This window comes from Arvicanthis niloticus, chromosome 2 (genome assembly GCF_011762505.2).
Source record: "Arvicanthis niloticus isolate mArvNil1 chromosome 2, mArvNil1.pat.X, whole genome shotgun sequence".
Taxonomy (NCBI): Eukaryota; Metazoa; Chordata; class Mammalia; order Rodentia; family Muridae; genus Arvicanthis; species Arvicanthis niloticus.
In genome coordinates this window covers 116,784,587-116,928,765 of record NC_047659.1, presented here as the reverse complement: position 1 = coordinate 116,928,765, position 144,179 = coordinate 116,784,587, and the positions used below count along the sequence as shown (strand labels likewise).

General features: G+C 37.7%; 2 protein-coding genes across 3 annotated transcripts; one reads left to right on the top strand and one right to left on the bottom strand.

Annotated features, from left to right (window-relative positions):
- Window positions 1-56,250: 56,250 nt before the first annotated feature.
- Window positions 56,251-58,246, top strand: Nkx2-4 (NK2 homeobox 4). Its single transcript, XM_034496708.2, has 2 exons — window positions 56,251-56,710; window positions 57,116-58,246. The coding sequence occupies exons 1-2, from the start codon at window positions 56,263-56,265 to the stop codon at window positions 57,727-57,729; spliced, it is 1,062 nt and encodes a 353-aa protein (XP_034352599.1). The 5' UTR covers window positions 56,251-56,262; the 3' UTR covers window positions 57,730-58,246.
- A 5,314-nt stretch (window positions 58,247-63,560) lies between these two features.
- Xrn2 (5'-3' exoribonuclease 2) lies at window positions 63,561-133,166 on the bottom strand. 2 transcript variants are annotated; one of them, XM_034494845.2, is made up of 30 exons: window positions 132,966-133,166; window positions 118,967-119,094; window positions 118,775-118,886; window positions 118,280-118,391; window positions 117,021-117,079; window positions 116,855-116,944; window positions 116,082-116,154; window positions 115,811-115,861; window positions 115,214-115,371; window positions 114,015-114,089; window positions 113,795-113,928; window positions 113,639-113,696; window positions 113,448-113,555; window positions 110,439-110,483; window positions 108,651-108,782; window positions 107,131-107,249; window positions 101,397-101,532; window positions 99,517-99,624; window positions 99,348-99,437; window positions 98,663-98,735; window positions 94,059-94,142; window positions 92,364-92,461; window positions 91,669-91,748; window positions 90,005-90,061; window positions 80,569-80,637; window positions 80,349-80,480; window positions 77,714-77,841; window positions 72,160-72,223; window positions 66,555-66,696; window positions 63,561-64,088 (listed from the first exon to the last, which is right to left on the bottom strand). In XM_034494845.2, exons 1-30 carry the CDS (start codon window positions 133,038-133,040, stop codon window positions 64,023-64,025), a joined length of 2,856 nt encoding a protein of 951 aa, XP_034350736.1. In that variant the 5' UTR covers window positions 133,041-133,166; the 3' UTR covers window positions 63,561-64,022. The 2 variants fall into 2 exon arrangements, with proteins under 2 accessions (XP_034350736.1, XP_076786034.1); XM_076929919.1 differs by lacking the exons at window positions 117,021-117,079; window positions 118,775-118,886; window positions 118,967-119,094; window positions 132,966-133,166 and having other exon boundaries at window positions 63,899-64,088.
- Window positions 133,167-144,179: the final 11,013 nt, after the last annotated feature.

Sequence of the window (144,179 nt, the reverse complement as noted above, 5' to 3'; positions counted from 1 at the left end):
TGATGCCTTTCCCCTCTTGCCCTTCACCACATGCAGCAGTTGGGCCCCAGGACCATGAGAGCAGGAAAGCTGTCCCTGCCCCTCACCAGCTATAGCACTCAGGAGAGGGCCCTGGTGACCTGGGAATACAGGTTAGCCAATCCCAAGGGTGACAACTTAAGAGGGTTGGCCCTGCCACTTGTCTCCAGTGAGATGGCATGCATGGGTGTGGAAATGATGCCTTGCCCCTCTTGCACCTTACCAACCTGTGGCTGACAGGAGAGCTGGCCCTGAGGTCATGAGAGCCAGTGAAATGGCTCTGTTCCCCTTCTGCTGCAGCACTCTGGAGAGTGGACCCTGCACCTTGACTAGGTAAATTTTGTACTAGATGGGAAATCAGAGTTTTACATTATGATCTCTTTATAATTTAAGAGATCTTTCAGCTTGCATGGAATCTATGTCTTTAGTATTGAGTTAAGATAAATATAAGCCAGGGCTGGAGAGATGACTTCATGGTTAAGAGTATTGCCAAGTTTGGTTCCCAGAGCCCATGTCATGCATCTTACAACTGTCGAGCTCTGGGGAGCCCCAACACCCGCTTCTGGCCTCAGTGGGTACCTCCACACACATTCACAGAGACACACACACAAACACACAATTAAAAATAAAACAAATCTTAACAAAATTAAAACTAAAAAGATGATATAAACCAGACTACAAGCCTACCGTACTGGTGCATGCCTATAAGCCCAGTACTTGGGATGATGAGACGGGAAGACCAGGAGTCCAAGACAGGCCTTGGCTACAAAGCAAGTTTGAGGCCAGCCAAGGCTACACAGGACCCTGACTTACAAACAGAAATAATGAAGATGAATTAAACAGACCAGAATAGTGTGCCCTCTAAGAACCCCAACAGCGCTCCTTCGCCCAGTGTAAAGTCTCTTCTCCTTATGGTAATCTTCAGGGTTGTTCAGGGCCTTCACAACTTTGCTGGCATGTCACTTCCCCCTTGCATCGGCAGCCAGCCAGGCAGACCTCAGTGCTGTTCCCTGTACTTGGCAGATTTGGAGCCTACACAGTTGCTATTCACTGGGCCAAGGTGCTCTTTCCATTAACACTCACACTGCTCTTGCATTTGCTTAATTTATGACTTCAGACAAATAGGGGCCTTCCTTAAACATGGACTTTAATATCCCATTCCCAATCAGTGTTCCTGTTTTTTTTTTTTTTTTATAAATGTAGTCATTTATTATCTGACATATGGTCAGTAAAGTTACCTGAGAGCAGGAACTTTGTTTTGCTCCTCAGCGTGTCCTTAGTGCCTAGCACCAAGTCTGAAGCACAAAAGGTACTGGCGTGGATATCAAATGAGTAAATTGATATATCATACTATAAAATACATAACCACAAAAGAACCCAGAGAAGAAAACGTGTTATTACAGTATTGGCTTGGGGATGTTAGCTCAGTGGTAGAACACTTGCCTGTATGTACAAGGCCTGGGTTCATGCATAACAACAACAAAAGCCTTGAACATATAGCAGAAAGGACTTCACAACCAAATTGTGAGAGAACTTAAACATCTTATTTTTACAGGCAAAGGGGAACTTTTCTAGTAGTTTTCTAGATGGCTTTTGCTTGACAATTGCAATGTTTAATCCAAGTAAATAATGACAATTAATCAACTGAAATTATACCCATACTTGAGAATTTTGTTTTTACTAAGTATCAGATTTGCTAGTGTGGGTGGAAATGCTGTCTGAAAATAAGCTTTGAAGAACTTTTAATTACTGAGTCTATTGGTTGAGTTGATTCCTTTGTAGGAAGGCATCATAAAGCTGTTTCTTGATATGTGGCTTTCTTCTGCATTTCCAATCTAAGACAGGGAGCATCTTATAAAACACTGAATGGAGATGATAAACTGGCTGTGAGATTATAAACTGTCTTTCACCATGATTAATGAGGCTCTGATTCCAAAGGTTAACAAAGATTCGATTTGGTTTATGTGCAGTTTTCCCTAGTCATTCTGAACTGAAAGCTAAATATGCATCCTTGTTGTTGGCACCCTTTATGGGTAGGTGCAGCTGCATGAAACTCAGCCACAAAGGAGATCCCCGTGTTATCATTAATAGTGACTTTGTGTAACAGATGTTGTCCACATATTAGGCAGGCTACTTAATTTGCCTCTTGCAAACATGAAGCCTCTTGAAACTATAATGTACTACACACTGTCTGAAATTTTCCATTCTTTTGTAACACAGTCCTCCTTCAGAAGAGCAGCAGTTTCCAATTCAAAGAACAAAAGAGAGACTCAAATGAAGAAATGCTATGTTCTTAACATTTGTGTGCATCATGATTACAAAGAGAAAAAAGAGAGAAAAGACATTATGAGAAAATACATGTATTAAAAACAAAAGTCCAAATGAATAGGTGCTGAGCAAGTGAGGAGATGGGGTCTGCCTCCTGTGCAGTTCCACATGCAGTGTCTCCATTATTTTACTGCTCAGGATAATAGAATAGGTGACAAAGAGTTACAAATTTTGCCTATAAGTTAGGGAAAAACTTCATTTCTCCCATCATCTGGTTATGTCTGTCTTATTTTTAGGCAAAGGACCAGTAATTTGTTAACTACAGTAAGTGCCAGTCTTCCATAAACCCCTCTTCCATAGTAATGATACCATATACCATATTTTCTCTTTGCTTTTTAAATAAAAATGCACATAAATTCTACTTTTATTTTGGAATAGCAAAAGAAATTATAATATGTATCAGCAAATTAATCAGTTCCATATTTCACTCACTAAATAAAAGGTTACCTTCATAAAACCATAAGAAGGTTGTAGGCAAGAGTGTTGGTACAAACATACCTGTAATTATAAAACTCAAAATGCTGAAGCAGGGGGATCAAGAACTCTGAGCCAGATTGATCTACACAGTGAGAGCCTGCAAAGAATAAAGTTCCATATGAAGAAATTATGCACTTTGCAAACATTTTAAAAATTTAATAAAAGCTTAAAAATATTTAAATATGACCCTAGATTTGAAATATCTTCTTAATAATTAAAAGAATAAAAATCTAGATCACAAAATATACTTTTTAACAGCATAAAAATGAGCAAGTGCACATTCTTTTTTACAGACCTTTTTATTTTATTTTTAAATTTATTTTTATTGGATAACTTATTTACATTTCAGATGCCATCCCCTTTCCCCATTTCCCCTCCCTAGAAAACCCCTATCCCATGCCCCCTTCTCCTTTTTGCTTTTATACAATTTTTTAAATGTTAACCAAAGGCTTTATAAGTTTGGTAATGCTCAATATCAATCAGAAGTGTAACCTAATACCCAACCTAGATATATCAACTATCTTTGACTGGCAGAGACATGTGAACATCTGCCTCCATGTCTGGTCCCCTCTCTCTTTCTCTCTCATCACCTAGCTCCTCCTCTTCTTCTCCTTCTCCTCCTCCTCTCCTTACTCTTCTTTCTCCTTTCCTTCTCTTCCTTCTCTCCTTACTCTTCCTCTTTCTCTCCATACTTCTCCTACCTTAGCTCCTCCTACATATCACCCTTCCTGTTAAAATAAAACTTTTCTCTCAAAATACAGAGAATAACTATACCAATTTATGTCAGTAAGGTGCAAGATAGACCTAATACCCAGTCCATCATTTTGTTGACTAACCAGAACCTCTGTCATCTCTCCTAAATAAAAGACTTAGTTCTGAACCTGGCTTTTTTTTCTTGGCTTTAGAATGAATGTCAGCTGAAAACCACCCTCTCAAATCTTTTCTCTCAACCCCGTCAGAAATCCAGAATGACTGAGTTAACTGAAATTATGGGAAGCACAAAGCATAGCTTCTAAAATTTAGCCAATTTATACAGACTCCTGAACACCTGGGCAGTCCCTATACTACAGAACGTTGGAGCATCTAATCTTCAGTCTTCTGGCCCAGGATCATCTGACAGACCTAGAGATGCAGAATTATTAAGGGTTGATTACTCTGTCTTGGCAGATATAATCAGTTGACTATTCTGCAAGTGTGTCCTTTCCTGGACAGTGATTTGTCTGTAAATGGAAAGAGGTGATTCTTGCCTAGTATCTGTCTCACCACAATTGGAATAACTCCAAAGATGCTCAACTTCTTCTTAGAATCCAGGACAAGAAGCTGTCAGGAGCAGACAGGTCTCTAATCAAAATGAATGTTAATACAGAAATGTTTGTAACATCAATTCTGTGGATTTCTGATGTTTTGAAAACCAACTATCCATGTAAGGCAATCTGGACTGTTGTCTGCTAACTCCTCTCAGCTATTTCTAAAGAAAATGTAGAAAACACCCTAACAATAAACTCAAAGCCATGAATTTGCTATAGGCTCTTAACTCACAGACTAACCATCTCAAATAAGTTTAAAAAAAGTTAAAGAAGGACTGGGTCTAAGCCTTGTATTCCTAAATGTATTATACAGGCACAATGCCTATGATAGTAACAATATTCATCTCACTTTTATATTAATGAGCTCATACCAATGAAAACCTTAAATTTGAAATCAAAGTAAATTTTGTACCATTTAAGAAATTATAACTTCATTTTAATAACAATTATACATATTTCTACCAGTAGGTTATGGCTATGCAATAAATCCTAGATAATCCTCCCTGTTCCAACAAAACCATTGCTTTTCCCTAGAAAAACAGCCCAATATTAACCACCTCAGTCCCCAAGCCCAGGGAATAGGGGCGCCGACTCTTCATTAACTTCTTCAAGCTGATTATGGGTGTTGAGATATTAGAAGAGGGGTTGGGGGAAGAGTAAATTGATAAGCCTCTGACACTGTCTCTTCACTGCATGCAGATGGAATTCCAGGATATCAGAGGTTCGAGCAGTTTTGCTCAGCTTGCCTGATGAGTAGATACACCAAGGCTATGTATTCTGCAACATACAGTTCTCAAAACAAATTTTAGTATCAAGATAATTTTTTGTTTGAATTCTGGAATGTAGTCTTCTGGCAGCCTGCCTGTGTCATGTCTAATCCATATAATTCTGGGAGTTTCTATGAGGGTGTGCTCCCACCATCCTCCCATTTTCGCCTTCCTGCTCTCAAATTTCCTAAAATCAAGGAATCCAAACTTTCAGGCACCAAGGCCCTCCACTTCCACTGATGCCTAATCCCTTACCCCATCCCCCCTCCTCCAATTACTATGGGGATGTGTTCCCACCATCCTCTCATCCCTGCCTCCCTGCTCTTGCAATTCCCCAACACTAGGAAATCCAAACTTTCAGGTACCAAGGCTGTCCATCTCCACTGATGCCTGGCAAGGCCACCCTCAGCTACCTATACAGATGGAACCATGAGCCCCTCCCTTTGTGTTCTCGGGCTGGAGATTTTAGAATGGCTACTCCAGTTTGTTTCTTAGGACTATTTGCTTGAAAAATTGTTTTCCAGCCTTTTACTCTAAGGTAGAGTCTGTCTTTGTCGCTGAGGTGGGTTTCCTGTATGCAGCAAAATGCTGGGTCCTGTTTATTTGTCCAGTCCATTAGCCTATATCTTTTAATTGGAGAATTGAGTCCATTGATGTTAAGAGATACCAAGGAACAGTGATTGTTGCTTCCTGTTATTTTTGTTATTAGAGGTGAAATTATCTTTGTGTGGCTTTCTTCTTTTGGATTTGTTGGAAGAGGGTTACTTTCTTGCTCTTTCTAGGGTATAATTTCCCTCCTTGTATTGGAGCTTTCCTATTATCCTTTGTAATGCTGGGTTTGTGGAAAGATATTGTGTAAATTTGGTTTTGTCTTGGAATATCTTGGTTTCTCCATCTATGGTAATTGAGAGTTTTGCTGGGTATAGTAGCCTGGGCTGGCATTTGTGTTCTCTTAGGGTCTGTATGACATCTGTTCAGCATCTTCTAGCTTTTATAGTAACTGGTGAGAAGTCTTGTGTAATTCTGATAGGTCTGCCTCTACATGTTACTTGGCCTTTCTCCCTTACTGCATTTAATATTCTTTCTTTGTTTTGTGCACTTGGTGTTTTGATTATTATGTGACGGGAGGTATTTCTTTTCTGGTCTAGTCTATTTGGAGTTCTATAGGCTTCTTGTATGTTTATGGGCATCTCATTCTTTTTTTTGGTTTTTTGAGACAGGGTTTCTCTGTATGGCCCCGGCTGTCCTGAAACTCACTCTGTAGACCAGGCTGGTCTCGAACTCAGAAATCCGCCTGCCTCTGCCTCCCAAGTGCTGGTGCTGGGATTAAAGGTGTGCGCCACCACTGCCCGGCCGGGCATCTCATTCTTTAGGGAAGTTTTATTCTATAATTTTGTTGAAGATATTTATTGGCCCTTTAAGTTGGGAATCTTCATTCTCATCTATACCTATTATCCTTAGGTTTGGTCTCCTCATTGTGTCCTGGATTTCCTGTATATTTGTGTTAAGAACTTTTTGCAGTTTTCATTTTCTTTGACAGTTGTGTTGATATTTTCTATGGTATCTTCTGCACCTGAGATTTTTCTCTTCTATCTCTTGTATTCTGTTGCTGATGCTTTCGTCTATGACTCCTGATTTCTTTCCTAGGTTTTCTATCTCCAGCGTAGTCTCCCTTTGTGATTTCTTGATTGTTTCTACTTCCATTTTTATGTCCTGGATGGTTTTGTTCAATTCCTTCACCTGTTTGGTTGTGTTCTCTTGTAATTCTTTAAGGGATTTTTGTGTTTCCACTTTAAGGGCTTCTACCTGTTTACCTGTGTTCTCCTCAAATTCTTTGAGAGTGTTATTTATGTCTTTCATAAAGTCCTCTATCATCATCATTAGAAGGGATTTTAAATCTGAATCTTGCTTTCCTAGTAATACGGAGAATTTAGGACTTTCTTGTGTGAAAGAACTAGGTTCTAATGATGCCAAGTACCCTGGGTTGCTGATGCTTATGTTCTTGCACTTGCCTTTTGCCATCTGTATCTCCTTAGTGCTACCTGCCCTGTCTCTGACTGGAGCCTGTCTTTCCTATTATCTTGGTTGTATCAGAACTGTGTGGGGTGGGTGTAACTACTGGGGTAAGAGCTGGGGCCCAAAATCTGCTCAGTGCTCAGGCGCAGACAGGATATTGTCCAGGTTAGAGCTCTGGGAGCCCCGCTTCCTCTGGGTTCTTAGAGATTGGGGGCAGAGCTGCCACCCAAGATCTGCTCAGTGCTTTGGCCCAGACCAGAAGGAACCAGTGCTCTGGGCCTGGAGTGACTTCCTGGGTCCTTGTGGGTCCCAGTTATTCCCTGTTTGGGGGGGGGGCGTTGCTGTCTGCTTACCTAAGATACTGCCCAAGTTAGAGCACCTGGGAGCCCCGCTTCCTCTGGGTTCTTAGAGATTGAGGGCAGAACTGCCATCTGGGGTCTGCTCAGTTCCTGGGCCTGGACCGGAAGGACACAAATGCACATTCTTATGTCATTTCACATTGAAATAAATTATCTAATAAAAAGACTCTTTAGCCATCAAAACTATGGATATGACAACTACCTAATAATAATTATATTTCATATTAAATGGGAAGAATGCAAAATCGTATATATGTATAATGATGTGTAACCAGGATCTGGGACAAATGCTATGGATCCTGGCTTCCTGTGTCCCAGACGCTGCTCAGGACCTCAAGGAGTTGGAATGGGGGTCCACAGGTTCATGGGTCCATGCTTCCCCTAGGCCTTCTTTGGGAGATTTAGGGTATGGCTCTTCATAATGAAGGCCTCCTCCAGCAATGTTGATTCTTGACGAAAGGAGACAGTCCTTGCTTGTCGAAATTGCTTTATTTGATGATGGATGTGAATGCATACATCTTACTCAAGGTGAACCAGGGATTAAACACTTTTTGCAGAAAGAAATGCCCAGAAAGGGAAGCTCATTGGTTAAACACTGGAGGCCTGTCTAGATACCTCATTAGCATAGCAGGTTTTTATGCTAGGTGACTGATTGTCATGGTCCTCTTAGTTGGGTGTCATGGTTACATGTTCCAGATCAGGTAGTTTGTAAGGGAGCTGGCCTCATGCCTGCTGTCCTCAATTCTGAGATACTCCAGGGTTTAGGCTTGCTCAACCTAACCAGTTTTTCTATCTGGTAGAACAGTTCACTTGTCCCACAGGTGTCATGCATTTCTGAGAAGGTACCATATTTATGTCCCAAAGAAATTGAATTCTTACCTAAATCATGTATAAGCACAGCTTAAAGATGCTTCAGACTTTCAAGGAGAAATAAAGCAAGTGCCAGATTTTAGGCAAGGGTGCTAGAAACTGTCACAAATACTACCTCACTTCATTCTCACAACAATCCTTTCTTCTCCCCCAAATACCTTGCAGTATCCTAGGCAAGCTTTCTACCACTAAATCCCAAGGCAAAAAACCAAATAAAGCCAACAAGAGCAAGAACAAACAAACAAAAAGCACCAATTTGCTAAAGGCAGATTTAGAATTTGAATCCAGATCTGACCTTGTGTCTTTGAAGCTCTTTCCAGCTCCCAAACTTTTTTTTTAATGATTCTCAATTTACTTTCAATTATTTTGCAGAATTTGACATGTCTTCCACAGTCTGTCTCCACTTTATTTTCTGAAGCAGAGTCTCTTCTCCAAGCCTGTAGCTCAACAATTCAGATAATCTAGGTAGCCTGTTTGCCCTAGGGATCCCATCTTCACCTCCCAAGCATTGGGCTTGCAGGTGGGTCAGCACATTTGGTTTTTATGTTGGTTGCTGGGGATCCGAAATTCAATCCTTACACTTGCTCAGTATGACACTTATCTATTGAGCTAACTGTTTCTCTTTCCTTAAAATTTAAAGCTCCATTTAGAGTCCATATCCACAATAACTCCTATCCTTGCCCAGACTTCAGAATTCTTGTAGAAGAGATAGATAGACTGAAATTTAGTAGGAGTGGACATTGTCAGGGATTGAGGGCACATTGTCTATATTGAGGCCCAGGAAAAAAAGGGGCAACCAAGACTAAGAGATATGACTGAACAAGATCTGAAGATCAGCAAATACATCCATTTGAGTAAAGCTATTATTAATGCTGCCCATGTAGCTTCCCATTTAAAAACAAACTTTAATACAAAGATTATCAGGAATGCAAAAGAACAGACAACAAACCCTCATAGGTACATGTAGAAGTTTGGCCTGCTTCTTCCTCCCAGCCCCATGCTCCCAGAAATAAGACTCAGACTTAAAATATATTTACAAATACTTTGGCCATACAGTTAGGCTCTTCTCTGACTAGATCATAACTTAATATAACCCATGTATTCTGATCTACATTCTGCCATGTGGCTGGTTACCTGTGCCCAGGTATCATTTGTCTATCTTGTAACATCTTCCTGGACAAACCCTCCTGTGCCTCACTCCATCCCAGAACTCTTTATCTCTCCTGGATGTTTTGCCATCTATTCCTATAGGCCATAGGTTTAATTGGCAGGTGACACATCCATATAATACATAAGATATTATCTCTATATGTCCACCACTCAGTTTAGCTATTTACCCTAATATTGCCACATTTGCTTCATTTATCCTTTTTCATTGTTTTCTTGCTAAAATGTTTTAAAGCAAAGTCTGAACATGTGGTTTCTCCCTATAGGTATTTTCTCACATAACTGTAATGCCCTGGTCACATTGTTGCAGAGATCATTGTTTTACAAAGATGACATCAAGTAAGGGAAGGCTTGTCATAAAAGGAAGCATTGTTCTCTGGGGCCATGTTGTGCAGGGTTCACAGGAGAGAAACGTTTTAAGGTCTGTCCTCTAAGACACTTCACTCACCTTAACCCCAGACAAGTTTGCTTTTCAATACTCAGTCTATAGTCATGCTGCCTCTATTGCTTCCGATTTTTCTTTTAAAATTTTGTTTGTGCCAATTGGTGGTTGTACATGCATGTGATCCCAGCATTCTAAAGGCAAGTAGGTGGATCTCTGAGTTAAAGGCCAACCTGATCTGCAGAGCAAGTTCCAGGACAGCCAGAGCTGCACAGAGAAACCCTGTTTTGAGACAAAACAAAACAAAACGAAAATTGGTTTTTTCAAATCTGAAGTTAAAACCCATTATTTTTAAAGTGCTGAGAATAAGTAACTGTTGGATGCTAAGTGAGTTATCTCTATCACTGTCTCGACAGCTCAAGGAACTTCACAAATAAGAGGGTAGAAAGGCTATGAAAGACTGAGGATGGAAAAGAGTTATATGAAACACTCTCTGAATGTGGCATGGCTATCAGAATCTCAAACACATAACAGTTGTGACTACACATATGTGCATATGCACATGTGTGCACACACATACATACATGCACACATGACATGGGGTTAGGAGAGAATTTGTTGCAAAGAAAGAAGTCAGAAAGAGCAGACGAGAAAAACGAGGATAGTGAGGGATGAGTACAATTTCAGTGCATTGTATTCATGTTCATAACTGTCAAAAATAAAATTTAGAAAGCCACCACTTGCTTTCAGACACTGTATATCAGACTTTGCTCAAGGCACAATTTACTCCTTTTTGCTTCTGGCTATTGATTTGTTGTACAAAATAGCTCACATTCTGTATTTGTTTCTAACATTTGTAAAGCTTGTTTCTATGTTTCCTGGATTTTCTGTAACTAATGTATATGATGATAGAAACAATTAAAATTCACATAACTGATATAAACTTACTCATAGAATTTTTAAAAACTTTTTATTGATTTATAAAAATCAGTCCCTTTCATCTCCCCATATCCACCCTTGCAACCTTCCCCCCACAAATAAAAAACACACGAACAGACCAAAAACTAAAGTCAAAGCATCGAAAACATGGCATCGTTGAAGCTGTAGTATGTCCGTTTCTCACAGTATACCCCTCTGTCCACACATTTTCACTTGCAATGTTCATTGTAATGAGTTATTGGTCTGGTTCAAGATCTCTGGCTTCTGTCACACCATCAATATTGGATCCTCACTGGGACTCCTCCCTGTTGCCTTGTTGTTACCCTGTGTCATGGAGATCCTGCTCAAACTGTTCCACTTCTCTTTCTCTCCCACCTGTCTACCACATTCTTGCACATTGTAGTGACTCCCACTACAGGGAGCCACACAGCTGGCGGACTTCTAGCTGACCTCCTTGGTCAGCACTTGTAAGACCTAACATGGCAGCAGGCAGGTCTGTGGACATCTTCCCTCTCTCACACCTCATTGCATGGTGGTAGGCAGGGCTCTGTGTGTTCACCATCTGCCAGTGCAGTACAGGGGGTAGAGGGCAGGCCTGTGGGTGTTTTTCTGTGCCAGTGCTGTGTGGCATCGTGCTTGGCAAGTCTTTGTCTTCCCATAGAATTATCTTAGAACACGTTCTCTGCACCTACAACTCTTTATCCCTTTGTGGTTTGTAACAGCTCCTTTGTTTCCTGACTACAACTCTACTTTATCATTTCAAAGGCCTACCTTTGAATTTTACTGAGATTCTTTTTTTTCTTATTGTTTTCATTATTTCCTTCCCTTCACTATTATCCTGTCACTCTAGAGAATCCTGGGAGATATGCTTGATTGCCATCAGCTCTGAACCCAATTAGTTCTGTCCAGACTGGAGATGCAGCCTGGCCACAGATATGACCATTCTTCAGCAGGTTTCCCTGAAAACATCTGAGATGCAGTTTCTTCTTTCAATCAATTGCATTTGCTTTGCATTCATCATTTTTACAAACTTCAAACATAATGTTTTATGGACTGGAGAAATGGCCTAGCAGTTAGAAATGCTGGCAGCTCTTGAAAAGGACCCACGTTTTGTTCCCAGCACCCATGTCTGGTGACTCACAACCGCTTATAACTCAGGTTCCAGGGGATCTGACAACATCTTCTGGCTTTGTGCACTCACAAAGTGACAGACATACACATACACACATAAACAAACAAAATATGATTATTTAAAACAATAATGATTACAGGATAAATATCACTTTCCTGAAATATTTGGGACCAAAAGTTTCTGACTTTATACATTTTTTTCAAATCTTAGGATATTTGTATTTTCTTTTATTCATTAATTATTTTATTTTGGAGATTATATTTACATCAATTTTCCCTTCCTTTCCTCCCTCCAAAGCCTGCTATATACCCTGTCTTGCTCTTTTCCACATTTATGGGCTATTCTTTAGTTGATTGTTGCTGCATATACACATGTTGCACGCACACACACACACACACACACATTTCTAAATACACAAATATAGCCATCTAAATCTGTATATAATTACTTGGATAAATGCATAAGAAGATGTGAATCATATATAGTCTGGAATCCTATTGTGCTATTAAAAAATGAACTTTAGCTTGTTGTGGTGGTGAGCACTGGTAGGATTTGCTAAAGGAGACAGAGGCAGGAGGATCACAAATTCAAGGCCAGGCTGGGCTACACATTTTTTTAAGTTAACTTTACAGGTAAATGGATGAACTAGCAAAGACCATATTGAGTGAGGTAACCCAGACCCAGGAAGACAATGTAGCATGTTCTCACTTGGCAGAAGGCTTCTACCTCCAATGAGATGTACTTCAGATGGGAGTACACATCCTGGAGTAACTTCAAAAACCAGAAAAATAAAATAGGTTTATCACTAGAGTGGGGTGTTGGAGAGCAATAGAGAAGTGAATAGTGGGGTATAATTAATCTTATTTGAAAATGGGTAAAAAGGAGGTCTAGGAATGGAAAGAGAAAAATATAGGAGGAAAGAGGGTAAAACAACAGTAAGGATGTCTGAAAAAGTCATAAGGAATCATACTATTAACTATTTACCTAAAAACCTACAATACATGTAAGTCTGTATATAAATGGATATATATAGCTTAAAGGAAAATTTTCCATATGGGTTGAAAACTATTCCCTAAAGAGCCAAAGACCAGCTATAACAAAAACCCCAACACCAGGTATAAAATGCCTTCTTTGGGGTTGTTGGCTAGGGTTCTCCAAGAGACTTCCAAAACATTACAAGCTATTGCTATTGCCCTTGGTTGCTCCACAAGAGATGGAAGGTAAGTCTCTATTGCTGAAGATACCATGCTCTTTAAACAAAGGTCACAGAGGCCTCTAAACTGGAACAAATCTGAATGCTTCCTTCCTGAGGACTAGTTTTTATGGTACCAGAAGGTGCCATGTAAGTTTCCAAAGGAGGGAGGCAACTAACAGTCCTACCCAGATAGTAATAATTCTAGAGAATGAAGTTAATTGCACACATACCTTGGTGGTAAGCAATAGCTTTTTAGTTGGACTTAAGACAACTCAACAAGAGAGAAATCATTACTGGTATTAGAAACCTAGCAAACTACCCAGGAATAGTGAAACCATGGAGCTTGAAAAACATACAACCATCACTTTCCTAAACCAGCACAATTCCTAACTACATTCTAAATATTTATCCTTATACCCATCAGAGAAGTGTAGTTCTTACTGGTCATCAAAGAAACTTCTTTTTGCAACAGATGGAGGATACCATTACAGAAAACCACAACCAATCAAAATGCAGAGTTGTGGAGCTCAGTCCCAATGGATACATCTATAAAACAACTCCTGCACTTAAGGTTCATGAAACACCGCGGAAGAGGGGACAAAAAGAGTACAAGAGTCAGAGTCACAGTCAAGAGAGTTTGCTGTGAGACTGTCTCCTAATAATGTCAGAAGCTATACCCATCAAGCCTCACCAACATGACTACCTAAACATGAGCTGACTGAGGACGACAGACACACTAAGGTGGCCAAGGGAAAGCCCATGAGGCCTGAGCTTCACACAAAGAACTACAGACAGCTAATGAATGCTGAGAGTAACAGTCTTCCACAGGGAAGAGTACACCAATTGCCTATCCAACACCAAATGGTCAGCCCTGGAAACATACATGCAGTAACATTATGCAGATTGAGCAGGTTGTATTTAGGTATTTGCAGTTTTCTATGAGATATATTGGGCCTGGGACCAAGTATATAAAGGAGATTCACTAATGCTTCATATCCACACTATACACCTAGCTGAAGGTAATTTTAAACAAAATTTTAAAAATTTCAGGTCTGAAGAGATTCCTTAGTAGTGAAGAGCACTTAATGCTCTTCCAGAGGGCCCAGCTTTGCTTCCCAACTACCACATGGTGGCTCACAACTATCTGTAACTATAGTTCCAATGGATCCAATGCCTTTTTCCCACTTCCATGAGTACCAGGCTTGCTCATAGTGTACATACATGCATAGCATAATACTCATGCACATAAAATAAACCTTAAACTATTGTGAATAAGACAGGTGGGCAGAGGACACACAGAGGTCAGCTCACCACGTGGACCACCTGCAGTGGGAGCCACTAAATGTAAACAATTATGAAGTGGAGAGATGGGAAAGAAAGAGAAGTAGAATGGCTTCAGCATTATAAAGAGAGAACTGGAGACTCAAGGGTGCAGAGAAAGAGCCTGATGCGAGTAGCCTGCCTTGCCACCTGAGGCCATGGTGAAATCCCAGCCCATGTTGCTGCTGAGGGGCATGTCTGGGTCTGTGGCCATGCAGCAGCGGGGCTCTATGTAGATGTCTATGGACCATAGACCAAGTGAGTTCCTGGTCTGAGCTGCTGCCTGGGACCATATAAATGTCCAAAGGCTGTGAAGAGCTGGCCCTGCCCCTCACTGGCTAAGGTATTCTGGAGAGATGGTCCCAACCCTAGCCAGCTGCAGCACTCAAAAGAGCAAGCCCTGCACCTCACCAGAAGAGCATAGTAGAGATAGACCTAGTGGCAGAAGCGTGGGTGAGCTGGCCCCACCACTTATCTGTAATGAGGTATTGTAGGTGAGAAAGAGACATTCCCTCCTCTCCCCTCAATACCTGTGGCAGGCAGGAAAGCTGGCACAAAGGGCATGAGCAGGAAAGAAATTGCCCTGCCCCTCACTGGCTGCAGCATTCAGGAGAGCAGGCCCTATACTTCACCTGTACCTCACAGTACCTCACAGTAGAGCTGGCCTTGGTCTTGGGAGGACAGGTGAGCCAGCCTGTGGGTGTGAGTATGGGAGAACTGGTCCTGCTCCTTGTCCATTGAGTAAGTTAGCCAGGACAGTGCTATAGAATTCACTATGGTGGTATGGGTGAGGGATAGCTGTCCTGCTAACCATCTCAGCTACCACCCAGGCCAAGATCCAGGGCTTTACGTTGGCCCCCCAAAACCTAGTCTCTCTATGAACTGCTAGAGCACACAAAAGGGCCAGTTGTGCAGATCCAAAGCTGCAGGATCTGTATGACACAGGACAACAGAATATCCTAGAGGGTTTCTGATGAGGATCCAGTACTGATAGTGAAGCCAGAGGCCTCAAATCAGATCAATGACCATTGCAATAAACATTTGCAAGTAAAGATGTATGGACAAAGGTATATACTGTGGGACACAATGTGATACACTACAACTTTCACAATGAGATGTTATTATTCTTTATTTTTTTGGTGGGAGCTTGCAAGGGCAGAGGGCAGATATGAAGAGATGAGTGAGCCTGGGCTGCACAATGTGAACCTCACAAAGAATCAATAAAATCTTTTTTAAAAATGTGCAGAAAATAACTTCCGAGTACTGAGTGGTCAAAAAGTAAAGACATCACTGCCTCAGATACTCATGTGAGTCACCTGAATTTTCACTTGTAGCATTGTATTCATTGTACTCAAACATTTTTAAGTATTTAAAATTTTGAATCTTAATAAAACTGAGAACTGTGTTTATTTTGCTCAGGAATCTGCCAAGCATTCACTGTCAGATAGGAATAGGCCATCTCTGCTCCATGCAGTATCACCTAGGAAGGTACAACTCTCTTATTGGGCTCATCTCACATCAAATAAATTATTACTACAAGCTGAAATGGAGGTCAGCTCCACAGGTTGCTTGGGCTTCCTTATAACATGGTGGTTCCATCCAAGAGCAATGTCACGATTTTAAAGGTCACATGTGTGGCATTTTTACATTCTCTGAGACCTCTTATAGTAGCTCTTACAATTCCTTTGCTGGTTAAGTCATAAAAGTCCTTCCATGTTCAACAGAAAGTGTACACCTTGTCACTAGGAAAGAAGAATGTCATGCTCATACATAGAAAAGGAGATGCTATAGCTCTGCGTTTTAAGTGCCAAGTATCACTTATTACCATGATCATTTTCAGTTTTAAGTACTGCAACTTTATACTAAATAAAATAGTTACTTATGAAGGTAAAGAACATTTTTAATTAGTAGGCTACATTAGTCACTCTAATCAGAAAATTTCAAGAAACCTATAATTGATATTAAACATAATTAGTGAACTAATATTAACTAAGAGGTTTTGGTAAATTAGTGAACTAATATTAGGTAGGATTCCTGTCTAGACTTCAGAGCCTTAAACACTCCAGATTAATATTTTCTTCTCATAGATTAGGGGGAAAAACTTTGGTGGCAAACATTTGTATTTCTTTTCCAGTGGCCATAGTCATCTAAGTTCTGTTGGGTGTTTTATTACCCTTCTAGATTAAAAAGAGAAAAACCTAGAGTTTAGAGGTCTCTTACACAAGTTTTTTTTTCTGCCATAAATGAGCAGAAGCATAGTTTGAGCCTGTGTAGTAGAAAGAAACAGTAACCATGTTTGTCCACAAGAAATAAGGATCATTGTCCTTCATCTTCCTAACAGTTTCTGTGTGCTTGTCTTAGAGTTTTACTGCTGTGAACAGATGCCATGACCAAGGCAACTTTTATAAGGAAGAACATTTAATTGGGGCTGGCTTACAGGTTCAGAGGCTCAGTCCATTATCATCAAGGCAAGATGGATGGCATTGTCCAGACAGGCATGGTGCAGGAGGAGCTAAGAATTCTACATCTTCATTTGAAGGCTGCTAGAAGATTGGCTTCCAGGCAGCTAAGACAAGGGTTTTAGAGCCCATGCCCACAGTGACACACCTAACGCCAACAAGGCCACATCTACTAATAGTGCCACTCCCTGAGCCAAACATATACAAACTATCACAATGCCCCTCACCCAGGTCTATCTTCAACTCTTCACCTTGTTTGACTTTGTGCCCTAGGAGGCTAGTCCCTCTGGGCTGCATAATCTGGGCTCCTGTGCCCTCTAGATTCGATAGAGCACTAAGAAAAAGGAGCTGGGATATTTACTCTTCTCTCTTTTTTGTCTTCATCTCTAAGCAGAACTCATTCCCCCCAAAAGATGTAACACTTTTTAAAAATGGATCACAGTAAGATCCTATATACTCTTAAATTTCATTAGTTATTTCATTAGCTATTCATGTGGTGTGTGTGTGTGTGTACATGTGGATGTCAGAGCACTACTTTGGGGTTGTTTCTTAGGTGCTATCCATTTTTTTTTTTTGGACAGTATCTCTCATTGTCCTAGAATTCACCTACTACACTAGGCCCAAACAGCCCCAGGAATCCACGTGTCTCCACTCTGACTTTTTATATGGGTTCTGGTGATTGAACTCAGACAGATCTTCATGCTTGCAAGGCAAGTACTTTACTGAATTACTTCCCCCATATTACATTAACTATATTTTAAACCTGTGATTTAATAAAGTTAATCTATTGATTAGAAGTCTTTAAGTAAAAGAATTATTTATCATAGATTTAGATTTAAAGCATGCTCTTAATTGACTTAATAGAATTTTTCAAAAGGTATAAAGTGGAACACAGAGAAAGTCATCAACTGATACTATGTGAAAGGTTGTAAGCTTCGTTAGCCATTGGTTTCAGCTTTTCATATTTGATACTTAGTAAAACATAAAAATAACATTTGGGGGATTTCTTCTAAGATTGGATTTTTTAACTTAAGTGTGCTACCTTGTTTTCTGTGATATTTACAAATTAGATATTATATGAATAATCTTCAGTCTCTTGAAAGGATCAGATGGCTTACTTTCCTGGGTAAAATACATATGTTTCCATATTTCACTTATATCATCTATAGTTGTTTCTTTTAGGTTTTATATATACAATGCAATACAAAATGAACAAATAAACTCAAGATTAGAGAACTTCACATATTTCAGATGAAGAAACAATGCTGCTTATTTGATTTGGATTATTGGTATGAGATCCAACTTTCTTTAAGATGTAGATATTTAAAATAAATGACTAAACTTTATAATGTTTATTCTAGTTTGATAGATGTATATCTATACAGAATATGAAAAGTTAAATGTCCAGAGTGCTTGCTTAGCATAGCTTTCCTAATGATGACTTCAGTTCCTGATAAGTATTTCTGTGTCAAACTATTTCTAAAGTATTTGGATTTGGCCTGAATGAGACAAGCAAGTCTCAGCTAATCTGTCTCCTAATATTAAGGCCACTAAACAGCAGCTTTTACCTCTGAAGAGGCTATCTATATGAAAATAGAGCATCGTATACATATGGCTGCTGCTGTTTTATTGTATTAAGTAATCTTCTAATTTAATTTTGTTTCATGGGAACCCATTTCTCTCAGATTTAGACATCAGTTGGGGAATCTCATCTCGTTCTGGAGAACTGTAAAAATACCATTTATCAATACCGAATAATGCTGACATTAGTGCTATTGTTTTATTTATAGGACAGTACATTAATTACATTAAAAGTTGTCTGTTTGAACATATTTTTTTTTTGTTTTTCTAGACAGGGTTTCTCTGTGTAGCCCTGGCTGTCCTGGAACTCACTCTGTAGACCAGGCTGGCCTCGAACTCAGAAATCCGCCTGCCTCTGCCTCCCGAGTGCTGGGATTAAAGGCGTGCGTCACCACCGCCTGGCTTGAACATATTTTTACTTTAGAAAATATGTTATCAGTTTTTTATATCAGAAACATTTAATTATCTCCATTTAGGAGAAACTAAGTCTCCCAAATGCAGAACACATTTCTAAAAATGATGTGAAAGTTTTAAGACTTGTATAATTAAGATGGTCCACCAGACAAATGTTTTATAGACAACACTAGTTTCTAGTCTTAAATATTTGCAAGTTAAAATAGCTTGATATATATAGAGCTTAAATATCACATTATTTTCTCACATGTTTCTCCATCTGCACTTGAATTTTCTACCTAGAATCTTGGCAAATAATTAAATACTTGATTAAGTACTCAATTCTGACTAAGTACTTGATTGTGGTCAGTGATTTTTAAAGTTTTTCAATGGTTTGCTTAAGTTCCACTTCAGACACTCTATGATCAAGCTCTGTATCAAATCTCCTACATCCCCTACATCTGAAACATTTGAATGTTTCAGAACATTCAAATATGTTCTGAAGAATGCTCATATGGATGTGATCATATCTCTGCTTTGGAAAGAGCTGAGAATCAAGCCATCTGACCTAAACTCTGGAGAGATGGGTATTACATGGCTTGGCAGGTAGGAGTTCAATTATATATTTTTCATTCAGCAGACTAAGCAATTCTTTTGAAGAATCTTAAGGCCACACAAAGCTTTTTGTGAAAACTTGATAGGCAGCTCTCCATCAGATTAAAATTCCAAATCTTCTTTCAGCATTTGCCATATCAATCAATACCATTTTGAATATCTATGATTACTTTTCAGAATTTCAACTGGGCAAAAATCTATCCATGAACAGCTTTTTTCTTTCTCTGAATCTTAAATAACCCTGCTTGTAATAACTTCCTCTGCCCCACCAAAGTTAACAGCATTTCTTTGGATAGTTGGCTGCTTTTCTAAAGCATATGTTTTTAAATAATAAAATACGTTATATTAAGACCAAGAAATGGCATTGCTCTATTATTATACCTTGAAGAATATTCTCAGCCTTTCATTTGATCATAACTTGAAGAATGCTCTCAGCCTTTCATTTTACTCTGCAACATTTTTTAGATGAAATAGAATATTATATATTCAGAAAGGACTCAGTGTCCTACCCCACAGATACTTGCTCAGCCGTGGTCATTGGCACTCTATCCACAACAGCTAGGTAATGGAAACAAGCTAAATGTCCTTCACCTGATGAGTGGATAATGAAAATGTAGTGTATACACACTGCGAAATACTATCCAGCTGCAACGCAAAATGAGATAGTGGGATATTCAGGTAAATGGATGGACCTAGAAAAAATTATACCGAGTAAGGTAACCCAGACTCCTAGACTAAGAAAGGCAAATGCCATATATTCTCTTTCTCTCATCTGTGGCTCCTAACTCAAAATCTTTAAAGATAATTAAGTGTAGCTCTCACCCCTCATCAAAGAAAGTTTTCTTTGTAACAGAGACCATTACAGAAAAATATGTAAATAACAAGTGATCCTGCAATACCCAGCCCCAAATGATTCATCTACAACACAATTCCTACACCTAAGTATCCTGGGAACATCACAGATGGAAGAAGAATGACTCTAAGACCTGGAGGAACAGCTCTGCTATGAGATTGTGTCTCCTAGAAATGTCAGTGAAGTCTCATAAACATGGCTACCTAAAACAAAATGTGAGAAAAAAACACCAACCAAAAGGTTAACATGGGCAGGGGAAATCTCACAGAAACCAATCCTAGACAGTTTTAAATGTATATATGCCACATCCTAGCCTAATGACCCATCCTATTTCTACTTTTTAAACATACTGACCTTAAAAATCTCTTACTTTATTGTAAAATCTCTTTTCATTCATGCCAGAAGATATAATTTGTATTTGAATAAATATAACATTAATTAAAATATATTATGTACCTATTAATTACAGATTGAACATATGGAAATAAACTGACCAAACAAATATATGAACAATTTTTAAGACTATTGAAATAAATATTTAAGGGAAGAATTATTTCAATTATTAAGAACTCAACAAAGGACATTATGAAATATAGTTAATCCAAATTAAATAAATGGAGTCAAACACACTGGAGAGATTCATCTGAACAAACTGTGTCCTATAGCTGCAAGAACTAGAATCAGCACTCCATAGGTCATGGATTCAGGCCCAACTCTTGAGACAGGGGTTAATGTCACAGTGTTGAGCCAAAACCTCTTCACTGGAAATCTCACTTTGCTATTGGGGCATTTCTACAGATTGGCAGGAGTTCACAAAAAGGTAAAGAAAAAATAGAAGTTTCTTTGATGAAAGGTGAAGACATTTATCTCTGGGTACATGGACAAATGTGTAGAGTGTAGTTAGTGATTAGGCTTGTTTAGTAAAATGCTGTAGTAGGTTCTCCTCCTAATATACTCTTCCTACTACTAGTCGTCTCTGTGACTTCACTAGCCCTGGATAGGTGGCTAGGTTTCCAGTACCAAGCATGGTTTTCCTCTTGTTAAATGGGTTTTGAAGCCAATTAAATAGTTGTCTCCAGGAAAAAAAGCATATCAACTGGTTATCCAACACTACAAGGTTAGTCTTGAAAACATATATACACCAATAACATTATACAGACTGAATATACATAATGTTTGGCTTTGGGTCTATGCATCAGTTTCCATCTGTTGCTGGGTGATGACAGAGAAAGGCTCTTCAGAATATCATCAATAGTGTCAAGGGTGAGCCCACTCTCATGGCATGGGTCTCAATCTGGGACACACACACACACACACACACACTGCACCCACTGGAGCAGGATATATCTCTGACTACACTGCCTTTCTTTGCATCACTTTTCCCTAACTGGACTGCCTTGTCTAGCCTCAATAGATATGTCTAGTCTTACTGCAACTTGATATGTCAAGGCTGGTTGGTATCCATAGGAGGCCTCCCCTTTTCTATTGTCTAGTGGTGGAAGGAGATAAGGAGGTGAGGAGGAAGTACTGGGAGGAGAGAAGGGAAGAGAAGCTGAAATCTACTGTAAACTCTTAGCTACCTGTTACACAACACATTCCTACTTTTTTATTCTTATCTTTTCTAGTATGTCCCATGCTTTCTTTTAGTGGTTGTTCATTAAAAAAAAAAAAAAGCAAGATTCATCTTCACTTTCTTTACTTTATATTCACCATTTTCTCCCTATGAATGTTAGTTGGTTTCAATCAACTTGATACAAACTAGACATATCTGAGAAGAGAAAATCTTAAATGAGGAACTGCCTACATCAGACTATCCTGTGGGTAAGTTTATGGAGGCATTTTCTTGCCTAATGATTGGTGTGGAAGGTCCCAACCCACTGTAGGAGTTGCCATTTCTGGGTAGGTGGTCTTGAATGGTATAAAAATGCAGGCTCAGTAAGCCATGAAGGGCAAGTCAGTAAGCATTGTTCTTCCATGGTGTCTGCTTTTCAATTCTCCCAGTTCCTTCTTTGAATTCCTTCATTGATTTCCCTCAATGATAGCCTGGGGCATGGAAGTGTGAGCTAAAAAAAAAAAAAAAAAACCAACCCTCTCTTTCCCAAGTTTATAAGCATGTTGTCTCAGCAATAAAAACTAAACTGGTTCACAGATACCTGGACAACCTTGGCCCACTCCTGAGTTCCAGGACTACATTATCAACCAGTCTAGATTTTTCACAGATATTCCAAATTTGAACAAACTAATGATTTCTCCTTTTTTAAATCATATCTTATATTTCAGTCACAGAAATCCCTAACCATTCATTCTAGTTCAGTAATGCAAGGCTGATACTCCTCACTCACTCATGATCTCTAACAGGATTCGTTCTCGTTCACCAGAGGCCTGCCAGAGTAGCTAGTATTAATGCCACCATCCAGCTTCTTACTAGATTGTAGTTGAAGTCCTTAGCATATAAGTCAGAGTGTCTCAAATCCTTTGCTGATCTAGGGGTAGTGAAATTTATGCCCCCCAACACACTTCCCCATCTCTCTTCATACTTGTTTTACTTGGTTTCTCACTGAGTACATCACATGGCTTCATTTTCTTGTTTCTCTCTCTTCACATGCTTGCTTTTCTTTCTGCTCTTTCCTTAGCCCTCCATCTGACAATCCTACTTAACTGCAGGCCCAGTTTAAATAACAGTTCCATCATAAATTGTTCTTTCCATCCTCCCCCCCCCCCCCCCGCTATATTTGATTGGACTAGATTTAATTCTCTGGGCTACCATTATGACTTAATTTGAACTTTTGCTTTCATGCTATCTGCAGACTAAGATTGGCATGTCATATGGACCTGTCTCACTTTCCATATTTTTAACTCCTAGGAGGTAGGGCTACCTATGATCCAATTCTTTTCATTTCTAGCAACTCCCAAACACATGGTAAGCTGTCAACAAATGTTTCAGGTGATTTTTATTTCTTCCTGTTACAACTATGTCAACTGCCCTGAGACATTCTAGCAGAAGCTGCCAACTTTATGTTGAAGTGCTTCTGTTGATAAACCAATCATAGCTTATTCCTTTCTCTAGCTTCACTTTTTACGCCTGCTCTGTCTTATCAGGCATTATTGCACTATGCTGATATTCATCTTCCTTTTTTTTGCTCTCATCTGTAGTTTTTCTCCCTCCCTTTTTATTCTTCCTCCCTCTTGCCATCTCTCATCTTCCCCTTTAATCTCCCTCTGCTTCTGTTGTTATGAAAAAGGGTCTTGTTATGTAGGCCAGGCTGATCTGAAAACTTAGCCCAGGTCTAATCCTCCAGTTTCATCCTTCTAAGAGCTGGGCTTATAAGTATGTGCCAACCCAGACCTACCCTCTTCTCTGAAATTTGCTCTTTTGAAAGAGGTGGGATTGCACTTTGACTTACAAGGATAGGTAGATGTAACAATTCAATTCTCTTCAAAGATTTTATACTTTTGTCTTGTGACAGGATAGTGGGGACTGGAGAAAATTACATCAAGATTAATATATGGAAATCCAATGAACAAAACATAGAGAGGTTGGGGAAACTGTAAATGGGAAAGACAGGGAACTATACAAGTGAAGGAATGTTTTTTGGGTTGTTTTCCTCAACTTGGGAGTGTTCTATATTTCTAGATCTAGTGGATCCCTGGGACACAAAAGCCTGAGATCAAATATCCTCTGAATTTACATTTGCAGCTTCTAAGCACATTTTTCTACCACCATAGGCTTCCTTACTATTTCTCTGATCTCCAAGGCTAACTTAAAAGGCATGACTTTTTCTCAGTAACCCTTTCTGGTGGCTGCTGGGATTTTTAGTTTGTCTATATTGTTGCTTTTCTTTCAAAATCTAATAAAAATTGTTCTCAAACTTCCTTCTTAGTCTTTTAAAACTCCTTTTATTTAAGAGATTACATCCCTCCCAAATGGAACCTCATTTTCTTTACTAACAATATTGTCATCATTCTTCAGCCCCTACCAGGTGAAGTGTTCTGCACTGGCATGACCCTGTAAGCTCTAGTGACATATCACAGAGCATCTCTAGAAATTCTAACTTACAAACCAACACAATGACACTCAAGAGAGGTTAGCAAACTTGTTCAAGGTCATCTAGGCAGTTGGCAGCAGCCTTGGAGCCCACCGTATTTTCATCATCCCTATGAAGAGAGCTTTACACATCATCACTCACAATGCTGAAACAGTTTCCCATGAAAACCCATTTCACAACACTAGCTCATCTTATCTAAAGCCATTCATTGTTACAATTTTTGATTGCTGAATGTATTATATTTTTCTATGTTTGCTAAGTAGGTTTTTACATATTGTAAATAATGCAGAAAGGCACTGTCTCACATATGGAAACTAACTAAACATCAGTCTTTATTTTGCCAGATAATTGCAAAATAATAAACACCTGGAAAAATCAGATATAGTTTTCTATACTCTATTGTCTTCAATAGCATTGGGTTTGATTAACATGGGGAAAAGAGCTGAAACGAGAAAATGAAAGAGGGTTATTTACATCCTGGTTTGTTTGTACGTCCTCAAAGAGACTGTAATATAGCACAATTTCAATGATTGTCACAAAATTGGTAGTTCTCAGCAGCACCTAAGATTCTCCATTGACCTGATTGTTCCCAGAATTCATTATAAAACAAAGATAAGAATAATTTTCCTGGGATTATTGTTAAGCATCTGATTGTGTGTATAAGCAACTACTATTTTCAGTTTTCTGAATATAAAAGCATGGCAAACAGAAAGCAGTGATTAGGTAGAAATTCAAACCATGTTATATTCAAACTTCATAATATGTGTCAGTATTTGTTCTGTTTTTAGAATTCAAATTCAGAGAAACAGAAGCTATATCCTTTTGGACTCATCCTTACTTAATTTTCACTTCCTGGAGGTCATGTAAGCTTCTAATTCTTATGTTTGGCATGCATCTGTGCTTTATTTTTATTTGTTTTAATGGTGAATCTTCTAAATAATGCACGGGTCGTTTCCAAAGTAAAATGTCTTCTTTGATGCTTAAAAGAAGTATATCCAATTACAAAGGCCCAATGATGGCTAATTTGAGTTTAATTGTATAAACATTAATGTGAAGGTGTGTTTCTCACTCTACAATAAGGCTTTTAAGCAGGAACATTTTGGTTTAGGTTCTTCAAGAAGTAAATCCTGTTTTTAGACAGACTTTTCATCTTCCAAGTATCTGATGTTTCCTTGGATTCAAGCTAATACTCAGGTAGAATAATGTACAGGTAATGTCATCTCTTGCTCAGTATTTTATTTGAAAGCACACAATGTTTTCTCATTAGCAACTGTCTCTCTTTAGTATTGATAATTATGATCACCTAATCAAAGTGTGTCTAATTTCTCTTAATAATAAGCCATCTTTAAGATGATAATTTAAGAACACACAAACAACTGCTACTCACTCATCAAAACTTCTCCTTAGGATTGGCCAAAGGATAATAACCTATATTTAAGAAAAAATGTTTTGTTGTTCTTTTACATAGTAGAGTGACTGTAACAATAATGTATTTGTATATTTTTTAAAACATTAAAGACTAATTTTTGATGGTTTCACCACAAATATAACAGTTTGAGATTATTTACTTATTTTGATTTGAACATGACACACTGTAAACACGACTGAAACACCAAATAATATCCCAGAAATATCTACTATCTACATACCCATCTTTTAAAATAAATAAAAGCATAAAACACAAAACCACCTGCAAATTGAAATCTGGTAGTGATAAATGAAAGCATTTAAGCTGAGATGTCTCAGTGCATAAAAGAGCTTACTCTGTAATCATTAGGACTAACCTGAGTTTGAATTCCCAGAACCCATATAAAAACCAGGCATTCATGTGGGTGCCTGTAACTCCAGCATTGATGGGCTGAATCCAAAGAATTCACTGGCCAGCCTGCCTAGTCAAAATGGTGAGCTTTTGGTTCAGTGAGAGACCTTGTCTCAAGGCAGTAAGGCAGAGTAATAGAGGAAGATGTCCTCCTCTGGCCACACACACACACACACACACACACACACACACACAACCACACACACAACCACACATACATACACCATTCAACCCTCATATCAGCACACACTAAAAAATAACTGAAAAGCCAAGCATCTTTACTATCTCAGAAGAAAAAAGGTGGTAGGTGTTAGGACAACTGGGTGATTATATAGAACAGGCTAAATTTTTATCTATTCCTTACACCATTAAATTTTTATTTTATTTTATTTTATTTATTGGATATTTTATTTACATTTCAGATGTTATCCCCTTACCCCATTTTCCACCCACCCAGAAAGCCCCTATCCTAGCCCCCTCCTCCTGCTTCTATGAGGATGTGCCCACTCACCCACCCACTCCCACTTCCCCACCCTCGAATTCCCCCACACCAGGTGTCCAGCCTTCATGGAACCAAGAATCTCCTCTCCCACCTATGCCTGACAAAGCCATTCTTCCCTACATATACAGTTGAAGGCATGGGTCCCTCCCTATGTGCTCTCAGGCTGGTGGTTTAGCCCCTGAGAGCTCTGGTTGGTTGATATTGTTGCTCTCCCCATTAGGCCCGAAAACCCTTTCAGCTCCTTCGGTCTTCTAACTCCTCCATTGGGAAACCCATGATCAGTTCAATGGTTAGCTGTGAGCATCTGCCTCTGAATATGTCAGACTCTGGCATAAGGAGACAGCTCTAAGAGGACAGCTATATCAGGCTCCTGTCAGCATGCACTTCCTGACATCCACATCAGCATCTATCTTCAGTGACTGCACATGGGATGGATACCCAGGTGCAACAGTCTCCAGATGGCCCTTCCATTAACTTCTGTCCCTCACTTTGTCTCCATATTTGCTCCCTTGAGTATTTTGTTACTCCTTCTAGGAAGGACCCAAGCACCCACACTTTGGTCTTCCTTCTTCATGAGCTTCATGTGGTCTGTGAGTTACAACTTGGGTATTTCAAGTTTCTGGGCTAATAGCCAATTATCAGTAAGTGAATAGCATGTGTGTTCTTTTGTGATTGGGTTACTTATTTTCTAGCTCCATCCATTTACTTAAGATTTTCTCGAATTCATTGTTTTTTAATAGCTGAGTAATACTCCATTGTGTAGATGTACCACAGTTTCTGTATCCATTCCTCTGTTGAAGGACATCTGGGTTCTTTCCAGCTTCTGGCTATTATAAATAAAGCTGCTATGGATATAGTGGAGCATATGTCCTTGTTGTATGTTGGAGCATCTTCTGGTATATGTCCAGGAGTGGTATAGCTGGGTCCTCAGGTAATGCTATGTTCAATTTTCTGAGGAACTGCCAGACTGATTTCCAGAGTGATTGTACCAGCTTGCAATCCCACCAATATTGGAGGAGTGTTCCTCTTTCTCCACATTCTTGCCAGCATCTGCTATCACCTGAGTTTTTGATCTTAGCCATTCTGACTGGTGTGAGGTGGAATCTCAGGGTTCTTTTGATTTGCATTTTCCTGATGACTAAGGATGATGAACATTTCTTTAGGTGCTTCTCAGCCATTCGAGTTTCCATATTTGAGAATTCTTTGTTTAGCTCTGTACCCCATTTTTAATAGGATTATTTGGTTGTCTGGAATCTAATTTTTTGAGTTCTTTGTATATATTGGATATTAGCCCTCTATCGGATGTAGGACTGGTAAAGATCTTTTTCCAATCTGTTGGTTGCCATTTTGTCCTATTGACAGTGTCCTTTGCTTTGCAGAAGCTTTGCAATTTTATGAGGTCTCATTTGTCAATTCTTGATCTTAGAGCATAAGCCATTGGTTCAGGAACTTTTCCTCTGTGCCCAAGTATTCAAGCTTCTTCCCCATAAGAATTTTAAATGGATCAATTTCACTATAACATGGCAGTAGTGGTGCATGGCTGTAATCTAGGCACTTGGGAAGTTGAAGAAGATTGCTATGAATTCAAGACCACTCTGGGCTACATAGTGAGTTCAATGCCAGCTGGAACTATAGACCACACCCCACCTCAAAACAACTTTTTTCAGCATGAAAATGAAGGAATACCAGGAAAAAAGGATGGTGGGAAACCAAAGTAAATGTCTCTATAATCTAAAAATGAGATTATGACTTTAAAATCTAGAAAGGGACTTATGGTATGTTTCTGTTGATAATGTGCTTGTTGCACAAGTATAATAAATTCAATCTGAATTCAATCCCCAGGAGTCACATAAAAATTGAGCCATGGTAGTGGATTCTTGGAATTCTAGTGCAGACAGAGAAGCAAAGACAGGAGGAACTGGGCTCACTCTCTATCCAGTCTAACCTAATTGGCAAGTCCCAGATCCCAGTGAAAAAAATCTGTCTTAAAAAGACCTAGCAGATAGTTCCTGAGAAATGATACCCTAGGTTGTCTCTGGCCTACATTTAAACAATATGCAAATGTATCTGCACACACATGTACACCATACACACAAAAACACACAAACACAAATCTAGAGAGGATAAAGGAAAAATAGCTCACAAAACAGGCTCCAAAATGGCAGTCTGGTAAGATGGAAGCTCAGATCCCACCATACCTGTTTTTACTAGGAAACAGAAACCTAACCTCCAATGTTTCTCAAAAAACCTTAACCCTCAGCCTCATCTCTTCCTGGAAAGTCCCCTAAGTAACTTTCAGGTTGGTTTGGCCTACAGGCTACCTCCCAGGACAAAACTGACAAAGCTTTTCCTGCAAAGCTGCTGCTTTCTACTCTAGTGAAGTTTGGACAATTTATCCACCAATAAACTTTTCTTCCTGTCTAGTTTGGCAGTTTTGCTGCACTTGCTTATAATGATAAACTAGGAAATTACTTTTGTTATTTATAGCAAGGCATACAGGGTTAATATTCTTATATAGGAAGAGCATCCAAACAAAGAAACAGCCAATATCCAACTGAAAAAAAAAAAAAAACTGGACCATAACTTTGAACAGGAAATTCAAACTGCATCCTAATTTGCTTTCTATTGCTGTGATAAAACACCACAGCCAAAAGCAACTTGAAGAGGAACAGATTTTCCTTACAAATCACAGTCCATCATCAGGTGAAACCAAGGCAGGAACCCAGAGACAGGAACCTGGAGACAAGAAGTAAAGCAGTGATCACAGAGGAAAAACTGCTTACTGGCTTGCTTTACATGGCTTGCTCAGCCTAGTTTCTTATAGCACCTAGAGTAGGCTGTGCCCTTCTATAATTGCCTACAGGCAATCAGATGGGGGCATATTCTTGACTGAGATTTCTTTTTCCCAGATGACCTTAGTTTGTGTCAAGTTGGCAAAACTAACCAGCACAGCTGGGGATACAACTCAGAGAATGTGTTTAGCAAGATTGTGTATCTGAGTTCATTCTCTTTGTGTGGCAGGAAGGAAAGAAAGAGAAAGGGAATAAGAGAGATAGTCTTAGCCATGTGAAAAGGTCATTACTACATAAAAGGATGTTGAACCTTACTTTTAACCAGAGAAATATAAATTAAGAGAATACTGAAGTACCATTTATTAGATTGGCAGAAGTTATCAAAAACAGTAGTGGCAAAAACTTAAAATGACACAACCTTACCTGAAAAAGAACCTAGAAATATGTTGCAAAATTACAAAGGCAGTTCTTTACACAATAATTCCATCCTAAACCCCAAACACATCCTGGGGGAAAAAATGAAATGATACATATTGTTTACTGCAATATGCTTTGTAATACTAAAAGACTTGAAAGAACTCAAATTTCAATCAGAAAAGGACTAGATAAATACATTATAACACATCCATAAAATGAAGTATCATTTACCTATTCAAAAAATAGGAAATGTATATTACCTCTACACAGTAATCTCCAGGATATACTGGTATGTGAAAAACAAGTTTTAGAAAAGTTAAAAATAAGTTTATACAGTATACCCCAAGACACATTTTCATTATAGGAACACCAACTGGATTATTACATACCATAAGTTATTAATTGCATATGTGTTTAATAATAGTACCAAAGTTTACATTTTTAGGAAAGAGATATGATAATACATACTCCAGAAGACCCAGAAATAGGAAGGGGAAACTCAGAATGTAAAAACATGTACATGGAATCCAGGCATGATAGCACATAGATTAAGTCAGGAGGCAGGGGCAGGCAGACCTTTATAAGGTAAAGGCCAGTCTTGTTTACAGGGCTACAATGTGAAACTCTGTCTCAAAAAAAAAAAAAAAAACCAAAGAAGTAGAATATAGATGCAAAAATCCCTAAAAATTTATGAAATCTATATAAGACTAATATATACAAGTCAGATATATTTTATATAATAACAACAATTGAAATGAAAGTATATTATTTACAAAGGTAAAAAAGCTATAAAGTGTTTAGAGATAAATATGTACCCTAAAAAATGACTTGCAGAAAGTTTTTAAAAATTAAAAAAATAATGTTAGTAAGGCCAGGTGTTGTGACACACAACTAATTTAGAACTCTAAGAAGTGAACAGGAAGAAAATCTGAAGTTCTAGGTCATCCTCAGCAACATAGTGAGTTTGAGTTCAAGATCAACATAGTATACATAAAATTCAGTCTCAAAATAATGTTCATAAGCTGTACAGTTCAATATTGCCAGGATGACAGTTCTCTGTAAACAGATCTACAGATTCTAATAAAATTACAGTTAAAAATACCAATATAATGCTTGCTAAAATTAAATGTGTGTATTGAATGGCTCTAAACTCCTTTCAACTTTATATAATCATTCCAGATTAGGGAGGGTTCTGTTGGTGGTAGTGATGATTGTTGGGGCTGACTGGTGTACTCTCCTTTCTCTTTCTCCCTCCATCTCTCTCCCTCCCTTTCCTTGGCCTCTTTTTCCTAAGTGCCAAGATTACCAAGTCTAGCTACCCAACCCACTTTGAATATGTTTGAAGCCAGTTTTGTGGCATCAGTGAGGTAAAATAATAGTAACCACTCTCAAGAAAATGAGATTTAATCTGTCAGCCAGGCACCTCAAATCAGAGTTTTACATAATTATTTGGTATACTTCTCCTTTTTCCCTCATATGGTTTATCATTGGCATTTTTGCTTAGAGACATGACCTTTCAGCTGAATGTTATTTTCTCATCAAATGAAAAGTAAATTAATCTTTTACTAAGGAAAGGAAGAAACAGAAGATCGAGAAGTAAACTTGTAGTTTGCAATTAAAAACAGGAGACAGAATTGAAAGTGTTTGGTTATAAAAACCAAAATTAAATATAAAAATTATTCTTTTTTAAAAGATTTATTTATTTATTTTATGTATATGAGTACACTATAGCTGTCTTCAGACACACCAGAAAAGGGCATTGGATTCCATTATAGATGGTTGTGAGCCATCGATTGGTTGCTGGGAATTGAACTCTGGACCTCTGAAGATCAGTCAATGATCTTAACCACTGAGCCATCTCTCCAGCCCCTATTCTATGATTCTTAACAATAAAAAAAATTGTGGAAAAATATTAATTAGTTTTTGGAGGCAGGATTTACTATATATCTGAAGCTTGCCTTGAACTCTTCATGTCTCTACCTCCTAAGTGTATTATAGTTGTCTAACATTATACCCAGCAAAATATTTCACTTAAATTAAAAAAGATTGTAAGTACAAGTAAGATTATACTACTAACTTTATAAATGTTATAAAATGAACTATAAAAGTGTCATTATTTGTATATAAAACTTGATTACAATAAAAACAGTGATGAGATGAGAGAAAAATACAATTGTACCAAATCTCTTGACTAACAGAAGATATTTCAACATATTGCTTTTCTCTTGTTCCTAAAGATTATGAAAATAATGCCAAATATTATGTCTTAAAAGTGTGAAAGTAATCACTGGTGGATTTTAAGACAGGAATATGTCTTTTTGATCACTGAAAGTGCAGAAAAATGCCCAGGACCATTTATGAAAAGAAAAAATAGGGGGAAAAAGCAACAAGATGACAAAAGCAAGGTAAGTCATACTAATTATAATAATAATTAAAATATTTTAACAGATAAATCCCTTGACTCAGTAACAACAATGTCTCATCAAAAAGACCAAAAGGTCAGGTGAGTATTAATCAGGCAATTCAAAGAACACAAAATCAGGTTACAAAATTAATATCAAACAGCTATGAATTTAGGGTAAACATTAATTGGGCAAAGACATTAAAGCCGATAAAAGAATGAACATTTCAAAATGAATTAGTTTCATTAAGTTGTACTTTCTAAGTAGAATTACAATAAAATATTCAAAAATTATATATCCATAGCTTGCATTTGAGTTTCTTTATCTTTTTTGAGCTGTTTGCAGACCAATTTCCAAAGATAGTAGAAAAGTTTTGTTCTCTAAGCACTGAAGAAAGGACAGTGGGTTATAAGGATTTTTTCTTTCACTGATTTTTCATGTGCCAGGGTTGTGACTTTACATTCTGTAACAGGAAGTCCATCTATGATGAAAACTTCAACCTGAATATACCAACATTTTATTCACAGCAAATACTGAAACAAACACAAACGTTGACTGTTGTGGTAAATATTATTTGGGGATTTCTACCCCACCTTAGATCATTTAGTTCCCAAATAAAAGACATACAACCTTTACACTTATAATAAGCCTTAAAGTCACTAGAGGGGGACAGATATCAACACTCTATGCTATTTTTTCTACTTCCCTGTCAATAACCCTGAGATATAACTTGCCATGTTCTACCTGGGCCACTCTTACTCCAATTGGCCAGCCCTCATGGCCATGTTCTCATGATCCATCTACTCCATAGTGTCTTCTTCTCCCCTATCCTCATAGTCTCTGCCTCAGACTCCAAGCCTGAGAAACAAAGCCCCACCTACCTCTCTTCTGCCCAACTACAGGCTGTATGCATCATTATTCAATCAATACACCAAACGATGCTATGTAACCTTGCTTCTAAGTTTAAAACTATTGACTGTATAAAAATTGCTACAGACAATTACTAAAGGGATTATAGATAGTTTTTTTGAGTGACCTGGTTGGTTGGAGGTTGCAGAGGAGAGAGGGGGAAGCCATGATGAGAGGAGGTAAACCATGAATACATGGCCAGGAAAACAGCAAGTATTTGGGGTACACCACTGGGGAAATAACCTGACAAGCAGTTTAAAAAGTAGATTAGGGGTTATCCTCCAATAATTGTCAAATCCAAATAAATTAATCATAGTCTGAGTCTCATCCATCATAAGCTAGACATGGATAAGTTTAAATTTGTTCAACCACAATTGACAAGTTTGTCATCTGCACAAATGAGAGTGCAAAATCTGATCTTTGGGAAGATAAAAGATGTCAGCAGTCTTAAAGAAGACATGAAACATTTTAAGTTCAGGAATAGACAGGCTAGCAAGATCGCCTGGCAGCTCTTAATATTTTTGACTTGTGTTCATTTCAACAACCAGACCATTTCTTTTGTAACTAAGAACAGAATACTCATTCTCTTCTAAGTCTAACTGGATTGCAGATTTATGGTTATGAATAAAACCTAAATAACAACAAAAAGAACAAAAAAACCCTACCAAATTGACAAAACAGACATAAAGAAGGAAAATTTCTATGATTGCCACTGGTAGATCAAATAAACAAAAGGTTACTCTTAGGGGTCAGGTTCCTTAGAAAGAGACTCCAAGAAGCTACTGCCTGCAAGAGATTTTTTGAGTGCACTCTTAAAATTGTGAGGGAATGGTGAAAACTGGATTAGTACAAAAGGAGCCTAAACTATGCTTGCAGTTACATCAAACATCACACATCCTGCAGGGAGCTCTGGAGCTGGCAGGATCCTTCAAAACAAAATCCCCACCAAAGGAAGGCTAAAGAACCTTTGTATTTCTTTATCAGTCTCTGAGGTGCATAACACACCCAAGAAAAGCTTAATCTCTCTACTGAAAACAATTTCTAGAGACTGACTCAGCTCTAAGTTAAAACCTGTTAATTGTCAGTACTGTGTCTAGGGCAAGGACAGTACTGTTCTTAACAAAAATAGGAGAAGCTAGAATTTCCTGAGAACCACTGTATCAGAATAGGAATATATGGAATGAGAGGTGAACTGGGCACCTACCTATCCCCTAGATTACTCTGATATGCTTCTTCCAATCCAACTCAGAAGCACTAGAATCTACAAAGTTAAAAGTTGACTTTAAAATATATTGTGCCTTTCAGGCTGGAGGGGTATCTCAGTAGTTAAGAACACCAGCTGCTCTTCCAGAAGACTGAGTCTAGTCACAGCATCCACATGGAGATTCACAATCTTCTGTAACTCGAGTTCCAGCAAATCCAATGCCCTCTTCTGGCCTTCATAAACAGCACATAAGCACACAGTGACAGACATACATGCAAACAAAGCATCAATACACATAAAGTAAATAAATAAAAACTTTTAAAATGCTTTTACATTTAACATTGAACTTACTTTCCTAGTAAGCGTCTAGGCAACATTTACTTTTTTTTTTTTTTTTTTACCAAATACTAGATTATAGAAAATGTGTTAGTACATTAAAAGCATATTATTTCCAGTATTGTTCTAAACATAGTAATTAAAAGAGACAATTATCAGCAAATTGTAAGACAATAATCAGCAAAAATTAAAGCAGAGTCTAAAATAATAATGGTAATCAAATGAAATATAATCCAGTCTTTCCAAACACATTAGAGTACCATACAATCGGATGCTGAACTGAGTCACTTGAAAATAACTACTAAAGAGCAATGCAGAACAAGTCTTCATAATTTATTCAAATCTCTTAAAGGAAGATAGACACCTTCTAGTGGTAAACAAAATAGCAGTATTTGATATGTTAAGAATTTAGAACATTGAGTAGCAATGTTGGAGGATCATAATGTATTAAAGTTTAACATTTTATAAAACTGATATACCGCCCACTATGCAAAAAAAAGTGATTAAGATTTAAGATTTTAGAGATCATTTCTTGTGAACTATGGCTGTTAAGATCAGCTTGACACTTTTATAGCATGATGTCATCACTGAATTGTGCTTATTTTTATGAGCAGTAAGACACATTTCTCTTTGACTAGTCCCTGTGTTGATATATTGACAGCAATTGTGATATGCTGCAATCATGACACTGGCTATATTATGGTACATGTTTTTCCATACATAGAACTTGCTGAAATTAGAGTTTGCTGACTTAATTCTATGTGACACAATAAGAAAATCTATAATCTCTTTGCATTTTACTTTGAGTTATAATTTTAAGTACAGTAATTCAACAGTATCCTATTAGATTATTGCCTCATTTTATGTGACAAATTGAATAACATACTTCCAAATTTGATCAGTGACTATTTTTCATTATTTTAAAAAAATAATGAAAAAAGTGTGTGTGTGTGTGTGTGTGTGTGTGTGTGTGTGTGTGTGTGTACTAATGAGTTCAGATGCTTGTGGAAGCCAAAGGTGTTGGATACCCTGGAGCTAGCATTACAGGTATCTGTGAGCACCTGGCATGGAGAAACAAGAAACCAAACTCAGATCCTCTGAAAAAGCAGTAAGGGCTCTTAATTGCTGAGTCATTTCTCTAGCCCTTATTTTTATTTTCTGAAGTATCTATATAATTGAGTTTTCATTTTTACCAAAATTTCTAGCAAAAAATTCTTTGATTCCATGAACTTGATCCTGTTGAACAGTCAGAAATTTCTGGTTTGGAATTCTGATAAAAGAGAGAGAGAGAGAGAGAGAGAGAGAGAGAGAGAAAACACAAAGGAGTTTCATTGTGAGATGTGCTTGATTAATGCTTTGAAAAATAAAGCAAACTTTTGTAGATATGATTTTAAAAGATACAGTATAAAATAAAAAGACAGACAACTAACCTTTAAAAACAAATAACTACAAAAAATGTATGACTCAAGAGCCTGGTTATGGCAACATTTTACAGAATGCAAAAATTAATTACATAGCATTAAGTGTCCAAACATAAGTAATGAGCCAAATTTATCTCAAAACTGAACATTCTCCTCCTCCTCTTCCTCCTCTTCCCTCCCTCTCGCATGCATGTATGCGTGCACACACACACACACACATGAGCAGATACATACACATACAATTCTTATCCAAGTCAAAAAAAAAAAAAAAACCCACTGAAATCAAATGGCCATTTACACTCCACAAAAGCAGATATACCTATAAAAAAAAAAATCTCTATTATGTCAGTTTGTACTGTTGAAAGTGGTTACCAAGAAAGACAGAAAATCTGAAAAGCAAGCAGTTAAGGGCAATAACTGCTGCCTAAAGAAATAGAATGAAATTACTGACAATGATGGAGTGATTTCAGGAGGAAATGAGAAAATCATATATCAGCAAATAGAATTTTCACAAAAAATAGCTCTAGTTTATCAAAGCTTTGATACTCACTATTCTAGAAAGAAATGCACTGCTGACATCTGCTTCATAGAACATTAGTAACTAAATCACCACATAATGGAGAAACTCAGAAGACCGAGGCATTACCATTAGAAGAGTATAAGGTCACTGTGTACCCATATGATACACAGAACGTATTCTGTCTCAACATAAATGTCTGAGCTATCCAGCTGTCTCAGGCTGAGTGTGGTGAATACCTACATCATGATCTTGGGGGATACTCACACAAAATTTTTAAAAGCAGGTAGTTGATTATTTCTGGCTATTAACAACTTTGTAAGTATATTTGAGTATTTACTCACCTATGAATGAGGAAATCCTTTTCCCATCTGTCATCATTTAGAGGAACCTATGGAAATGTAAATGAGACTGCTCAGAAAAATGGAGACCACTAGTTTTTTGGGTTTTGTTTTTTAACTTCTGACTGTCTACATTTGAGTTTTCCCTGTTCTGTGAGTTGTCTTCACATCTGGACAAGGTGAGGGGGAAAGCCTATGTACTCCTTTCTTGCTTTTCTTGATCCATTTTAGATTTGTTTGGAATGCCTGTTCTGCTTTCTCCAGAACTACTTATGTATGTAACAAAGTTTCTCATACCTTCTTGGTGTGTGTCAAGTCCCTAATATCAACATCTGAAACCAATTCTGAGAAGGTGTCCATTCTGTTTCCCTGCAGTAACAGAGTAGTTCATAATATATTGCTGAATAGGAAATCTTTCCCCTGGATTTTTTTTTTTTATTCAGGAAAATTCAGACTGCTGATTAGTGGTTTTACAAATTACAATGCTGGTATAGATTTGGTGACAGCTATAGACACATACACATCTGCCACCCTAAAAAAAAGTCACTTTGGTGACTAGAGAATCTGTCTAATCTGCTTATGGCACATTTGGAACAATTGTGGAAATGACTGTGAGGACACAACACAATCAAACTGGACTCCTGGTCCTACCTCATTTTTGTGGTGTTCCTAAGATTCTATGTCAGAGATTCTCAACTTTCTTGATGTTGTGACCCTTTCTTTAATACAGTTCCTCATGTTATGGTGGCCTCTAACCTCTACTGTTATAAATCATAATGTAACTATCTGATAGGTGACTCCTGTGAAATGACTGCTCAACCCCAAAGCGATCATGACCCACAGGCTGGGAATCACTATTTGGAATCATTAGCTCTGTTTAGATCTTTCTCCATTCCACCATTCAGCATTTTCATAATAATACAGAGCCTCTGTGTTTAGATTTTTTAAAAGCATTAAGAATATTAAAAGGATATTGAAAAGCATTTCAATATCTTTATATCTAAGTAAAGTATGAGAAGACTATATAAAAACTTTAAGGTCCATTTCATAAGAGAGAATACAATCAAAATTTAATGACAAATTGAAGAAAATGTCTGCAATATATACACAAGGCAAAGTGTTAATGTGTGTTTTATAAAGAACTTTTTTAAAAGAATTTATTTTTATTATTTTTAATTATGCATATGTGAGTGAAGAGGGCATGTGCACGTGCCTACAGAGGCCAGAGGCCAGATTCCCCTTGAAACTGGACTTACAGGAAGTTGTAAGCCACCTAATATGGGTGCTCCCTTCAAAGGAAATCATTGTTCAGGTATACAAAGATGTACATATAGTGAAATCAATGCAACTGTTCACAATATTTGAAATTTTAATTAACATCATTCAATAAGGGTATAATAAACTGAACAATGCTGTAACTATACAGGAACTTCATGTGACAGAGAACATAATTAGCATCAAGTACATAGAGGAGCCTACAGTGTGTGTATCATCTGGACACAAGGGAGAAAAAAAGGAGAAAGGGAGGGAGGGAGAAAAGGGAAGGAAAGACAAGGAAAGAAGAGAGGTGGGGAGAGTATTAATGAATACTTATAATCTCAGTATCTGGGAGGCTGATGCAAGAGGATCAAGAATTCAGGACTATTCTGGGCTATATGAGGAGAGGGAAAGGAGGAGAGAGAATATAAGATGATATAGAAGACTAAAAATTGTATTTTTAAATGGCTAACTCTGACATCGTATCTTAGGGAAGAGGCATGCCTAAATGTGTGGAATCATTTACACAGGTTCGCCATGTGCAACTGAGACACAGAAAGCAAAGTAAGAGATAGAGCTTACAGGTGAGATTAGCCTCTTTTCTGAGTCCAGATGGCTTTCCCCCCAAGAATTGGGATATTAAGGATATAGGGTTTTTCAGATACAGCACTTCCCTATAAATAAATTATCAACACAACGAAAATGAGTGGCTGAGTCAGGAGAATTAGACACATTTAATTTACTACCATCCAGCTTGTTATTCCTGGCTGTGTAATGTTTTCAAGAGAGATGAAAGGGTAAGTTGTAATCTTGGGATGGGGCAGAGTACAGGAGTATTACAAAGTTCCATGGAACCCTTGTTAACCAGCCCTCAAGCCTAGAGTAATAACCCGTGCTCTGCTCTGGTACAGGAGATAGTAGAAGGCAATTGACTTTGTCAAAGATTGAGTGAAATGACATCAAGAAAATGAGTTGCTGGGAAAAACAAACCTTAAAAGTTATCAATCAGAAGAAAGGGGGTCTGGGTATCTGGCAAGCAGAAATTACAGACTATATTAGTGAAGACAACCTGATACAACCTTCAGCAAATGTAGTGAATGTTTTTTTCTGTAAGCCCAGATCAAACTTTTTTGAATCAAGTGCTCAATTACATACATAGAACATATTAAGAGGCAGGTGAAGTTGGCAAGTGATTGTTCTTTTTGTCAAGGCAAAGATAAAAGTTTCCAAGACCACAGAAATGGTAGCTTCTATTGCCACCCAATAATAGTTTAAAGATAAGAATCACTGGGGAATGGAACATAAAATGTAGTCACCTCCCATTTCTTTTCACTCCTCAGTCATGGTGGTGTCCAGAGTGATTGAGAGCCTTTGGTAATATAAAGAAAACCCCAGTGTTTAGTAATGGGTTCTCTATCTCTAGCTCTCTGCACTTCCAACAGCAGTAGAGACAAAAATCTATCTATATCTAAGTATAGCATAAAGGAGGGATTAGTTTAGAAGCCAAACAGCTGGCATGATACAGTTCTTGTAAAACACACACACACACACACACACACACACACACACACACACACACACACAAAGAAAAATTGCCTCAGGTGTAGGGAAAGGAGAAGTTGGCGTTTCCCACTTCCCTAGCTTGAGGAACATTCTTGCAACTCAAATTCATTTAGATAATATGCAGATTAAAAACAAAGAATTATTTATCAGAAGTTCAGAGATGCATCTCTACTCTGAGTAATGTTTAATTCTTAAATACTTCTAATATTGAAACAGATTATTTCTAGAAACTGGAATATAATTATGGGACTGTGACAACCTGTGGCAAGAATAACATACATTTCATTGTGATATCAGAAAGATTTTCAGACGGCAAGTTTAAGCATGTTAACATTTTCATTTCATTATTCTGGCAACATAATTAGTTTTAGGATATAAGTACTGAAGGTGTTAATCCAAGTGTAGTCTCTTAATTTTGCCTCTGATATATAAATGTCAATAAATATGGTTGCTTAATGCATTTTTAAAGTAAAAGATATGTAGAGTGTATAGAGTTACTTTTTATTTTAAGTGTTTACATTTATTATTTATTATTTGTGGGGTAACATTCTGCACAAACCACAGAGCATGTGTAGGAATTAGGAGACTACATACGGGACTTTCTTCTCTCCTTCTGCCCTATGGGTCCTGGTACTGAACTCAGGTCAGCAGTTAGGCTTGGTAGCAAGTGCTTTACCTACTGAGACAGGTCATCAGCCCTTATTTGTATCTTTTTTTTGCATGTCACTGATTCAATAAGTAGAGAAATACTGATAACAGTGTTATGTCTTAACCACACTAAACTTAAAATTTACAGGTCTTCAGAGTCTAAAGGAATATGTAGACTTTCAGCATCTATGTGGTGAGCAGCAAGGAAGTAGGGGATGTGCCAATGCTACTCAAGCACCTTCGGGATATGAGCTGAGCACTGTGAAGAAGCTGAGAGTAGAGAGTAGCCCCTATATGGCTACTCTCTACTCTCAGCTATAGGGGGACCACTCCCCCATGGATTTGATTGGTTAGAAAATGAATTCCTGGTAGTCAAGCCAAACAGGAATTAAGTTGCTGGTATACTGGTTAACTGGCTCTCCAAACAACAAGCAAACAACTTTTAAGTTTCCAACGTTCTGTGATAGGAATACTTCCATTATATTTATTTCAAAATATAAGAAGTCACCCTTAGTTTGGTGTCGAGACACCAGCTTTGCCTCTCTCACAAGTCATTTGGAGCCAGTCTGAACAGGTAAGAGTCAGTATGAGTTTGAAGCAAAGATCCCAAAAAGAAGCAAATAAGATCAGCTCAGCTCTTTACTTTTCTCATTGTTGTGACAAAAAAAAAAAAAAAAAAAAAAAAAAAAAGCCTGATGTAGAAAAACTAAAGGGAAGCAGGATTTATTCTGCTCATGATTTCATAGTATTCATTTGCTTATAGTGGAGAAACCATACCAGAGAAGCTCACATCATGAAGAGGAAGCAGAGAAAACGGAATTCCAATGCTTTCTCTTTGTTCTTCCTTCATTCCGTCCAGATTCCTATTGTATATAGTGCTGTGGCCCACACTCAAGTTCAATCATCCTCTTTAAATGAATCGTCCCTTGGAATAAAGACACACTTCACCAATCCCCTAAATTGTCCTAAATGTGATCAAACTGACCATGAACATTAACTACCACAAATCCATCCCTTATCAACTTGACACACAAATACGTTATTTTAAACCATAATTTCCCACCACTGTCTCCCCAAAAGGCTACATTATATTTCTATACAAATTTCACTAGCTCAGTATGAAAAGTCTCTGTAGTTCCATTCAAAGTAATTCAAAAGCCCAAGTTCAAAGTCCATACTAAAGTTCAAGGCATTTTCTTGCCTGTAAATTCTTGTAAAATAAAAGTATTCTATATTTCTAGTATACAGTGACACAAATATTTCCTATTCTTAGTAGAGGACAGCCAGGGCTGGAAAAAACAAGTTTGAAAAGCCAAGTGTGTGATGGAAAGGAATGGGACACAGAAAGGAGGAATAAGACCAGAGCAAGACCAAATAGAGTAGGAAAAACATTAAATCCCATAACTTCATGTCATACATCTAGAACATGTGATGGCCTGATGTGAGCACTACCAAGCATGAGTAGTCCCATCCCAATGGCTTTACTATCTGTAGGCCTATATGGCTTCTCTTAAGCTGGGTTCACTTTTAGTCCATAGCTTTTCTTGGCAGACATCTCACATTCCTACTGTGTCCAACATCCTAGCGTCTCCATTACAGCTTATACTTTAGCCTAAGAGCTTCACACATTAATCTCTCATGGACTCCTTGCAAGAGAATCTGACACACTTTCTGCTTTCTTAAAAAATATGTATGTCTCCATGATTCTGTAATTTGTATTCTACATGCCTGCAAAAGAAGCGTCACATGAATGATGCAATAGCTAGGCCCCCATGGACCATGGTTGCAGTGATCTTTAAATGTATATGTAGTTAAACCTAAGAAAGCCATTCCAGTCTGTTGCTATTTGAGATCTCATAATCTTTACTGTTCATATTCTTATCTGCATTCTGACCTTCTGCACAAGAATCACCCATTCAGCACTACTCATAGCATTTGGGCTTGTCCAACCTAAATTTCTAAAGTTCACATTTCTTGTATGGCTTTTTATAACAACCTTCAACTGAATGCTCTTTGTCAAGCATTAATATTCCTGAATTCTTCATCTATACTAATGCCAGAATGATTTCCCAAAACATAAATCTAATCTTGTTCTTTGTGGATAAAGTTCCAATACTCAATATTTAGCAAAGTTCTTTATCATCTGGATCCTATCAAACTTTCCAATTTTATCTTGCTTTGATTCTTAGTTTGAAGCTTATACTCCATTTGAATGAAACAATGTCTTTTCTCTGAACACGGTACATCTTCTAGGGCTTGTCACATGTCTAGTTTTTGCTGCTATACTAAGGTATCCAAAGCTGTGCACTTATTAAGAAAATAAGTTTATTTAACTAATAGTTGTGGAAGGTTAAAGTCTAAGATCAAGTGGTCCCATCTGTTTGATCTCTGATGAAGGGTCCCTTAGTTGTATCACAGCATAGTAGGAAAAGTCAATAGTAAGAGTATCCTTGCTTTAATACAAAGCATTCTTATAAGAAGTGGTAAGTGGGGCTGGAGAGATGATCCAGCAGTTAAGAGCACTGACTGCTCTTCCACAGGTCCTGAGTTCAATTCCCAGCAACCACATGGTGGCTCACAACCATTTGTAATGGGATCTGATGCCCTCTTCTGGTGTGTCTGAAGACAGCTACAGTGTACTCATACATAAGATAAACAATTTTTTTTTAAAAAAAGAAGTGATAAGTAAAGTCCCAAGAAAACTGTATTAACCCCATTCAAAGGCAATACCCTAACTGGCAAATTTCTATTTAAAAAATGGAAAATCTATAAGTTTCCTGTTTAATACTAAGCCTTTCTCCTTCCCATTTTTTGGTGCTAAAAATTGGATTTAGGGCTTTATAAATGCTAGACAAGCACTCCTCTACTGAAATGCATCCCCATCATTGTTCCTCTTAAGAGAAACTAAGTTTTCAGCATATGAAGCTTTGTAACACAAACTTACATATAAATCATAGCAGTAGGCACAAAGTAACACTGATTTAAATTACCAGATATGGTGATATTTGCCTATACTCCAAGTTTTCAGAAGACTAAGACAGGATTTTAAGTTCAAAGCAAGCTTTGGTTACATAATAAATTCAACCTTTTTGAGTATACTAAAAAGTATTTGTGTGTGTATATACATATCATACATATATAAATACATAGCTTCTATAAATGCTCCTAACATGTTCTTCTGTCTGGAATATGACTTTCACATTCTATCTCCTCGACTTATAAAGTTCATAAAGTCCTCATCTATGGTTTCCTAGGACATAATTCTCAATGTTATTTTTCCTTGGGATGTAATTTTCCATTGCAAACCATTTGCTTAATACAATTTTATTGATTCCAGGAATATACAGTCCATTTTCTTATAAAAAAACACAGAGAGATGATAGATAGATAGATAGATAGATAGATAGATAGATAGATAGATAGAGTAAGGAGACTAAAGAGGAAGGTACTTCTTTTATGCCTGAAGATATATATTTTCCCAACAAGCAGGATATCACTCCACATCTTGGCTATAGAGTGGCATGTGACAAGAGGATGGTATAACTGAAGGAGAAATGTCATGAGATCCCAGTAAAATGACAGCCTTTGAGGAAATTAATCTTTCTATATATCTAGATTTATAAATATATTAACATTATTACTAAGCCATCACCATTTACATATAGGTTCCCAAACATCTGCAATAAAACAGTATTTTTGGAAATAATCTTTTTGTTGTTTTTTATAAAGGAGTGAAAGGAAGAATAAAGGGGACATCTTGGGGGGACTTCTATGACAGACAATTTAACCCATTTTATCTGTCACATTTTTACAGTTAATAACAGTGAAATTCAAAAGGCTTAAGTAACATTTGCCACCAAAATTTACAATTGGAGTAGAAATCAACCAAAGTCCACGTAATTCTAAAATATAATTACATTTTACTATACAATACTATTCTTAAAATAATGAGGATAAACATGCTCAACTACATTCATAGCAGCCTTATTTATAATAGCCAGAAGCTGGAAAGAACCCAGATGTCCTTCAACAAAGAAACAGATACAGAAAATGTGGTACATTTATACACTGGAGTACTACTCAGCTATTAAAAACAATGAATCCATGAAATTCTTAGGCAAATGGATGGAGCTAGAAAATGTCATCCCAAGTGAGGTAACCCAACCACAAAAGAACACACATGGTATGCACTCACTGATAATTGGATATTAGCCCAAAAGCCTGCAATACCCAAGATACAACTCACAGACCACATAAAACTCATGAAGAAGGAAGACCAAAGTGTGGGTGCTTTGGTCCTTCTTAGAAAGGGGAACAAAATACTCATGGGAGCAAATATGGAGACAAAATATGGAGCAGAGACTGAAGGAAAGGTCATCCAGAGACTGTTCTCCCATATACAATCACCAAAAGCAGACACTATTGTGGATGCCAAGAAGTACATGGTGACAGGAGCCTGATATAGCTGTCTCCTGACAGGATCTGCCAGAGCCTAACAGTAACAGGCAGATGCTTGCAGCCAACCAGTGGACTGAGCATGGGGTCCCTAATGGAGTTAGAAAAAGGACTGAAGGAGCTGAAGGTGTTTGCAACCCCACAGGAAGAACAATATCAACCAACCAGACACCCCAGAGCTCCCAGGGACTAAACCACCAGCCAAAGAGTACACATGGAGGGACTCATGGCTCCAGCAGCATATGTAGCAGAGGATGGCCTTGTTGGGCACCAGTGGAAGGAGAGGCCCTTGGTCCTGTGAAGGCTCAATGCCCCAGTGTAGAAGAACGCCAGGGTGGGGAGGTGGGAGTGGATGGATGGGTGGGTGGGTAGGTGGGGAAACACTCTCATAGAAGCAGGAGGAGGGGGATGGAATGGGGTTTTTGGGGGTGGACTTGGGAAAGGGGATAACATTTGAAATGTCAATGAAGAAAATATCCAATAAAAAACTTAAAAAGAAAAAAAAAGAAAAGAAAAAGAAAGAAAACAACATTATAAGCTTTTTTTTTTTAAAGTTTGAATACTTATATAGTGATACTCTTGGACATTATTTCAGGGAACTGTCTCTTCATACTTTATATGTTCTTTGGCTAATTTTTTGTTCTTTTTAAATAAGTGACAGTATTTTTTAAAAAACAGAAAATTACTGGAGATACTAAAATTATCTAATAATGAGTTAGTATTAAAGGATTTAAGGCTTGAGAGATGACTCAGTGGGTCAGCCACTTGCCCCCCAAGTGTAATTAATCCCAAGGACCCACATGATAGAATAGAACTATTTTCTACAAGTTATCTCTCCCTCCCTGTCCCTCCCCCTGTCTCTCTCTAACAAACACACAAATGCATGCACACATTGTGGCACATACATGCACACACATACAAACACAGACACAAAATAAATATAATTTTTAAATTTAGCATTTAGCTAGTGTTTATGAGGATATGCAGAGAAAGATTTGCACTCTTTTTTTTTTGTTTTGGTTTTTGGTTTTTCGAGACAGGGTTTCTCTGTGTAGCCCTGGCTGTCCTGGAACTCACTCTGTAGACCAGGCTGGCCTCGAACTCAGAAATCCGCCTGCCTCTGCCTCCCAAGTGCTGGGATTAAAGGCGTGCACCACCACCGCCGGGCCAAGATTTGCACTCTTACAATGTAAATTGATAGTTGGTTTTTTTCAAAGGCAATTTGGCAGCCTCTACCAAATGTAAAAAAAAAAAAAAAAACAAAACAAAACAAAACAAAACAAAAAAAACACCTCATACTTTGATTAAATTTTACTTCTAGAAATTGACCTTGCAAAAACCTATGTACCACAAGGACCTATATGTATGTTACCTATAACACTGTTTATAATAGAAAAAAAAGGGAGAGAAAGAATAAGTTAGAAAGGGAGGGAGGAAAGAAAGAATGAATGAACAAACAAACAAGAAAAAGAATGGAGACTCATTGGAGACTCATTGGAGACTGGTTAAACAACTTATGTGAACTTATATTGTGGAACAGAATTTGATCATTAGAAAGAAGATGGAAGCTGGATATAATGGGGCATGCCTTTAATCCCAGCTCTTGAGAGGCAAGAGGCAGGCAGATTTCTGTAAGTACAGTCTGTTCTACAGAGCAAGTCCTAGGACAACCAGGGCTATACACAAAGAAGAATGGATGCATACACTGTCATACACACACACACACACACACACACACACACACATATATGTACATATATATATATATATATCAAGAAGCATACATATAACTACTGACATGCCAATTGATAGAAAATATAGTTGAGTAAAGGAAATCAGAGCATATGTAATGATACCATTACATAAAAATGTATATATGTTCCAGATACATAAAACTACAGAATATGAACATGTCTGCACATACATATTTGTATATTTATGCACATACATATAGAGCATACTATACCACATTTCTGTATATAAATATATAAAGAAATAGCTAAAAACACATAAAAAACTTTAATAGTGATTAGTTCTTGAGACACATATGGGATTGTGTATAGCAAAGGTGATTTTCCATTTTTACTAGCAAGGGTTGGTCAATAGCACCTGTAAAAAATTTATGACTATGGGACATACAGTCTTTGTTGTAGCTGCTTTGTTGCTATGTTATGAACACAGCCATAAATAAATGAGTGTAAATGTGTTCAATAAACCTTTACTTACTTAAATCTGAGTTTTATGGGGTTTTCACATCAGATGAACTAATATTATTTATTTGACTTAATAGCTGAACATGGTAATCCCAGCACCAAGGAAGTTGAGGCAGGAGGATTGCTATAAATTTGAGGCTAGTCTGGGCTAGTGGATACCAGACCACCCAGGACTACTTAGCAAGAATCTAGAGAGAGAGAGAGAAAGAGAGAGAGAGAGAGAGAGAGAGAGAGAGAGAGAGAGAGAGAATTTAATTCCTGAAGTGTAAAAAAAGAGGTGCTAAGGCAAATCTGGTGCACAAATTTCAGATCAATGTGAATTTCTGTGAAAACACATGTTTGTAATGACAAGGAACATACATACATTTAGAGATATATGAAATTTGAATAAAACACTATAGGAGCACTGTCTCTCAATACAATAATCATGAATCATGGCCGCTGAGCCCTTGAAGTCTGGCTACTCCAAGCCAGTAGTAAGCATAAAACTGCAAAGGTCTAGCACATAGAAAAAAAAAAAACCTTAACCTTTGCATTTACAGAAACTTCAGAGATGGCTCAGTTAAGAGCAATGGCTGCTCTTCTAGAGGACCAATGTTCAGTTCCAACCACTCACATGGCTGCCCACAATTGTCCGTAACTCCAGTTTCAGGGGATCCAACACCCTCTTCTAGCCTCCCAGGCACTGCACACACACATTGCACTTACATGCTTGTAAAATACAAACATAAAAATAAAAAAAATTAAAAATTAACTTCATGGATGAAAATAATATTTCAAATATATTGGGTTAGGTACAACCTACCTACTCAAGCATTATATATATTTGTATATATACTTTTATATTACTTTGCAACAAGCCTCTCCTTATTATTTATAATCTTAATAATACCAAATTGACATCAATGAACAATGACAATGGTCTGTAAATTTGTAATACACTATAACATGGGAAATTATACTGTTAAATTTTCTAAAAAATTATTTTAATCCTGAAGAATCTGTAGGAAAGGAACATCTTTCATCCAGTAACACTTAGAAGCAATTGAAACTTTCTATTGTGTGCATATTACAAACATATGTATAGACATATATACTTATCTGTGGGACTAATGACCCAGGGTTGCAGAGGAATGGTAGAGGGAGCTTCGACTCTGGATTATTTATATTGTATTATATTATATTATATTTATATATTTGTATATATACTTTTATATTACTTTGCAACAAGCCTCTCCTTATTATTTATAATCTTAATAATACCAAATTGACATCAATGAATAATGACAATGGTCTGTAAATTTATTATATTATATTATATTATATTATATTATATTATATTTATATTTATATTATATTACCTCATCATGAGGACAGCAGGAATTGGCTACCTCACCCCTGACACCAAACCTGGAGCCATAAAGGCAGCTCCCACACCATCAACCCTAGTAAGAATTTATTACCATGACAGTGATCAGGCTTCACTCATTTGACCTCATAAGGTCCCCAGACTCCCAACCCCATCTCCAGATCCTACAGTCCCTGAAGATGTAGATGAAGATCTTCCAACACCTCTGCCCTGGGCAATGAATGGTACATGGCCACACAAACCTTGTCCCAGAGACTCTGGCCACCTCCCCAGGGGTATAAATGCCCCTTTCTCTCCTACCCCTAATAATAGAACCAGTTCTCTGAAGCTGTTCCCGGGTGTGTTCATTAGCCATGCATTCATTGCTGCTCAAGATCCTGCACTGCATCCACTTGTGCCCAGTTAAGCTTCCCTCCCTTCAGGCCAGCTCTGTGTGCAAGTGGTCAGGCTATCCCAAAGGAGAGGTAGACATGGGGCAGCATCTGGATACAAATATCCATCTGGATACAAATATCCACATGAGTATTAAATGTGTAAACTTTGTGTAAGTAGCCTTCAAAGTCATCAGGCAATATAAAAATAGTCTCTAACAACTGACACTCAAAGATAGCATAAATGTTGACCCATCACCGTTGCAGACTCAGAAGAAAGTAATGCACAATTTCTAAGACCTTCTTTCCTCTCCTATTCAGAATATTTACTTAATTCTATACTAATGTCAATCACACTTTTAAGTTCTATGTATCAGTTAACTTAGACAAACACATAAAACTCATGACAGCACTGAGTATGTTACAAGGCATTAATAAGTGTTAGTGACATTTAGAATTTTAACCTACTGCTACCTTCCAACTAGGACATGTTCTGAGAAGCTGATAAACTTAGGAGACTTTATAGTCTGTATAGTTAAATGTTTTTCTTCATATTCTTTTAATAAAGTTCTTATTTGTGAGATCTTGTTAACCTGCCATATATTTTTAAGAATCAGAGAATAAATAAACTGCATTTTTACTGATAAAATTCCTCCTGGGTGTCAAAATATCTATGTGACAACTACAACTGGCTTGAACCCATACAAATAATGCAACTTAAATAAGTAAAGATAAATACAGTTTGTTCTTAGCTTTTTTAAAGATTAGCTCTCACTATGAAGCATAGGCTGACTTCAAACCCATCATCTTCCTTTTTCAGCCTCTTTACTGCTGGGATTGAAAGTGTGTGCCACCATGCCTATAGTCATAAATAGACTTTTGTAGTCATGAAAAGTGTTTGACTTTTCATAAATGCTTACCCATGTTCATTTATAATCTATGAGGATAAATTCAATCACAGAGACTACACTGAACATGCACAACATTCTCTACTTCTTTTTTGTTATGGGTATAAAACATACTCTGATTTGTCATTGAAGAACTATGCTCAAATAATCTCTTTATGCCACTTTTTTTCATGACAGGGCACTTAAAATGACACTTTTCTCTGCTAAACTTGGTTTTATGCAAAGATGATTTCAAAGGGCATGGGTAGCCCCAGGTTTCCCTTCCATCCTTCAGCGTCTTTAAAAAGCAATTTCTAAACCACCATTTCCACTACCCTTTTAATCTCGGCAAATCATTAGTAAAAGCTATGTCAAGGCAGTCTGTCAACAGCAGCTCAATCATATATGCATTACCACTGATTATCCTAAAGATGGTATTTAAGAGAATCCACTCATATATATACCTAACAGATTGTTTATATTATATAAGGACAAAACTTCAGATATATATATATATCCCTTGTAGTCAACATTGTTTATATTGTCTAAAAGTTAACTGTATAAAAGTATCAATTAGATTTTTAAAACTTCATCTTTACTACATAATTTGTCTTCACCTATTGAGGCTCACCATTTTTATTATTAAATTAGTGTTGTTCTTAAAATTGATACTGCAGTTTTAGACTTGTCATTATGGAAATGGTAATTTGCTACTTTTGTCTTTATTAGATATTATTATACACTCTTAACATACCAACAATAAATTTCTTTTCATTAAAACTAGTACAAAATTTTCTCAAGCAAATCTTATTTCTCTGGAGTTGTGCTTTATGATACTTTTGTGTTTCGTGAAATTTTTCTATTACTTCCTATATTCAAATTTCATATTTAGTATTTCATTTTTTTAAAAAAACTTTAAAATAAACATTAGATTTGTCAAAGGGTCAGATCCCATTCTTAGTTTACTTCACAGCTAGGTACTTTAGGGAAGTAATTTTCAAGTCTGTCTGACAGACATTTTGTGGTTTTTTTTACTGAGGGTGTAGTTCAAAGCATTTAGCCTTGGAGTTGATCCTCAGCACTTCAGAACTGAAATAGCATTAAAAACCCCACTGCTACCTGTTTGTTTATTTATTGACAGCATCTTGTCCTGTAGCCCAAGTTGGCTTCAAACTGATTATGACACACAGGCTAGCCTTGAATCCACAATTATTATGCCTCAGAAGATTTATGATTACCAATGTGTTACAACATTCAACTTGATTTTATTTTTTGAGATTTTTTTCAAGACAGGGTTTCTCTGTGTAGCCCTGGCTATCCTGGAACTCACTCTGTAGACCAGGCTGGCCTCAAACTCAGAATCTGCTGCCTCTGCCTCCCAAGTGCTGCCAAGAGGCACCACTGCCCAGCTATTTTTGAGATCTTATGAGGCAACTTTATCAATCAGATTTTCCTGATGGTACTCACAATGAATAGAGTAATTAGCTGTTTTGTATCAGGCTTTTTAATGCATATTATTGAGCTAATAATTAAATTCCTTGAAATTTACCCCAACTGTTTTATGAGGTAGACACTTTCTTGTAAACACAATTATCAATAAAAAATTCAGACTGATATACATAAACAACTACTAAATAACACTTCAACATTAGCAGTATAGACAAAAAAGTGGAAAAATTATTCTCTAATTGTAATATTGCTCTAGTTATTTCTTCTAAAATGTACATAGTACAGCTTTAATAGCAACACAACAGGTTAATAAATAATCAACTCACCAAATGTCAAAAATTGGAGTTCTCCTTCAAGTAAGTGATGGCAACAAATAACCCAACTACCCAGCTCAGATGTAAAAAGGACACGTTTGATTGTTGAAAGTTAACTTGTAAAGCTAAGGTGATACACCATTAATATAATTTGCATTAAAATAATTGAACTAACGTAAACTAAAGAAATTGATTGTGTATGAAGTTATGAGGTATATATTTTTAAAGGCTATGTGTAGTAGTTCCTATTAAAAATGTAAAGAGACAGAAAAATTAGAATTTTCTCCCTGCATAAAATAATAGAAATTATTTTTTAAATTCAAAGTATTCTTTTTTATAACAGGAATTTAATGTTGTTCTAAAATATGTGAAAAACAAATAGAAATAAAGTTTTAAACTTTCTATGGTAGCAAGAGATACATACACATAAACTTGTTAACTAGAAACAAAAATTATATTCCAATAGTTAGTTTTCCTATAGCATACATAACTTTACTCTAAAAAATTATTTTTTAAACTACAGAAAAGTGTAAATATCTTGTTCAAGTTTATATTCCTAAGGTAAGAGAACTATAATGTAGTAGATGTATTTATACTTCTTGTTTATATGTACATACACACATACCCTGTTATTTTCTGCTGCAAGTTAAAAAACAAGGATTACAGCTTTCCTATAATAATAGGAGAAGTACAGTGTTTGGTGTGGGTTGTTTTATATTATTTTTTGTGGATGGTTTGTTTTGTCTTTGTTTTTGTTCTGGGGGAATAATATTAAAAAGTCATTATTATGATTTAGCCAATGACAATATTGCTGTTATTTCCCATTTGTTCTCATGCTATTTGAAAGATGTACTATTAACAATTGTACTAATTTAAAACAAACTCATTGGTTAGACATACCATTGGTGAGAAAGCAGAAAACATTATTTCATTTAGAAATATCTGAATATTTTTCAGATTCAGTCAAGAGTCTTTTTGTAAGTAGCTAAATCACAAAGATTTTGCATTTTATAAAGAAAATATGAAGATAACACAGTGTAACAGAGAAAGTCATAAATATAGGAGTAAAATTGGCCAAAGAAATGTGAAATAATTTAAATAACCAATTAAAACTAAAAGCATCTAGGAAAACTAAAAACAAAATGGGAACTAAATTTTAGAAATTGATAAAATTATCAAAAATTTAAGAATAAATTTCATTTTGTCTCCTTAGCATTTTGTTTATACCTTCAAATTTTGCTGCACAAAACAAGTGCTATTGACATGATTCTTTATTCCTTTCCAAGTAAGAAAAGATAGAAATTGTTATACTACAGCTACTTCTCCAACATGAGAATTTCACTAATCAAGTAAGTTTACAACTATTTCAAACTAATTCTAAGTGCAGCAAGTGTCTCATTTCTGAACAGCACTTATATTCTTGATTATTCAGCAGAGAGTAATATTTTCAAGAATAGTTTACCCTGATGCAGAAATTCAGGAGCTATTAACAATCTATGTGCCACCATAGAAAGACAAAGTCTCCCTCTTGGTTCTAGCTGGAGCTCTACTTCAAAGGGGGTCTGTCACAAGGTTTCTCCCCTCTTCCCAGGCCCCTCTGGCTGAGCTGCATGACAACAGTAAATCCCAATTGCAGGAAAATCTCTTTCTTCTGATTTTAGTAGTTTAGTTTAGCTTCTTGCCAGGATTTTTGTTTCTAAAGTTAACTAACATATCAGAGATTTTCAATAAATGTCAATTTTTGCTTTTTTTTTTTTTCTCTAAATGAACCTACTGAATCCTTTTGTCTAGCAAATTTTTCTTTCTCTGCTACAGGCTGTCTTAGTAAGTTTTCAGTGTTGTGTGATATATGAAACAACAAAAATCTGAACTACGGAAAATAGTCAAGGCACCAAAAACCAAATCCATGCTGTTCGCTGTATGTAAATTAGTATTGTGCTTCAAGATGTGGAGCCAATCCTAGCAGGATACAATGTCAAGTGTTGTGAGGAGAGGAAATGGGAAAGAAGACTAGAGTAGGAGAGGGAGAACCATCTCTTTTCACTACCGTATTCTCTTTAAGAGTTTCTTTCTTTCCTTTCTGTCTGCTAAGTGCTAAGAGGAGGGCAGGGAATAACAAGAAAGCATTCCTGAAAAATACATTTCATGACATATAGTCAATAGTATTTAACCATCACTAACTATAAATTTCCATTCACAATTTGGGCAGAGAATAATTGGATGAAATGAGTTTGATGGAAATCTTCAACAGAGTATCAAACTACTTTGTCATTCGATATACATGTATACATTTGCCCGTCTATTATCAAACTCATATGCACACATCCAAATAGCAACTACATTTTAAAGGTATGAAATTTCTAGGGTAAGACACAAATAACTGATAAAAGAAAATATGAAAGATTTTAAGTTTTTTTTTTTCCTTTCAGAACATTTCATGTCCAGGAAAGAAATTCTACTTGGCCTATGATGTTCCTAAACAGTCACAAAGTGAATTTTGGCAGAAATTATGTTTTGTTTTATATTTTTATTTTATAGTAAGAAACCTCCAGATCTGAGTGCACTGATAAACTGAACAAAATACAGTATAAGCACTTATAAAACTGCCACACTGAAGTTTTACAAAAGTCACAAGATAAAATGTATAACTTGAAAACAAAAAATTCATATGAAGAAAAACTATAACCACCTTTTCTGGCTTGGATAGCTCATCAACATGAAGTTTATGATAATTGCTTCTTTTTTTAAATGTGTCTAAGCTTGAAAAATATAATGGTTTGCAAGGGACTTTCATATTCACAGATATTATGACAACTATATTTACTTACTTTATCTTTGTTTAAAGTTTAAGATTACTTTCTGTTGTTTTTAAGCTGATAAGTAGTAAGGAATAAAATTTAAAGTAAAACAGAGTTTAAAGCCCACATTGTAAAAGGATCACAGCATTTGAGTGCCCTCCCCGCTAAAGGCTTCTTTGTGTATCATTAGTTCAAGAAATATAAGTAGGCAGTTCCAGCATAAGTGACCTAGCTCAAGTGTCTCAAGTTCAGGAATGACCTGTAAACGTAGTATTAAGTCAGACTGTAGCAATACTAATCTTGTGAAGACAGTAACTGATGTTTGTAAACAACTGCTAGAACCTGGCATTTTGTCCCACAGTATGTGTTTTAAAATATTAACCACTACTCTGGTTGTCATTTTCTTTCCATGAGTGACCATATGGTCTTTTTCTCCCTACAAAAGGCTTTGCAAAAGTACACTGAAATGAACACAGTTGTTGATTAAAATAATAATACAAACCTACCAAGGACATTCAAACCACAGGACTGAAACCTAGAAAAAGATAATGCTGAACTACTCAGATCTTCCAGGGTGTGCTGCCAGGTTAAACTTCGGTGGTTACTCTTTTGTTTTTAGAAACAATAAAATCTTGCATAAGAAACACTTTTCTTTCTTCTCCAGTTTCCAGGAAAACTTTTAAAATGTTTCTTTGTTTCCTTCTCATTCCCATGTTTTCCGATTTCACTGGTACCTGCACACTTTGTCTTTTTCTTGTTCAGCACTTACTGTAAGTTCACAAAGTGTAAGTTCTTTGTTATGCAGGAACATTTGTATACCAAAAGACGACAATTTTTTAAACATCAGTTTACATTTTTTTTTTCAAGACGAGCTGCCGTTTTAACCTGCTTTCTGCATCTACATCAATACTCCTTAAACAGGTTATTTTCCCAACACCACCAAAAAGATCCCTTACAAAGAAGTAAACATACTTGAAATCTCTCTCTCTCTCTCTCTCTCTCTCTCTCTCTCTCTCTCTCTCTCTCTCTCTCTCTCCTTTCCTCCCTCTCTCCCTCCCTCCCTTCCCCTCCCCCCTTTCTTTTTCTCTCTCTCTCTCTCTCATATGAGGGTAGTGACAGAAGAATAAACCGTAAATCAGATTCTGGGGATGGGGACAAAGAAAAGATAGCGGTAATGAAAGTGCAAATTAAATATGAAACGTTTTTAGTAAATACACTTTGTCTTGTTCCGTTTCTACACTGATAGTAGGAACAGCATACTTACAAGCCAGCATCTCTGTAAGCCAGCATCTCTCTGTGTTGTCCCCTCTTCTTTGGATTTGGATACTTTGAGCTAATTTGGAAGTGTCCGTTAGGTTGCCTACAAAATGATGCTTTAGAGGATCTAACGATGCATAAATTAGAGAGCCCTACAATGGCAGAGGACGGTCATTGTACCTCTCCTCTTTATGTGCTCTTATGGTGGGACCCAAGAGCCTTTTTTTTTTTTTTTTTTAACACTTTAGATGATGAAGCCAGTGAGGGGCTGGTAGTTAGAAAGGAGGTGAGCCCTGCAAAACATCCCCCTCCCAACTTAACAGCTGTTTGTCCTCCCCCAACTTATACTGAACTTTGCCACAAAGTCACTTTAGGAAAACTACCAGTCTGCATGAAACAAGCGTGGGTCTTTCATTGGCCTCAGAGTTTTTCTTTCTCGAAGGCTAAGGTAACCAGGATAGAAGAGCGAAGGATGGAGATAGAAAGAGGGGTAATCTTTTCAAGAAACACCCAACTGGCCCTTTACCTTTTTTGCCTCCGTTATGGGGAAGAGGGGGTGAGAGAAAAAGATGTCAATGACCATTGTTTGCTCGTTGGGGATGTTGCTCCGCCCCCCGAGTCTGTCGTAAACCTGGCGCTGGACTAAAATAAACCCGAGATCCCGCAGCTCGGGGGCTCGCCGCGCCGCGGACAGCTCTCCACTGGCGCTGCCGCCCGGCCGAAGTGGCGGCGACGAGCGGCCGCCGCGTCCCGCCCGCGCCCGCCCCGGGCCCCCCTACCTGGCCGTCCGCCGAGCCATGTCGTTGAGCCCCAAGCACACGACGCCCTTCTCTGTGTCCGACATCCTGAGCCCCATCGAGGAGACCTACAAGAAGTTCGGCGGCGTCATGGACGGTGCGCCGCCTGGCCTGGGGGCGCCCCTGGGGGCCGCCGCCTACCGCGCGCCACCGACTGGCCCCTCCTCGCAGGCGACGGCCGTGGCGGGCATGCAGCCGCCCCACGCCATGGCCGGACACAACGCAGCGGCGGCGGCAGCGGCGGCGGCGGCGGCGGCGGCGGCGGCCGCCACCTACCACATGCCTCCCGGCGTCTCGCAGTTCCCGCACAGCGCCATGGGCAGCTACTGCAACGGCGGCCTGGGCAACATGGGTGAGCTGCCCGCCTACACGGACGGCATGCGGGGCGGCGCGGCAGCCGCGGCCACCGGCTGGTACGGCGCCAACACGGACCCGCGCTACTCGTCAAGTGAGCGGGGCCAGAAGCGCGGGACTGAGGGCAGGCTGGCGGCGCGGGCTTTTCCCGCCACAGCCGGGGCGCGAGGGTGCTTGCGTTCTAGTCAGCGGCGCCCGAGGGCCGACGCGCGGGGGGTCCTGGGACGCGGTCTAGGGCTCGTGAGGGGTTCTGGGTCAAGGCTTGGGACGCGCGGGGCGGCCTGGGACGCGCGGGGTTTCTTGGGAGCCCCCTGGGGCGCGCGGGGGTTGCCGGGCCCCTGGGCGCGCGGAGGGAGTGGGACGCGGGCCGCGGCGCTCGCGGAGTCCCGCGATCCAGTCGGGGCCCCCGTGCCGTCACTTAAAACGAGCGGGGCGACGGAAGGAGCGGTTCTCGCAGGCCCGGGGCTCACCGGCCGTCCTTCTTGGGCCCCCTCCCCAGTCTCCAGGTTCATGGGACCGTCGGCGGGCGTGAACGTGGCCGGCATGGGTTCGCTGACCGGCATCGCGGACGCCGCCAAGTCGCTGGCGCCGCTGCACGCGGCCGCACCGCGAAGGAAGCGCCGAGTGCTCTTCTCGCAAGCGCAGGTCTACGAGCTGGAGCGGCGCTTCAAGCAGCAGAAGTACCTGTCGGCGCCCGAGCGCGAGCACCTGGCCAGCATGATCCACCTGACGCCCACGCAGGTCAAGATCTGGTTCCAGAACCATCGCTACAAGATGAAGAGGCAGGCCAAGGACAAGGCGGCGCAGCAGCTGCAACAGGAGGGCGGCCTGGGTCCCCCACCTCCTCCGCCGCCGCCGTCGCCGCGCCGCGTGGCGGTACCGGTGCTGGTGAAGGACGGCAAACCGTGCCAGAACGGCGCGGGCACCCCGACGCCTGGCCAGGGCGGCCAGCAGCCGCAGGCCCCGACGCCCGCGCCAGAGCTCGAGGAGCTGTCGCCCAGCCCGCCCGCTCTGCATGGTCCCGGGGGCGGTTTAGCGACCCTGGACGCGGCCACCGGGGACTATGGCGGAGGCGTGCTCGGCGCCAACCTGCTCTATGGCAGAACGTGGTGATGAGCCCCGGGGGTCTGCCTGCGATTCGCAGGATCCGCCAAGAAACTGCAAGAACGAATGGGGGAAATGTACAGAAGCTGACCCTTTAGTGCATGGAGATAAGAACGAATGAGTCGCGGAGAGGGTCAGGCTGCTCTGAACGTCTTTACTGGGGGTGGGAGAAGGCGACAGCCCCGGACCGAATAATGTGACACCACACTTTGAGGTGGTGATTTTCCTTCTTTCAGAAGTTCCTAAGTTATGCGAAGAACTGACGGAATCCACATTCACCACGTTCCTAACCAAAGCTCTCAGAGTTTTAGAAGTCGGAAACTTTGTTGGTGTTTGTATCTCTATAAGTCAACCAGCTTTCACGATGAATCCTTGAAGTGGAATTTATTTTGGGAGATTAATTTGCAAAGCCCCTCCCCTAAGTGCAATTTCGTTAATGCTTGGTTGAAAGTAAATTGAATTGTAGCCCAAAGCGGATCATATACACAGCAACATGATTGCTGAGGAATAACTGCCATTTGGGTAAAATAGAGAAATGGAATAAAAAGAATCGAAATACTAATTATATGGATCGTTACCGTTTTTACATTTAAATGCTGATTTTAAAATATTTTCATTATTAGGCAACCAAGTAACTATATTATCCTAGAAGAGGACAACCCCCACCCCACCCCACCCCAAGATGTAGCTCATCATTTTTAAGAAGGGTTATAAAATACTTTTTATATAGAATCTGGCCTTTCCAAATCGGCTGACAAACATGCCCTTTCCTTCTATCAACATAGTATTTATTCTCTTTAAATTACCTAAATTTGGATTCCTTGACAAAGTACTAGAACAAACAAGTAAAATTAACAATACTACCACCAATTTCAAAGCATGTCAACAAGAATAAGGTAATTTATTGAATTGTTATCAAAATATACAGAAAAAGTGAGATAATTATACGTTTCTATCATATTTAGAATTTAGTATTTACGCCAATTTTATTGGTGTTTTATTGTATAACTAAATGTATTTACTCTTTAATATGCCAATTTATATTTTCAGTATTTCAAATGGATATTTAAATATAACTTTTAAAGGCCTTAAGTTCTTTTTTCTAAAAGTCAGGAGGTCATTTCTTTTTAAGTGTTGTAGGGATTTTTCTTTTTTCTTTAGGGAGTGTGGCAGCACAGCTCTCTGACTCATTATTAGAATAGTCATATTGGAGGAAATAGAGCCGACTGAATAGTGTGAGCTTAGAGGACTAATGGAAGTTAAAAAAAATAATATGCGTAAAACATGCTTTCAAATAACCAAAACAGATAATCACCAGAGATACCAGACTTCTTCTGCGTTTGAGTTTTTCGAACAAATTTGAATGTGAAACACTCGATTTCTTCTCATGATTTGAACGTTTTTCTGGAAAGTCCAAAGTGACTACATAAGAAGATACATAGAAGTCAAATTTGCACTTTCTCCAAAATTTATTCTATAGTAAATCCTCTTTTTTTAAAAAAAAAAAAAAAAAAAAAATTAACTCCAGTTTCTCTCAAGGCAAGAAAAGGGAGGAGGCATGGAGTAAAGAGATTGTCTTATCAAATCACCGTTGTGCATTTTTGGAGAACAAGATTTAATTTTAAAGGCATTTAATATAATCTCAGTAGACAAAGTAGTCTAAAAATGCTGTGATAAACATACAGAAATATCTCCCAGGTTGAGTTTTTACATTACAAGTAGATTGATTTTTAGAAATCAGTGTTAATTTCCTGGTAAAGCTATTGCTGATGTGCTGTAGTTCAAAGTGTTTTGTTTTCATCTGTTTGACTACACTGCCTCTAGAAATGTTTTAAAAATTCACATCACACCATTTCAAATATACTTTTTAACAGACCAACACTTGTAAAAACAACAATAGCTTTATGGTCGGTAGGCATGCAGTGGTACCCTTAAGGAAAATAAACCTGTAAGTTACACACACACACACACACAGACACACACAGACACACACACACACACACACACACACACACACACACACACACAGCTTATTTCCAGACAAAGAATCTCTTTAAATTAAATGAACTCTAATGGAAATAATGTCACCAGAAGCAAACAGGTTTTTTTCCATTCACCATTTTCTGAAAGTATATGTACTGTAGCCATATCTTTTTCTATTCAGCATTTCTTAAGTAGAAATAAAAAAAAAAAAAATCCAAGCTTGAGGTAATTGCTGCAGAGGGCTTAACATTCTACACCCAGAGACTTACTGAGCACATCCTGATGTTAGGAAAAGGTTTGATTCCTGAAACATTAAAAGAAATGTTTTTTACTATAGAATTCCACTTTCTGATTAATGCAAAGCAAAAGCCTTTTCCTTCCTTTGCAGTTGGTGCTTTACAGATCCTTTATGAAAATACAAACGGCTAGACTAGGTGAAACTCATTAACTGAAGAGGAGGATAAGTGTCTCCACAACCAAGAGGGAGAACTGGAGCCTGGGCTGGGTGGAACAAAGCCCTCTCAAAGTTTAGCAGAGGCCATAGCAAAACCGGGTTTCAGAAATGCTAACTCTGCAGATGTGACATTTTGCAGTACATTTTGTGGTCTAACATCTTTTCTAGTGGATACACAGAAACCAAAATGCAGAACGAAAGTTGCAGGGATTGCAGGTACTTCGGTGTAATCTTCATTAGGATGTAAATTAAAGTATGAGAGTGTGTGCAAATTTGAAGGACACAAGAAGGATGTTTTGTATATGCAAGGGTAAGAATGTAACCCAGTTATCCTATTTAAGGCTTTGCTTAGAACTACATTCTAAAGGTCAGAACAGATAATTAATCAACATAGATGTGTTCAAACTCCATTCTGCTAGTAGCTGTTTACTTTCAATTTAAAGCAAATCAGAGACTCAATTCTGTTCACTAAATACAAACATCTTCCATAGGCTTGCTTTGTTAACTGCACTGAATAGTAATGGTTCTAAAAATGAATTTGGGGCCATATATTAAAAAGCATATAGATTTGATTTTTAGGTATGAATTAGTGCACACGAGAAAGTAATGCATTATGAGGTTGCAATATAAATTACAGTTCAGATACAAAGCACAGATAATATTCCCCTGCCATTTAATGCCACAGTATCATGGTGGACCTCTGTATGTTATTTAAATTTAGTTTTTCTGAAGCGCAGTGATTGCCATCCTCAGGCCCAGTGAGACATAGAACTGATACATTTGTAAAACATAAGATGCTGTTTTACTGCTAGTGAGAACTGGTGAATATCTATCTGGGGAAACTTCAGAGATTCCCAGACTGGGGAACCATTTGCACAAGTCACCTAGCACCCCTCTATCCAGTGAGTATGGAGAGTTCTTTGTGATCTCCAGGTTACCTTTTCTAAATTTAATGGTGATGGAAGTTTCTGACATAAGGGCTTTAGTTTTGTTCAGTTTTGTTTTAGATAATTTATCTGAAATGAAGTGAAACATTTTTTTAAATCTGTAACCTCAGTAATTGTTTAGGTAACCTTTAATTAAAAAATTAACTGTTAAGCTATATAAACTTAAAAGTACAAAATTTTGCAATAGTGACATTTTATACATACAAATTAAGGCATGTTATCTTTTTACTCCAATTCTTGAAGTAGGGTATAAAAAAACAGCTACAGAACATGTTGGAATTAATGCTGAATGGAGGAAGCATATTTCAAGAATGGGCCACTTGTTACTTTGTTGGTTGACCTTTTTCCTGGCTAGAAATAGAGGACACAGTCACCAGGAATACAGCACCTTGGTTTTCTGATCCTTTCAAAGTGGGCAGAAGTCTTGAGAATCAAAGCAGAGTTGCAAAGCCACCCTGTGGCCTTTAACTGTGGATAGATTGACTCTCGAGAATATCTAGATTTTAGATTTCTAGGCACAGCTAAATTGGTTAGTCAAGACTTTGAATTTTAAACAAAAATCTGGAGCAGGTAGTTGGGTGGGGCCAGATGTGTTTCTTACAGGTTCAGCATGTGCACTTGCCTGGAGAATTGTAAAGATGCAGACTGCAGTACTGCATCCAGGGAGTAGAGAAATGATGCTACAATGCCCCCAAAGATTGAAGGTCTGAGATTCCGCACTCAACCTACTCCACATTTGTCTGTTCCTGGTAGGCCGTGAGGCTTCTGAATCCTAGGCTTAGGGGAGACACTAGGCCAATTGCCTCAGCTTCCAGATTCCACCAGGAGGCCAATCAGGAAAGACACAACCTTGACTATGTGGGACAGCTCACCTTCAATAACCCTGCCAGCCCTCTGCTCCTAGGCAGCTCAGCCTCAGCTGCAAAGTCCTTGTGCGTCCTAAACCTTCATCCTAGCCAAATCCCTGAGCATCTGACTCCATCTAGAAGTGGGAGGATTCCTACCCAACACCCAGCTCTGTGATGATATCCCAGGTCTTTGCAAGTAAATTAACCTATAGGTCATTACATTCTATTTGCCTTTGAAAAGCTTAATGGCAGCTTAATAACCATCTGCAGAAGGTTTTGTACTTTCACATCACCCCTTTGGGACTCTCGAGCTAAGGAGGTTGCTTCTTCCTTACTAGGTCCTCTTAGCATATGTCTCCAGGTACTGACTTAAAACAATTTAGTGAGAAACCCTGAAAAAAGGTGCTCCTAAGGTAGCATAATGGACTACAAGTAGAAAAACTAGCCCGTTGCCTGCAACACTAAAACTTGAGGGAACATTCACATCTGTAAATATCCTTGAAAGCTTTAAACAACACTTTACTGAACCAACAGCATTTTTCTCTTCTAACAGTAAGAGATGGGAGAAGAGGAGGACCTAAGGGTCCAGGAACTGGGCAGATGTTCCCTGGACACAACCTCCTCTTTCACAAGAGAGAACCTGCTATCAGCGAACTTCTCTTCAGGACCCTTCAGTCAAAACCAGAATTTAAAAACTAAACCAAAACCAGGGGATTAGGGAAATAAAAGGTATTAGTGTGGATTTGGAGAATCTATGAAACTATATAAAGTAAAACACATGTTTCCTTTGGAAGATGCAGTACTTTATTTGGAAGGCTAGACAGCTTTAATATTTAGAAAACAAGAGACATTAACAGTAGGATTCATTACTATAGAGTGAAGGTAACATACAAAGGGTGACAATTCCTAATGGATATTCTTTGTTCCAACAATAAAATGATCCTGCTGCTTTCACCAGCATCAGCCATGAATTCAACAGTTCCAAAATGCCTGTATATTCAACGGAGGGTTTGTTTCCCACATAATAAAAAAAGTTAACAAGTATGCTTTAGCTGTGTTCTAAAAAACAAGTCTCCTAAGTGAGGAGAAACCTTACTTTACAATATTAGGGTAGAAAAACTGAGAAAAAGCCTCAGTCTTCACAGAAAGGTATCCAGTCTAATTTTGGTAATTCAATGAAAATAGCTGTGTATGAACTCTAAACATGCACTTAGGGACTTAGTGTGCTCAAGTAAAAGGGAACAAGGTCCAGACTGAACTCTACTGTGAAGTATTAATTAAACTATGCTTAGCACAGATTCTTTGGCTAAAAAACTCCAACTTGAATTTTTAAAAATTGTCCCTAAATAAGAGATTTAGAGGTCCTTAAAACTAAAACACAAGTAAGAAATGTGTAAAAATGAAAATACAAGATGTATTAGTAACATGCTAATATAATAAATGCTTCTCTTGATGTGTTAACCATATCCTCTTAAAACATACCTTGATACTGGCTGGCTCTTGACATCTAACTGTAGGAACTGCTTTCTGTGGAGGTTGGCACCGTAAGTCTGTACAGGTACCGTAGGTCAAGACTTTCAGCTGAGATAATCAGACACCAGACACTAATGTTTTTTAAGTTTGGCTTTATTTATTTATTTTTTTTTACTAAAGTCCACAAATTTCTGTAAGACAAGTACTTTAATGAAATGTTTTCAAAGAAATGTTGAGCAATAGATGCTCTAGTCTGCAGAATGTGCAGCTCAAATGTCCATACCTAATTATTAATGTGCATTAAAATCAGCATAGAGCTGTTTTGAATTTTAACCATAATGAAAACCCAGGACTCCTAATTTCATCAAATGTGTTTACAAGCAATAATAAATTCAGACCCACTGTATTATGCAATACACATCTCTAGAAAGCAACATAAAACAGTGAGATCAGATCAGTAAAAATATACACAGTTAAAAGAAATACACAAAGTACTGTAGTTTTATTAAAAACTACTACTTGAGAAAGAAACCTTTCCACAAATAGCATAAAAGTGTAGTAGAGTGTTGAAAGGAATGTGGAGGGCTTTACAAAAGCCTAATTCCAACTGTATCTTCCCGAGGGTGGAGGCAAAGGGTATTTCCTTCCTTCTCTGGGATATCCCTGAAAGTAAACAAAAGAAAGAGTTTATCTTCTGGATTAATAACACCTAATAATAGTAATTTACATCTCTGTGGAAGAGCACCTCAAGAAGTAGACTTTTTCTTAAGGTACATCACATGGGAAGTCTTCAAAAGTATGTGATCTAAGCCTATAGCTCTAACATAGCTTGTTACAAAGCTAAAGACGCACACAAAGGTTGGATTACTGAACACTAACTCCATAGCATTAATAACCACATCTAGGAAATTCCCTGAAATGCAGACAAATGAACAATGAAATGCTTCTTGTACGTATGTACAGTGGAGTTTATATTTATATTTGTATTAGTTCTTTGAGAATTTCAAACAATGTGCTTTGATTATATTCACTCCCTTCCCCTAATCTTCTCAAACCACCCAACTTTATCTTTCCTTTTAACTCATCAAGTACAGTTTGTGCTGCCCATATACTTTTGCCTGTGTAACCTTTACTGGTGAGTAGTGAGCTACAACCTTAAATAAACAAACAAGAAAAACCATCAAAACTTTCCTTCTTTCCCAGTGATGACTAGTTGACAATAGCTCCTTAACTAAGGGAGGGACTTTGGGTCTACCTTCCCTCTCCATGCTGGATTCTGTCTGGTCTGAGCCTGCACAATGCTGTGAAGACAGTGCTTTAAAATTTTTCCACCATTCTGAGCCCTTGGTAGGAAAGGTTATTTATTTAACCAAAGAAAGAGACTTACTGAGGCCTAATGGCCAATTATTTTTAGAAATATATTTTTTTGTTCAATGACAAACAGAACATTAATAAAATGCTTGCAAAAATATTTCCATACAAAAATAATTCATAATTACTTTTCTCAAGGTTTGGAAATATAGCTCAGTGGTAAGAGTATTTGCTGGATGAGTGTGGTACTGAGATTGGTTCTAAAGGGAAGAGAAAATTCCTATTTAGGACACAAGGTTCTATTTTATCACTTAAACAGCTTACAATATATGGCATAACAGATCCTGGAGGCTTCGATGTAGGCTAAGGATTTGTTTAGACATACTAAGGTCACTGCAAATAAAATGAAAGCATGATTCTCTTTAACAATAAACTCTAGCTTTAATAGTTGCAATTTAACAACAACTATGTGGAAACAAGTCTAAAAAGAATGAGTGTATTTCAAAAAAAGAATCTTCCAACTCGTTTATGTATTTTCTCAGCAAAGAATTTCACCTCCTCCAACAGCAGAGTTCCTCCAAGGGACTTCTGAAAGCAAGATGATTGGGGTTCAGTTTCCCAGCTCTGCCTCCAAACTATGCGGTCACAGGTTTTCAGTTCCTGACTGCAAAATGAAGTGACTGCACACAGCATCCTCCATGGTTTCTCATGTCTTTATCTTAAAAATGCTGTTATTTTAATTGACTAGTGCCACCTAAACTCTAGAAGCACAGAAGCAGTAATTTCCTAATATGACTTCTCAGAGGTGTTCAGTAGAAAAAAATTCAAGTTCTATAAAATGATTTTAATGAATTGTAACAAAAATTTTTCAAAAGACATTAACTGTAAGCAATTAAGGTGACTACTTTCTTGCAAAGTTGAAACAGACATACAAAAATACACTTTTAAGGTATCAAAACGGTTTTCCTTAGATCTCAGAGATCTTAGATTGGGGGGGGGGGCGCACACAAAGTAAAAAACAGAAATTACAAAGCCAATATGCAAAGCACTGAAAAGGCCTGCAGGCAATACCAAGTAAACAACTTCAAACTCCTCGTGTCACTGCAATGAACTCCAGGAATACTACACACCAGGGCTGCACTGCTCCAAATCCTGTTTTCTACCAAGGATTGGATTAAAGTACAAATTCTGTTCAGAGTGTCAAATTTCAAATAGACCTCAGCTTTAACTATTGCTAAGACTGGATGGAATTAAGAAAACAAAGTTCCATCATCTCAATTTCTCTATAAAGTATAATGCTCATTTGCATCACATGGCACTTTCCATTTAGTAGAAAAATGTGTGGAAATACCTTCAAAGAGAAATTGCTTCCACACAGAGGGACTCAATGACGATCAGTTAAAAGAATTCTAAGATGAATAAAGACAACTAGTGATCAGGTACTGTTGTGTTTGTTTTATTTTACTTTCAGTTTCCAGGCAGTCTTCATTTGTTAATGACAGACCTAGTTTATATTAGAATACAATATCCTCCAAGCTAAAAAGAGGTATTTTTGTGACTGTGACTTCTGTTAATCACCAGTGACAACTATGATGAAAGGGGCTTCTAGGCTGGGATTCTTGAAGATTGCCTATGTATAAACTATTTGGGTGGGATACTTAGCATAATTGTATTTTTAATGATGACAAAAGTTCACCTAAGCTGCTCTATTAACAATTTCTCTAGAAATACTGTTAACAAAATATTAATTCCTAAGAGGCAAACGTAACAGTGAGCAGTATGCTGCTTTTCCTCTGCAGCCCACATTGTATTTATTACCTGTCTCCCTCCTCGATGATCATCACGTCTGGGTGGATATCCTCCAGGCCCAGCCAGCATCTGGTACTGATTTGGCTGAAAGGCTGCATTTTGGGTTTGGAGCATCCGGTTCCACGGCAGTAGAGGTTCAGCTCCAACACTTCTGTAAAAAACATATCAGAAGTGAAGCCTGCTTTATGGGGCACAAGTCTAAAATGGACAGGTTATCTCCTCCAAATTTTAAGGCAACCCAATTTACCTAGATGTGTTACACAGAATATGCAGTGTGATAGCCTTTCTGTCTCTGGTAACCACTGAAATGTATTGCATTTCATAAAATATCACAATTTATTAAAAGGGATGTTTACAGATAGTGGATGGTTCAGAGGGTCCAAGTCCAAGTCTGATGACACAAGTTCAATCCTCAGGACCCAAGCTGGAATCTCCATATGAGGTACTACCCACCCTACCACCACATTAAAGTGCACACACGCAATAAATGAATTTTATTTTAAAAGGGGAATGCTTAAAGCCAGCTGATTAACTTTTATAAAATATTGTCTATGGTTTTAAATGTAAAGTTCCTTTGTATCTGGATCCACAATCAGCAAGCTGATTACATTTATGATGCTGTCCAAAAGAGTAAACATGTCCAAATAGGAGAAAGAGGCTTTATTTTAAAAAAATGTCTGGACTCGTTCTTAGATTCTATTCTTTCTAGTTAATTGCAGGTTGCAAGTGAATTCTTACTGCTGAGTATTTTGAATCCAGGGTAGAAGACTTGGCAGTTTTTCCCATCCATTATTCTGCTCAATATGTCAGAAGGTCTGAACGTGAAGAAATCTTTTCAAGTTCTATTGATGCAGTTTTCAATTGACCATGGTGACCTAGCAACATGAGCACTAATTGGCATGGGCTGACTGGCATTTGGTGTACAGTTTACATGGGAACACAGATTGAACAGCTATTATAACCCAGTTTGCTGTCCCAGATTACTAGTTGAAAGACATGTTTTAATTGTCTTCAAGTACCTATTTTAACATTTAGATACACAACAACAGGTAGAAGGCATTAATTCATAACTTAATTAAAACCTGTCACATAAACAATGTAACAAAGATATTTCTAAAAGCAATAATCACCATTTAAAATGGAATTTTCTCAGTAAGAAATTTTTAACTTCTATTTACAGTCACAAAAAAAAAAAAAAAAAAAAAAAAAAAAAAAGAAAAAAATTCATGTATACTTTAACATTAAAAATTTGGGGCCAAAGATAATGCCAGGAAGTACTCGGTTAAAAACTCTTATATTTGCCAAGGTTCTGACTAGCCAGCTTTCAATATAATCATATCAGCATATGAACTTCACTTCTTTGTAGGAGAGAAAATGTTAGGGATAAAAGCCTGAAGTTGGGCTCACTGGGTGATGGACTAATTCTTCTTACAGTTAGCTATTCAAATCTGAAGCTATCCTCTCTACTCTCCCTTCACTTACAACAAACCTTTTTAAAAACAAAACAAAAAAGCAAAGTAATTATTCTTGTTTAATAATTCAAAGACAACAGCTATCTGAAGACTCAAGGAAGGCCAAAGCTACTCTTTATAGAAAGGGGGTGCAACAGAGCTCAAATACAACAAACACACTGCATGTGATTCAAAGTCAATTCAAAGTCAGAGTGAGGCACCTATGGTTAGGACGTATAATTATCTTTAGGTTATCATCAGTACAAATGAATTCTGCCAAGAATGCCCTATCTGATTCAGAAGAACAGCTCTATGCACACTAAGGATGGTCTCTTCTGACCTTTGCAGAGCTGGTAATGGGTTATGATCAAGGATCATCAATGTGGGATATATGTGCAAAGCCTACAAACCAAAATTGCAACTCATACACTGTACTGTGATTAATTTTTCTTTTTGGTCTTAGTAAGTTTCATGGAATTATGTTGGCATAATACTATAAATATAATTTAAAAGCATTTTTATATTCTAAAAATAGGTTAGAAGGCAAAGTCAGTGTAAATCATACAATTTTTCTTTTTGTTCCAAATAATCACTAATGTTTTTGTTCAAAGATAATTCCTATGATGAAAATCATTAGTAATAAAATTTAAAGAGAAAGAACAATGTAGCAGTGGTATGTACTACCATTTTCTGTTTGCTGGCAAGAACACCTGTATTTACCATGAAGCAATCATTTGTATGTTAATTATATTAATTTGCAAATATAAGCAAACTGAAACTTTGAGAAAATGTTTGTAAAATGTGAGATGGAAACCCTAAAGTTGGCCTACCCTAACTTCTAATAGGACTGTGTGTGGTGCACACCTTTGATTCCAGCACTCTGGAGACAGGCAATTGGATCTCTCTGAATTAGCAAGTTCTAGGCTAGCCAAGACTGCATAGTGGCAACTGTCTCCAAAAAAAAAGCAAAATAAAAAACCAGGTGCTGGTTGTACAGCCCTTTAATCCCAGCACTTGGAAAGCTGAGGCAGGCAGATTTCTGAGTTCGAGGCCAGCCTGTTCTACAGAGTGAGTTCCAGGCTAGCCAGGCTACACTAAGAAACCCTGACTCATAAACAAAAACAAAACCAAACAAACACAAAAAGGCAAAATGAATGAATGAATGAATGAATGTAAGAGTGGTTATAAACTGAGGTAACTTATAAGACAGGCACTATTTGATACCGCACTTACAATATTTTTTTTAAAAGGGTTTCTCTGTGTAGCCCTGAACAATATTCTTAAGCTTCCAAATTACTGCTCTAGAGAAGAGTTGGTATCTAAAGCCCACCAGTTTGTAAGATGGTTGAAATTTGTATGATGATCATGCTATTTAAAGATTTTTTTTTCCCCTCATAATTGAGTTGAATAATCACGAGTAAAGAAACTGAAGTGAATAGCTGCCCTGTACAGGCTGAAAAGAAACTCAAACGCTAGCTAGGCCTGCACATTAACTTCAAGTTATTTTGCTTGGGGGAGGAGAAAAGATGGCTTGTTTGGTTTTGAGACAAATCCTTCTGTCTCTCAACTCCTCAGTGCCCAGATTACAGATACATGCCATCATGCCTATCTCTTACTGAATTTTTTTCTTAAAAGAAATCACATTTATTTAGTTTTGGGTATTCACATTTACCTGTGTGTATGCGTGTGTGAGGTCAGAAGACAACTTGCAGGAATTAGTGTCTCCTTCTACCACTGAGTCCTAGGGATACAAATCAGGTTGTCATGCTTGGTGGCTGGTGCTTTTACCTACTGAGCCCTCTCAACAGTCCACTCACTGTATTTTTAGGTCAAAGAGATATATAGATTTAAAGTACTATCCCAAGGGAAGAAATAACTCAAGACAATACACTATAATTCAGGAAACAAGATACACTCAAAAGTCATGTTCTAATAGGATCTCAACAATGCCCAAAAATGGCACACTAGAAATGCTCTAAACTAGGGATTATTAAAACGTGGCTCTCATTAAGACTATTATCATCTATTATCTATAATCTTTTGGTAAAGTAAAAAGGGTTCCTACTCTCTGTCTTGTAAGGTCTGACTACCTGGAATAACAAGTGCTATGGAAATGAATAATAAGCTATAACCACTTATTAGCTAAAGAAGCTTAGGAGAATAAAATGGTTTAGTTCACTAGTACTTGGGAGGCTGGGGCACGAAGAGTGCAAGTTACAGACCAATGTTGCCATATAGTGAGATTCTACCTCCAAAAATAAACAGTTCCATTCCCTAAATAACAGTGAGTTGAGGATTCTATAAATGCTTGCCTTTAATGTTTTCTTTCAGGAATGATGTTGCAAGCATCTAAAACACCCCCCACCGCCAAAAAAAAAACCCAAACAAAATGTTTCTCACTTCTGGGTTCAAAGTCAGGGTAATAACAGTTCTTGGTGAGGGTAGAATAAGAACAAGAAAATGATAAACAGCAGTGCAAGGAAGAGGATACAGATGGTAGTCCTAGACAAACTTTCCATGTGGACAGAACAGAAGGAAAGCTGCTGCAACTGCAGAAAGAGCCCCACAAGTGGAGGCTGATCCTTCATTTCCTTTGATGTGCTGTGGCTTTATATTATGCTCAGAGGAAATAGTCTGATGAGTTCTGTTCTACTAAAGAATTTCTTGGTAAAGAGTAACATGGAAGACTGACCTTGGATAAGCTACTGAACTATGTTTCATCTTTTGTAAAAATGAAAATTAACAGCACATTTGAGGTGTTAACACAGTGCTGATAATTCTTAAGATAAACAAACATATTAGAAATTGTTATTAACATACTGAAGAAGTGAATAATGATATGAAGAAACCAAATATAATAAATTTAGAAGAATTTATCCCTTTATTTGTTTTAAAATGATGTTACGCTGGTCATGTTGTTGCATACCTGTAATCCCTACTCTCAGACTTGAGAGACTACGGCAGGAGGACTGGAAGTTCGAGGTCAGCCTGAGCTACTTTGATGATAATTAAATAGTATTGCAGTCTGCTTTGAGCATGTACAACATATACTTACCAGCTGTATTAAATTTAAAATATAATTTGCATGAGGTAACTGACACCATCAATAAACAACTGAATAACAGAAATCTCTGTAGCAATCTTGAAGAAAACAACAGAAGGCAATTTTGGAAGGACTCAAGAGCTACTGAGTATTTGTGCAAGAAGAGCACTGTTTCTAGAACCATTTGTTAATGCACTTCATTCACTGAAGATGTGAACAGATTAAAATGGCTAACTCAGCAAAGTAAAAACAGATTGTAACTGGAAAGGTGAAAAAGGAAGCTTTAACTTCATGAAACTCCATTTGGTTTTACATTTAGTGATGCTGTCAAAACCAGCCTAAAATGATACATTACACTCTTAAATAAATGATTCTACAGATGATAATATAATTATTTATAACATGCCCATCTGACCTCTCATGGCAGGTCCATCTGACTTAAGAACACAGAACTTATGAATGACAGAACACATGTCAAACATCCCTTGTTATTAAACCATGTCACATTCTTCCTAGTCCATGGTACTTATTAGACTGCAGATCCCATAATCCTCTTCTGAGTCCCTTCTGCATTTAATTCAGTTCAGTCTTAAGTAGTTAAAGAAACTGTTTTCAGTGGCAACTAATAACTACTGACCTACAGTGACACTGCCCTACAATAGGCCTGTCAGCTCTGAAAAAGTTGTATCAAAGAAGCTGATTAGGACTTGAAGAGGTCTGTAGTAAGAATCAATAGCTGGTCTGTACTAATGCTGTGCTGCTGGCAGACATGATAAAAGTAGAACACCATTAGTTATGCCTCATTAAACTGCACAACCCTGCTAAAAAGAAATTTGTTTAGCTTGACAAAAACCTAATACAATTTTAAGCCCTGTGTTGCATTTTTTAGAGTACCTCAATGCATCAATAAAATAAAGTCCAAGAAACACAGGAAACTATATAAACAAGAGCATTTGATTCAAAGTATTAATTACATATTTCCTAAAAACAAGTGCAAGAAAAGATATATGGGGTAGGAAAAAGCATTATTTCAAACCAGGTAGGTTTTAGGTTGTAAGTAGTCAGCATACCCCAGATGTCAATACAGAAAGCACTTAAAGCATGATAACTTTAACGTTACCTGTCAAATCTCTGCTGCTGGAAAAGAGGAGGAGGACCTCGCCAGGAATCTTGGGGCCTCATATCTGGAAAATAAATGGGAGGAGTTCACAAAACGCTTACAAAAAATAATCTCTATCATGACCTGCCCACATGGGTTATAATTCAAAGTTCCTGAAAAAGTAGTGAGATAGCATGTAAACCAAGTAAGCAAGCTAGAATCAGAATTAGCCATTAATGGAAACATAAGCAAAATAATTAGCACAGACTTTCCTTGGTTATATTTTTGTTGCTAACAAGACAGTTTTGGTAACAACCTTAGCCATACTTACACTTCTCTCTCACTTGTAGTGTGTGGCTATGTATCACATACATAGGCTTTTTACATGTGTACTTTAAATGTTAAATTTAAAAAAAGAAAGGATCTCAGCCTTTTTCATTACTGTACACTGAGCTAGTAGTATTAATTCTAATAGAACTATGACACTTTGCTCATGAGTGTGCCAACTGCAACACCATCAAATAGAAAGTATACAATCTCTCTAACACACACCACCAAGAAAATCTAATGAAAGAACCACCTAATTTTTTGTAGTTTCCTTGTCATCAGCCCCACTCTCAATCCTACCCTATTACTTCAAAGCAGAACTGGTAATTTTATCTACTTAGATAAAACCAAATGGCTGCCGCTCTTCTACATAAACTGAGCATTACAAGGAAGGAAAGGTCCATCAACTCCTGGTCAGGCACAGCATTCACACTGAAAGCACTCAAAAGGGCAGCATCAACCAGCCACTGCTCCTGGCTTCTGCCTTGCAGTTATGATCTGCCTCTAGCAGTCTGCTGTGACTTAATTAAAACAGCTAGATCTAGAAGTTGTATATTTACTATGTGAGGACAGTGCCCATCTCCAGACTGCCAAGAGCAAGGACAACACAGCTTACCATAATGTATTCAGGCATACATTTTAATAGAAACACAAACCAAAACCATGCTTTTCAAAATTGCTTTCTAAAAAAATAAAGAAATAAAAACTTAGCCCTAGTTAAGAACCAAAAGATGTACAACTGGGTTTTACAAAAATTTAAAAGAATTAATGCTTTTAAATTTTTTATCAAGCACAAATGGGCCCAATAAAGTATGTGACAACTGTTAACTGTAGCATGCATGACACAGCTGGCCTCAGCTGGCCTCCTCTGCTCTGGGCTTTCTGCCCATCTCCAGAGGACTGAGAAAGCTAGCCTGAGGTTGTTCTCTAGATTTGGGCATATTACCCAAAGATTGGTACCAACCTACACAGTTTCCAGCACCCAACTAGGAGTACTGAAGAGAGGAAGTCCTTCACCAGAAAGCCAAGTAGTCTCTCTAGCTGAATTATATCATTTTACTGCTTAAAAATAACATTATTAGCAGTAAAGCAGAGTCATAAGGTAGAAAAAGCTTCCAAATGGTCCAATGATATAAAATAGGGTTCAAAACCTCAGTGGAAATTCTGGAAACTAATTACAAAGTTCACAGAAATTGGAGAAGAAAGTTGCCCACTCTGGGACCAGAATGATTCAGTACTACAGACTATAAATCATCAGAAAAATCAGTATGTTATCATATTGTTTGAGACAGTATCTCAGGCTAGCCTCAAACTCAAAGTAGCCAAGATGACCTTGAACTTTGGATCCTTTTGCCTCTGCTATTTAAGTGTTGGATATTAGAAGTGAGCACCAGTACCTTGCCTGGTAAACACGGTGTTGGGAGATGGAACCCATGACTTTGTGCTAGACAAATCAAGTGAACTAAATCTTAACCCCAAAGAAAATCTTAACCAGGTAAAGCCTAAAAGTTTGTATAAGAATGACAATTATTTCCTTTGTGAGGCTTCCTTAGAAGGAAAACTCATGACATTTACCAAACATACTTAAGTTTTCAATGACTTGCAATCCATGAGAAAACAGTCCACTGAAAATAAAAATATGTATTTGTACTTTTTCTGATTACTTTGTTAAAACTTGAAGACTAATGACCTACTTCAGATGGTATACAAAAATTAGTAAGAATCAGTTAAAATGTTTTAAAAACTTGTATTTTTGTGTCTTTACATGTACAAAACTAGGTAATAGACCAACAAAAGTAAACAAAACAAAACCAACAGAATGACTCCGATTCAGAAGCTGTTCAGTTCTACTTTGCATGCCTCTGTGCTTCACCCTGGAAACATGTTTATCATTAAGACTTAATTCTCTAAGTCTGGTTCCAGGGTGTATTCTAATAACCACAGAATGCATACTCTCAACAGTACTTAGAAAAGCTTTCACATGAAAACCCTGTATTCAAGATCAAGTAAAGACAATGAAAAAGACACATGCCCATTAAAATAAACTTTCCAGAGCTATTTACCATGTGTATTTTCTCCTAGAAAGTACTGAAGGGTAATCTATTCACACCACCATCTATTCACACATATCAAATGCAAACATGATGAACATTAAATTAAGCATAAGATTATTTTCAAGAACTAATACAATAATACAGAAGCATCAAGGCTGTGCACTTTCCTAACAGTCTACCTTTAAGTGCTAAAAATGGTGACAAACATTCATTCCCATGTCACCATTTCCAGGTACATCAAATGCTTCCATATTTAATTCTTACTTTCACATATAATCTTAGTATAAGCAAATATATGTTTTGCTAAAACTTGAGCTAATAATATAAAATTTAAATTTTTTGTCATATATTATTATTAAATATACTTTGCTTTTAATCCAAAAAGAAAAATTAAAAAAAAAAAAAAAACAGCCACAATTTTTTTTCAAAGCTACCTTTAAATAAATTTTTTCATGTAGCTCTGAGTAATACACATAGCTCTTAAGTATTCATAAAGTAGAAATATTTCTTGGCTTATAAGTAATGAAGTAGACAGTAAAACAAACTTATTACCATTCATTTGTATGACTCTAACAGAAGATCTTTTTGAGTGGGATGAAAAAAAAAACTATGAGACAATGGATTGCACTTCAGAAGGCACAAGAACAAGGAAGGGGCAGTTAATTTTTTCCTTTGGTCTTTAAAAAGGTATCCCTTTTCTGGAGCTCTGAGGTCACATAAGCCACCTTTGCCAACAGCTTCTCAAGTGACAATTTACTTAATCAGCCATGGCAATCACAGAAAAGATTTCATATTTACTGATTGCAGTAATAACAAATCACTTTTCAATTGCACCTAAGTGACAAGTTTACTGATGAAAATGGAGAGAAGACATGTGCCACCTTCTCTGGAATGAAAAACTGATGCTTTATTCATATTGAGTACTAAGGACTACACTTGACTTCAAAAAGTTATCAAAAAACAACGAATTATAATGCAGGGCAAACTGTCACATTAAAGGTAAACTAAAGACCAACAATAAGAGACACCAATGGCAAACAGCTGATAGAAGAAGAGGCAGTTTGACCAAATGGTTCATCTTCAGTGTATTTTACACCACACCATATTTTAAAAAGTAATTATGACATTAAAAATGCGTTTGAAAAATTAAGTGGCTTTGCTTTCAATTTTACTAAAGTAAAACAGTTTCTGACCAAAACGTCAAATTTCAAATTTATAATGAGTGATGTTCTATAGGTTTTGGACTCCTGTTAAGCAAAGTACCATTAACCTAGGCTAACACTTCCCAAAGAGGGATGTTTTAGATTTTGTTTTGTGAGTTTGGGTTTTGTTGAGACAAGGTGGCCCAGTCAGGCCTCAAATTTGTGGAATCCTCCTCCCACCTTTGTTCCACCAATGCTGCTAGGATTAGAGATGTGTGTTAGCAAACCCAGAGCAATTGATTTTTGTAGTCACTGAACAATCTTTTCTATTTTCACAATTATGATTTTGTGTGTGTGTTTGCAAAGATTTATTTTATTTATCTGTTATGGATGTTTTACTTTCAGAAGTCTGTCTACAGTGTGCATGCTGTGCTATCAAAGTACAGAAGAAAATGGAAGATCCCCTGAAACTGGAGTTATTGATAGCTGTGAGTTACCACATAACTGCTGGGAATTGAACCAGGTTCTCTGAGAGTGAGTCATGACATTGTAATCAATTTCAGAGAGTCATGCAATCCAGCAAAGTCACATAATCAGACAGCATACCTGATAACAAGTGGGCCCTGAGAGAAATGAGACCTTTAGCATTCATTTCTTCTCATGTACTATATCCAAAAAGTCTGTGCTTCAAATTAGAAAATGGTCTATAAATCAACTGACATTAAAACCATGATAGGCACAAAGCATAGACACTTCCTAAGAATTACACACTTTACCTGGCACTTAATAACTATTCAACATACCTAAAAGTAATGCCTGGCTCTATGGTATACAGTACTGAGATATATTTGGATCAAGAAAGAGTGGCTTAAGTCTTGTGTGGTGGATTAAGCCTACTGTCCTAGTATCAGAAGGCTAAACAGAAGAATTTCTGTAACTCTGAGGCCAACCAAGGCTAGATATTGGCTAACAAAACCTTACCAAACAAAATAAACAAACAATAGTAACAACAATTGAGCTGGAAAGGAGGGAGGGTGGAGAATTGAGAGGAAGACGGGAGAGAGATTTAAAGCCTTCTCTGAGTTTTCTGCACTAAAGCAGCACTTTTTATTCTAGGTAGTAGCAGAGATCAAATATAGGACCCTGACGAGCAAGATAAGGGACCTACTCGAGCCACACGCCGAGCTCCTACCCGTCTTTTGAAATTTAATTTATAAAATATTACAAATATTAAAAACATAGATTTTTTAAAGTGTCAATGCCCCTCAGACTTAACAAATGCTAATCTCTTGCCAAATGCTTTTCTCCCCCATGCTGCCCTTGTCTAATTGGGTAGCAATAATATGAAGGAAGATAGTTTAGAGAACCTGGCACATCATTTGTATCTTCCTGATGAACAAGCACAGCCATGAATTTCAAAAATAACATTAAGTAGGAATAAAATTAAAATTAATGGTAAACCTAGCATACATAACACTCAACTATTTTCTATCATTACTATGGCAATCAACATATCATATTACTTCTTTTATGTTTAATATTATCAACTATTTATAAAGTTTTGAGGAGTAAAAGATAGGCCAAGGTTGTCTCAAATGAGAGATATTACTACTTAAGTTAACGCCTGGCTTTATGTTAGGTAAAACTAACATACAGTTTGAATCAAAATAGGAATTATTTTTGTCTTTCAGTATCTAAATGATCACTATTTCATATCTAATAAGCCTATTTAACTGTTTAAATACTTTAGTTATCAACGGATAAACATAAATCAACTACACATACCTCCTCCTGAGTAGGTTAACTCGAAAATAGGTTTATAAATAAAGAAAAGGAAAAATTCAGTTTACCTCATTCAGTTATTAAATACAAACAAGAAAAAAAAAGTATTTGAAAGAATTTGTATAAAGTGTTCTCTTACAAGTCTTCTATCAATGTTTAATTCTATCTCTACATTGAAGCAGCAATCTTTCTTGGCAGTGAGGATGAGAAAGCAGCCTTTGCTGTCATAGTTCATTTAGAATATACAATAACCAATCAGTAACAACTTACTTGACATAAGTTTTGGGATCTGAGCTTGACCTCTCAGCAGTGGCCTGTATACATTCCCCTGGTAATTGGAAGGTGGTGGTGCAGTGTTGCTGTAAACACTAGTCCCGGAGCCTCTGGGTATAACATGACTGTAAAAGAGATCCTTACATAAGAAAAGGTAGAGAGCTATATCCAGAGATGATATTAATACATTAAGAAGACAAATCAGACACTAGTAGTTTCCTCTTTATTGTTAGACCTGATTAATATAAAAATAAGGTTTGTAATTAAACTAAACTTTCAAATTGTACACAATGCTAACAGTGGTAAGAAATGTTCATCTACCACAATAAGATGTCCACAATCCTCTAAGCATCTAATTACTTTGTAAAAGGCAACAAATCTTTTTAAAAAATATGGTTGGCTTTTTTGTTCAAGGATGTGTTCAGTTGCTGTCACCACTAATCACTATTCTATATTTTGCTATTTTAATTTACCATCTCAAATACTGCTCTGTGGCTTTCTTTACTCTTTTTTATTCCTCTTACATTTTTTTATTGGATATTATATTTACATTTCAGATTTTATCCCTTACCCCATTCCCCCCCACACACAGAAACCCCCTATCCCATACCCCCTCCTCCTGCTTCTATGAGGATGTGTCCCCACCTACCCCCCCCAACTCCCACCTCCCCACACTTGAATTCTCCCCCACTTGGTGTCCAGCCTTCATAGGACCAAGGACCTCCTCTCCCACCTATGCCCAACAAGGCCATCCTCCTCTACATATATAGCTGGAGTCATGGGTCCCTCCCTATGTGCTCCCAGGCTGGTGGTTTAGACTATGGGGAGCTCTGGTTGGTTGGTATTGTTGCTCTCCTCATGGGGCCACAAACCCTTTCAGCTCCTTCAGTCTTCTCTCTAACTCCTCCATTGGGAACCCCTTGATCAGATCAGTGGTTAGCTGTGAGCATCCACCTCTGAATATGTAAGGCTCTGGCAGACCTCTAAGGAGACAGCTATATCAGGCTCCTGTCAGCATGCACTTCCTGACATCCACATCAGCATCTACCTTTGGTGACTGCACATGAGATGGATACACCCAAGTGGAATGGTCTCTTCTTTACTCTTAATAACAATAATAGCATGCTATCTTTAGACTATTTCACTATGTTAACGTCTCATATTTTACTAAACCTTTTCTCTCATTTAGAGCTAGTATTACCTATTTTGATAAACAAGACATTAGTTGTACAGCTATGCTACTTTAAACTATTTTCTCAAGGTAAGTTCCAAGTAATAAGAATTTAGATAAAATATTATCTTTGAAACTCAAAAACTCTACTTACAAGCATTTCAATGTTGCTTTCTAAAAGACTAAGAATGATGGAAAAAAGTAACGAGTTTCTTTTATCATCAAGAATTGAGAAGTTTCCAAACAGTAACAGTATCAGCTGACATGGTGTTGAAGCCACCACCTTGTCATCGTGAGGTAGGTGCACTTTACATATTAGGGAACTGACATGTAGAGTGGTATCGTAACTTTTATAAATATAGGAAGAAACTTAGCAAAAAGGAGACTCAATTCTACTTTTAACCTCTAAGCCACAATTTTTTATGATTTAATACATAAATTATATGCTGCCAGAGACTTTCTGCCTGAATTACCTTTTCACTCTTTAGATGTCTCATTAACATCAAAATGCCTATAAATGAGTTATCATTTTAATTCCTGAATCATGAGTTATTAACATTTCCTCCAGCAAGTTGCTTTGAGACAGGGTCTCACTTTGATCTTGCTCGAGCTTTCCAGATACTACAGGCATGTGCTACCACACCCACCTGAACTTTCATTGTTTCAAAGTCCTCTAAACATAGTTTCTTCTATAGCTAGGAAAAAGACAATTCAACAGCTAATAAGGGTAAAAGATGAAAACCACGAATTTATATAGGAAATACAGATGATCAAATAAATATTATCTTAGCTGGCAGAAAACCACCAATGCAAACAACAATACTATACCACCTTTCATGCACAGGCAAACAAATATTTAAAAGCCTGGTGTCTTTGTTTTAATTATTTATTTTATTATCATTTATTTTATTATTTATTTATTTATTAATGTATTGGTTAACACTTCATAAAGACACTCTTGTAACAATACATGACAAACCCAAACCTTCTTGACAGAAAGATAATATTTCACTCTTTTGTCTGTTAGAAAACTAGAAAAAACCTGTTGAGAGAATAGACTTTTCATGAAACATATAATCAATACACAAAGAAATATAAAAGTGAACATCTAAATGAATAAAAGTTAATCAGCACTCTGAAGGAAGAGGAAAGTGGATCTCTGGGTGTTTAAAGTCAGTTTGGTCTATGCAGTGAGTTCCAGGTCAGCCAGGGCTACAGAGAGATACTGTCTCAATAGAGACAGAGAAAGATATAGACAGACAGACAGACAGACAGACACCCAGCCAAGGCAGGAGGAGAAGGAAAATTATGATTATCAAAACCACTAATATAGATACAAAGTGGTTGTGCTGTGTAGTCTCTTAAATATCTGTAGCAGAAATACTGACTTGTTTATGGAATAACTCAAGAAAACAACAACAAAAAAATCTATAATATACAAACAGGAACCATACAACTCACCCTAAAGTTCTAAAGGCTGCCTGGTCCAGGTGAACAGGCCGCCTGTCCCGGTTAAAGCCAAGCTGAGGTTTCCATTGCCGCCCATTGCTGGATTTTTCCCAGTCGCCAGGTTTCAGAACTGCTGCTGGCTTTCTGGCCATTTAAAAATACACTGTTTAGGATATAGGGATGAACACTGCCACAAAGCACACATTTTAGGTAGGTAGTTTACTGTCGTTACCTTGCTCCTGGAAGCATTACAGCTTTAAAAACATAATCTTCAGCAAACTGTGGATCTTTAAAATTAATACTGAAAGAGAACAATGAAAAATATAATGATTTGATGGTGTCATCAGTTTTAATTTTCAAGGAAACAAAGACACTAATCAAAGATGTCTAAACAGAATAACTAAAATTGAAAACTGTCCAAATTGTTATCTTAGACAATCATTTTGTCAAATGGTTAAATATCTTCCTTACCAAACTACCTCTGATCTCTATTGCATTGTCTTCAGATAACTTTCTCTATAAAAAGAGCCAGGTTCTAGATAACTGTAAATGATCACAGAAAAATAATAAGACATTATCCCAATTCTTAAGAATTTCCAGTTATATGGGCTGGAGATATGGCTCAGTGGTTAAGAGCACCGACTGCTGTTCCAGAGGTCCTGAGTTCAATTCCTAGCAACCACATGGTAGCTCACAACCATCTGCAATAGGGTCTGATGCCCTCTTCTGGTGTGTCTGAAGAGAGCAATGGTGTACTCATATACATAAAATAAATAAATAAATCATTAAAAAAAAAAAAAAGAATTTCCAGTATAATACTGGAAAAGCTAAGAAAATTTGTAACAAAATATAAAATGTGTACACAAATAGTTAAGCAACTGTGCTAGATAGTTTTATGGCAACTTAACACAAGCTAAAGTCATCTGAGAGGAGAGAACCTCAATTAACAAAATGCCTCCATAAGATCAGGCTGTAGGCAAGCCTGTGGGGCATTTTCTTAATTAGTGATTGATGGGAGAAGACCCAGCCTACCAAGCAAAGGTGGTGGCATTACTGAGCTGGTGGTCCTGGGTTCTATAAGAAAGCAGGCTGAGTAAGTCAAAAATCAACACTCCTCCACGCCTCTCTATGAGCTCCTGCTCCCAGGTTCCTGCCCTTTTTGAATTCCTGTCCTAACTTCCTTTGATGATGAACAGTGACATAGAGTGTAAACTAAATAAACCATTCCTCTCCAAGTTGCTTTGATAATGGTATTTCATCACAGCAACAGAAACCCTAACTAATACCGCAACTTATGAGGGGAAACAAATATTAAGAGCCTTACTGAACATCATTGCTAGAATCACACACCCTGATCTAATAAAGTCTTGGTTAACATTTAAAGCTATACTGAATAGTTCAATTAGATTCCCTTTCTGGTGGTGGTAGGTGTATAATTCTAGGCCCATCCCCCAATTGTTAGGTATATGTCCAAGTCTTCCTTCTGACTCAGCTAAAGCCATTTCAGAGGTTTAGTTATATATCAGGTTTATACTCAAGAATGCTTATGACATCCTTGTTCAGCATGTGGTAACTTAAATCTAAATGTGTGAATTACAACTTGTTAAAGAAACAAGGTTCAACCTCGGAAGGCAGGTGAAAAAAATTAACAAAATATGTCATGGGAAAAATAGACCAAACATATGCTTCAATTTATTATTTGTGATTTTCTCTGTGTAATCACTATCTTCCTGTCAATCCTATCTTTTTAATATTTTTCCAAATTACTCTCATGATTACAGTTGTTATAGTCAGTAATTTTTTTTTAACTGTATTATTTAGTTGACATTTTGAGTCAGCTAATTCTTTTCTTTCTTGTTCAGTATCACCATTTTTACAATTAGGGTCCATGTGTAACAGAAAAAAAATTACCATAGTGAGACTTCAATTGTATATTTTAAATACACAAATCACACTTAAAATAAAAACTACCACAAGCAAAGGCAACCATTTAGTCAGTTGGCTCATCTTCCATCTCGCTGTGTACTTACAGCAACTGTCTTTATCCCTACTGTGTATTATTGGACAAGGTGGAAGGAGGGCAAAACAGGAACAGCAGTGCGATGTTTCAGAATATTGTACTGAACACAGAAATGATGTATTCGTTGTCACCAGGGCTTTGCAAACACAAGGAAGGAAACGCTGCTATATATACTCTCAATCAAGTACTTGGTCTCAGAACAGCTATCTTGTTTCATTCAGTAGGGTTCCAATCTGCTAGGTTGCCAATCACACACACATCAGGGTGGCAGTCTGAACACAGACTGATTAGGCACCAAGCCTATCTCCCCTTCTAAAATGAGAAATAAAGAATGTTTCATAGTTGTTTTATAAATAAGGAGAGTAGACATGCAAAGGCACAGAACAGATGACAGTTAAAGCTGTGTGTGCACTTGCCTTCTATAAACAAAGGTATACATAAATAAGGGGGGCAGGAAACAAGGGTATTCTTTTATCAGGGGATCAAGGAAAACACACAAGGGGTTTAAGAAACAATAAATAAAACATTATGGAATGGCAGAAAAAGATATGGCAGAAATCTACAAAACACCTGAAATTAAAACCAATCTTTCCCAAACCATTCCAAAAGACAGAGAAAAAAAAAAAAAAAAAAAGACTATGTCAAAATTTATTCTATGAGGCTAGGATTACTCAGACACCAAATTACACAAAGACATAACACAAAAGTAACATACAAACCAGTATTTCTGATGAACAAATATATAAAAATTGTCAACAAAATCCTGTCAAGCCAAATCTGACAGCACATCAAAAAGATCGAGCATCATGATCAGGTAGGATTTATCCCAGAGATGCAAGAGCATTCTCACAAGTTAATAAAGGTAGTGTCTTTGGGGTGGTTTGAATATGTAATGTCCTTCATACACTCATGATTTGAACATTGATCACTAGATGGTAACACCATTTGTGGAGGTTGTAGAAACCAGGAGGTGGCCTACCTGGAGGAAGCAGGTTACTGGGGAGCAGGTCTTTGTGAGTATGTATTTATAGCTACTTCCTACAACATTCTGTTTCCTGGTTAGTCATGAAATAAAACAACTCTCCTCTACTACACATGTCCATTATCATAATGCTTTGTCCAAGTTTGTGAGACCAAACAACTATGGCCCAAACTATTTAAAACTGTAAGCTCAAATAATCTATCCTCTTGTTTCAAGAACTCTATCATAGCAATAAGAAAGTAACTAATACAGCATTACAATAACAAAGTGATAGGCAAAACAGTATGATCCTCTCAATAAAAGCATCCAATAAAATCCAACATTCATTCATGACAAAAACCCTCAGTATGTCAGGCATAGCAGGAAAATATGTCAACATCACAAAGGCTATATATGAAAAAGCACAACCAACTTTAAGCTTTAAAGGAAAAGGGTTGAATGTTTCCTCTGATGGAAAAATACAAGAAAAAATACACATCCAAAGTAGAAAAATATCATAAGCCAGCTAACTTACTGTTGTCAGATTATATGTCTTAGATAAATTTAGTAAAGATACAGGATACAAAAATCAACACACACAAACACACGGGGGATGGGGGGAGGGGGATTTTCCCTCCACTGCATTAGTAACAAACTCTTGCTGAAAAACAAATTTTAAAAAAGCAGTCTCATAGGACTAAAGAATGGCTCAGCAGTTAAAGCCATCTGCTGCTCTTTGCAGAGGATCTGTACCCACACCAGGCAGCTCACAACCACTTGTAACTCTAGTTCCAGAGGATCCAACACCCACTTGTAGCATCCTCAGGTACTTGCACAAACATTCAAGCACACACACATAAAAAGCATTTTTAGAGGCAATATCATCCCCAATATTCAACATTTTAAAGGAGAAAAAACTAGGAATTAATTTAACTAAGCAAGTAAAATATATCTGCTATCAAAATTGTATAACAGTAACAAAAAGTTCATATGAGGATACACAAGCTAGAAATATATCCCAAGCTCAAGAAATTGAGCCACTAATATTGTTACAATGTTCATATTACCAAAGGCAGTTTAAAGATATAAAGCAATAACCATGAAACTACAAATACCATTCTTCATAAAATTATGAAGAATAATCACACAATCAACATGAGACCCACAGCAAATAAAGCATCGTGAGTTAAAAGCAAACAAAACTGACATACGAAAGATCTTGACTTCAAAATATATACACAGAAACCAGTAGACCATGCCAAAACTCCAGAAATTAATTTGTATTTTCACAGCCAACTGATTTTGACAAAGGCATAAAGAATATATATTGCTCAACAAATAATGTTGGGAAAATGTATATACATATGCAGAAAAATAAAAGCTAGACACCATGTTTCACCTTAAAAAATTAACTCAAAAGATACAAATATATGACAAGTGATTATAACTACTACTAGATTATAAATATTACTAGAACAGGAAAAATACTTCAGGATTTGGAGTAGGCAAAGATTATTTATAGAATGGAAGTAAGTATATGCAGACTATTAACCAGACAGAAGTTATAATACCCAGAATATGTAATGAAACGCTAAAATTTAAAGGCTATTAGATATCTCTCAAACGATAAGACAAATGGCCAACAATTTCTGAGGGAAACAGAGTCACAAGTCAGCAAGGAAATCAAACAACCAAAAGTCATCCCACTCCAGTATAACAGCTTAGCTATTAAAAAGACAAAAAAAAATAACAAATGTTGATGAGGATATAAAAAGGGGATTTTAAAAATTGGTTAATTTTTGAAAATGGTAGCAGGAAGCCCATTCTTTGGGCTCGTTTTACTGCTGCTGTGTTGCTTTTGTGGTCTGTGAATTTAGGATCTAATTTTTAAAAAATAATCTTTGCCTACTTCAAATCCTGAAGTATTTTCCCTTTTATAGTAGTTTTAATTGCTGGTCACTACATACACAACCCGCCATAAACTTCTGTTTTTTTCTGCCTAAGCTTCCTGAGTATTTGGGGTGGAAAAGGAACTCTCACATACTGTCTGTGGGAATGTATGTTATAGCACCATTATGGAAGAAAGTTTACAATTCTAAAACAAAAAACAACAACAAAACAAACAAAAAAAACCCTAAAAGACACAATGCCTATAAGGCAATCAATCCCACTGCCAGGTATATAACTAAAAGAGACAAAAAGACTGCTGCATTTCCACATCTACTGCAGCAATATTCTCAATAAACAAGATACAGTCACTAAGATGTCCTTGTACAAATAATGATGAAGAAATGTGCATATAGTGGTATACTGAATTTACAGAGAATTTTTTAAATTGTGATGTGCACAGCCCAAAAAGAAGAATTATCACCTGAAGTACACTCAAAGGAAACACAAGTCAAATGTTTCAATTAAGGTATTTTTTAAAGTGAACAGAGTCATGGTTTTCTTCCCAAGACCAAAGAAAAACTTAATTTAATTGAAGTTGTCCTTCTCAATTAAGATCTGTGAGAACTGTAAACCCTATAAAAATAATGTAAGTACTTACTGAATTCTCCCAAGGAACACACAAAGCTAGTACTGTTCTATCTACAGTTACACACAGCAAATGTCTAAACTTCAAGTCTTTATTCTCATTTGGAAAAAGCCTAGACAGTTTAGGCAAGAGCCTTCACTCGGCATTTGGACCTGAAACTAAAAAAATGAAAACCAGCAAAAGAACAAGCTCGCAGGAAGAGAAAATAGTCCTGGGGTGCAAAAGATCATTTCCTTAAGCTCTGTAGACCAGGCTGGCCTCTAACTCAAAGAGATCTGCCTGCCTCTGCCTCCTAAGTGCTGGGAATAAAAGTATGCACCAGCATGCCCTTACTGAAGTAACAATGAGATTTAGTTAAGAGCTCAAACTAACATTTGGGAAAATAGATTCACTTATTCACCAAAAATATGCAATTTACTTTATGTACCATTCCTTTAAGTGATTAAAATGCCCATCTTCCATACTCATGCTCTGAAGGAAACATTTTTCAAGCCAAAAAAAAAAAAAATAATAATCCCCCAAGTTTCTCTCAGAACCACATCCACACAATAATTTTTATATTTAAGAAAGTACAAATCATTTAGAGAAAAAGTACCTAAATAAAAGTAAATTTTGACATTCTAATTTAGGGGCAAAGATAATCTTAAAGATGAAATCATTCTTTTCTTTGAATATTTGAAGCCATAATAAAAAAAAGTCTTTCTCTTAAAGACTTTTACAATTTTAAATAATTTCTAAAACTGTGTATTAAGGTCTTTGATGTTTTTCTTAGAAATGTAGTTTCCACTATGGTAACATTAGCCACAGAATAAACTAATTTCCTAAAGCATAAAACCTATTAGGCAAGATCCAAAGAGGAAAAAAAAAAAAACCTATTACAGCACAAAAGCCTTTTAAAAGGACATTTTATCTATTGATTTGTTTATTTATGCAGCAGCACACATGCTGTCGTGGCACAAGGATGAAGAGCAGAGACAGCCTGTAGGAGTTATCTGGTTCTCTACTTCCACGTGAGCTTCAGAAACTGAACTCGGTCTACCAGATTTGATGGCAAGCACATTTACCTACTGCTATAGCTCTGGCTATGGATAATCTTTTATACAGGTCCAAACATTTCACATTCCTTCACTTCTCTCAGGCTTATTAATTTTTAATTGTTCAGGTAGAGCACTGAAGGGAAACATACAGATGACCATATACAATCTCCACAACCAGAAACAAAAAACCAGTTATGTACAATTTATCTGGGAAGAGGAAGCAGCAACACTAAAAAAAGTAGAGGAGCACCTGGACCCTCACTTAAGTCCAAGGAAAAAGAAAATCAGTATACAAACGGTCTATGGCAGAAGAGCTCCAGATCTATGATAGGGCCCTTGCCACAAAGCCTTAAACAAAACCACCTAAACCAGACCAGCCTACAGACTCAATAGGCTGCTTAGCTGAGTCAGAGAACCATGTTCAGATTTACACTAGTCCATCCAACACTATACACCTGAGAATATTTTCACCTGCTTTTACCTAACATAGATGTAACCATGCTGATTCAACATTGGTTTCCTCCTCCCAGCTGAGAGTATAACACACCCCTTCCTTGCCAGTTATATTCCTCTCATTTTAACTGCTTCACGAATGTGATACAGGTGAAATAAATAAAAGGATAAATCCTAAATATCTTTGAAACACTTTTGTTTGTAGGCCAGATAAGATACTATAGATGCATGACATCTCTTCTGACTTTGTTCATTTTAAGCATTATTCTGAGGAGCTGTCCAATGGTGCAGAGGGTAAAGGCACTTGGTTTATACCTGGCAATCTGAATTGAATCTCTAGAACCCACATAAAGGTGGAAGAAAAGACCCAACTCCACATAGCTGTCCTCTGACAGATACATGTGCTTGTGCACCCTCCTCCCTCTCCCCCCTTCTCTCCTGCCCTGCGATCACTAATAACAAAAAGAAATTATTCTGACAAATGCTATTTCAACATTACTGTTTAAGAATGGCAGCAGCTCTTTTCAGAGCAAGGAGAAAACTCAAATGGCGAGCTTCATTTCTAGTCTACCTTTCCCTATACACTTTATGATTAATGCTAAAACAGCATGGCAATACAAACTAGTCTTACAGGGAAGTTTTGATGATTCATACACTTGACATTTTAAAGCACTTCAAGAGTTTGCAGAATTGTGACATTCTATCAGGAGAGGTTATCTAGTTCAGTGTCCTACAAAGGACTGTAGGCAGCTAAACCCTCCCCAGTGTTTGCCACCATCAAATCTGCTGCTGAGTGTGTGTATTCCACTTCCGTCAGGCCTTTGATTTGTAGTTACCTATCTGCCAGCTGTGAGCCTTATAAATACTGTGGTAATCATTACATTTAAAATTCTATTTACACACAATCCAATTTAAAAAAAAAAAAAAAAAAAAAAAACCCTTCCTGAAGAGATGACTTGAAGTACCCTAGTAATTTATGTAATAACAACACACCATCTCAATACTAAAGATAAGACCAGATATGACAGGAACCAATCTAAAGTCAATCTGAGGAAAAGAATTCCTCAAGCATGGAAGGAGACACTGACTGGAAGGTTCTATTTTTTGATCTTCATTTATCACACAAATATAAATGCAATTTTCACATGTACACACACACACACACACACACACACACACACACACACACACCATTGCAGAAAACTGGATCAAAGTCTCAAAACCATCTCTCAGAAAAAAAATGCTGAAAATTACATTGAAAGATAAAAATTAACTCAAAAAAGTTCCATGTTTGAAGTTAAACTTTCAAACTATAGCTGAATTTGGACCTAGATCTTGGATGATTTGTTTTGTAAACTTAATGAACACAATCAACTCGCTTATATTAAGCATTATAATATCCTTCAGGTTCAGAAACAATGAACCAGAAGAGCAGCATCTATCACCCCAAATACTCAGGTACTCATCCACCGATCTGTAACTCTCCTCTGGGAAAAGGTCTCTTTCCTAATTAGAAGCTTAAGTAGAATTAACTATTTCTAGAGGGCTAGGTAGTAAGGTCTTTGAAAAATGCAGAAAACCCAACTAGTACAAACAAAAATGTGACAATTCAAGAAAAAAAAAAAAAAAAACCCTAGTGTAATTAACTGGCCTGAAGCACCAATGAGATGCAGAGATCTCACAGGTTAATGCAGTGTCCACAAGTAATGTGGAAGAGCCAGATTGTTTGTGATGGGCTTATGAGCAGGGCTTTAAAGTCTGCACTTCACACTTAACAAAAGAACACGAAGACAGAGAATGAGAACAAAGTGTATAAAGAGGAACAGAAAAAAAGTGTGTTTACTTACTTACACACACACACACACACACACACACACACACAAACACATGACCTTTTAGAATGGCAATTAGCTACTAATTAAATCCATTTAGGCCAGCAATTAAACTGGTTACATTTTGCAATGAGAAATTTTAATTAAAATCTAAAGTATTTCCTGAAAGTATAAGCAATTTTAACAATGGGTCAGGGAGAAAGATTAATAATTATCATGTATTTACCAAATCCTTAAATGTATTTGCTTTAGTCTTGCCTAGATGATAACAGCATACATTCTGGCAACAAGATTTGCAATTATACCAAAACAAAAAGAAGAGTGCTGACTTTTATTTACAGCAGTTAAATTATGTTACTTTTTACTCAATGGAAGATGCTAAAGAAAGAGATAAATTTCCCAGATAATCTTAAGTAAAATACACTACATAATATTTTTATTTTCTAATTCTGCAGAACCACAATTATAGTAGTAATTATAACAAGTAAAACAGTGTGAGCCACTGGGGCATAAAGGTCTGTCTGCTTCTGTATGACAGGCTACTCTCAAACCCCATTTCTACCTCCCACTTTTCTAATCCTGAAAGAATCAGAGGTTGTCAGGGGAAACCAGAAAACAGATAAGCATGCTTGTTAAATCAGTAACCTTAACAATATACATAATTTAAAGTCAAGAGGCTCTGCTCTGAGGTCTGCAACACAAGGACTCTCAATCTCAAAGAACTGTGAATTAACACTGCCATTTCCTTGTAAATTAAAGATCTGTTAAAATTCACTTGTAAATTCTAAGCTGTGCCCTGGATGAATGCTCTGAATTCTAGAAAACTTACCTGACTGCAGTGTTCTGTGTCAGGTCCCGTAACATGGGCACAGGGGAACATACTGTTCTAAAGAGAAACGAGAAAAAAATCACCCGTGTGCACACTGAAACTCTGTGGGCAAGTAAGACATGTTGTTTGTCAAGCTTTTGAAAAAAATAAATCATTAAAATGTACTAATAAAAACAATATACCTTTATAGGATTATCCAGTTTATTTTAAGCGAAAGCAATTACGGGCAAGGGTTTCTATTAGAATCTGTAAAACAGAACAGCTGAAGACACCTCCCCATCCCTGATCAATCCAACGAGGGAATGAAGAGATCGCCAATAATAATAATAAAAGTTGAATGGGAACTGGAGAAAGGGCTCAGCAGTTAAGAGGAAACACTGATCTTTTGAATAACGCAAGTTTAGTTGTCAGCACCCATGTTAAAAGGCTCACAACCTCCTAGAATTCCAGGTTAGATATTCTGATGCCTTCTTCAGGCCTGCACAATTATGTACACTCACACCCATAGATAAGAATTCATGAGTAAAAAGGACAAAAAAAAAAGTTAGAAAAGGCCAATCTCACTAGTAACCAGAGAAATACAACTGTAAACCACAAGAAGTCAATAAACAGATTAACAAAAAAGTTATGATGATGTCTCAGTATCAATCTCTCTCACAAACTACCATTTGCAATATTATGATGCTATATCATATATATGATACTATATTGTAGCCACTTTGAGAAACCCAACACACTCTATGATTAATAAGTCCCCCTTTAAATATGTGCCTATCTAAAAATTTATGTCTTAGAAGTCTTTTACATTCTTGAAAATTATTCAGTGGAGCTGGGGAAATGACTCAGTCAGTAAACTGCTAGATAATATGAAGACCTGAGCTCTAATCCCCAGCACCATGTAAGAACTGAACAGAGCAATCTGTCCTTGTAATACTAGGGCTGAGAAAGTAGAAACAGAAGGATCTCAGATACTTGCTGGCCAGCCGGTGTAGCCAATATGACAGCTCCAGGATCAGAGAGAGATAATATATTTCAAAAAAGAAAACTAAATAAAAAGGTAGAGAGTAAATGAGAAAGGAATCCAATATAGCTGTCTAGTTTCTATACAAATGAATGTATGTGTACACACACACACACAAAATGGAGAGAGAAAAATTATAAAAGACTTTGAAGTATTTTTATGCTGACTATAACTATTAAAAATTTTTGACGCACTAAATTCACATTAATACGTCAATGTGAAACAACTTTATTTTATGATGCCTAACTAAAAGAAATAAAAATTTCATTGTTACATTTTAAAAAATCTAAAAATCTGGCTTATTTATTTCAGTAGTCTTTTCTGCTTCTTATCCCATATCTTGCCTCTGAAAACACTGTATTCAAGAAAAGAATGGAAAAAGCAAGTGGAATAGGAGTAGCAATGACACCAGCTCTGACTGTGCAGGTACTGTAGTTTCAGGAACCCAGAAAGCCCTACAGAAAGCAGAGAAGCTGATAGATGCTCAAGCTGGCCTTGGAAACCATATCCTTATTTTAAGTTCAGCAGAATTTGTTGTAAGTATAACTTTCACAGTAATATTACTAGAAAATAAGATAACACACAAGAAAAGCTAACTAAGCTTTGTTCTAGGTGTTTCACTCATATTCAAGTGGGTACTTACTGGTCTGGAAGAATGGCTTCTTCATCCAATGAAAACTTCCCTTGAATCCCGTGACATAATTCAGGTGGCACATCAACTGGCTGTGAAAAAACACATTTCTATAACATAACCAAACAAATGGACCACAAGGATGCAACACAGTAGAAATTTGTACACCTTCTCTTAAGTTCATGTAAGTTAGGATTATAATTCAGAAGAGCCAAATTAAGGTGAAGGAGCAAACAAACTGAAGATATATCAGCAGGTGAACTGATATACAACAGCATGGCATTTGCTTCTTATTGAAAATTAATCAGTCATATAAAGAAATGACATTTTGGTCATGCCTACAACATGGATGAACTTTATCATGCCAAGTGAAATGCGGCAACAATGAGGATCCATACCAGTGGAGTCCTGTTACATGAGGAACCAAAAATAAGCTAACTCATAGATAAATACTTGGCTCCGTGGGACCACAAAATGAAGAGATGCTGTTTAATACTGTCTAATGGGTAGAATTTCTGTGTAGGTAAAAGAAAAAGTTCTGCAGATGGACAGTGGGGCTAGCTGTACAATACCATAAATATACTTAATGTTACAAAATTTCATACATAAAGAAGTTAACAGTAAATTATAACACACACACATACACACAAAACCTCTAACTTGTATAACTTGAATATTCCTAATTATTAAACAAACTAATACCGTACCTCTGTGGAGCCTGTCTGGTACAGATCTAAAATAAAGTCGTGTAGTGGATGAAGTTTTCCCACAAACAAAACATCACCTCCAAGACTATTTCTCCTGTCTAAATAAAAAAACCACAGTCAAGCAATCACATCTAATAAGACTTATCTTTATAAAGCTATAACAAAAGAAAGCATCTATATCCTAAAACTAATTCAGCACAACATTGAAGAAAAGCAATTTATAAGTAACAAACTTAAATGTATGATGTGTGGCTTTATGGAAGAAATACTATCTGAAATGAGTTGACAATGAGTAACCTTAAGAAAGAGGTCAATGCTGAGACACACTTGGACACATTGCAAGAAAAAGGACAAGACTTTCTTAGTTATAAAGTAGTTGACTTTTTGCTTAAGACATAAACATTCTCTAAGGAAATACAAACAGCAACAGAGATGAATCAACAGTTTCTTAAATTTGTTATATTGATACTATATAAAATTTTCAAAACTGAGTTCAGCTTGACAATTTCCACAATCTAAAGACTCTGCTATAATTATAAAATGCTACTTTTTATGCAGAATAACATTTCAAGTTAGCCCTCTAGGAGTAAATGCTTGTTTTACCCAACTCTTTCAAGAAAAGTTAATCCTTTGAATGATAATAGGAAGAAAGCAGATGGAGAGAATGAGGAATGCCTTCCTAAGAGGCAGTAGTATGTTTGTGTGTGGATGTCATTAAGAATCAAAAAGTCAAAGGGGATTCTTTTTTTTTAATTAACCTAGGAATGTTTATTTCCTTCTTAGTTTCTTCAAGGACCAGTCATTGTTCTGAGATTTCTTGTTTAATCTCCACAAGTTTATGGATGCTCTAGGGTTTCTCTTACTGTTGATTTATAGTCTTATTCCTGAAAGATCGGACAAAATACAAGAAATTATTTCTATCTCCCTTTATTTATGAAGACTTGGTTTGTATCCTAATATATCATCTACTTTAAAGATAGTTCCATGGTCTGCTAAGAAGTAAGTGTATTCTGTAGTCTGGATGGAATCAATGTCCTCTGAATTATCTGCTTAGTCTGTTTGGTCCATGATGTCATTTAATTCAGGTATGTTTGTGAGGATTGCTAGGGCTCATCTGCGACCTTATCTCTAGCAGTGCTTGTCTCATCAAACCGGATGATGCACTTGTGGTAGAGTTTAGAATACTAACATCCTCTTGATGATTGTTCTTTAATCAGCATGAAGTGAGCACCTTCATGTTTCCACTATTTTTGGCTTAAAATGTGTATTGTTAGACATGATGCCTACTTGTTTCTAGGTCCACTTGCTTAGAATACCTCAAGAGATATTCTTGAACTGCAACTTTTTTTTGAGAGGCTCATCCTGTAGCCCAAGCCGAACTTGAACTTCCAGCAATCCTCTTGCCTTAGTCCCCTCAGTGGTGGAATAACAGGACTGTGCCACCAAAGCCCAGATGAACTGTTAATCTTTAATAAATTTAGTAAATACTTTTTAATTTAAAAATGACAATTATTTAGTACTCAATTAATAGATAATAGTTAAGAAGCAAAGTTAATGTCTACTATAAAAAAATAAATCAATAATTTATGCCTCCTATATGAGAACATTTCCAAATGGAAAAAAGTATAATTTTATACAGAAATGAAGTCTATGTTGGACAGACTCCACATTGACCAAGTGAGGGATGTGACTTACTCTCTTCTGGAGTGAGGTCTGGGTACACCTCTTCTAGAGCCGCTCTCAGCCTTCGCTCATCCACAAATGGCAACAGAGCAACACCTGAAGAAAACAACCATCTGACCATTAGAATCACCTGATTTCAATTCATTGGTTCAAATGAACATTCTAGTAAAGTATCTCTGTTGACACAAAGACATTTGGAACTGAACTCTGTCATGTAGCCAAAACTCAGAGGTAAATATTTTCATATGTGATGTTAATGACAAAAATGTCCCCATATTTTTCATACTTACAATGCTATCATCTTACTAATGCCCTCAGGCCAACTATTAGCTCATCTTATTTAAGCTTGAGTCTGTCCTTTGGTCCTCCCTGATTCTTTGTAAAATGATGTCATTTACCTAACATGCCCAGGAATTCTATTCCTGGACTACATGAAAGGACCCTTTAATTTCTAAGCTTCCATAACACTGCTTATAATTAATCTGATTAATTTGTATGCAGACATTCTTTGGAGCATTGCCTAAATAACTTACTACTAGTTGGGAAAAGAATAGACTGTTCATGTGGGGGCTGGAATGGACCCCCAAGTGTGCTGAATTAAAGACATATTTCACTTGAGCCTACAGTTACCATTTTCAGGGAAGCTTATCATTAATATAGTGTCTATTATAATACTAAAAAAAGTTACTGAATCACATCTTTGTTCTCCTGGAATACAGAAAAAATAGTATTTAGGGTAAATAAAACTTAAAGATAAGTAACAACAACAAATGAGAAATATAACTAAACAATTCTTTAAAAAGCACCACCCCAAACTACTGTATTTGAAAATTTAAAAAAATGAAAAGACTCCAAAGCAGACATTACTAACTTTGTTACTGTTATTTTCTCAGTAAAGAAGCATTTGCTTTTATTGCCATGTAAGAATCTAAATTCTGGTATAAATTTTGCAGCACCTAAAAGAAATGATCTCAAAATCATCATTATCTGTTATCTACACAAGGCTAATTCAATTATTGGAAAGGAGTTGTTCAAATTTTATTCAGTCATACACTCGGGAGAAATATACCAACAAATACCCAAAATCATTATTTATCTTTTATTTTCTACCTAGTTGACTTAGGATTTAAAGACAACTCTGTTAAGACTCTCCTATAACAAAACTTTTCTACAATATTAATTCCAGAAGATGTATCTAATCAGCAAACAGCTTGCAGTGCCACTGACAGTAATAAAATCACCAAGGAACAAATCACCTTTGTTGCCTGGAGCAGAAAGAAATGGTTAACAGTAGTGTGCTGGCAGTAAACACGAGAACAGGTAACTCATCCTTGACCACTGTAGTCCACACAATACCTCGTCTGATCCTCTCATTCATCCCAAACCTGCTCAGGCAGTGGTTATTGTCAGGTAACAGTCACTTCAAGAGAGCTCTTTCTAGCCGGGTAGTGGTGGTGCATGCCTGTAATCCCAGCACTTGGGAGGCAGAGGCAGGTGGATTTCTGAGTTCGAGGCCAGCCTGGTCTACAGAGTGAGTTCCAGGACAGCCAGGGCTACACAGAGAAACCCTGTCTCGAAAAAACAAAAACAAAAAACAAAACAACAACAAAAAAAACCAAACAAACAAACAAAAAAGAGAGAGCTCTTCTAGCAATCAGACTCCCTAGGTTCAGATCTTGGTTTTGCCATTACGAAACTTTGATAAAATTACCTAAGTTGTCTGTTCACATATAAAACATAAAGAAATCAAAACTATTACACATGCAACAATATTGTGTATAAAACCACAATATTGCTATTAAATTATATATATATATATATATATACACACACATATACGTACACACACACACACACACATATGTTTTCAAAAATGTTTTTGTTTTTTTAAAAAGTGATCAGCTGCATTTTTCTTCCTATCATTTTAAGGTATAATCAACCCAAGTAATTAACATTACTTCCAGTAAGTTTTAAACTATATTTCTTAATAGTACTAAATTTGACATTTTTGTACTATGTGTGGAGTATAACTGAAAATATTAATGTAATTTGATACATAAAAAATAAATAAAAAATGTAAGAAACTGACATTTAAGCCATGCTAAAAACATAAACTTTCCAAGAGACCCTGTGATAGTTAATCTTCACCATCAACTTGACTGGCTTTGGGGCCTCCTGGGAGATACCCCTTTGAGTATGTTTGTAAAGGTGTTTCCACTGAGGAGGGAAGAATCTCCCTGAATATGTCAAGCTCTCTCTTCCTGGCAGGAGTCCCCAATAACAAGAAGAAGAGCTGGCCATCTTCTGCTTTCTGACTTTAAAGATAGTAACCAGATAGCTGGTTCCCCCTGGTTTCCCATGCCCTCCCCTGGGCTAGGCTCAGTCCCTGAAGGAATGAGCCACAATATACCCTTCCTTTCTTAGGCTGCTTTTGTCAAGGATTTTGTCACAGTGCTAAGTAATTGATACAGACCCAAAATACCCTGGAAAAATCCTTGTAGAGGACTGGTCTGATGCTGCTTGTATTCAAATGCTATATTCTGTACCCTAAGATCTGGTTGGCCCCCCAACAAGGAGATCCTCAAGAATGAGGATATCCTCACATATACCAGCTTTTGTTGTATCAACTTGCCTTCAAGTCATCCCTGACTGGTTAATAAAAAGATGTCTACAGCCTGGACTAGGCAGAAGAGAAGGGGTGGAGCAAAGGTTTCTGGGTACAGGGTTTCAGGCAGGGACCACGAGAAAGGAGAGGAAGAAGAAGGCACTATGGGGTAGGTAGATTGCGAGACCATGACTATCAACGCCAGCCTGTTAGAGCAGAAGTAGCCCTGGTGAAACATGTTAAAAAATATCTCAGGGATTTTGAAAGGGAAGTAGACAAAATGGCAATAAAGGGTTGATAATCTGCCCAGCTCTAGTGCTTTAAGGCTTGTTATAAATCTAAGGTCATCGTCTTTTATTTGGAAACTATATGGTCTAAGTGCAGTAAAAAACCCACCAAAATAATATTTACCAGAATAAATCTTGACTGCTTACTGAACAAGAATAGTTTCTGACTTCATAAAACATGTAAATCATTAAAAAGTACAGTACGGTACTGGGATAGAGATCAGACATAAAGACTAAATTAGTAGTCTCAAAAATAACCACATGATTTGCAACAATGAGTACCAAGACTATGCAACAGGAAAAAGCCTTTTGAACAGCTGGTTCATAGAAAAGTAGATATCCACATATGAATGAATGAGACTGGATCTTTATCTTATATCATATACAAATATTAAGCCAAAAGAAGATTGAAAACTAAAATATAAAGCAAAAATTATAAAAAGTTTTAGAAACTAAGGCAAAGGTTCATAATATAAGACTCGGCAAATGATCTCCTGGATACACAAAGACAAGCAAAATAGATAAAGCAGAGCACCAAAATGTAACCGTTTCTGACATTAACAAACACCATTACAAAGGGAAAAGACAACCCACAGAATTGAAGAAAATATACAAAAATCATTATAAAATGTTTAAAGACTATAAACCTTAATATAACAACTAAAACCCAACAAGACCTAAAGGATTTAAATAGATATTCCTTTAAGTAAATATGTAATAAATAGATATAAGTGTCCCAAAGGCACATGAAAACATGCTCATTTCATCAGGGAAATGTAAATTAAAGCTATTGCGAGTTATCAGTTTATAGTGGTTAGGGTAGCTCAGTATGTTTTTGTTGTGGTTATTGTTGTTGTTTTTCCATGGGTGGGGTGGGGGATGAGTGTTGTGAGGTTTCTGGGGATCAAAGGCATTTCTGTAAGCCAGGTAAATGGTATTCCACTGAGCTACTTCTTAGCCCTTCAATCTGCAAATTGATAATATTCCCTCTGCCTCACAGTTCTGAGCTTAGTATCCTAAAAAAGGGTACAGCACAAGAAAGTGTGTCAGAGAAGAATTTGGTAAGCGAGGTTGGTTTTCTTTTTCTGTGAGTTATATTCAATAACCAACTTTTGTTGATTAGTGACTAACATCTTAAATTTAGTGTGAATTTTTAAATTGACTTTTCTACATAATCTATTCATTCACACAAGGAGTATAAAAAACAGGCAAATAAGAAAATGCCAACTGTTAAGTTTCTACTATACTTTTTACTAGTTTCCATAACCCCAAGCAGGCATGACTGTGTTTCTTAGCAGTTTTGAAAGGTAGCAGTGGGTTACTGCTTGAAGAAAAAGTCACAAAGAACACTAGACCTGCAATTTTAACCAATTTCAGTAAGTTACTATCTTTTACTATTAGAATTATTATTGTTGATCACTGACGATCACGGATTAATATTTAGATCTACTTTTCACATAAAATTATGAAAATATGGTTTCCAGAATTCTTTTATCCTGTAAGTCATGATTGATCAGCTTTATTAAAAACTGTAAACAAACAAGATGATGGTGGTGCACACCTTTAGTCCCAGAACTCAGAGGACAGAGGTAGGCAGATCTGTGTCTGAAGACAGCCTGATCCAATGAAGAGTTCTAGGACAGCCAGGGACACACAGAGGAAACCCCCCCCCAAGCCCCCCAAAGCAAACAAACAACAACAAAAAAGGAGTATCTAAATTTTACCTTGCCATGCATACTTCTTCCCATTCAAGTCAATAGCAAAATCTTCAGGATAGAAGTCAATTATACTGGAATCCTGTTTGAGGAAGAAAGCAGAAGAATCAAAAACAAAGATTCCTTGTCTCAAAAACATGAAATAACTTTAAACAAACAAACAAACAAACAAAAAAGGAGTTTATGAACTATATGCAGGCAGTGAAGGGTTTAATTACTCAACATTCCCTACTTCCAGGCTGGGTCTCAATATTTAACCAGCACAAAAGAACAAGTTTAGAGTTAATTTTAGGTAAGTCAGATAGAATGTTTGAAGTTGTTACAGGGCTAAAACAAAGAAAAATTGTTATACAGGATGTGATTAACTCACAACTTTAATTCTAGTACTGGGGTGTCAGAGGTGAATCTCTGTGAGTTCAAAGCCAGCCTTGAACTGGGGGGGTGGGGGGATGGGTGTTCCAGGGCTCCTCCTGTTCCACAAAGTATCCCGTCTCAAAATAATAGCATGTAGATTGAAAACAAATCAGTTTTATTTACTGGGTAGGAAACGCAGAGGCAAAGAAAAATACAGGATACCACATTATACAGTGAAAAGTATATAGAACACATTCTGTATTTCAGCTTTTTAGAACTATGACATGTAAAGTCAACTCTGACTAATGTTACTAACATACTTGAAAACACTAAGACTTACAGGGTCACTCATGAGCTTCCGCCATGTTGGAGGTAGAAAGTTACCACTTGCAGCTGGAAAAACCCCCATTAGTTGTTCCAGTGGTTTAAACTGCAAGAGAGGGAAAGGTTTAAGACTCCAAATTATTATCAAAATCAAATTCCTACTTTTTCATCAACTTGAAGCTTACCGGTTTTGTGCCCTTTTCAAAATCAGAAGACATGTCTGCAATACCTTCAAAGTCTGAGGCAAATGGTGCATAATGGAATGGATAATACCACTTCCAGGAAGCACAGCCCTAAAATCATTAATGACAATTAAAAGCAAAATACTCTTAATGATGAACATGGTAAAAAAAAAAATTAGGCTATGACTATCAGTTTATAATATCTTATTTGCAAAATATGATTTCTGGCATGTACTCTACATTAATTTTTCTGAGTTCAAAATATTGTTTAACTGCTTCATATCAGTGGTCCCTTTATTTAAAAATATTATAAACTTTCTTGAATAATCAATAGTTAATATCAAACTTTATACTTACAAATACAAATTCATTAAGATATTTATCCTTAAAATATATTTGATGACATTTCTTTCCAATCTCAGAGCTTCTGTCATCAAATAAAACCAAACACAGTTTTCACCTGATATTTACTGAACAGTAACAGTAGTAGTAGTTGAGAACATCAACAGTAGTTGAGAATCAAACAGCCAACATTTACTATTATATTGCCACGTGGCAACTTTCTCTTGACTACAAATACACTAAAAGCAAAACAAAAGCAAGTAATGCTCATGGACAAAGAGAATCCTTTCTAGTGTGCTGTAAAACAAGATCTTTCCACCACTACTCAGTGCACTGGAGACACTGACCCAATTCACCTATCCCCAGGTGACACCAAACTTAAGTTTATTGTCTTTAAGATGAAACCAGATCCTGTCCATCAGTGTTACAATCTTCTGTGTGTCTACCTCATCTGTCACCAACCTGGCATCTTGATAAAAGGTTCAAGTCAGATACAGATGAAGAATGAAAAATTATAAAAATCATTTGTATAGAATATATACATATATAGATGCCTTTTAAGTTCTTTTAGGGACATGGAACTTTTCTCTGAAACAAGCCAGGCCAGTTTCAGGAATTGGCTGTAAAGAATGAAAGTCATTCGGGTGGTAAAAACACAATGACAGGGCTGTGGCTCTACGGGTGGAGCTAGTGAGAAATAGTTAATAGACAGTTGACAGGGTAGGGCAGTGATATGGTAAAATCGCATTTTTGAGAAGAATGAGTGTACTGAGTAATTTCCATGGCTATTAACCATTCAGGGTGGGTTTCTCTGGAATGTTTCGATATTCTTATGGTATGTATCCTTGGCAACCCCTCATCCTGTCCTCACTCCCCTGGTTTGCAGTTTTCCTCTTTAAAAGACCCCTTAGCCCGCCACTCGAGGCCAAACCTTGCTCTTGAGAGAGAGCTTGTGGTTTGACCTTGGCCGGCCAGCTTCCCTAATAAACCTCTGCTGATTGCATCCAGGTATGGTTTCTTGTGATCTTTGGGTGGTTGTGATTTCCTGAGACTTGAGGAAGGGTCTCCCAAGTATGGGGGTCTTCACAGACCAGTTCAATTAATATTCATCTCATATAAAATCATAGTATTATAGAAGAATTGTTACAATCAAATTCCTTTCAAATTGTTATTGGTACACAACACACTGCATCCTTTCTTTACTCAGTGACTGTCAAATGCTCAATTAGTTTTAAACTCTTTAAACAAACAAACATACAAACCAAAACCTGGTTAAATTTTAATAATATTAAAGACCAACTCAAACACTATGATCCTTAAAATCCTTTAACACAACAGAGCCAAGTTTTGTTGATAGACTAATTGCTAAGGAACTTCCAAGTCTTTACAAATATAATTTATGGTAATAATTTTTAGTAGAAAGTTTAATACCACAAGTGTCGATTTTATCTAAGGATATTCAATATTAGGTACAATTATAGAAATTACTGGTTTTCTAAAATAATTAGCCAAAAACTTAGGAGGAAAACTTCTTTTGATACCTGGTAATAGTATCGAAGAACCCAGCAGAGTCCTTCAACATAGGACTGAACAACCTTACGTCGGAATTTCTCATCAGCTGCATCTACATCAAATTTGTTCTTGTAGTATCGTTGCTTCCAACCAGCTTCCCATAACCTATGGCAGGTAAAGTAATTTTATGTTTAATTAATACATCTCTGACTATAGACTGTCTACTGATTCCCAAAATAAATCAATTTATATTTAATGTCTTACATCAGAAACAAAACCCAAATACTGACTCTGAAAAGTACATTATGAAAATATATTTTTAAGAGGATAATCATTCATTGAGCAAATACATGATACTTGTCTGTGCCAATTTTAATATTGCTTTTCATATTTGCTTTAATTATGCAATAATTCTAAAAGTATGTTCTTAGAAAATATTGAATATATTTTGTATTTCAAAAGTTCTTATTAATATATTAAATGGTATGAGTTATTAAGTCATTCTTAGAGTGACAGTTATTTTAGATGTTAATAAGGCATAAAATAATCTAGGAAGTGAGCAAAGGTTTTGTACATAACTTTTCTCTCTATCCTTGTTTGTCTTATTCCTCTTTCAACTAAGTCCTGATGTCTTACTAGGAGACAGATTTATTTCTGCATTGTCTCTCTTTATACCTTCTCACTTATGTTTTGGTATAACCTATAAGGAGTCACTTATCACTAACATTGAAAATATACAATTACATTTTATGTTTATGTACCTGAATGTAGGATTAAATACCACATGCATGTCTCACGCCCACAAGCACTGGATCACCTGGAATTGGAGTTACAGACTGGCTGCTAGCTGCCATGTAAGTACTGGGATTCAAACCCAGGTCAGTCCTCTGCAGGAGCAGCCCATGCTCTTAACCTCTGATCTCTCCAGCCCATATATTGTTACCCAAAAAAAATGTATTTTGTTTTGTATTTTTATTTTCTAAAACACTTAGATATTTTATTCAAAGAACAAGAATAAACCAAAGAACACTTTTTAAAAATCAAAACTGGCCAAGAACATCAAGTCATTCTCCATTAAGAACTTTTGGATAAGTCTCAAACTTTAACAAAGTAACAGCAAAGAACACACTATCCTCCCAAACCACCTACCAAAACCAGAAGGAGTCACAGAACTAGCCTCTACTCTAACACTACTGTTTTACAGAAAAATATAAATGAAACAATTGCCAAAAACCACAATCATTTCTGTATAGAAGCACAGTTCTACTTTGACTATCCTGAGCACCAGTATTAAACAATAAATTACTGAAATCAAGAAAGAAAACTTCAGACCAATCTCTTTTATGAATATCGCTGCAAAAAATACTCAATAAAATTCTCACAAATCGAATCCAAGAACACATCAAAACAATCATCCATCACGATCAAGTAGGCTTTAATTCCAGGAATGCAGGGATGGTTCAATATATGGAAATCCACCAATATAATCCACTATATAAACAAACTCAAAGAAAAAAAAACACATTATCATATCACTAAATGCTGAGAAGCATTTGACAAAATTCAACACCCCTTCATGGCAAAAGTCTTGGAAAGATCAGGAATTCAAGGCCTATACTTAAACATAGTAAAAGCAATATACAACAAGCCAATAGCCAACATCAAACTAAATGGAGAGAAACTTGAAGCAATCCCACTAAGATCAGGGACTAGACAAGGCTGCCAACACTCTCCCTACCTATTCAATATAGTACTGGAAACCAGACCAATTAGACAACAAAAGAAAGTCAAAGGGATACAAACAGAAAAGGAAGAAGTCAAAATATCACTATTTGCAGATGATATGATAGTATACTTAAGTGACCCCAAAACCTCCACCAGAGAACTCCTAAACATGACAAACAACTTAAGCAAAGTGGCTGGATATAAAATCAACTCAAACAAATCAGTAGCCTTCCTCTACTTAGAAATTTGAGAAATGACACCCTTCACAACAGTCACAAATAATATAAAATACCTTGGTGTGAATCTAACCAAGCAAGTAACAGATCTGTATGACAAGAACTTCAAGTCTTTGAAGAAAGAAATTGAGGATTTCAGAAGATGGAAAGATCTCCCATGCTCATGGATTGGCAGGATTAATATAGTAAAAATGGCCATCGTGACAAAAGCAATCTACAGATTTAATGAAATCCCCATCAAAATTCCAACTCAATTCTTCATAGAGATAGAGCAATTTGTAAATTTATTTGGAATAACAAAAAACCCAGGATATCGAGAGAACTATTTTCAATAATAAAAGAACTTCTGGGGGAATCACCATCCCTGACCTCAAACTGTACTACAGAGCAGTAGTGATAAAAACTGCAAGGTAATGCTACAGAGAAATGCAGGAAGATCAATGGAATAGAATTGAAGATCCAGAAATGAACCTACACACCTATGGTCACTTGATCTTTGACAAAGGAGCTAAAACTATACAGTGGAAAAAGGACAACATTTTCTTTCTTTTTTTTTTTTTCTTATTTTATTTTATTTACATTTAAGATGCCATCCACTTTCCCCATTTCCCCTCCCAAGAAAACCCCTGAAGGACAACATTTTCAACAAATGGTGCTGGTTCAACTGGAGGTCAGCATGTAGAAGAATGCAAATCAATCCATTCTTATCCCCTTGTACAAAGCTCAAGTCCAAGTGGATAAAGAACCTTCACATAAAACCAAATATACTGATATTAATAGAAGAGAAGGTGGGGAAGAACTCGAACATCTTGGCACAGGGGAAAAGTTCCTGAACAGAACACCAATGGTTTATGCTCTAAGATAAAGAATGAGACAATTGGCAAATGAGACCTCATAAAATTGCAAAGCTTCTGTAAGGCAAAGGACACTGTCAATAGGACAAAACAGCAACCAACAGATTGGAAAAAGATCATTACCAATCCTATATCCATCCGATAGAGGGCCAATATCCAATATATACAAAGAACTCAAGAAATTAGACTCCAGACAACCAAATAACCCTATTAAAAAATGGGGTAGAGGAAAACAAAGGATTCTCAACTGAAAAAACTCAAATGGCCGAGAAGCACCTAAAGAAATGTTCAATATCCTTAGTCATCAGGGAAATGCACATCAAAACAACCTTGAGATTCCACCTCACACATTCTGACACATTAGTCAAAAACTCAGGTGATAGCAGATGCTGGCAAGGATGTGGAGAAAGAGAAACACTCCTCCAATGTTGGTGGGATTACAAGCTGGTACAACCACTGTGGAAACCAGTCTGGCAGTTCCTCAGAAAACTGGGCATAGCATTACCTGAGGACCTAGCTATACTACTCCTGGGCATATACCCAGAACATGCTCCAACATATAACAAGGACATATGCTCCACTATGTTCATAGCAGCCTTATTTATAATAGCCAGAAGCTGAAAAGAACCCAGATGTCCTTCAACAGAGGAATGGATACAGAAACTGTGGTACATTTACACAATGGAGTATTACTCAGCCATTAAAAATAATGAATTCGTGAAATTCTTAGGCAAATGGATGGAACTAGAAAATATCCTGAATGAGGATAAAATCACAAAAAGAACAACAGAACACACATGATATACACTCACTGATAATTGGGTATTAGCCCAAAAGCTCACAATATCCAAGATACAAATCACAGACCACATGAAGCTCATGAAGAAAGACCAAAGTGTGGGTGCTTCCGTCCTTCTTAGAAGGAGTAAAAAAAATACTCATGGGAGCAAATATGGAGACATAATGTGTGGAACAGAAACCGAAGGAGGGGTTGTCTTGAGATTGTTCCACCTGGGTATCCATCCCATGTGCAGTCACCAAAGGTAGATGCTGATGTGGATGCTAGGAAGTGCATGCTGACAGGAGCCTAATCTAGCTGCCTCCTTAGAGGTCTGCCAGAGCCGCTGACATATACAGAGGCAGATGCTCACAGCTAACCATTGAACTGATCATGGGATTCCCAATGGAGGAGTGAGAGAGAAGACTGAAGGAGCTGGAAGGGTTTACATAACCATGGGGAGAGCAATACCAAACAGCCACAGCTCCCAGGGTCTAAACCACCAGCCTGGGAGCACATAGGGAGGAACCAATGGCTCCAGCTGTATATGTAGGGGAGGATGGACTTGTTGGACATAGGTGGCAGAGGAGGTCCTTGGTCCTGGGAAAGCTGGATGCCCCAGTGTGGGGGAATTCGAGGATGGGGAGGTGGGAGTGGGTAGGTGGGTGGGGGTACAACTTCGTAAAAGCAGGAGGAGGGGACAAGCAAATAGGGGGTTCCTGGGTAGGGGAGAAATGGGGAAAAGGGATAACATCTGAAATGTAAATAAAATATCCAATAAAAAAAAATCTCAAAAAAAATAAATAAAAAAGAAAGAAATCAAGTTACCTATGTTACCAGTGTTTGCTATGATGGCTACATGATAAACAAAAAACCCACTCTAGCTAGGTAAGATATCACATGCCTTTAATCCCAGAATTGAGAAGCAGAATCAGGCAGATCTCTAGCAGTTCAAGACCAACCTGGTCTATAAAGCAAGTTCCATGTAAACCAAAGTTAGACAGTGGGATCTTGTCTTTAAAAAGAGGAAAGGGCCACTGAGAGGTAACTTGGAGATTAAGAGCACTGGCTGCTCTTTTAGAAGACCCAGATTCATATCCCAGCACCCAACAACCACCTGTAACAATTTCAGGGGACCTGATAACCTTTTCTGGCCTCTCCATGTACCAGGCACACACATGGTACACAGACATAAATCTGGGCTAAAACACATTAAGGGGAAAAAAAAAAATCAAAGAAAATTAAAATTGTTTAGGATGAAAACCCAGAGTGACAGAGATTGTAGAAACCATAGCAAGATTAAATAAATGTTTATCTCATGGTTACTCACTAATCTGATATTAAAGGATATTAGAAAACTAAAGCCACATATGACCTACACATGAAGTTCTTAATCGTAAATAAAAATCCCACATTTTAACTCCTGTACAAGAAGCATGCCTTGCTAAACTTTGGATCACAACATTTTCCTAAATTCTTAGTGAGCTACAATTTTTAAAATTGTTTTCCTTTGTACAGAAAAAAAAGCTCAGGGTAATCTGGACCTAAGTATAAGAGAAGCTAATAATCTTTTAAAGTAATGGTTCTAAGTCTAGTTTCTAAACTACAGAATCAAAGTTTCCTGCTACAAAATTTAAATATGCAGTTAAAAGGAAATTTCTCTGCCATGCAACAAAATTGCACATGTGCAATTCTGTAGTTCTTTTTAAAAAATACATATTTATCTCTTTAAATGATTTCTGCACATTTCATTTTAAGGAGGAATCATTTCAGCTGAGAATACTAAAGCAAACTATATTATTGTCCAAATGTATCTGAACTTTCTAGGTTAAGCAACCTGAAAATTTAATCTCTAAACAGTAACATTCAGCTCATATCATCAGAGCTAAACATTCGTGCCTAGTCAATCTAGTGCTTGGTCTCTAAGGGAAAGTGGCTTGGAAGATAGAAAGCTGTCTGCATACTAATCTAGATACTTGGGTTTAACAGCAATAGCTTACACATCTCCCTGGAATTAGTGACTATTCTAACTCTCCACATTAATTACTGCAGGATAAAAAGATCATAGGCAAGAATCTGAAGGCATTGGTTCTGTAAGCTAAATAGCATTAATTAGACCACATCTCTTTCAGCAATTTGCTAACAAAGTGCTACCCAAAAAAGGCTTTACCTGACATTATCCTCTGGCTCTGGCTCACTGTCACTGTCTTCTGCTTTTCTCTTAAATCCTCCTAGTGGAGATGGGGAGCCATCAGATGCAAAACTTGTATTAGGAGATATTGAAGGACTCTGCAGACAATTATGATATTATAGAAAGATTTCATTATTCATTTTGTGTAAGAAAGTTTTACCACTTACCAAGTTTCATGGTTTTTAAAGCTTTTAAACAGAGCAAACACATCTAGAAAGAACAGAGAGTGGCCTTTTTCCATACCAGACCTCTTCCCAAGAAAATTAACAAAGTACCAAGCATCCTATGTTTAAACTCCAAAGAATTATTAGGACAAAACTTGTTTCAAAAGAAACATAGCATACATTCATAAAAAAGTTATTCAATTTAAATCTTGTTTTTCTTTGGTAGTTTCCTGGTATCATAAAGTTACAACCATTCTCTACTATCAAATAGTAAAATTCTTAAAAAAAAAAAATCTCTGAAGGGAAAAAAATCATACATATGATACATATTATCTGTAATAGATGACAACTGCACACACACAAACAAAGCTCATGAGAATGCAATCAAATACTAAGTGGTGAGCCATACCCAACCACCCTGGAAAGACACAATTTAATGAGATTCCATCTGAAAACTGCTAAGTCATCTTATGTGTATTTTTTAATATGGCATATAAAATAGAAAAGTGGAGATTTTTATTACTACTGTAAAAACTTGGGTGATACTTTAGGTTATTAGTTTTCCTTTGTACCAAACTTGAAGAACACAATAGGATCATAAATGTTTTAGTACTTAATTTTTTAAAAATTTAAAGTATTTTTCCAATTATACTTAAGATACATGACCAAAACTGTCATAATAGAAAATACTTTCATATTTAAGTTTTCCTTCTGTTAATCACAGCAGATTAGTTATTTCATGTAAATTGCAGTACTTTAAAATTGAGAGCTCACAAGGCTCTCAAGGCTTTAATGATATTAAAACAAAAACCTTAGCATCAAGACAGTCCACACTACATACCAAGAAAAGTTCAGCTATACTTCACATAGAACTTAAAAGCACTTTTCAAATATGCATGCCAGTTTTGATCAGAAGCATGTATACCCAAGTCTTATCTATTTGGGTGACATTTGTATCAACTGTCTAAATCACTGTCCTCTCTAGCCTCAGCCTTGAGACATCTGGGTGTCCCAGTCATATCTCTAGCACCATCCACCACTCGGTGCTTCAGGATAGAGAAGAGCAGCTATAGACCATTTGTATTATAGGAACACCACAGCTACTTGGCTATCTGTTTATATTCGCTTGTAATATACTGCCTAGCCCATATACTTTTTTCTTTTCACTTCATTTAGTGATTTTCATCTTGAAAAAGGTAGATTTAATAAAGTTAAAAAATGTTGGGAAAAACCTGTAAAACAAAACCTTAGGAAAAACGATAAAATCTGCAGACAAACAATTATAAAAGGATCCAATGTTCATCACTCAACATCACACAGTAGTCAGCCACTTACAGAGTTACTCTGCATCCTCATTTCATAGGCTGCTTGTCTTGGATTACTGGCTACTTGACAACCTGGTGAATTTCTTGAACCCAACGCATGAGGTGTTAATATTCCACTAGGAGTAAAAGCTGGTTGATCTCTCTAACACAAATGGAAGAAAATTAAATTATAACATATTTAGTGACAGAAAACAAAGAGAACAATGGAATAGTCCTTATTTTATTGAGTTCTTTACTACTAAACTAATTGAAAATTACATTGATTTTCATTAACATCACAGGGTTACTTACACCTTCTAAGCAAGTCTATACTACTTAGTAACTTTGCCCTAAAGTACATATAATAGTATGCTTGTGCTGGCTAATTTTATGTCAATTGACACACAAGCTAGAATCATCTGAAAAAAGAGACTCTCAATTGAGAAGATGCTACTACATTGAATCCAGCTATAGACAAGCCTGTAAGGCATTTTTTAAATAAGTGACTGATAGTGGAGGGCTCAGTACATTGTGGATGGTGCCATTTCTGGGGCTGGTGGTCTTGGGTTCTGTAAGAAAGAAAGCTGAGCAAGCCATGAGGAGCAGGCCAGTAAGCAGTACTCCTCCATAGCTTCTGCATCAGCTCTGCCTCCAAGTTCCTACCCTGCTGTTTTTGATAATGAACTGTTATATGGAACTGTGAGTGAAATAAACCTTTTCCTCCCTGAACTGCTTTTGGTCATGGTGCTTCATCACAGCAATAGTAACCCTAACTAAGACAGTCCTCTTGAAGCCAAATGTAATGGTAAGCATCTTAACATTTCTCCCTTTCAGTTTCTAGATACTGCTCATTTCTTATAAAACATAATAAAGGTAACAAGTTTGAAACTCCATCATGGTAAGGGGGCCGGGGGGGGGGGGGGAGAAAGAAGGAAGTGACTATAAAGTATTATACAATTAAGTATAGAATCAATATCACAGACAAGAGGCAGCAAACTAAGAGAAAAGAATAGTCAACATTAGGAGCAAAACCAACAAGGGAGGCCATGTGTGTGACTGGAGAGAGTAACAAAGGCAGATATGCAAGTGGATGTATAAATGAAGGAAACACTAAACACACATAGGTGAATTTGGAAGACAGCAAGGATAAGCAGGATAGTTAGACCAAAACCAAGGTAGAATTGAATTCTGAAGGGATTGAGGAGTCTGAAGAGATTTCAGAACTGAGAAACGAAGCTCAGATGGTCACATTCTAAGATAATTAATTTGACAACGACAAGAGAAGAGAAAGTAAGTGTAATAACTCCAAGAAGATGCAAATTCTTACATCTTATTGTGGCTATTCTTATTTCCTAATTTTTACAAATAATTCTAATAGCCAAGTGCCACTTGCTGCCTACTTTCTATCAGGTAGAACCCTGACACCAAGCATAAGAAGTGCTTCTATAAAATGAACCAGATTTTTAAAGAAAATGATGGCACATATCAGTACTCTTTGCAGTTGAGAGACCAAAGCAGGAGGATTGAGAACTCAAGATGAGCTTGGGATAGACAGATTATATATATATATTTCCTATCTCAAAACACACACACACACACACACACACACACACACACACACACACACACACACACACACACACACGGTTGGGGATGGGGTGGGAGACAGAGACAGAGAGACAGAGATCCCAGTATTCAGATCCCAGCTGGTTGGATACAGATGTTCTTGACTGAATAAAGAATAGTTACTGCACTGAATAATGTCCTTCAAAAAAGTTAAGCTATGGCTAATCTCATGTGATTAAAACTAAAAACTCACCTTCATCCTCTTTCTTTTTTCTTTCTGTCGTCTTCTAAAACTGTCCTAAAAGTATAAAATCCACATATTCTGTCAAATAATTACACAAAAATGTCAGAGTTAAACATTAGCAGGAGTGATTCGAAAGACTGTTTATCTGGGTACATGACAATACTGGGCATCACACACATACATACTATATATATCCCTGTTTGTGAGAACTCTAAATGAACAGAAAAAGGGCCAAACTAGTTGGACCTCTTCACTTCTATTTCCCATGGGAATGAGCACCTGCTCTCTTGGCTTTAAACACTATCCATATGCTAATAACCAGGATCTCTCCCCCTGCAAAACCTCCATCTGGGTACTTTGAACTAAAGTGTCGAAAATGGAATTCTCATCTCCACTTATATATCCTTCCTGCACCCTAACCTTTCTTAGAGGAGCTGTTTCACTTTCTAACTGCTTGGAAATACCCTGTGGTCATTCTTGACACCTCATTTCTCTCTTATTTAGCCTACTGGCCAGTACCATTGGCACTGCTTTCAAAACAGATGATGCTGGCCTCATCTGCATGAAATATCATCTCCATAGTTCACCAAAGCAAGGTAGATGCAAAATAAGAACTGATCAGCTTTCTATCTAGAGCCTCCCTTTAATATATACTAAAGCTAAGTACTTAAAATAGCCTATGAGGTACCTAGATCTAGCCTTCTATCACTGTTTAGAACCTCACACCAATATTCTCACTTGCCTTGCCGCCTTTCCTACTGCCACATACTGCTTGGCTCTTGCTGTTCAGTGTACATACAAGGCAGCTATTCTCTAGGTTTTAAGTGCTTCCTTTAAACATCTATGTGGCATATGCCTTCACACTATTCGTGTCTTTATTCATCTGTCAGTAAGGCCTCTTGCAATAAACACAATCTAGAACTACAATCTTGCCATTACCACTTTGCCAGATACTGTCTCAACTAGTTCTTATCTTAATGGCATTTAAAAGTCTACCACATTACAAGGTTGAGCTGGCTGCTATGTTTGTTGTCAATCTTTCCCGAAAGAATGGAAGCTCTCAGAGGGTAGAAAGTTTTGTCTTGTTTTTGTCTGCTGCCTTATCACTGTCAATCAAAATGCTGGCACATAGCTAGGCTGCTCATGGTAAGGATTATCCAAGCTCATAAACTACACAGCACCACAATTTAGGCTTAACTGCTTGATTTTAATAAGTACCTACATATCCTTTTCTGAAGCCTTCCATTCTGCTGCCCAATATATAGTTCTAAGGGCTGCTAGTCACACATAAATCAGCACACTGCCGCTGTGAACCGAATTGGTCTTTAATTTTTATATGCTACGAACAACTTCATGAATATACCAAAAGCCACAAACGTACTTTCTAGAAGTTTCATACAGAAATTCTGATGTTTCTCCTGTTGTGTAGCCATGAGAAAAGACAATACGACCTCAGGGACACCAAAGCTTAAAATACCTTCTCAGCTAGGTCAAGGAGAAATTGTATTATGTCTAAAACACTAAAGTAGAAATCAAATCCCTTGCCCTTTAATGCTAAGTTAGCACCAATATTTAATGGTGTAACACCTGCTGTAGCATATATAAAGACTGCTCTTCCATGGGTTTTTTTTATACCAAGTTATAACACAGTAACATTATTTTTTGTTAAATATCAATAGCAATAAAGTGAAAACACTGTTAAGTTTAAGATATAGTCAAACACACACACACACCAAACTAACAACTCAAAAACAGCTGTTCCAATAGATACTGGAAGAAAACATGACTAAACACTGAAGACAGTTGGAAAAAATGCTTAATCAATTCATAGGTGATATAAGAAAGGTCCAAAGTCCTAAAACTAAGAGAGCATAATTGTGGGACACAAAGTTGAAAAACACAGAAAATACAATTATTACTCTATTTGTTCAATATAGCCATTTGTCTTTTTATAAAACCAGCTTACAAAAGTTTTTCTTTCTCTGTAAGAAGCTACAATCACCTCATTGTCCCCATCATGGTCTCCTTTGCTACTCCTACAATCCTACAATCAATCTTCAATCACTCTGCCTCTAGGTTGCTGCCCCTCCAACCTACCAGCTTCCTGAGGTTTTGCACCCCTGGTCAAGCTCTAAGCAGCATGGCCAAGTCACTGTAAACTGTAGCTTCTTTTCTATCTAGGGATCTCCTTCTGCCTCTCTAACTGACTCCATATTCTTACTAATGACCAATGTCCCCGTGCTTTGTGGGAGCGCTTCCATCCCACACACGCCCACAGAACTTCACATTCCCACTCACAACTTCAAGTACTTCCTCCCACCAACTAAGGTTCTAAAATTATTTTCAAGACTTGCCCATGTCAGACATCCTGTAGTCCCCCTCACACTCATCTTCAAAATGAACTTCATTTTGTATCTGTCCCTCACTCCAATTTTCTATACACATAGTATTTGCTGTCTCGGTGAATGGAATCAACAAACTCTGAATTGCCCAAAATAGAAACTTGGACTCCTTCCACATGCACTTGGGAATCCTCCATAAGCAATTTCCGAGTGTTCTGTTAGTTTCTTCCTTTCTGCTTTAATTTACCTAAGAGCCATCACCTTCCACAGAGCCTCCATTTCCCCATCATTCTGTCCTAGCTCATGTCATCCAACGCAGACCCTACACCTGGACTCCTAAAATACAAACTCCTAAGACTTAACCCTGTTTCTAGAGTATAAATAGTTTTTATAAAAACATGATAGCCACTAGTTCAATGCCAACTTAGGCTTCAAGTTTTGGGATTTATACCCTAAATAAGATTAGGAAAAGAAAACCTGCAACACAACTCAAATAATGTACAATACACAGTTCCATATAGTAAGCATCACAGCCTTTATAGAATAACCAAGTACAAGGCTTGAGATTACATCAGCGACAACATACTACATGGAATTACAACACACTCAGACAGGCAAAAAGTACATCACAGCCTATGAAGGACAGGAGCAATTTCAGCTACTACAATGTATTTACCTCATCATCTTTTCTCTTTTTAAAAATGCTATCCTCAACTTCACCAACTGCTAACATGATCATCTGTACTCTTTGCAGATTGACATAACCACTTTCAGTAAGGTAACCCTGTAAGTGATAAAATACATGTAAAATGATCTTCTTAGAAAACCAAATACTTCTGTTTTTAAATTATTCAAGAATAAACTTACCCCAGTTTTGTGTACCACGTTTTTGTATATGTTAACCAAACGATCAATTGCACCTTCCCTGCCACCAGGAGACAAACATTAGTCATTAAAAACAATGGACTCTATAAAGTCAAGAAGGCTGAGATAGTCACTGGTACATCCCACAGATACACATACCTAATCTCTAGTGATGGCAAGTGAGGAAGGAAATCATTCCCCACAAAGAAGCACATGAACACCCAGTCATCAATGCTCCTCTCCACATCAAATGGGAATGGTAAGCTGGCCATGGTGAGTTCTCTTTCCAGATACTACAAGAAAAGAAGGCTAACATCAAAGCAATGGAAAAAAAAAAAAAGTTTTATGAATGCCAGTTCTGATAACCATTGAAACATACCTCTCGAAGGACATTCAGCCGAAGGAAGATAAACTCCCCTTCTGCACAAGGAAGACTATCTGCAAGTTCATCATGCTGTAAGAAAGACAGTGGAGATTGTGTCCAGCCTAATCCTGTAATTTTCCAGCCATGCAAATCTTAGAGTTTTTCTAATTTAAGACCCATTTTAATATTTAAATACTAGAAATTTAAAGTTCACCAAGTCATTTTAAAATAATCACATCTAGATCAGAAGTGAGCAATTATTTGGTACGAAGGGCCGGTAGTGAGTATTTTATGTTTGAGGAGATACATACAGATAAATATTCTTTCATGTTATAGAATACTTTTAAACCCCTTTTAGAAAATATAAAAGGAGCTGGAGAGATGGCTCAGTGGTTAAGAGCAGTTAATGTTCTTTCGATGAACCCAAGTTCAGTTTCCAGCACCTACGTCAGGAAGCTCAAAACATGTGTCTGTCTATGCTAGCACTCTCGCTCTCTTGTGACCGCTCCCTCTCCCTTCCTCCCTCCCTCCCCCCCACACTTAAATTAAAACCTTTTAAAGAAAAGCAAAAAACCTTCTAACTCATAGGCCACTATGAAAGGCCTGTTTGCCAACCCTTCACCTCTGTCCCTCCAATATCAGTACTCTGATGTGTATTCCTCTGCCCCTTGAGTGTTAACTTAGATCCATGTATACTTGCTTATTCTGCTGTCTGTCCAAAATCATAGTATACTATATTTAACTGTTTTTCAGTTTTCCCCAAGCCAGCAAATGTTTAAAGTAGAAACACATGTAAAAGTGTCCTCAACCAACAAAGTAAGCTCAGATAAACAGAAAACAATCAACTATCATGATGTTTAATATATTTGTAGTTCCTTCAAAGGAAATAATGATCACTCAAAATATCTTCCATAAACAATTCACATTCAACAGACATTGTTATCTATGGGAACTTACCTTCATAGAAACAAATTAAATCAGAAAAATGTAAAGTAGAAGGAACTGAATGTGTGTAAGCTTGTGAATACACACTTGCTTCACATTATTTCAAAAACTACATTTCTGTGAAATATCTTTATGAGGTAGTTTGAATAAACTTTGTGGTTAACGGCACATTTTAAAATGGTTGATATAGTATACTTTGTGGCAGTGTGCATATTTTCGCATGATAACAGACTTTTCAAATAGGGTAATGTCTATCTTGAAGCTCTTACCTTGCCCTTCTTTTCTCTTGGCAACCCTTCACAATCCTTGACCTCATGTCCAAACTGATTACAAAGAGCACATGGTTTAGGTTTATTTGGTTTGAATTCTTCTCTGATTATGGTGAAGTTAGGTTCATGTGTAGCAAGACCAAGCATAATGAGATCAGCTATCAATAAGAAAACAACAAATGAATGGTACTTTGGACGGATCCAGTACCTTAATCAAAGTACTACTAAAAAATGACACAAGAAAAAGCCCCATTGAACACAGAGCATAGCAGCAAAATCAAAGAGTCATCCAATAGTCTATAAAGTCATTCAGAGACATGACCTACAATAATAAACCACCACTAAGGGATTATGTGGGAAACTGTCCACTGTAAAGTCAATGACACAACATCTAAAGTTTGAAAAAAAAAAAACATAAAAAAAAATTCATCATAGGCTCACTGACCACAGTATAACAACAAATCAACAGTGGTTCCTTCCAAAATTAAGCAAGACATCTGAGAACTGTCAACCAACCCTGAAATATCCAACTCAAGACAACCCACTAACATACTCTGGTTTAAACCAAGAACAATAAATCCTCAAGAAGAAACTTACCATCAGCTCCACACAAACAATGGTGAGTATTTGGGTCATGGTTAGGCTGGGCTAAAAAAAGAAAAGAAACATGTATTTATAAAAATGTACCATACACAACAAAAGTACCACAACTTGCCAAGTATATTCTAGCTAATGGCCTTTTTGTTTGTTTTCAGTGAGTGCTGGGATAAAACCCAAGGTCCAGCATGTACTAGGTAAATCTTCAATCATTATGCTACACCCCTGACCTGGGTTACAGTCATTATAATCAAATACTTTTGAATTTTACCTCTTTGTCTTCTAATGTAATCCATGATTTTGTGTTCTCCTTCACCAGGCGCACTAGCATCAGATAATATAACCTATTAAGAAAGGTTTTATTGTTAGTTCACCTGCCCAGTTTCTATCAGAACAAAGGAAAACACAGACAATTTCCTTGGTGTGTATTACTGGGTGAACAATCACTAAAGAAGGTATGTGCTGACCACTAAGGCTACAGCACTGCTGACTAACTTACCACAAAGGATGGAAAAGAACAGAGTGACTACTCACCAGTTCACAAGGTCTAACAACTCACTACCAAGGATACAGCACCAAATCATCAATGAAAGATTTATCAAGTCCAATTACCAAGTCTAATTAAAGAGAAACACTCCTTAAGCTATAATAACAGAAAAGTTCACTCAAGTTTTACTTAAGTCTTCATGAGAAATATCCTATTATAAATATAGTCCCACAACTTTATTTTGCTACATTTTGATATCTAATGGCAAATCTTTCTAGTTAAAAACTACATTCTTATCTATATTTTTAAAAATTATGAATCCCATTTTACAGCTTCACAGTGAGGTAAGAGAACAAAACTGGCATTAAGAGAAAATTCAGCTATATAAAACCTCACCATGCAAGGCAAACCATTTCCAACAACCTAAGAAAGCTTCTCTTTTCTGACAATCAACTAGCATTTTATCAGGGGAAAGGGATAAATAATATCAGTCATATCAGAGTACAGCCTCAAATGATCACTCTAATCTTTCTGAAGTACCAAAGTGTGAGACTTACTGTCAAATTTTTCCACCCAGGGTCATTATTTAAACGATCAGCTATGTAATAGCGAAGGCATTTAGCAAGATTGTCCATGAACTCAGTTCCCTAAAATGATAGAAAGAAAGAAATTAACCTATCATTTAAGAGTTAACAGTAGCTAGCAAAGCCTGAGACTACTTACTGGTGTAATACAGTTGCTGTCAAATCTTTCTTTTATTTCTTCTGGAGGAAGAAAGCCACCTAGACAAAAGAGGCAATGTTTTGTTTTCCCCATAAAAACCGAAGTAAATTAATCAATATTAAGGCAGAAGAGTAACAAAGAAAAATTAAATATGAAAGATGTTATAACCTAAGAAAAAGATGATCTGCTCTCTGAGAAGAAAACAGCATTTCTTCCCTTCAATTTAAACTAAGGTTTAACTTAGTAGTTCTCAACCTTCTTCGGTGCAACCCTTTAATAGTTCCTCATGTTGTGTTGATCCCACCATAAAATTATTTTCATTGTTACTTTTTAACTGTAATTTTGTTAGTTATGAATCATAATGGAAATATATGATATGAAGGGTATCTGATATGCAGACCCCTGTGAAAGGGTCTTTTAACCCCCAAAGGGATGCAACCCCCAGAACGAGAACCACTGCTTTAACAAGACTGTTAAAAAAATACACAGCACACAAAAGATGCTACAACACACAGACAAAAATCATGAAGTCCTTCCTCTGTAAGAGAACGTAAGCATTGGTTAATGGTTTTAAGTTTGACAATAATTCTCAATAAATCAAATAAATATTCTATCATAAACAAGCTGTAAGAGCCTTAACTACAGCCAGGTGGTGGTGATACATGCATTTAATCTCAGCACTCAGGAGGCAGAGGCAGACAGATCACTGACTTCAAGGCCAGCCTGGACTACACAGTGAGTTCAGGGACAGCCAGGGCTACAGAGAAACCCTGTCTCAGGGAGGAAGCAAAGGGAATCTTAATTACAAGCCATGGCTAAAATGACTATATATACTTACATACTTTCAAGCAAATTAAAATAGCATAGTAAAATGTACAAATGTAGGCCCATGACATCTTTTTCTCCAGATGTAAATGCAATTTAGTGACCAAAAAAAGAGTGTGAGTGTGTGTGTGTGTGTGTGTGTGTGTGTGTGTGTGTGCGCGCGCGCGCGCGCCTGTGTCCCCTTTTGTCCCCTTTTCTGTCTCCTATACTCCTATACTGCTATATTGCTTTGGGTAGCACACACCAACAAATAAGCCTGATAAAACCAAAGGCCACACATTAGGTTGAGGAAGAGCCAGTTCCAGTTGGCTTTAGCATCCGTCTCCAATTTTCTTCTGTGAGACTTGGCTCTAGCGTAGGTACCCAAGAGGAATTTTAAAGCAATGGGAACAGAAAAGGGGGGAAAGTTCAACTTAAAGATATATTCTCCTTACCTTTTGCAAGTATTTCCTCTCTGACTCGCTGCTTCTCAACTGCTGCTTCCATCCCTTCCTTTGATGCTCTGAACCTCCTTGAACGCTGTTGGTTCATTTTGGCACGTGGTGCCTAAAAACATATATCTCATGTTTACATAATGCTATTCAAAATATTCCCAAGCAAATCCATACATCATTTCTAACCTTCACTTTTTACCCCATAGTAAATCCAAACCACCTCTTCTCCAACACCTTTGCATATGTCACTTAGTACTTCTAAGTGTCTAAGTTCACTCGATCTATGTCACTTTAAAGGGGCAGTCATCAATCAATAATCCATAGCATTGCATAGTAAATGACAAAGTGCCAATGAATTACTGAAGTATGAGACTTTTTGTTCTGAAATTAATCAGTCAACATTTTTTACTATTCAGCTGACTTTCACTGAGCTATTCAGAAAATAACAGAACAAAAATGGAGGCGTCTAAATGAGTTTGGTTTTTTAGCACTTACCACTCCATCTATTGCCATGTAGAGAAGTCTTCTTGGTCTTACAATATTGAAAAGTCTGTCAATGTACTCAAAAATTGCAACCATCATTTCATCTTCATTTTTTGGTGCTGGTCTATAATGATAAGCAGACAATGTAATAGAATATAGTACTTCTGTGACTTGTGCTATCAATGGCAAAAATGGATTACATACTTGTCTTCAGGATGAGTACAGGGATGGATGATTCCATTCATATCCAAATATAGATTATCAAACTCCACATCATTTGGATTAGGTTTACTAGCATCAACTGGAATCTTTACACCGTTGCATTCTTTTGGCTATGAAGAAGTGATAAGTAATATTTTAACTGTGTAGATCTAAATATGACAGGTACTAAGCACAATATGAAATGCTTTAATTTCAGAACTGGAAGTATAAACAGAATCAAATTAAATGTTCCCATTAAAATATGAACAGCTTCTAATTCAAGTTAATTATGTGAGATCACTGACATATATCCAAGCAAGGTCAAGAGAGTCATCTTCATCACATCTCTCACCATTCACACTAACAAGTTCTGTCAATTTAATCTAAAATGTTTTTCCATTCATCTCCTTTTGTGCCGTGAGCATGGTATCATGCTATCACATCATACCTAGAAAGTAGCAACTACCTTCACACATTCTCATTTCCTGTCTAGTGTTTGAACAGTAAGATACAAAAGCATTTGTGTCTTATCCTTGCCTACTTTTCCTGTGCTTCCCACACCAAACAGCTAAATAGTGAGCCTGACCCACAACAACATTACCAGTCCATTTCTCAAAAGCTCCTAAAAGCCAGGTGTAGTAACTGGCACCTGAACACAGCACTCAGGAAGCTAAGAAAGGGAATGCCCTGAGTTTAATGCTAACAGGCTATAGAGTAAGTTCCACAGTTATAGAGTAAGACCTCATCCCAAAAGAAAACCTCAAACAAAACAGAAAAACAAAAGTTCCAGGAAAATGCTGTCCTCTCACTACTTCCTTCAGTTGCACCTCATGGTAGAAAGCTTTCTTCCTCTCTACCAATACTCACTTCCTGAAATCTTAGTAACTTTTTGGAGCCCAGACTCAAATCAAATGTCACTTCACAGTATCTGTAACATATCACCCCTCAAGAAATGAACTGTTTCCTTCCTGCATTTCTTAGGATTTTGCTTATACTCTTGTAATATCTTCATAGTTTTATGAATAGTTTGTCATTTCTACCCAACTACATTGAGTCCTTCAAAAAGGTAGCATTGTACTCTCAAAGGTTCTCAATTATACTTTTATAATGACAGTACTTTTGTTTTTTTCCAGAGCATCAATGAAAGAGTAACACAAGACCCATTTGTTTTACTAATAGTATGAGTCCTTAAATACATACAAAGCAATAGGGGGGGAAAGTGTATAATTTAAAAGACCATCATGTACATGCTAAATCATAGGTAATTATAAAACATGCTTAAAGACAACAGTCACCTATCCTGTGTGGTTATATGAAAGACCATATCTTGTATTATATGAAAAAAGACTACCATAGAGAAATCTATAGAAATAGAAGACAGATAAAGCTGTGTCAAGCTGAGGGTGAAGAAAGGGTGAGCGAAATGAAAAGTGACTATTAATGAGTATCCACTGCTTCAGATAGTAAGGAAATCTAAAATTATATAAGGGTAATAATCACACAAGTCTGCAAATACACTAAAAACTACTGACTCCACTAGGCACAATGGTGCATGCCTCTGATCTCAGCATGTAGGCAGCAGAGACAGGTAGATCTCTATTCATTTGAAGCCAGACTGGTCTATGTAGTACGTTTCCAGACAGTTAAGGCTGCACAGTAAGACTGTTTCAAAAGCAAATAACCCAAAACAAACAAAGAAAAAAAGCCCTACTATTTTAAGCAAGTGAATTTCATGATATAGAATTCATACCCAAGAGTAATGGGAAATGAACATGATTGAAATAATTTTATATGTATAAAAATTATATTATTAATATGTGTACTTAATATGCAAATAAACTATACCTCATAAAGCTGTTTAAAAAATAAAATTCAGAAGCTAATTCATGTAGAATGCCATGCATCCATGTATTGAACTGCCAGGCCAAGTAAGATCTAAAAAGCAAACTGGATTGTTATGAACACACCACTGAACAAAAAACTTAAGAGGCAGAAAATACATATTAGATATTGTTTAGGGCTGAATACACATGCAATGAAGGTACACAGAATAGCAAGGGAATAATAATAAAAACTATTTCAGAAAAGTGGTTACTTAAAGGGAAAGATGGGCATGAAAGCAGACTCCAATATGTATTGTAACTGACGGTGAGGGAGATGGGAAGAGGAACCTTTAGACAGTTCTATAAAATATGCTGAATCAAACAAGAGGGCTCAATCAGAGTTTCAGGACAGTGTCTGTAAAAACAAACAATAAATACACACACATACACAAATATATATATATATATATATATATATATATATATATATATATATGCAATCTGTGGAAATGGTTCTAAGAACAAATAGTAACTTTACTATAAAATGCACACAAAAACATACATAAGGAAAAGAGGAGCCGGGCAGTGGTGGCGCACACCTTTAATCCCAGCACGTGGGAGGCAGAGGCAGGTGGATTTCTGAGTTCGAGGCCAGCCTGGTCTACAGAGTGAGTTCCAGGACAGCCAGGGCTACACAGAGAAACCCTGTCTTGAAAAACCAAAAAAAAAAAAAAAAAGGAAAAGAGAAGGATGGGGGAGAAAAAAATTCAAAGAAATACTGAAGTTATCCCAAATAAAAAAATATACCAGAAGCTCTATGAACTTCAAAATACACCCAACATCACAGTAAAAATGCTGAAATACACAAAAAGGGAAAAAAATGATATGAGAATATACTGGAATAAAGGTGGCGGAGGAGGCAGTACAGTCGGGTTAGAGTTGGCTCAGCACCTAAAAGAGTACTTTTGCATCCTGTACAATAAAAACACCCAGAGGTATCAGCATCCTTGATTTTAAGCTATACTACAGAACTATAGAAATAAAAGTGGCATGGTAATGGCATAAAAACAGACAGGTTGATCAATAGCATCAAATCAAAGACCCAGACATAAATCCACACACCTATGGACATCTGATTGTTTTATAAAGAAGCTAGAATTACACAACGGAAAAGAAAGCATCTTCAACAAAAGCTAGTAGATGTGTGCATGTAGACAAATACAAATAGATCTATCTCTATTACCCTGTATAAAACAAGTCCAAGTAGATCAATGACCTCACCTAAAACCAGACACACTAAACCTGGTTGAAGAGAAAGTGGGGAATAGCCTTGAACACATTGGCATTAGTACAAGAGACAACTTCCTGAACAGAACACCATTAACACAGGCACTAAGATCAACAATTACTAAATGGGACCCCATGAAATTGAAAAGTTTCTGTGAGGCAAAGGACACTATCACTAGGAAAAAATCTTCACCAACTCCACATCTGACAGAGGGCTAATATACAAAATGAACTCAAGAAACTAGGCACCAACAAACCAAATAATCCAATTTTAAAAATGAGACACAGATCTAAACCATGAATTCTCAACAAAGGAATCTCAAATGGTAGAGAAGCACTTAAAGAAATGTTTAACATCCTTACCTATCAGGGAAATGCAAATCAAAACTCTTGAGATTCCATCTTACATTTGTCAGAATGGCTAAGATCAAAACCACAAGTGACAGCTCATGCTGGCGAGGATGTGAAGCAAAGGGAACACTCTTCCATTATTGGTGGGAATACACACTTGTACAGCCACATTGGAAATCAATATGGTGGTTTCTTAGAAAACTGGGAATAGATCTACCTCAAGACCCAGCTATACACTCTTGGACATATACCCAAAGGACATTCCATGCTACCACAAGGACACTTGCTCAACCATGTTCATTGCAGCTTTATTCATAAAAGCCAGAAACTGGAAATGACTTAGGTGTCCCTCAACTGAAGAATGGATAAAGTGAGGTACATTCACACAATGTGGGAGGGATGGGGAGAGGAGTACTAGGAGAGATGACTGGCAGTGGAGTCGGGTGGAGCATGTGGAAGGTGAGGTAGAAACCTAGTACAATGGAAACTTCCTGGAATCTACAAACCTAGTGAAGTCTCCTAGTAATGGGGAATACAGTGTCCACTTGGCCTCTCTACTGCAACAAGGCAAGGCTCTCAGCAGTAGCACTGGTATATTAACCTAGCCACAAAACCTTCGACTGACACACTGTCCTAACTATAAGACATACTGGGGCAATGGTGACAGTGGCACAAAACTTGTGCAAGGCCAACCTATGACTGGTCCAACTTGGGGCCCATGCCATGAGAGGGAATCCAGACTTGACACTCCCTGGATGGCTAGGAACCAGAAAGCCCAGAGACCCAGGATAGAAACAAACACACTGACCAACAACAACAACAAAACATCAATGAAATAATTCCTAGTGATATTCTTCTACACTTATCGGTGCTTAGCCCAACTGTCATCAGAGGGGCATCATTCAGCAACTGATGGAAACAGATACAGAGACCCGCAGCCACACATTAGGCAGAACCAGGGGAACCCCACTGGAGAGTGGGAGGGAGGACTGTAGAAGTCAGGGATTCAAGGACACCATGAGAACTTGGCCCACAGAATCAACTAAGGTAGAGCTCATAGGAGCTCTGTAGGGTCTGAGCTAGGTCCTCTGCAAATACATTATGGTTGTGTAGTTGGGTGATGTTGTGGGACTCCCAACAGTAGGAATGGAGGAAATCTCTGACTCTTTTGCCTGTGCTTGAGGACCCCTTTCCTCCTGCTGGCTTGCTTTATCCAGTCTTGCTATGCCCAGTCTTATTATATCTTGTCAGGGTATTTTTGGTGCCCATCCCTGGGAGGCCTTCACTTTTTTTCTGAAGGGAAACTGATCTGGGGGATATAGGGTGGAAGGGGGACAGGGGGAAGACTGCAAGGAATAGAGAGAGGGAAAACTGGTGAGGATGTAATATATAAGAATAAAGTTAAAAAGAGAGAGAGACAGACAGACAGACAGACAGACACACAGAACAAACTTGTTGTTCTTGTAGGGGACCCAGATTTGATTCCCAGCATCTAGCTCACAATTGTCTATAACCCTAGTCCCAGTGAATCTGATGCCCTTTCTGAACTCCAGAGGGCACCACACACAACCATGCAGGCAAACCACTCACTCACACACATAAAATAAAACTAAAATTTTTAAATAAATTAATAAATAGTTAAGTGCTTAGTAACTTTCAAGAGGATCTCAGTAAGACTAACCTCTTCTCAGGAAAGCAGGATAGCATAAAAGCAAAAGGTGTTAACCAAGGAAAACTCTTATCTCGGAAAATGATCATTAAACACTGAAGATGAAGTCCAGCAAGATGGCTCAGAGGGGAAAAGCCCTTGCTGCCAAGCCTGATGACTTGAGTTCAACCACAGGAATCCACATGCTAGAAGGAACTGGCCTCCATATGTATACCATGGTATTTGCCCATAGCCACCAAATAAATAAACGTAATTTAAAACATTTAGGCCAGTGAGATGGCTCAGAGGGTAAAAATATTTGCTAGGTAATCCTGGTCACATGAATTCAATCCTCAGAAGCCACATAAAGGTGGACAAAAGACCCAACTCCAAAAATTGTCCTCTGACCACCAGGTACATGCCATGGCACACAGTCACCATATTATGTTATATACACATAATAATACTGTGTGTGTATATGTCTGCCTACTTATATGTGCACCACATGCATGCAGTTACCCTTGGAGGTGATAAGAAGGCACTGGATCCCATGGAACTGGAGGTAGTACTAAACACAGGTCCTCTACAAAAGCAGCAAACTACTGAGTTATCTCTCCATCCTCCAAAATACCCGTTATTTTAAATGGCATTTCTTTGTTTTGTATGTTGAGGCCTCTGGTCCTATGTAGAGGTCAAAGGATAAACTGACAAAATGTTCTCTTCCTTCTCTTCCTACCATTTGTGTCATAGAGCTCAAGCTTAGGCTGCTGGGTTTGAGTGCCTTTACCTACTGAACATCATCACACCAACCCTCAAAATAAGAATGTCAAACAAAAAAATGTTAATAAAAGAGTATCCTTTTACTATGTAATATAAATGTGTAATAAAAGAATATCCTCCTACACACCTTAATCCCAGAATTTAGGAGGCAGGGGCAAGGCTAGTCTGGTCTACAGAATGAGTGCCAGGACATCTAGGGTTACAAAGAGAAACCCTGTCTTGAAAAAACTATAAAAACAAAACAAAGAACTAGCCTCTTTCAGTACCAAGTATATATACGGTGTACATATACAGACATAGACAAACACTGATATACATAAAAATAAAAACAAATCTAAAAAAAAAAAAAAAAAAAAAACTCAAGCCGGGCAGTGGTGTCAAACCCCATCACTTGGGAGGCAAAGACAGGCGGATTTCTGAGTTCAAGGCCAGCCTGCTCTACAGAGTGAGTTCCAGGACAGCCAGGGCTACACAGAGAAACCCTGTCTAAAAAAAAAAAAAAATTAAAAAAAAATCTCAAGTCAAATCAGACAATACAGCAAACATCTGTATTCCAGCACTTAGTTGAAACAACAGGATCCTGAGAGTTTGAGGTTAGCATTGCTTACATAGCTAGACTATGCAATAATAATAATAATAATAGAAATATCTCTATAACCTAACCCTTTCTCCATTTCAAGATCCCACAAAAAAGAATAAACCAAGCCTAAAGCAAACAAAAATAATATAAAATTAGAGTAGAAAATAATTAGAACAGGGGAAAAAGAAATCAGTGAAACTAAAAGCTAATCAAAAAGATCAATGAAACGGACAGCCTTTTATTTAACCTGAGCAAGAAAAAGACTCAAATTACTAGAATGAGACACAAAAACTTACTTTATTGACAACTTTGGAAATAAAAAATAAATTGTAAAAATACTATGAATGAATATATACCAATAAATTAGATAGGGCAAAGGAACATAGTACTAAAAAACCATAAATACCAAAAATTATTCAGGAAGACATCATCAAAATAAACCAATAATAAATGAAGAACTGAATTAGTAATTCAAAACTGATCAGAAAGAAAATTCAAGGCCAACAATGCTGAATTCTACCAAGTATGCAAAAAAAAAATTCATACCAGCTATTCATCGACCCTTGCTAACACTTCTTAGTTCATTGTACAAGACCAGTGCCATCTTAACACCAAATTCAGACAAAGTCTAACAAGAAAAAAGCTACAAGCTACAGATGAGTACTTCATACAGATGAGTACTTGGGGGGGGGGGGGGATCAATGCAAAAACCCTCAACATTAGCAAATAAAAGCCAGAAACACACACAGAGAGAGAGAGAGAGAGAGAGAGAGAGAGAGAGAGAGAGAGAGAGAGAGAGAGAACGAACGAGAACAAACACGCACGCATAGGTGCGTGTGCCATACAGGACCAAGTGAGATTTAGCCCCAGAATGCAAACTTAATTTAACCTTCAAAATTCTATATGCCTGCTTGTTTATAGGTGCTTCAAAACTCTTATACTAATACCAAAGCCAACCTGGGCTCCATAATGAGACCCCATCTCAAAAATTACCCACTAAAACACATTCCAAGAATGCTGTATTTTTTTTTTTGTAAATATGTTGTAAGTAAAAAGAAAACTTTACTGAACTGAACCCAACAATAATTTAAACAAACAAAAAAAAATCCAATACATTACCTCCAGTGTCTTCTCGAGGAATGCAAAACAGGTTTAAAACATTAAAAAAAAATGAACAAAGACTAAAACTTCATTAAGAAAACATGAGAAGAGCTCAAGTGACCTAGGCAAAAACTTAACAACAAAAAGCAGAAATTTAACGACCCCCCCTCAAAAAAAACAAGAACAAAGAAACACAAAAACCTACTAAATCCATCACTAAAATTTGAAGATTTAAGGAGCTGGAAAGATGGCTTAGAGAGTAAGACCGCTAGGCTCCCTAGAGAGCCTAGGCTTGATTCCAACCACCCACATGGTGGCTCACAAGGGTTCACACTCCAGTTCCAAGCACTCAGACTCCCTCTTCTGGTGTCTACAGTACTGCACATCCATGATGCACAGACATATGTAGAGGCTAAACAATCATAAACATAAAATTTAAAAATGTTAAAGATATTCTTTAAGACAGTAACCTGAAGATTAAGAGAATGTACTGCAAAATATTTATCAACCTAAAGAATTCTAGAAGATCTAAATAAAACTGAACATAATCTTAACTTATAATGGTCAAAATAAAAAAAGTTGGAACAGACTTCTTGCCTAAGAAGACACATAAAGAACTTGATAAAGTGTTCTATTATCATTTGTCACTAGGAAAATGCAAGTTTAAAACCACAAACCAGATGACACTGTGCTAGAATATCTAAACCTATAAACACTAACCACTAGTAATGAAGGGAAGCAACTGAGAAATTCTCATGTACAGCTGAAACAACCCACCTAATTTGAAATAGACTAGAGAACTAGCCTTTCTTGTTAAATCGTGTGCCAACCACATAGTCTCATCACTTCACTCCTAGATTGCAACACATAAATGGAAGTATGTGTTTCTATGACAAGAATATGTACACAAGTGTTCATGGGTTTCCTCTAACAGTTCCAAACTGGAAACAATACACATGTTCCTCACTGAGAGCAATAAAAAACAAATATAACACAGCCATAACCCAATATGCTACTGATCTTAAAAAGATTAGCTACACTGACTGATCCTATGCTTGCTGCAGCAATGTGTACTCAAACTGAAACAAACAGGGAGGATTAGCATGGCCCCTGTGTAAGACTGACTGCTGTTAAACCAAATTAGCCCAAAGAGAAAAGACTTAAATTGATAAAGGTAGAAATGAAAGGGGGGACATAACAAGAGATACTAAAGAAATTCAGAGGTCCATTAGAGACTACTTTGAAAACTCCATTCCAATAAACTGGAAAATCTAGAAGTGTATAAATCCTATATACATATGACTTACCAAATTTAAAATTTATGCTTCAACAGATCTATAATTTCAATGAAAGTGAAGCTGCAATAGAATCTCCTGACAAAGAAAAATCCAGACCAGGGCAGATTTCACTGTTCACTGCTAAACTCTACCAATCTTTAAATAAGAAATGGCACCAACGTTCCTCAAACTGTCCCATAAACAGAAAGGGAAGAACACTGCTAAACTCATTCTCAAAAACCAGTATCATTCCGATGATACCACAGCGAATATGAACACAACAAAACTACAAACCCGATCACTCTTCTCTGAGAACACAGACACAAAACTCTCACTAAACACTTTCAAATTGGATTCAGCAACACATTAAAAAAGATCTTAGAATCAAGTTTGTCTCATTCCAGGGACACAGGGATTATTCAACATATACAAATCTATTATCTACATAATTAGAGCAAAGTGGGAAAATCATATGATCTTCTCAGGTGCAGAAAAAAAATCTCCAAAAAAGCTCACTCCTTTATGATAAAGCCCTGAAGAAATCAGGAATAGAAGGAACATAGCTCAACATAACTAATGTCATGTATGAGCAACACAACCAATAGTAAATGGGGGCTGGGTCTCAAAAATAGGAATGTACCAAGAATGTCAACTCTATCCGTTCTTATCTACAACACAGCAGTGAAATTTCTAGCTGGAGTAACAAGGCAAGAGAAAGAGAAACTCAATACAAGTAGGAAAGAAGGAAGTAAATTACTCCTATTTGCAGACTGGATGTTCTATACTCAGAAAACTCTAAGGATGGGTTAGGCTGAAATGGCTCAGTGGGCAAACACTATCGCCATGGCCCACATTCTCATACAAAAATAATTTTAAGTATATCCTAAAAACTACCAGCTCTTAGAGTGGATAAACATTTTTTAGTGAAGTAGCATGATATAAAATCAGTATTAAAATAAAATTAGTAAAAGGGCCAGCAATATAGCTCACAGGATAAAGGTAACTACTTACAAGCCTGATGAACTGAGATTGAGCCCCACATGGGACCCACACAGCAGAAGGAGAGTCAAATTTGTTCTCTGACCTCCACAAACACACTAAGGCATGCACGTGTGAATGTACACACAACAGACAGACACAAAGTAAAGTTTTGATTTGGTTTTTTAATCAATAGAAGCCAAGAATAAGTGACTATTAAGTGTTTATCCCTAAGTGGCCATCATTATCAACTTCCACGTCACCAAGGCTCGAGGAACATCATGGAAGATGAGGCAGAAAGTGTCTTAAGTCCTAAACAGTGGCAACAGTGCTAGAAAATACAGACATCTGGATATGACATGGCCATTAATCTATGAACTCACAGAAGTTTTGTATAGCTGGGATTACATATGCAAAAACCTATACAAGATTAAGTCAGTCAACAGTCTAGGATGAAGGAGAAGGGCTCACAAAGTCCAGCCCATAGCTAGAGAAGGGAGAGACAGTTTTCTTTGGAGTGTAGCCTCCAGCATGTTTTTGGTGCTCCAGTGGATAGCCCAACACACACACACACACACACACACACACACACACACACACACAGAGAGAGAGAGAGAGAGAGAGAGAGAGAGAGAGAGAGAGAGAGAGAGAGAGGTGAACAGCACTAACTGGACTCAGTCAGTGACTCATAAGTTAAAAATATAACAAGACAAGTAGCAAACACATCCCAGCACTATGAAGGCAGATAGATCTCCTGTGAGTTAGAGGTCAGCCTGGTCTATAGAATGAGACTGTCTCAGATAACAGCAGTTTTTCTATATACAAATAATGAACATGCTAAGAAACTAGGAAAAAGACTACATTCACAATAGTTTCAAAAACAAAAGTAATCAACCACCCACCCACCTACCCCACAAAAGCCATTCTACAATAAATATGATCATGGAAGTAAAAGAACTCTATAATGAAACTTGGACACTAAGGAGATGCCTCAACAGGTAAGTGTGCTTGCTCTGTGAACATTAAGCATATCTAAGTTTGAATCCCAGGATCTGTGTATAAAAAACAAGTCACAGCTGTGTGTGCCTGTAACCCTAGAGTTGAGAGAGTAAGACAGGGAAATCTTAGAAGTTTGCTAGCCAGTTAGCTAGTTCAGTGAGAAATCCTCTCTTAAAAGAATAAGGTGAACAGTAAAAGAAGAAGATATTCAATGTCCTCCTATGCCCTCTTCATGTGCAAGCACAAGCAACCACATACCCATGTGCATGCACTGTGCACATAATTCCAAAATAAAAGATAATACAACACTGAAGAAATTGATGCAGACACTAGAAGATGAAAATCTCCCATGCTTTGGACCAGCCCAAAAGCAATCTACAGATTCCATGTAATCCATATCAACGTTGCAATGACATTCACCACAGAAAGAAAAAATTCACGTGAAAGCACAAAAAGCCAAAGTAGTCCTGAGCATAAAGAACTGCACTAGAGATGTCACTACACTCCACCTCAAGTTACACTACAGAGCCATGGTAATAAAATCAGCAAAGTTATGGACCATAAAAAAAGATGTGTAAAAAAAAAATGAGGACCCAGAAATAAAAAGCAACAGTCATCATGGATTTGGCTAAAGTGCTAAAAAAAACACACCAGTCTTTTCAAGAAACAATGCTGCAGAACTGAGTATTTACATACAAAAGAATCAAACTAGAGCTCTACCTCTTGTTCATTACAACATAAATTCAAAAAAGATCAAAGATTTTAAATATTAGACCTGAAACTCTACAACTACCAGAAGAAAATATAAGAAAAACACTTTAAGAAAAAAGCACAAGCAAGGACTCTAATTGTCCAGGAAACTTCTAGAAAAACAAGGCAAACGAGAGGGTGAAGAGACAGCTCAATGATTTGGTTCCCAATACCAACATGAGGTGGGTCACATTTGCCCGTAACTCCACCTCTAGGGGGAAATCCAAGGCACTCTTGTGGCCTCAGAAAGCACTCTTACACACACATGAATAAAAATAAATTTTAAAGAAAAAAAGATTAACAAATGGGATGCCATGAAACTAAGTCTCTGCATAAAAAAGCAACAACTGGTAATGAGAGCATACAGAATGAAAAACATCCCTGTCAGTTACTCATCTGACACACACACAATTTAACTAATAAATAAATAAGTGAAATAGCATCTTTTAAAAGATAAAGTGGCCAATAATACAATGAAAATTCCAACATCTTCATGGGAACTGGCTTTTCAACTTGGACTCATAATCACTCATGAAGAAACTAAATTTTGGGACCTACAGTGACAGAAAACTCAGATCACACAGTTCCATTTCCTAAAAGGTCAATTCAAAAGTAAAAACCAAGGATAGCTTTAAGCCAAAAGAGATAGGCTATTCAGCAAACAGTAATTCTCAGGAAGCACATTTCCAGGAAGCATACTGAAAAAAAAAAATGTTGTGAAGTAAATAGACAAAAAAGACAACTCCAAGCTGGGAGACAACTCCCAGTATGCCTGTGTGTGAGGGCCTGGAGTTTGTGGCTAAAGGAAAAATTAATACTTAAAAGAAGCACAATGAACAACAAAAAGGACTGGACAGAATGCTGATAAAATAATTTGGATGGGGAAAGGTATAAATTGTACCCAAACTAGGGGTGAAAGGGAGGGGGTAAAGGAGGAGCTAGCTCTAGTAAAAGATGAGCAGCCCAAACTATAATCACAATTTAAAACAGCCAACACCACCACTTCTCTCGCACCTTGTATGGTCAAAGGTTTGACAATCTTGAATAAGAACTAAAAAATACAAGGGACCCAAAAAGTTAAGACAGCTTGGGAGCGGGGGAAGCTAACATCAATCTTAGAAACTAGAAAATGATACTCTGTACAGGCGATTGAATTTTTGTTTGTTTTGAGAAAGGGTCTCACTATGTAAGCCTTGGTTTACTTTGAACTCTGCAGATCAGGCTGGCCTCCAAAACTCAAGCCTACCTCTCTCCCAAGTGCTAGGACTAAATGTATGTGCCACAACTTGGCACGATAAACTTTTAAAGAAGTTCTCCGTTAAATTACAAAATTTACCGTCAGATATATGGATTAGCATTAGAAAAACAGGGGTGGTGGTGAATAAATAGCTAATTCCTCTTCCATACAAAATTAAATAGCCCTGAAACCGATAAATCAAACTTAACCATATTAAGAGACAGAACCAAAACAGTTCTAAGTGTCTGTCTTTGGAGAGAAGACCGGACGGGAATGGACGGAACAAGGAACTGTGGCTTTCCCTTTGGAACACTCCCCCAGGGGAACGCAAAGTTTACCAAGGAAATAATGATTCCGCTTAGCAATTTAATCTTTGGAGAACACAAAAATACACTAGGAATGTCACCAAAACAAAGCTTTGGTTTCTTCTAAGACAGGAAGTAAGAAAGTAAATAACTTAAACAAGAGAAATAGGTTCTGGGAGAGAGGTGGTTCTAAAGCCAAAAGTGGGAGGGGACACATGTGCCCGGAACTTTTCCAATGAAGAAATTCTAATTGAGAGTACAAAGTCGAACTCGACAGAATTACGCGAACGGCAAAAGCAAAACTCAAGAATCGTTACGACTAAAAGTCTGCCTGTAAATTAGCAAACTAACACCACTCCAGAAGACAGGAAGTGAAACAGCGAGCTGGCGGGCAGTCGTACAGAGAAGCCCGCCAGGGCGACAGAACGCTCTCCTAGCCCAGTCCTTCGTAACTAGCCGCTGTCCGCGCACGGTTAACTGCAACAAATGGCCAGGCTCGGGTAGAAAACAAGCGATCCGGCCACCGGGAATGCCGAGTTCAACACAGTGAACCAACCAGTGGTCCCTACCCTGCCAACCTTGCTGCCCGCGTTAGGGGGCTGCCTAGCCAGGGCACTCCCAGCACTCCCAGGGCACTCGAGCGCAGTGAGGGCGCCGAAGAAACAAAGCCGTGGGCGGAGCCTGGGGCGCCCCGCTTAGCAGACAGGGTGCCCCGCCCAAGCCCCCACAGACCCCTACTCTACCTCACTCCGCCCAGACTGCCTCCGGAACCGCGAACCCACGAAGCGGCCCGCGAGACTGCCTGGGGCCGGCGCCCGTCCCCGAGGGCCGCGGCCTAGACGTGCCGCGCCGGGTCCCCAGTCCGGCGTACTGGCCGCCTCCTCACCTTCTCCTCCACGCAGTTGACAATAATGGACGGGTACTTGCGGCTGAGCCAGCGGAAGAACGCCGGGACTCCCATGACCAGCGGGCGGCTCGAAACAGCAGCCGGGCCAGCGGGAGAGTGTAACCAACGAGACTGGCGGGAGCGGCAGCCGCGGGCACCGGCACTTCCTCCCACGTGCGTTCAGCGACCGGAAGTTGCGTCACTCCACCGCGGGGGAAGCAGGGAAAGGAGCTTGGTTAAGTGGGAGTTGGTTTAGACTGCACAAGTTGTCTGCGGTTTGGGTGAGCTGTAGGGCTGGGTGTTAAGACCTTGCGCGCCGCGCCCTCCGGTAAAACCTTTGAGAGCAGGACTCCAGGCTAACGCCTTCTCCCGCAGAAGTCCCCAGAGCGCTGGCCACAGTAGGCCCGCGGCAGCAGGTTCTTGCTTGTATGGTCCGGACTTTGGAAAGGCGTGGTCTATCCGACTTCCTTTCTCACAATCAGTCTTGAGCTGAAAAGAACGGTCTACACTCTAGATTCCATTTCCTGGCTTCTCTCATTTTTATGCTACTGTGAAAAAGCATCGTAAAGTTTTGTAATTTTTAAAAAACCTGCAGAAGCAACTTTTCAAAATGCGTTTAAGATTTATTTTTAGTTGTGCGAATGTGTGTATATCTATCTACACGTGCCTATGTGAACGATTGCTGGTACCTGTGGAGGCCAGAGGCATCGGATCCCCTGGAGCTGGAGTTACAAACAGCTATAATCAGCCTGCTGCGGCTGCCAGGAGTCAAACTTTACTCCTTTGGAAAAGCAGCATGAACGCTTTACTGCTAAGCCCGACGAGTCACTTTAAATAGTTGCAGAATCTAACCAGAATTTGGTGTTAAACAACGTTGTCGCTTTGCTCAGTGTATCAACATTTGCTAATATCACGTTCTAGCATTTATTGAGTGCCCCTGATGTGCTAAGGCAAGGAACTAGATAATTACCTTATTTATTTACCAATTGTGCTGGCTGGCTGTGTCATGCTGGTGACTCCAGTGTGAAAGTATTCTCCAAACAGAAAAGACAGTTTATTAGATTCAGTGCATGCAGCGGGCAAGAAAGTTAAAGCTGGAAGGGCCTGTTTTTGCAGAGGCATATTTCTATGTGGGCAGTTAACAGCCTGGCTGGCCTTAAGGCAGTGATTGTTTGCCTGAGTCAGACACAGTGTAACAACTCCACCCATCCTGTGGTCTTGCTGTACCTTTTTGTTGTTGGTTTTGTTTTTTGTTTTTTGTTTTTTTTTTTTTTAACAGATAAAGTCAGGTTGTCAAAGAGTTAAAAACGCCTGCTTATTCATACTGCTTGTATTTCACTTCAAGCAAGAATCATTTAATCCTCAGTTATCAAACCAACATGATATTTTTATCCCTTGTTTTCTGGTAGCTTCAAATGTGTTCTGACATATCCCCCACCCCCCTCAGCATATGAAAGAAAAGGTCTTGAAAGAGGAGGTATCTGTACCCATTTGCTCAAGCTTGAAATCTCTCTTCCCTGAATCCCCTTTGGCCTGACAAATCACACTCAATCACAAATGCTCACCTTAGGAGGCCTCTGTAAAGTGTTTCTCTGCTACCTGTCAGTAAATGTTGCCCCTTCCCCAATGGTTTAATGACTTCATTTAAATGCTAGTGTGGAACTTAGGTAGTTAGCCTATGTTTAATTTTAAGAATAGTTTTAGAGAGAGATGTTCTAGAATATTATTTCTATGATGAAATTTCCCAATTTAATTGGAAATAGCCCCTGAAGAGTCCTCTGGAATGTACTATATTCTTATATAAACACAAATTCATAGGCAGTTGGGTAGGAGCAGGCATCTTGCTACATTGAGCCCTCCCAGAATTCATCACAAATGGTTTTGAATGTTGAAATGTTAAAAAAAAAAAAAAAAAGTCAAAGCTGTATAAGATGGTAAGTATAGAAACTTCTTGGTCTGACAAAGAGGCACACACCAGTAATCCTAGCACTGAAGTGGATGAAGAGGCAGGAGAATAGCCTGGGTCAAAAAACAAAGGAAACATACAGAAACATATGCTATACTACAATATTAGGCTGGAACCCCCTGTTCATCCCCCAGCACAAGCTGGGAAACCCCATTTGCTCTCCTTCCCCACTTCTAGTCCCTCCCACACAGAAAAATATTCCCACACCCACTTGGAAAGAACTCTGGGCTAACAAGTCACCACTCTTTGTCTCCATGTTTCTGACAACTCACCCAAGAGTGCCTGCCCAGGGACTCAGTTTTTGACCATATGTGGACACAATCCCAGCTCCTAATTCACAGCATCATTCAGTGCCCAAGACTCATAAAAATACCCTTTCTTTAGCCTAGATACTTGACTTCACTGACCTCCACCTATGAAACCAGTGAACCCACCTGAGAGCTGCCTCCTAGTAAACTGCCTTTAGCTACTTTGAACATGGTCTAATCTGGCCCATATCTGCATCACTGAGGGAGAGAAAAAAACCTGTCATCCAATAGGAGCAACAAGTCTAAGTCTGGTTCCAGGGGGTTTTGAGCTTAAAAACCTCTCTTCTTGAGAAATGTGGTTTGTATGAGATGTCCCCCATAGTCTCAGACATTTGAATGCTTGGTCCCCAGTTGGTGGCCATTTTTGGAGAGGTAGGAGGTTGTGACCTTGTTGAAGTGCATGTGTTACTGGAAGTGGGCTTTGAGAGTTTTAAAAGCGAGACACCATTCACAGTTTGCTCTCTGCTTCTTGCTTGCAGTTTAAGGCGGGAGCTCTCAGCTTTCTGTACCAGCTGCCATGCTTCCCAACCTTGATGGTGATAGATTCTTCTTCTTTTGGAACTGAAAGCTCAAATAAACCCTCCTATAAACTGCCTTGGTCATGGTATTGTATCACAGCAATAGAGAAGTAACTAAAACAATAAGTTTGTTGATTACATGATCCTCTACCACCATCCCCAACACACACACACACACACACACACACAAACACAGTGCTAAACTATTTTGGGTAAGTTCCTGCCTATTGTAAAGACTTGTCCTAATAAGTCAGTTACAAAATTTAGGGAAGTATTCAGCCCAATCAATTGCATAGTGAAATGATTTACATAGACGAGGTTAAAAAATTTGACATTCAGGTGCTCAGCAGTTAAGAGCACTCAACTGCCCTTGCAGAGGACCTGGGTTCAGTTCCCAACACCCACATACATGATGGCTCACAACCATCCATGATTTTAGTTTCAGGGGTCCTCTTTGGACTTTCTCAGGCACAAGGTCTGTACATGGTGTACAAACATAATACATGGGCAAAACATGCATATTCATAAAACAATAAATAAATAAATTTCTTTAAAATTTGGATGTTTGGCACTCAGGAAAAAAAATAAAGAGGTAGAACTCAGACGGTGGCAGGAGGGGATGAATTAAGCCTTGTAGCACTTTCTTCAACCCAGTGTGTCCTATGAAGTCTTTTAATATTCAAGCTTGAATTTGTCTTATATAAATTAAAGAAGAGAGCCGGCCAGTGGTGGCACAAGCCTTTAATCCCAGCACTTGGGAGGCAGAGGCAGGAGGATTTCTGAGTTCGAGGCCAGCCTGGTCTACAGAATGAGTTCCAGGACAGCCAGGACTACACAGAGAAACCCTGTCTCGGAAAAAAAAAAAATTAAGGAAGAGACCGAGTCTGGTGTTGGGTCACTGTGGTCTGGAATCACAAGTGTGGGCAATGAACAGCTCAAGAACGGGAGATGTTATGAGAGTTTGTGTTGGAAACTCACAGGAATGTTGAACCAAACTGTAGACTTCTACAGACTTAGAAGCCAGAGGATCTGAAACATGTTCACCAAGATTTCATGGGCCAGAGGAAAGCTTTCAGCTTTACATTCATGTAAAGGATAAGTGTTCATTTTTTATTATACCGTGTAAATCTAAACTACCATGAAAATATACTTTTCATAATATGACTCAATAAAGGCAACTCTTTTTAAAAAGCTATTGATTCTTTTGCTGACAACCATGGTCTGGGCTGCCACCTGAGGCCTGGGATGAATTTCAATTGGTGTATCCCAGTCACACACATCTCCTTATCCCTCAGTATCTGCCCTCCACCCTTCCTTGCAGCATCCTCCCCAAAATAAAATCTAATCATCATCATCATCTTGTTATGGAAGCTGTAGTGTATCACAGTATGCTCCACAGAATATTCTTTTGTCCACGTATCTTTACTTGCAAATGTTTATTGCAATGACTCATTGGTCTGATTTGAAGCCTTTGGCTTCTACTACACTATCAGTACTGGATCCTCCCCTGGAAGCCTCTTGGATATCCTGTTGTTGCCCTATGTCATGGAGATTCTGCATCTTTGGATCTCCAGGACTGGCTCCTTCATATGCTCCAGCAGTTCATAGATGGAGTAAATACTGGGGTGAGCCAACTCAAATTCCTGGATCTGGGCCTCCATGGTAGCTGAGTTGGTCATTCCTGACAGCTCTCCCATACAAACAACATCAGGGAGAGATCTCCATACTGCCCTGGCTAGCTCACCCAATGCAAGGCTAGCAAGGGGGCAGGGCCATCTTTCCTGCCTGTCACAGGCTTAGAGGAGCAAGGTCAGGGAGGGCATCTCTCCTTTGCCCACATCACCCAGCAGATGAATAGCAGGGCCAAATCTCCTGAGCTCATGGCCTCAGGGTTGACCCACCACCACCCTACTGCCAATAGAGCCAGCTCTACTGTGCTACCCAGATGTGATACAGGGCTGGCTCTCCTGAGTGCTGCAGCCAGTGAGGAGTGGTGCCAGCTCTACACAGGCCATGAACATCAACATGGTCCCAGGTAGCAGCCCCAACCAAGAATGTCAGCAAGGCCTTTGGTGATAATATGAGTCACAGCCATCAACACAGACCCCTGCTGCTGCATGGCCACAGACTCAGACCTGGCCCTCAGTAGCAGCACGGACCAGGACTTCATTGTGTCTCCTGCTACTGGTGGGCCTTCAGGTCAAAGGAAACTCTTTTATTATATTGGTTTATTTGTTTGAGGCAGGGTACATGGCATAATGAATGTGTGGAGGTCAAAGGACAAAGGACAAATTCTCCTACCATAAGGGGCCCTGGATTCAAATTTGGGTCTTCAGTCTTGGCAACAAGCTCCTCTACTGGATGGGTCACCTCACTGGCCTAGTAAGGGCAGCTCTTAAAAACAGTTATACTAGATGAAAAACTACCACAGTATATGTCAGAACAACATGAACACTCCTGCTTTTCAGGGCATTGTGTAGTGAAGCTGGCGCAAAGCCAAATCTGGAAAGATAGGTTGCTGAGCTCTCTGGAGGTAGGGTGGGGAGATGGGGTGGGAAACAGACCCCCCCCAAAGGTTCAAAAACATTTAAAAATTCATTTTAATTCTCGTTAACATTGTAGTTATCATAGGGAATATTGTGTTTGGTTTTCCTATTATTGGTGTCTAAATTATTTCGTGCTTTCTTTCTTTCTTGATCCTTACCAGTTTTGCCCAGTTTATATCTCCACAGTACACTCTTCTTTGTCAGTCTCAACCAACCCAGGCTGGCCACAAAATCTCTTTGTTGCCAAGCGTGACCTTGAACTTCTGTTCTTCCTCAAGTGGACATATGCCACCATGCCCAGCTGAAATATGCTTGTTTTTCCTTAAGATGTAAAACTGTAATGTAATTGTGTGTATGTGGGAGAGGTGTGGACATGTGACTATCCTCATACCCTGGAGCTGACTTATCGGATCTTGTGAGCTGCCTGATGTGAGTGGTGGGAACCAAACTTGGATCTTCTGTGCTCCTTTCAACCCCTCTGTCAACTCCCCCAGGCCCTAGCTGAAGTTAATTGTCTTTTTTTTTTTTTTCAGTTTCACAGTTTCAAAAGGCCAAGATCAAGATGTTAACTGGTACTGTCTCTGTGGCCTCATCCTGGATCTTCCTATGGCTTCACGTCATTGTCCTTCTTGTGTGTCTCAGTCCAATTCAGGAGCTTTTTGAAAGATTAAAAAAAAATATATGGCTGTATAACTCAGGCAAACCTCAAACCCCAAATCCTCTTCCATCAGCCACCTCCAATTGCTAGAACGACATGTGTGCTCTACCTCACCTGCTGCCAAACTTCCCCTTCTATCAGGGTGGCCAAACATAAAGGCTTAAAACCTAAAGGTTCTATCTTCAAATACATTCGCATTCTGAGATGCTGGAGGTTAACAGCATTGACAAACAGTTTTTCTCTTCTTGGACTCTTTTTATTTGTTGAGATAGTACTCCCAGGTTGGCTTTGAACTTGAAATCCTGGGTGTTAGGATTAAAGGACTGTGCCACCATGTCAGCCTTTGTTTTTCAATTTCTCCTCTTTTTTTTCCAGTTGATATTTCATCTTTAGAACTATATATTTCAGAAGAAAACATCTTTGCCTTCTTGGTCTTCAGAGTAGGAACCAAGACTCTGTTCCTAATGACTCTATGTCTGGTGGTGCACAGCACCTCTGAACAGTGACTCAGTTCAAGTATGAAATGAACCTTTGTCTGTTAGGTCATATCATGACTTTGGAATTAGAGACATTCTTGCTGGGTATAAAGTGCTAGTGTCCCCATCACTTTTCCCTCCTCAGTTAATCTACTCAGGAATCAGCCTCACAGACAGTCCAGGAGGTATATTGTCTAGATCATCAGTTTTCAACCTGTGGGTTGCATCCGGCACAGGGGTCAGATATCAGATACCTACATTATGATTCATAACAGTACCAAAATTACAATTATGAAGTAGCAATGAAATAACTTTGTGGTTGGGGGGCCACCACAACATGAGGAACTATATTTAAGGGTCACAGCATAAGGAAGGTTGAGAACAACTGATCTAGATGAATTTAAATCTAGTCAAGGTGACAATGAAGATTAACCATCATAATTGCCAAGTGTATTTCAAAGACAAAAGTAAAAATGACCTTGGTGAGTAAGTATTCAGAACATGTTTGTTTCTATACAATTATATCTTATTGACCTTTACAATGTAGCTCAGGAAAACAAGGACAAGAAGTGTAATACAGAAATGTATATAATTTTTAAAATGCATCTTAAAGCTCCAATAAGTATACACTGATACATATAGTCAGAAAGATTATTTACTTCTAAGGTTCCACTGTTTATGGTCACATCTTAAGTCAACTGAAACCATGTAGCATCCTCAGTTATAAAAACATAACAATGAGTAATGTAGTAGTAGCTTGAATATGCTTGGCCCAGGGAGTGGCAGTATTAGGAGGTATGGCCTTGTTGGAGTAGGTGTGGCCTTGTTGGAGGAAGTGTGTCACTATGTGGGTGGGCTTTGAGACCCTCCTCTTAGCTGCCTGGAATTCAGTCTTCTCCTGTCTGCCATTGGAACAAGATGTGGAAATCTCAGCCCAGGGAATGGCACTATTAGAAGGTGTGGCCTTGTTGGAGTAGGTGTATCACTGTGGGTGTGGGCTTTAAGACCCTCATCCTAGCTGCCTGAAAGCCAGTATTCTGCTAGCAGCCTTCAGATGAAGATGTAGAACTCTTGACTCCTCCAGCCTCACAGCTGCCTGGACGCTGCCACGCTCCTGACATAATGATAATGGACTGAACCTCAGAACCTGTAAGCCCCAGTTAAATGTTTTCCTTTATAAGAGTTGCCTTGGTCATGGTGTCTATTCACAGCAAAGGAAACCCTAACTAAAAAGTCTAATGTTTATGAGAAATATTCTTTCGTGAAGTAATCTGGCACTTACAACTAAGCAGACTACATTTCTGGGATCACCTTAAAGCCTTTTTGCTAACCATTCTCTAGATTTCTCTGACAGTGAGAATACTCTTTTTGCAAAACATTTGTATTCTTTAGCTGCTTTGAGAAATGATGCTGTATATATAGATATAGGTACCTGTTACTACTGATACATTTAGCAAGTTGGGCTACATGTACTGGGTTTTAGAGAGAAAGATATGATAAAACCCAGGAGCCTAAATCCATACTTGGTACTGCATAGATTCAGAGGACAAATCCTATACTTGAGTCTAAACTATAACCTAAGTGATTGGAGCCTGCTACAGCATGATTTGCTTGTTTGTAAAGCAGGTACAAGATGTCCTACATCCAGTACAATGAAAGGAGCCTACTCTAATTCTTTCTGTAATATGACATTTGAGGAAATTCTGGCAGATTTCCATTTGAGGCCACAGGTTGTATTTTCTCTTAAAGTGAGACGGGAAGTTGACAGAAGTCACATATTCCTAAGAGTGAGCAGTGTAATTCCCTGCGGTACAAATGGAAGAGTCTCGACGGAAAAGACCTCGGTTAAAGGATAATCAGGTGTAAAGCACTCTGAGAAATGTCTAAGGTAAGACCTCAACCCTACAAGCTGATAAGCCAGCCCTGACTTTTATTTAGTGACATGAGTGACATTTATCTGCCTTTCACTAGAACATCTAATCCACTTGTCAAGGTGTGTCTTTAAATGGAGACCTGATTTCTGGTCAGAGTTGGCAGGCTTCGAATACAAATGTGACTGCCCTGGCTGAAATTCCTTATTGGAAAAGAGAGAGAGAGAGAGAGAGAGAGAGAGAGAGAGAGAGAGAGAGAGAGAGAACATGGAGACGCAAAATCCTCACTCAAACCCTTACAACTGCAGCACCGCTTTGCCTCTAAAAGACATCCCCTGAAGAGATTCTTGCCGCTGCTGTGCCTGCTTTATGTTCTGCCAATTAAACAAAATTAATGACTAAAGTGTTTAACAAATCTCAGTGCTCCCTCCTTGGTCTCTAAGTAGAATCCTAGAGTTATGGCTTCTTCTCCTTGCTTCCAAATTATCTACCCAGACCAGTTTTGGAAACTGAAAATCATGATGGCTGAAGAACATCTAGACCTGCCTAGTTCAGTGTGAAGAATCTATGAGATCCAGGGTCCAATGTCAGCGTAAGGAGCTTGTGTTCCAAGTGCATATGTAAACATAAATACATTTGAAGTTAAGTAATACTAAGAAATTTGTAAAGGAGGAGGCTGTAAATATTTACAGATAAACAGAACTTAGTATACGAGATCAAAAGAGAGGAAAAAAGGGCCTGGCATGAGTGCCAACTTGGTAGAGGAAGGAGGACATGAAATAGGTCTTCATGGAGTAGTAAGATAAATAAGACCTCCCTTAAAATAATGTCTCACTGGGTGCAGTGGCTCACACTTTTAATCCCAGCACTCAGGAGGCAGACAGTTGGATCTCTGTGAGGTAGAGGCCAGCCTGGTCTACAAAGTAAGTCCGGGACAGCCAGGACTTGTTACATAGAGAAACCCTGTCTCAAAAATAAAATAAAATAATAAATAATAAATAAAAATAAAATAACATAACATAAAAATAAATAATAAATAAATAAAATGATGTCTTATTAACTATAAGAAATAACGTTCTTTCTCCCCCATCTTCCTCTGCCCACACTCCCCTTTTCTCTTTCTTTCCTCTGCTTCTTATCCCATATGTTTTGTTGACCACTTAATTCATTCTGTCCATGTCATGAGTTTGTCTAGCCTCATCCTAAATCGTGACACCTCACCAAAGTCTCCTCTGTTGGTTTTGTTTTGAAACAGGGTCTCACTCAGAGTCCCAGGTTGGCTTAAAACTCAGTCATCTTTCTATTTCAGCCTCCCAAATGCTAGGATTACAGACCTGAGCAATCAGGTCTAGCTGGAAAGTTTCCTCTGTTTCCTCTTGTTGTTTGTTTAAATATATTATTTTAATTAGGTGTGTGTGTGTGTGTGTGTGTGTGTGTGTGTGTGTGTGTGTAGGTATGTGTGTGTGTGTAGGTGTGTACACAAATGTTGGTACTCCAGGACGCCAGAGATACTGGATCCTACTGAAGCTCTATTCACAACTTCCTGATGTGAGTACTGGGATCTAAACTTGTGTACTCTGGAAGACCAGTACTTGTGTTAAGTTCTGAACTATCCAGCTTGTTTTCTTTTGTTGTTACGATAGAGACTCACTATATATCTCTGGCCTGGAACTTATTACATATGTCAGGCTGGCTTTAAATTCACAGACTCTGCCTGCCTCTGCCTCTGAGTGCTACAATTAAAGATGTGAACCACCATAGCTGAGCCCTGTCTCTTCTTTACCTAGGCAGCTGTCTGTATCTCCAGCTTTAGGGAACCCAGTACCCTCTTTTGGCCCATAAGTATACGCATGAACATAGTGCACAGACAAACACACAGGCAAAACACACATACACAAAAATTAAAAACAAATACATCTTTTAAAAAAAGAGGTACATGCATTGCTTAAGTATAGTTACACACATTAAAATGTGTTTAATGTAGGGCTCAGTAACTTTGAGACATGACATGCATATACTTGGAAGTCATCACGAATCAGATGTAAAATAATCCCATCTCTCCACAAATGTGCCCTGAGCTCTCTGCTCACTCCTGAAATGGAGCAATCACTGAGCCGAGTTTTGTGGTGTGGATTAGGTTTTTTGTTTTTTTGTTTTTTAATTTCTAGATTTTAATCTAAAAGAAATAATCAAAGACTTAGTCTTTGTCTGGCTTATTTTAACTGTGTGATGTTTTTGAAATCCATCTGTAATTGTATGAATCAGTTTTATATTTTAATTGTTGTGTGGCATGCCTGAAGTTGTTTTCACATAGCCTGATAGGGAGTTTCTTTTCTGTTTCTGTGATTTAAACAAACAAACAAACAAACAAACAAACAAACAAGTCAGGTTGACAAATCTAACCATAAAATGAAGGCTTGGGGTATTTCTAGTTTTGTGGAGTAAAACTTTTATTAGGGAAACTAAGGTTTCCTTTTGGGCTTTTAGTCTCATTAATTAAAAAAAAAAAAAAAAGGTTTATAACTAACTTAGAAGAAAATTCGGGGACAAATTTATTAGCCTTCCAGAGAAAAACAACAGATTCTGCACACTCTAGATCTTGGCAGCTGTCTGGAGGAGGAGGATGGAGGAGGGAAAGTGAAGAAGACACTTTTTCCAGTGGAGATTGACAAGCAACTGCACAGCACAACAGGAGGGGAGAGGGCTTCAGATAAAGTATGAGAAGGACAAGAGAGCTTGAGAAAGCATGTTTGGGCTTTTGGCTGGTATCCCAAAGAAAAAGAGATAAAAGAAAAAGAAAAACTTTAAACAGTCAGACTTTGCAGTGCTACACTGATAGAAGCTCTGCCAGCAACTGCACGGAGGAAGAGG

Excerpts from the sequence above, each read along its gene's own strand:
- Xrn2 (XM_034494845.2), bottom strand. The coding sequence starts at position 133,040 with ATGGGAGTCCCGGCGTTCTTCCGCTGGCTCAGCCGCAAGTACCCGTCC. Across the intron at positions 114,090-115,213 it reads CAAGAGAAAAGAAGGGCAAG|CATGATGAACTTGCAGATAG; the intron begins GTAAGAGCTTCA and ends TCTTTCTTACAG. Across the intron at positions 113,697-113,794 it reads TTGCCATCACTAGAGATTAG|GGAAGGTGCAATTGATCGTT; the intron begins GTATGTGTATCT and ends TCCTGGTGGCAG.
- Nkx2-4 (XM_034496708.2), top strand. The coding sequence starts at position 56,263 with ATGTCGTTGAGCCCCAAGCACACGACGCCCTTCTCTGTGTCCGACATC. Across the intron at positions 56,711-57,115 it reads GGACCCGCGCTACTCGTCAA|TCTCCAGGTTCATGGGACCG; the intron begins GTGAGCGGGGCC and ends CCCCCTCCCCAG.